Source organism: Dendropsophus ebraccatus, chromosome 11 (genome assembly GCF_027789765.1).
Source record: "Dendropsophus ebraccatus isolate aDenEbr1 chromosome 11, aDenEbr1.pat, whole genome shotgun sequence".
Lineage (NCBI taxonomy): Eukaryota > Metazoa > Chordata > Amphibia > Anura > Hylidae > Dendropsophus > Dendropsophus ebraccatus.
Window position 1 is genome coordinate 47,871,901 of NC_091464.1, and position 121,706 is coordinate 47,993,606.

Sequence of the window (121,706 nt, forward strand, 5' to 3'; positions counted from 1 at the left end):
GGTATAGTTCAGGTCTGTTATGTTGGTGTTATCCAGTCACAGTATGGCGGTATCAGGTCTGGTATGGAGTTATCCAGTCACAGTATGGTGGTATTGGTCAGGTCTGGTATGGGGGTGTTATACAGTCACAGTATGGTGTTATCAGGTCTGGTATGGTAGTGTTATACAGTCACAGTATGGCGGTATCAGGTCTGGTATGGTGATGTTATACAGTCACAGTATGGTGGTATATTTCAGGTCTGTTATGTTGGTGTTATCCAGTCACAGTATGGTTTATCCAGTCACAGTATGGTGGTATAGTTCAGGTCTTTTTAATTGGTCAGGTCGGGTATGGCTGTATGCTTTAAATGAGCATTGTCTGAAGCTGTTGCCTACCAATCCTGTGACGAAAACATGCAGATCATTTAAGCAGTTAAAAACATGTAGAAAAATTCAGACAGTGCATGTGGCCGAAACCAAGCGTCCATTTCTTCCCCAGTAGCTGGGAGGGGCGGGGGGCCCCATTGGAAAGTTTGCTTTGGGGCCTAGCCATTTCTAGTTATGCCGCTGGTGAGGGGCCTTGTGAGTCCCCCTGGCTAAGGGGCTCGGTTGCAACTATGTAAATCTGTTGCATCCTTTAAAGTTAATCCAGTACACTTATGCTGCGTTTACACAGACAGATTTATCTGACAGATCTTTGAAGCCAAAACCAGGAACAGACTATAAACAGGGATCAGGTCATAAAGAAAAGACTGGGATCTATCCTCTTTTCAAATCCATTCCTGGCTTTGGCTTCCAAAATCTGTCAGATAAATCTTTCTGTGTAAACGCACCCTAAGGCAGATTCTTTAAGAATTGGAAAAGTCACACTGTTAGATTTCTATATGTGTGTGTTTGCAGGCCCTTTGATGACAGAGCCTCAGTGGGCCCCTCATGCCTCCACTATGTACAAGGGCACCTAGTCCTTTTCCTTATTGCAGTAAATATGTACGCAAAGTCAGTCTAATTGTGAATGGTTATGGGAAAGTCAAGAGAGATGGCAATTGGCTAAAGATAGATATCCTATATATATGGCATTGATAACAGTCATGCAAGCATACAGTATTACTGCTTCATTTACAGGGGGCATTTAGGGGCCACTGTTTTCTTAACATACTATTTCTAGTTTATTAATTTTTACAGAGCAGTAAAGTGATCGTGAGTCTGTCGTCTCAGCAGAAACAATGGGACCTCTTGTAAGTGAGTAATGTTTGTTTTAAGAAATAATAAGAATTATGAGCTAAGCTGCAGGCGGCCTCAGAGCATGTGATCCTGCTAGTACAGTAAACACCCAGTAAATCAATACCATACGGGACGTCTTTACCTACACCAAGAGAACAGAGCGCCCTACTACTAGGCAGTCGCTGTTACTCTTCTTGTTTGGTCACATAGTCGGTTTCATCTCTAGATGACAGGAACACATTCAGATTCATCCACAATCATGCTATAGGAACATACTGTATGCCTGAGAAAGAAAACATAATGGTCGTTGTGCTTAATGTCATTTGTCAAGAAAGATGGCAGAAATACCGTGACACTGACCTCATTAGAAGAGTTGGCACGTATTTGGTTATGAAAGACAGCAGCATAGCACTGGCAACTACAAGGGCAAGTTCTGCCTTCAGAAAACCCATGAACTATATGAGCAACCAGACTACGTAGGACTAGTGTGCCACATGCTTTATAAATCTGATGCTGAATTACAGAACACCCTCAAACTGACAGCTGTTAGGAAAAGAGACAGGACAGAAAGAAGGAAACTGCATAATTCTTGTTTCCGGCTGCCTCCTGTTATAATGCTAAATTTACCAAACAATGCCATTCAACAGGATGCAAAAACACAGTGTAAACCTGGCCAAGTATACCATTAAAACAGGATGCAGGATGTGGCATCTTGTTTAAAAGGTATTTCTTTTTCTTGAAAATATAAAAACAAAACAGAATAAAGCAGAACATGCCAGCAGAATGCAAAATTATGGTGTAAACAGAGCCTTATAATGGTCAAATGTTAATCTGAGACTATGTTCACCGGGTCCTCATACAATTTATACTTTGCTCACTGTCAGTATAAAGCGTATGGTCTCCCCCGACAGACCACCAACAGATGATGTCAGTGGAGCTAGAAATTGCCATGATGAAAATCACTTCCCGACCTCTTTGTTCTCGAAGAGATAAGCCGCAGCCAGAGCAGTCCTTAAAGTCACTCTGTACCCACAATTTGACCGCCCCAAACCACTTGTACCTTCGGATAGCTGCTTTTATTCCAAGATCTGTCCTGTGGTCCATGTGGCAGGTGATGCAGTTATTGTCCTAAAAAACTACTTTTAAACTGGCAGCCCTGTGCCCTACAGAAGTGGCCTAGATTGTGTATGCATTAGGCTGGTACAACCTCTCTGTCCCTCCTCCCCACCCTCCTCATCATTAGGAATGCCCCAGGCAGATTGTCTCCTATTCCCCACCTGTGTCAGCCCGGCACATGGGCTGGATCGTTAGGCCACCTGTGCAATTTTCAGCATGGAGAAAATGTTCCAGTGGCATTCCTAATGATGGAGGGGGTGGTGCAAAGTTAGGGCACAGATACTCCCGTTTGGCACGGGGTTGTAAGTTTAAAAGTAGTTTTTTAGGACAATAACTGCATCACCTGCCAAACGGACCCCAGGACAGATCTTGGATTAAAATCAGCTATCCAAAGGTACAAGTGGTTTTGGGGGGGGGGGGGGTAAGATTCTGGTTACAGAGTCACTTTAACCTTCTGCTCCCCATAGAGAAGACAGGAACACTTGGTTGTCCCAAACATTCCTGTGTATGGAGAGAACAGGAGAGATAGCAGACGGCCAATTGTTGGGCCAACAGTATTGATGGTGTATGGCCACTAGTGAAGAAAGAACCTCAAATTCCTGACGCTCCTTTGTTCTCTAAATCTGAACATACTCAAAGTCCGCTCATTTCTAATTGCCACCTTAATGCGCTGAACATAATCAACTAGTGTCTACATTCATGCTATTTTCTCCACATACACATTTATTTAGCAGCTCCATGGCATGGTCTGCTGTCCTATACAGTGCTGCAAAATGTGTATTTGTGCAGGAAATGGTCTGAATCTAGTCATTACTCGACATTCAGTCCATTGAACTTAAAGGGGTTGTAGCATGAAGGACAATTGGTAAAAGCAGATGTAAAAGCATACATATGTTAACAAATAAAAATGTACTGTTTTTAGTAAAGTCACTTACATCCCTGTACGTTTTTTCTCCCCCATGTATCCAATCACTTCCTCTCTGAACTGTGACCTTGCTGTTAACCTGTGACCCAGGGTATCAAAACAATACAGGCACATAGGGGATTAGTAAGCCGACCCATTTTAGGAAATACTTGTAAATCTGAAATATGTTTATTTTACATAATGCATCAGTTTAGTTTTCTTAATGGTACAGCCCCTTTAATGGACCCTCTGATAGTATTCTGTGTGTGATCACACAGTGTTCTGTGTGTGATCCGCAGCTGTGTGCAGATCTGCAGCTTATTTGATCTAAATAACTGAACACAGCATCAAATCTGCACCATTAAATCTGCTGCAGATCTAGCCTGAAACTATAAAAGTATATAGGAACTACAGGTAACAGGAGTATCCTATCTGGAGCCTACCTAGGAAGCGGCCTGTGCCCCTTGGGAGAAAAGTTGTTCATGGGACTGTGAGTAATTTGGAGAAGCTGTTACCCAGGGTATCAAAACAATACAGGCACATAGGGGATTAGTAAGGAGAAGCTAGGAAGTGAAGGGAACCAATGTCCATAGTTGCGGATTGCATCTGCAGACAGAATATAGGGCCAAAAGATTTCAGTGGCCCCGTTCACATATCTGTACAGGGCCATGATCCATGCCTGTAAAAAAGCACAGGTCCTAGTGCTGACCCAGCTTTGTGGCACGGATCATTATCTTCAATGTAGTGCTCTGTGGAGTACGGAGCCCTGTTAATGCACATTCGTGTCGCTGCAGGCTGCAGTGCAAACATGTAAATAAGACCTAAGGTTTCATTCACATGTGAGTATATTGTTGCAGATCAGTATTTTTTTTTGTGGATCTGCATTTTTTTTTCTGGACTTAACGGAGGTAATAAAAAAATGGGTATCCTATAGACTTCTATTTGTGTGTCTTTGCTGTTTGCTGCAATTACGATCCACATTAAAACATCTAAAACATGTTCTTTTTTTTTAGCGCATCTGCAAAAATTGCATTCGAGGTACAGACTGGGATGCATTAACATATGGAATTCTACATAAAGGTTCGTGTACACTGATCATTAATTATTAAAGGCATTTTCCTATGAGAAATATTGTGTGCATTTCCACAGTATGTATAGAAATAAGATTTTTATATATAGCGATTGATTAAAAAAAAAAATCTGTTTCTTTCATGACATACACTTACAATGATGTCAGAGTCATGGTCCAATTGTTCGGCATTTGAATAACAGTGGCTGAATAAGTTAGATGCAGCCCTGGGGGGTCTGGGATAACATGGATACAGCCATAGGCCATAGGCTTTATTCTTGTTTTTACAGCTCTCTCTAGGGCTGTATCCAACTTTTGTCTGCAGAAAAATATTGGTTCAAAAAACATAAAATAGGAGGGAATTTGCATCTTTTGTGGGAGGAGAAGAAAGCAGAAATCAATTTTAAAGAGTCATAAAAAATAACTCAAAGTCATCAGGCATGTCAAAAGTTATTGATTGCAGCGGGTCTCACTGCTGAGACCCACTGTGATCAGGAGATATACTGTAGCTGGGGAGAGAGCGTAGCAGCAATGCCATTCATTACCGAGCCATATCTTAGTAATAGGCAATTCCGACAGTGTAAGTCTACATTATTGAAATTAGTGGTCAACTGGGAGTCTATCATGCTGCTGCCACGCTCTCTCTACCTGGCTATATCTCCTGATCACAGTTGGTCTCAGCAGTGAGACCCGCTGCCATCAATAACTTCTGACATACCTGGTGATGACAGATCAAAAGTTAATGACAGGTACTTTTTTTTAAAATGACAGGTACTCTTTAATCTTCATTAAACATAATTGTTATGGATGACACAACAAGTATAGTCACATTTAGAATTGCTTGGTTTACAGAGATGACTATAAACAATAAACAAAAGTTATAGTTAAGAAATTTCATTGCAGCAAATAATCCATTTCGCAGTCTGATGTCTGGAGAACAATAAATTAGATGGCTGTGATTTGCTCTGCTGAGTTCAGCAGGTTTGCGACCCGTCAGGTATCAGCTAAACTCTTATGTCTATAGCTGATTGTAGCTTATAATCATTATAATTTAAGGCTTGTGATGTAGAGAGATCAAGGTGCATCCAGGGCAAAACTGACAGCATTGCAAAAGTCTTCTGGCATGTATGCAAATGCCCTATACGGGTCATCATATGCCCCTCACTTTACACACGTTTAACACAGATAGAAACACAAGACTCTTGACAAGTGATTAGATATAAAAAAAGGGTTTATTTTTTTTATATTTTTTTATAGTAACAACAAGCACTGTATGTAGAATGTACAGGCACAATAAATACCCACTCATGAGAGCTTACAATCTTTGTTGCACCTGAGGCACTGAGAGATACAGTGATTTGCTCAAGGTAGCACAGCACCGGCCTTACTACTTCCAAATAGAGATGGAATATCAAGGTGTGTTCTCCTGAAGGCCAGCTCAGTACTAGACATGGGGAGAATGGTATATATTGCTTTTGTGCTCTATAGTCCCCATGCCGACACATAACCACTCTGCTTGCAGTTCAGGAAAAATACTGGTGCATCCTTGTGGTACCACTCATCAAGTTTAACAGAAACGTTCTCTTGTTACTTCGTGCAGTGACACCTCTTTGAGACGACCACCCAAAATTGCATTAAAAAGAGGTCTAAGGGGTGGGCTACTGAAAGTATGCATAAAATATTGAGGCTTAAAACTGGTCTGGATAAAGGTATGGTCTTCGCAAAGAGGTGGTCTATTGCAGAGGTTTAATTGGATTTGACACCACTAGAACAAAGGAACAGGAGAACATACTAAAATGCACCTGTCATCTACTTACGGAGGTGGCAGACATTATTTGGTCAAAAAGGTACTCCATATATAATTCCAGTGGAGGCTCTGGATCAGAAATTTTTGTTGTATGTAGGTGACAGGTGCATACCACTGTTCTGCTTTCTATAATCTGAAGTGTCAAAATACGATTTCTAAGGGAATCACCTTAGAAATATTTTTTTTTCATTGCATTTTTATCTTTATCACTGTGTTAAATGCCAACAACATGGTTAGTAATGAAGAATCCTATTGGGACTTTCAGGCTATCCTCCATTACGACACAGTGTCTGTAGATGTGTATTGATTCTGAAGGTTCTTCTTCATCTGGAACAGGAACATAATGAGTAAAGGAAAGACTAACATAATCAATATACTTTGAGTGCAACATGTCACTGATAGACCTGACAGTAGTTATGTCTTATACACCCTGTTCTGCACAACAACTGGTTTACACTAAAGTCTTACAGAGGGGTGCACTGGAGTGAGGTAACGGTAAATCCCCAAATATATTAAAGGACACCTATGAAACTGCACCCCTGGTATCTGATGTAGGAGATTTTGTCACCAACTGGCAGTGTACAAAATAGCATGTATTTGGTTGCCCTGGGTATAGCAATTCTCATAAACGTCCTCCAACATATCAGAAATTGCACAAATATAACTATTGAGAACAAGGAGTCGTACAAAAATGTGGAACAAAATGATCAAAGAACAATGCTAATACTTAAAGGAGAAAGAAAGAAAAAGGTAGCACATGAGATCAGCCATTATCGGTGATTACAAGAACAAAAATCGACATAGGGAAGATAGACATTGGCTTTCTGCTTCATCTCACTCATTTGGTTTCAAGATGTTCTGAAGATAAAGACTCACGACCAGCTCCATTCATCAGAAAGCACTTCACACACACAATTCTATGTCCAAATATAAAAATACTTAAGTATATCATGCAAGGAACATAAAACATCATATTCTTATTAGTAATTTATAAAGGAAAAAAAAGGAGAAACAGACATAGGTATTGCTTAGAACACAGACTAGAAATCAGTGACACCGCCCTGGAGGCTGCACCCCGACTTTATAGCTAGATCGTGGTAGAAGGGGTACAGCCATCACAATGGGGCCACAGATTGCCATTCCTGGCTTGTGATCATTCGCCAGGATTAAGGATATTATGGCACAACAATTATATATGCATCACAACAGAGTTTATTCTGGTCACCTATACTGACATACAGGATGGATGCTTTATCCCTTTTAAATTGATATGCCTGCCTCTGTTTACTATAACTATATGTGGAAAGCAGCAAGTTCCATTAGTGCAGAGAAAGAAAGAGTTCAATGAGCATGTGCATATTCTCCACTGTAATGCACCAAAAATCGCAGGCATCATGCTGCAGGACCTTGATGATGTTGGAATTCTCCATTGTGTTTCCTGCTAATAGGGTGTAGCTTTCACAATACCCATTTAAGAATGCCCCAAGGATGCAGTTTTTCTGGTATTGCCATTTGCACAATAGGTATCATCAGAGCCAGAGATCATGCTAACTGGATCATCACAGAAGTAATCTTGTGTAGAATGATAAATCCTGCTACCACTCTGCTGAGCACCCAGGGAAATGAATCCAGACAGCAGGGGATAATCTCCAGCCTTATGGCAAGTGGTTAAAGAGCATCTCATGTCACCAAGAGTTACTGAAGAAGTATGTATCCATTTCTTAAAGGAGGAAGAATCTCCAGTCTGGTCACAAATAAAGTCACGTTTGCCTCATTTCCCATAATACAGGATGTACTTTGGAATTTCTTTTGAAGTAAGAACTATTGGCTTTCTATGACGAAGAGATTCAGCCTCCTGTTCTGAGAAGAAGGTTGGTTCACAGGTGGGATGCTGGAATTTGAAATATGTTCTAAGATGGTGACTTTTTTATGCTGGAGTGATACCTTTCCAGAGAGCATCTTCCCAAAATCATTTAGACAAAGGCTTCATGATCAGGAGTGCCGTTTATTTTCAGATACATTTTAGAGTCTTCAATCTTCTGTTTTCTCTGGCGCTCCAGGCTCCGCCTGAAGAAGATGAGGTAGAGAGGGAGGCAGAACCCGAACATGCTCACTACCAGCAGTCCCACATTGACCTGTCAAGAAAGTAAGAAGTCGGGCCATCAGTTAGTGAGCTAAAAGGGACATGATAAATGACAGAAGGCAATCAGGTATGACATTGGATCAGGGCTGGTTCCAGCTTCAGGATATACAATGGATCCCTCCATCTTGCATACTATACACCAGTTGCGACACCACTGACATCTTTGTCAGGGTTTTACGGTTTTTATTGTAAAAATTATGATGTCTACAAAATAACCCCCTTTAAAAACGTACTTGTAAACACAAAGTAGGTTTGTAATGTATCTCTTCTATAACTGGAAAAATGGATTCTGTACATTTTCAGCCTTAGGGTGTGTTCACACTTAGCGGATCCACAGCGTAATTTCTGCTGCGAATCCGCAGCAGATTTCATTTAAATAACTGAACACAGCAACAAATCTGCACCATCAAATCTGCTTCGGATCTGCTGCGGATTCCTGTAGGCGTGAACGCACCCTTTGGGTGCGTTCACACCTACAGGATCCGCAGCAGATCTGCAGCAGATCCGCAGCAGATTTGATGGTGCAGATTTGATGCTGTGTTCAGTAATTTAAATGAAATCTGCTGCGGATTCGCAGCAGAAATTACGCTGTGGATCCGGTAAGTGTGAACGTATCCTTAAAGGGTTTATTAGATAGCTAACAAAAACTTCCTATAGGCTGGGACTGCTATAAAAGATTTAAAAAAACAAAAACTGAATTCCGTTCTGTCCCAGCACCACCGCCACTTAGGTGTCCTCCACCTGAAGTGCTGCAATGATGTTTTGCACTGTATGTGACACTGCAGGCAGCCACTGGCCTCAGTGATCTCAACCCGTATCTACATCTCATGAACACTGGGGCCAGTGGCTGGCTTTACATGATGTACCCAATGCCATTACAGCTCTTCTGGTGGCGGTGCTAGAACAGTGGCAGGATTAGGGGTGAGAAACTTTTTTTTTTGAATACCAGTCCCAGCCTGTAGGCAATTACTATCGGTAACCCGTAAAACAGTCATACTTGTTTAATTTTTACATCAATTAGCTTATTATTTTGTGAGACATGCTGTAGTTTCAGGCACCAAGATATGTTCACTGTAATTTTTTTCCTGCATTAATTGTTTAGTAACTCATAAAAGAAGAGGCGTCAAATTCTGGATACATGAATCCTTACCCAAAGTGGATCCCCGTTCAAGGGTCCCATCATAGCCAAGAAGAGCGGCTGCTGGAGCAGTGCAAAGAGAGCACTAATAAGAGACTGAAGTCCCGTCAGACTGCCAAAATGTGACGAGGGATATCTGCAAAAACAGACATGGGCATCATGAAAATACATACACATCCACATCTCTGTTTAAACACATTTCTAAAAGCGCTACTGTAACCTAGACACATTTTCCTTGACAATAGAATCAATCAGGGATAGAGCTCCTTCTCTGGCCTACTTGGTGATGTCACCGGTAATTTTCAGACATTGCCTTGGTGTGCTACTGATGGCTTACTACGTGCATAGGACTATGCACATAACTTGCAGCCATTTTGCCTTTGTAATAGTGTAGCAATAGGTTGACTATATAGCGTCTTTGTTGTCAATGGTTTACCTTCAACTACATTAGAGCAAGTCTGTTTAGGATTATTGAAAAATTTATGTTTATACAGTGTTTTCTCTGTGTTCTTCCATGTCATAATCCACACAGATTTGAACAGGATGGCAATGGTTTAATTAAAAAAAAATAACCTACTTTAATATGTTACAAATACTTACACAGCAGCATAGAGTCCACCCACAGCAGAATGGATGAATCCTCTCACTATTGTGTGCAAAATAAAAGACAGAATCTGTAGAAACAAGCAAAATATGGACGTCAATATAAAGCTCTATTGTACTGAGGGGGACATAAAACAATAAGCATTTATGATGAAGAGCAGGTGGAACAATGAGCATGAAATATTCATGGGAAACTCCGGAGGGATTTTGTGTTCCAACATACCTGTAATGGCAAGTTAGGGATGAGACATGTGACTCCAAATCCCACCAATAATAGGTTAGTAAAAGCAAAGGCCCGTGTTGCATTTGTGATCTTCTGAATTTGCCGATCTGGTTTTCTTTTTTTCTTTCCATCCCTGCAGGAATAAAGATTAAAGAATTTAACTTGGTGCATATGTATAGAACCTATCATCCCTCCCCCTTCCCTGTATCCATCCCCTCCTTGGTTGAACTTGATGGACATGTGTCTTTTTTCAACCGTATTAACTATGTAACTAAATGTTGTATTACAATATTAAGTCTAACAGAATGGGAAATGCCCTCACAGAACAGATCGGGGGCCCAAGGTAAGAGAATAGGAAGGGGATATGGAAAGCGCTTTCCTTCATGAAATAACCCCTTAAAGGGCAGGTTCATACACATCATAAGTTAAAAGGAAAAATCTACTACGGATTTCAAAGACAGATAATATCTCTAATCGGTAGATCAGTAGACACTGTACAGAAAATACTCTTCACATTATATCAGGAATAATGCACAGCGACTTTGGAAATAAGACTCCTTTCTCAGAATCAGGAATATTTACTAGTGGCCTCTTAACTCAAGCAGGGGTGGGGTCAACATGTGGTTATGACTATAAACTGTTCTTGTTTTTGAGGACAATAGAGATAAGCACAACTTGAACATGTTCAAGTCTGAACCTTCAGCATTTGAATACTGTTGGCTTAAGAAGTTGGATGCTATAGGATGTATCCATGTTTCCCTAGGGCTGCATCCAACTTCTTCAGCCACTGGTATTCAAACCCTAAACGATCGGACTCAAGTATACTTGACTTGTGCTCATCTCTAGTGGACAAAAAAATATATAATAAAATGTAAAGTTTGCTTAAGAAAAACAACACATACTGAGCAGCATCCTTGTCATCTCCGTCGTCATTGCCATCATCACAATCTTTAAGTTTCCAGTCCATAATGTAGCCTATCACCGGGGCTGTCATCAGACACAGTAGTTGTAACACACCAAAGATGGATGTATACAGGCTCACTGTAAAACAGAATACACTGCTATTGATTCACTGTTCCATCATAGGAGAGGCAAAAACGCATTAGAGTTTTATTGCTATGTGATAAAGTTTCAAGAAATACAAAGCCAAAGTAAGAATATTTAAATTACAGTAAATGTAGCATACAAAGTACAAAGAGCAAAATGCTGCATTGTTAAGAGGATGGTTAAAAGGGAAAATCATATCACTCCACATGCAATAAAAAGGTAGCAAATTTCCCATAATTCCCCTAAACAAGGTGGCATTATACCTGTACACGTCAATGCAACCAATGTGGAGAAAAACTCAACCACACTTTTAAAGGAGAAATACTAAAACTAAGGATCATAAATGTAGAATAGTAAAAGAACTGGCCCCAAATCTGCAGTTGCTCTGCTCCCCATGCATGAAAACAAGCATCTGGGATACCATTGTAATTTTAAGTACATGAGGGAGACCAACTATATAACTTTAGGAACTTTTTTTATGGACAACCTGATACAGATCATAGTGCCAAGAGATGAATTCACAGTTTTAGGTGGTGCAATAATGGCAAAGAGAATGAGTGATGGGGTATACTGAGCAATGCTTTATGGGTAGGGATAGGATTGTTAAACCATGCCCTTGGAGTTCATAGCTATACTTCTCACAGCTTACCCGTGTTCATCACTGAATGAGGAAAGTAAGGCAGCATGTGACAGCAAAGGAAGCAATACAAGAAGAGATGAGTTAGCACAGACTCCAGAAACACATACACAGGAAAAGACATCACAGTGGTACAAAGAATGACTAATATGCTGACATAAAACTGGACTCCCAGGGCAGCCTCAGCCACCACATGTGCCTATGCTGACCTAGTGACTAGTACGCAGAAGGGGAAGTGAAAAATGTGAAATATGGAATATGTGTTACTGCAAAAAACACTTGAAATGTTTTCACTTCCCTTGCTCTGAATTGTACTTGTATCCATCTCTTACATTTGTCTTGTAAGTGATATCCTGACTTATGTATTTCTCATTGCTTATATGGCTCCAACATACTCTGTAACCCTGTGCAGAGATTGTACCCTCAGCCCCTGTCCCTAATGTGTCCAAAAATCGCACACATGCTCAAGGGTTAAGCCACATTCACACTGATCCGCAATTGCAGACAGCACTTGGCACTCTGTAGTGGTCTGCAAGTCACTACATTCTAGACAGTGACCCATGTCACAATTGAGGGTCTATACTAGGACTTTTTTGTGGCATGAATCACTTCCTATTTACGGGTCGACAAAAAATGCAGATGCGTGAATAGGCACATTGAAACCTATGAGCCCTAAATTTGTCCATAGATACGGATCCAGATGTGTGAATGAGGCCTTAATCTTATAGAAAACTGATTAACGTCACACAGTGTATTGGCTGGGCATGGGCTGGTAGGGAGAGAAAAGGAATAATACCAGTATCTTATGGCTGTTTGCAAAGTTATATAATTATGTTTTCTTTCCAAGCTCAGTGTCATAGAAGCCAAGATGAGCTGCATCTTGCACGTCTTCTCCTTCCTACACCCCTCCCTGTGCTGGATTATGGATGTACAAGGCTCAGTGCTGGAAGCCAAACCCTATACATCAATCATGTAGGCCAGGGAGATGTGTGTGTGTGTGTGTGTGTGTGTGTGTGTGTGGGTGGGTGGGGGGGTTAAAGGGGTTATCCAGCGCTACGAAAACATGCCCACTTTTCCTGCTCTCTTGTCTCCAGTTCAGGTGTGGTTTGCAGTTAAGCTCCATTTACTTCAATGGAACTGATCCCAATCCCAACTTGTCCCAATCTAGAGACAAGAGAGGGGAAAAAGTGGCCATGTTTTTGTAGCGCTGGATAAACCCTTTAAGAAGGCAAGCATGCTGCAGCTCAGCACTACTTTTTGGACAGCTAAAAGACTCCATCCTATCAGCTACCTTCCAATGTGTGCAGCTCAGAGCAGCATATAGAGCTGACAGATTCTCTTTAAGCAGGGGAGAAAGTCAGAAAAACACAAGCCGAGCCACACAAACAGGCACAATCTCAATGGCTGATCACAGTCGAGATATGCTGGCGTCTAGTGTGACAGAGATGGTAGTCATAAGGAACCTCCATGTTACATTATGACAGCACTCAGGTCCTTGTTTGGCACGTGCCGCTACCTTAGTTGGTCACATTACTTAATGGCATCCTAATAGTGTAGTCATAACGGGCATAATAAACTAAACATGGCACATGCCATTCTTTTCCTGTTACTACTATTCCTAGAGTGCTACGGCTTCACAATTGTTCTACCAATAACCTGAATTACTAGCTTGTAAGCATCCAGCCATAGTTCTCCTCCTGTTGTTTTCCCTGCATTCATCTTATGCTCTTATTCCATGAAGTCATTTCTCTGGACACAATATGCCATGGGATGCATTCTCCTCACATGACCTTATGTAACACTGTTGGGTAATATTAGGTAACATGACCTCTCTAGCCAAAAGACACAGCGTGTCCTGAACAGAGGTGTCACAACAGCTGGAAAACTACAGGAAACCTGTGTGAGCAATGTCCTGATACAATGTATGTCTATGGGTGTTTATGTGCCCTGTATGTACAGCTCAGGGACGGATGTAAACAGCTGCCATCCTCCTGAATAAACCCAGTCACACCAGTCTTCTGCTGGCCCCCTCCATGTGTACGTTGCTTCCTCCCCTCACGTGCCCAGGTCTGAGCTGTGTATGGATTTTTGCATGCCTGCAAGCCTGTCTCATAACATGACTTTCAGATCATGGTTTCATCGTTCCTGATAGATCAGGTTCAGACTGGATTTCCCTCGCTGAACTTCTGCCACATAATATTTTGCAAGCTGGGATGAGTAACTGAGGTAAACAGCACATGAACTCAGCACTTGCTAAAAATAATTTCTACACTGGAGGGCGCTGTGGAGTCTCAGACGCTTCCCTTCTCGAGATGCTGACAGATAAAATACTGGCTGTAAAGGTCACTGAGGTATTTTAGAGAGCCCTCTCCCATTAAGGGAGGCTTTCAGATAACACTTAGCAGCAATATGGTTGTGTATTAGGGTCTATGTTATGGCTCACTGCTACCAGATGGAACTTTGATCATCACATAACCTTATGCGGCAGGGATGGGGAACATTAGGCCCTCCAGATGTTGCAAAACTACAATTCCCATCATGCCTGGACAGCCAAAGCTTTAGCATTGGCTGTTCATGCATGATGGGAATTGTAGTTGTGAAACAACTATAGGGCCCAAGGTTTACCATCCCTGCTATAGTGGTTACATCAGAAGAAATACATAGCAATTGAGCCTGGTAGCCCCAATACACAATTATATTACTTCTCTCTGACAACAGCCTAAAAATTAATGGTCTGTTCCTTATATAGGCCACAATATTAGATAGGTGGGGGTCTGGTTTCCATCACACCCACTCATCAGCTGATTGAGGAGGCCGCGGCACTCATTGAATGTTGCACTCTCTTTATTATTTATTGCTGCTTGACCTTGCTACTTCCATACTTCTACTAGCACTGGTGCAATGAACTGATGTGTTGTCTCATGCACATCTCCTGGAGATAACCCCCACCAGAGATGTCTTCCCATCCACCAGTGTCGGACTGGGGAATCTGGGGCCCACCAGAGGAAATAATGCTGGGGGCCCACCAATGAAGAACTAGTGAGAAAAGACATGTCAGTCAGTGTTAGTGCAGGTTCTGAAGCCGGGGGCCCAGCGGGAGATTCTCCGGTCCTCCGGTGGGCCAGTCCGACACTGCCATCCACCATTCAGAACACATGTATGCCAAGCCAATCCCAGCATGCATGTGTATGGGGAGATCAGCAGAGACAGATGCTGGATAAACAAGCATTTGGCCGATGGCTATCTAAATAAAAGGGACTGTATTAAAACATGCAATAAACTGTGCTGTGTGAACTCCTCAGGCACATACGGCATAAATCATGACTTGAATTTTTAATTTTTTTTGCTCTAATCTTCTCTATATCATGTATGGGATAAATACATATGAAGCAGTGCTAGGTTCCCTGTAGGTTGAAGGTAAATGACAAGCTATTATTAATCCAGACTCAAGGCAACACATATTCTTACAATGAATGTGAATTCAGAGAAGCACAATAACAAGCAGAGAACAGCGGATGCCACAGGCGTAAGAATGGACGTGACCCTGGTATCTATGGGTGTGTTTGATTCTTATCTGTTCTGTCATAGAACATTTTCATACAATGATGTGTGCTAATCTCATAGGCCTCTTTGTAAATGTAGTGCTACAATGTGGTCAATAAAGCCTCCTTTTCTAACGTATATAGAGTGCATGTTTTCTTATACATAAGGCCAAAGTGCATGGATAATTTATACAATGTGTTAATGTTTCCACAGAATCACTGCAGACAGCAGACACAATCCACTTACCACTCTTTAAATCTCCATCCACCAAGAATTCCAGGATGTTGTTCATGGCTCCCATGTAGAAGATGAGTCGGAGCTGGGTAACACACATGGTAATAAGGCTAAGCAGTAGTATGGGGCTGAAAACACTCTTCATGAAAGAAGGGGTTGCTGCAAAAAATAAGCATAAAACACTGAATATTTCCACATCTTGGGTGCAAAATGTCATCTACTAGGTATGACAAAAAAAGATATACAGAGAGACTAACCTGAGAATTCTCATTAAACTGTTTATTAAAAAAACAATTCAAGTGCTAATTGTTATTGTAGATCCAGTGTATCCAGATCCATCCAATTTTCTCCATATAAAAAGGATGACCAATACCAACCAATATTTAAATATATTAGCACAAAGGCAATCTCGGATTTCAATGGTTGCACCGTGTAATGCTTTAGGCAGCTTCCTCCATAGTCATCTTGAGTCGTTGAATTCAGTCTGCACCACAAGGGGTTGTCCAGCGAGAATCTTTTTCTTTCAAATCAACTGGTGTGAGAAAGTTATATAGATTTGTAATTTACTTAAATCTCAAGTCTTCCCATACTTATTAGCTATTATATGTCATACAGGAAATGTTTTCTTTTCAGTCTGACACAGTGCTCTCTGCTGACATCTCTGGCCAGAGAGATCTGGCAGGAGAGGTTTTCTATAGGAATTTGCTGCTCCTCTGGACAGTTCCAATACTCGCAACCGAGTGGGACTTAAGGGGTTACGTACCAGGGTGGTTTGGTGATCTCCCCACTGGGAGGCACCCCCTTGGCAATAGGCTTCCCTCCCCTGGAGGGATATTTGGCTATTTCCGTGTTTAGAAACTCGTAACTGAGACTCCACGGACCCTTCTTTTGCATATTTAAATTTATAGGGGGCAATGCATCAGTGGAGACTCTTTAGTGAGTACTCCATTTCATTTTTTTGTCGCTGGTCTCCCTGAGCTCAGCGATTGCTGTGTTTTGTTTTTTCTGGACAGTTCCTGTCTCAGCCAGAGATATCAGCAGAGAGCACTGTGTCAGACTGAAAAAAAACAACATTTCCTGCATGACATCCAGCAGCTGATAAGTATGGGAAGACTTGAGTTTTTTAAATTAGAAGTGAATTACAAATCTTTATAACTTTCTGACACCAGTTGATATAAAAAAAGAAAAAGATTTTCGATGGACTACCCCTTTTTTTTTTTTTAAATAAATTTTTATTAAATTTTTCGAATTTTTGTTTTACATACAGACATGCAAACACCCCATCTCTCAAAACAGTGGAGAGAGGGAAATAACCAACAGTGAGATATCATATTCGAGATACAGGCATAAATACATGGCGAGGAGACAGAGGTATCCGACATGTCACAGGATAACATAAAGCAATTTGATACACGCTCGTGTCTGGGTGCGATAATCTTCCAAATCTTGACAATATCATGCTTAGTTCGATAGACTCCCCCCCCCCTTGCCTCCCCTGTCTCACCACCCACCCTGCTTCTGAGGCACAAGGACATCTGAGGAGACACATTGTGACCAGGTCTTCCCCGAAGTGTCTGTTAAATTCGCAGGCACCCCAGAGTTCCTGCCAGATCATGTCGACAGTACCACTCAGTAAGTCTGAAGGGGTACATTATGTCATGTATCTCCTGAGCTGTGTGGTGGGATTCCAGAAAGGAGCGCCAGCGATCAAAAAACCCCTTGATCCCTGAATGCTTGTGTCTTTCAGCATAGACTCTATCAATGCCAAAGAGTCTTTTTAGCTGAGATATTACCATAGGGACATCTGGAGTCTTACCTGAAAGCCACTCCTGGAACAAACACCTCAATGCTACGTGTATGACTATATGTACTATGTCAGGTATCTTTACCACCGTGTCTTCCTCCGGGGGTCTTAATTGATGGAAGAGAAAGGCCTGGGGGGAGTGTGGTATCTCTATCTCCCAGTGCGAGTGAACATAGGTAGCTATGGCCCTCCAGTATGTTTGGGTGTGTGTGCAGCTCCACACCCCGTGCCACAGGTTAGTGAGGGGTTGGTCACATTTTGGGCAGGCTGTGATTCTATCAGGAAATTGCGGAGAGGGGAGTATGTTGAATCCATAGAGTGCATTGTGTGCCAATTTAAAATAAGTTTCTCTCCATCTTTCATTTATTATGCATTTTCTGACCTTTTGCCACCCTTGTAAGATTTGTTCCTGGATTTGTTGGTCAGACGTCCATCTGACCCAGGACGGAAACAGGGCTGTCTTGTCAATTTTTAGGAAAGAATCTCTAAGGGCATTATATAATACTGAAATGGAAGTCTTTCCAGGAGTGGCTCCCAGGATGCCATCCAGAGTATGGCTTTGGGCCTCTTCCCCCAAGTTCCGCAATCTGGTAGAGCAGAAGGCATACACCTGCTGGATATAAAGGAAGTGAGACCGAGGAAGATCAAATTTGACCAAGATTTCTGATGGGGTAAACCATTGCCTATCCACAGAATTAATCAAATGGCCCGCCTGGGTGACTCCCCTGGCCATCCATTGCACCGCCCATCCTGGGGAGCTTCCCCAAGGAGGTTCTGGATGTCCGAAGAGAGGCATCCTTTTGGACAAGAGAAAAGGAAGTTTAAATATCTTTCGTATCTCCCTCCACGCCATCACTGTATCTCTCAGAATGGTAAAGCTCTTAAGTTGCGTCGGCATTCGGGAGTGGGAGGTGTGGAGAAGTGCTACCGGGTTCCACGGCTGAAGGAGCGCTGACTCTAGAAGGAAGTTAGAATGATAGGAGGACCCATGTAGCCAGTCAATAACGTGACGGAGAAGACAAACTATATTATACCCCCTAACATTTGGGAAGTTGAGTCCCCCGTCTAATTTGCTCAGGGCTAGTTTCTGGAAGGCAATTCTTGGGCGCTTACCCGCCCATATGAATTTAGTGAAAGACTGGCGAAGTTTATTTATGTCAGTGTGTTTTATAAGCAGGGGTAGAGTTTGAAGTGGGTACAACAACCGTGCAAAACTGACCATCTTCACCAGGTGGCAGCGCCCCATAAAGGTGATCGGTAGCTGTGCCCACTTACGTAGTTCCGCATAGATTTTATTCAATAATGGGGGGTAATTTAAGGAGTACAAAGAATCTGGTGTTTTCCCTACCTTGATCCCTAGATAGGTGATATGTGTCCTAGCTATTTGTACAGAAGATGGCCTATTTACACGTACCCAAGGGGGGGGAGATGGGCCCAGAGGGAGGAGCTCACTCTTAGTAAAATTTATTTTATATCCTGAAAGCTTACCGTAATCAGTCAGGAAAGAAAATAATGCGGGCAGGTAGATATGGGGGTTATTAAGAAAAATTAGGAGATCATCCGCAAAGAGGGTCGTTTTAACTGCTCTGTCGCCCACCTGTATACCTTCAAACATGTCTGATGTTTCTAGATATTTGGCTAGAGGCTCTATGGTCAAGTCGAACAATAAAGGGGAGAGCGGGCATCCCTGTCGGGTGCCTCTTCCTAATGGAATTGGGGCTGATAAGAGCCCTGGAGTATGGAGCCTCGCCATCGGAGCAGTGTACAGGCCCCCCAGAAATGTCTGGAAGCGCCCTCCAATGGAGAATTTGTCCAACACCGCCCACAGCCAATCCCAGCGAACATTGTCGAACGCTTTCTCCGCGTCTAGAGATAATAAAGCAGGGTTGTCGTTTGGCTGAGGGCGGTGCCGGATCCTGTCCAAGACCACCAGAACTTTTCTAATATTAGTGACTGCCGACCTATGTCTAATAAAACCCACTTGCGCCTCCCCCACCAAGTCAGGCATGTAATTGGCTAATCTATCCGCCAGTATTTTGGTCAATAATTTAATGTCATGATTTATTAGCGAGATTGGGCGGTATGACCCCGGGTCTGTGGGGTCCTTACCCGGTTTAGGGAGAACTTTTATGTACGCCATTTTTGCTCCTGCCGGGATATTGCCTGTGGTGAACATGGAATTAAAATGTGTAGTGAGGCTAGGTGCTATCTGATCTGTTAATGTTTTGAAAAATTCCCCTGTGAACCCGTCAGGTCCGGGAGCCTTGCCATTTGAGGAGGCCTTTATAGCCCCACGTACTTCCTCCTCAGTGATTTCTGCGTTTAGCACCTCCTGTTGTTCCACAGAGAGGGAGGGAAGTGGTAAATCCGCTAGGAAGGTGGGCAAGGTACCCGTCTCTGAAGGGGGAGAGGCGTAGAGTGACGTGTAATAATCCCCCAGAATTTTATTTATTTGGGTCGGGGTAGTGTGCAGGGTCCCCTGTTGGTCTCTCAGCGCTAGTACATGAGCCGGGGGGTGCCTACCTTTTGCAAGTCTAGCCAAAAGTTTGCCCGCCTTATTACCGTGGCGGAAAAATTCCACCTCGCCTTGGGAACGATACATCCTATCCCTCCTGTCTAGCCATAACTCATAATCAGCTTTTGCTGCCTGCCAGGCCTCCCTGTTGGAGTCAGACGAGTCCCCCAGGTAGGCCGTGTAAGCGCCTCTAAGGTGGTCACTCGCCTTTTTGTATTGGGCGGCGGTTTTTTTTTTCATTGATGTGACATGAGCTATCAATTTACCTCTGAGGACGACCTTACTGGTTTCCCAGAATAGTTGAGGAGTGGTTTTGTGTTCCGCGTTATAATAGTCGAACTCTGTCCACCACCCCCTCAGAAGCTCGACAAATGTTTCATCCTCCGTCATATAGGAGGGAAACCGCCAGATAAACTCGTTACCCGTCGGGCAGGATGGGAATAGGGACAATACAACCGGTGAATGGTCCGTGATAACTAGGTCTCCATGTTTCACCGATTCTATCCTTCGGCTGAGCATTGGGTTAGTCAACATGTAGTCTATTCTAGACCATGACTGGTGGGGGTGTGAGAAGTGGGTGAAATCCCTGTCAGCTGGGTGTGTGAGGCGCCATGCGTCCTCTAGTCCTGTCTGTTCCAGGAAACCCGGCAGTACTTTATCTCTAGACCGGTATGGTGTGGGGTTAGGGTTTGTTGAGGGCCCCTTCCTATCCTCCTTTGGATCGAGGACAGTGTTAAAATCCCCCCCCACTACTTTCCTTTGTGTGGTATCTGAATTTAGTCTATCTGCCAGTCCTGCAAAAAAAGTTATGTTGTCCCCATTGGGGGCGTATATGTTAAAGATACTATATTGGTCCCCTTGGTGGTCTATAATCAGGTGCGAGACCCTTCCTTCGGCATCATGTGTGTGCGATACCAGTTTAAATTGGAAGGACCTATGAATCAGCGTAACAACTCCCGCCTTACCATTCACTGACGGGGACCCATAGACGTTGCCTACCCAGAATCGTTGCATTCTATTCATGTCCTCCGCCTCTAGGTGGGTTTCCTGCATCATTACTATGTCGGGGCGATGTTTCTTCAGAAAGCGGAGTAGTTGCACTCGTTTATTGGGTGATCTTAGCCCCTTAACATTCCATGTTACGAACCTAACCATGATGAGTCGAGACAAAGATAGAATGCAAGGATAAAGTGCAGTAAGAAAACCGCCTTAGATAGAGTGCCGTCAGTAATGAGCACCCTATGACCCCTGACCTGTTTAGGCTCATGTTTGCATTTCTCCCTCCCCCCTCCCCCCGATTGCACGGAAAGAGAGACAAGAGCATAGAACCATGTGACCCCTCTACCATCTACTATCTGCCTCCTGTATAGATTTCTGAGTACATTAAAACAACAACAACAACAAAACATAACCAAACAAAAGTGATTTTTCATCTCGTGAGAGGGTCTGATAGCATGAGACTGCCTCTCCATCCTCGAGTGTGAGACTTCTCTTTTTTCAGTCATGCAACGGGCTCCCGTGGGGGCGCCACTACATGAGTATACAAAAAGTCACGCCCCGAGGATCAAGACATCAGCAGGGCTATGTCTATGTAAGGAAAAAAAAAGTGATAAAAGAGAAAAGATAACCATAACCATCTAAGCAGGTGTGTGCGAAATACTTGCTACTGTCCCTCAAGCGGCAGGATTACCGCCTCGCCATCGACCATCTCAGTCAGGAGAGGGAGACCTGGAGTGACTTCTGGCGCGTCTGGTACGTCGCATGCGCCTGCGCTGCTCCTTGGGCGAAGACTGTTCCTGGCGGGATACTGCACTCTGGGCGGGGCGGCCCTGTGTCCGTTGGCTGGACGGCTGTGATCCACTGAAGGGCTCATTTCTCCTGAAAGCTTCTTCCGCCAACTTAGGTGACTTGTAGGTGGACATTGAGCCATCGTTATGAAAAATGCGCAAAGTGGCCGGATATTGCAGCTGAAATTTCTTTTTCGCCTTGAATAAAGCTGTACAAACGTTGCTTAAAGCTCTGCGCCGTTTTGTGACTTCTGCAGAGTAATCCTCAAAGATCATGAGGCGCATGCCCTGCATCTCCAGGGGCTGAGACCTCTTCCTGTAAGCTCGCAGGATAGCCGTTTTATCGTTGAAGTCTAACAGCCGAAATATAACTGGACGAGGCCTTGTTGTCATCAGGTCCCGCGCATTCTCGCGGATACTGGGGGGCATGCCAATTCTGTGTACCCTTTCAATCCTACACGCGTGGGGCAGGTCGAGGGCCTTTGGTATGTCCCGCTCACAGAATGGTTGCAGGTCAGCTGTACCAACTTTCTCTGGTATCCCTATGATGCGCAAATTGTTTCTTCTGGAACGATTTTCCAGGTCATCTATTTTGTCCTCCATAACCTCGGTGACGTCGTATAACTGGCGTACACGAGAGCGAAGGAAGTCGTTTTCATCCTCTAGAGCGGAAACACGCTGTTCCACCACCTCAATTCTGGTGGCGTGGTCAGTGACTTCCTTGCGTATCTGGGACAGAGAGGTTTTAAAAGCATCCTCTATTATCCTCTGCATATTCGGGAGTATGTGCTGTGTAACTGCTGCTGCCAATAGTGTATAGTCAATTGCGGGTGATATTCCTCCCTGTGAGCAGGTATAGTTAGTCAGGCTGTCAGCACTGCCTGTTTCCCCAGTATATCCCAACAGCTGGGCCTGGGCATAGCTCTGTGACATAGTTCCCTTTATTGGGGTCTGGGATGAAAATGCAGGACTGTCTGGGGGAGTTTGGTTCTGGCAGGGACCCCCTGGTATTGCCTTTGTAGGCTGAGACTCTCCCATAGTGAGCGCATGGCCACCAGCCCTGGGTCCTATGTCCCCCTCCTCTATGCCGGTTTGCTGCAAGTCCCGGCTGGCTTCCCTTCCCCACACTCCCCCTGTTTTGTTGGGGGGATGTGCCGGTCCCGCCGAGCTGTTAGGCTGTTGCCGCTGCCCCGGTTCTGGGTCTCTCCAGCCTTCACTTGCCTGCTGGGGACCTCCGGTGGCAGTGTTCTCCTCCTCCTGCGGCGCCATCTTGGATTCGTCTGCCGCCATGCGGCCCGGCGTCTGGGGCTGCTTCTGGGTGCTACGGAGCAAATATCGCTCCATCTGCTGGTCCCCCTGCTGATCGCCCGCTGTCTCGTCTCCCCGGGCTGGTCTGTCGCCGCCTGCGGCAGTTTTGTAAGGTTCCGTGCCGCCTCACCTCGGGAGCTCCTCCGGCGTGCGTCTTTACATGACCGCGCCGGAACCGGAAGTCCTGGACTACCCCTTTAAGTGGATATTTATACAAGAAGACTATGATCAGGCCCTATGGTAATAAGGCACAGGTGATTTAACACAATATAGCAGGATATTGTGAGTTGCAGAGGCAAATGAGCTTCTGGATAGACATAAATATATCCAGCAAACCAAATGTCATATTGACAGAACTGATGTGATAAGGATCCTGAGCTTGTAAAAAAGCCAGAATCAATTTCATCTTCATACTCTGAACATAAAACTCCAGGACAGGAAATTATTGATTTAAATTAACAGGAAGATGAGGTCATTGCAAGCAGTAAAGCAAACGTCTAACCAGAGACGTCTGGGGAAACAGTATGGCCCTCATGGCTTCCATCATCTGTACATATTGTCGCTCACATGTGTTAATTCCTTTGGAAAATGTAGATTGTACAAGACAGACTCTCTTCACTCAATCTTTACTGTAATGCTTGATTTCTAGTTTGGCTTGGATAATTAGACAGGCTACATATATTTAGAATGACAAGCCTAATCTGAACTGTTAAAGGGACACTAAGCCTTAAGGATTATTAAAAAAGAAGTCCCACGAAAACTAAAATGGGCAGGCAGCATGAGGGTGAGAGAAAATGATAAACAAGTAAACTCACCCGTCCCCGTGCCTACATTACGCCACTCCCGGGTCCTGTCCACAGCAGCCGGCTGTCATCTTCTGCTGGAAACTGGGTACGTCATGTATCTGGCTGTTCCAGCTGCAACATCACGGCCTGGATGAGCAATTGTCCGCTCACCCAGTCAGTGACTGAGGTGGCGTCCTGCCCCAGTCACTGATTGGCTAAGCGGGCAACCACTCAGCTGGGGACGTGACATTGCAGCTAGCAGAGCTGACGAAACCCGGCTGATGTGAATGGGACCCCAGAGCCACTGCGAGACACGAGGAGGGGTAAGTTTACTTGTTTATTATCCCCACCCCCTTAAGCCTACCTGCCATTTTTTGTTTTCGTGAAATTTCTGGTCTCAGAATACCTGCTGTGTCACACTAAGATATATACCTGCATTGTCAGCTTGGCATTTCACCTCCAGGTCTACTGTAGACAGGCACAGTTTATTCCCTTCCTGTAATGCTGTCAGCTCTTTGGGATTTTTCATGGAGCCCCCTACACTCAGCCGTCGGCCCACAGTAGTCACTTGTTTGTAGAATTGCTTCCCTGTGATCTTGTGGTCAAATCCCAACCAGCTGAACTTTATCTTCACACTGTGGACACAATAAACAACATTAGCATGGCTCAGACTAGTACTATGTTAGCAGTGGTAGTGATTGGGATGTCCTTACGTGTAGTCCATGTCCTCCGGTCCAGGGAATGGCTCTAGAGGCCAGTTAAAGAAGCAGTTGAAGAAGACAAGTCCAGCACAGGCAGCCCAGACAATAAGGATGGTGATAAAACTCACACCAAAGTCATAAATAACCTATACAATAAAAAACATATATGATTCGTTTGGAAGCAAATGTGTATAAAAGTAAGAACATTTTTGTCCAATAAACCACAAATGGTCTTTCCATGGAAGAATAATCCCAGAAAGATTGTTTATCCTTCGCCCAGTTGATCATATATGAACTTTACAATTAACCTGGACCTAAATGTAAATGGCCACATTGGCAAAACAATCATTCACCAGACAATATTTGTTTAATGGTTGTTGGACCATCAACCTACTTCTATCCAATGCTTATGGCCACCTTTAGTCCTGAACATATTTCCGATTCAAATTTTTTCTACTATGCCCTTACCAAAGTACCTGTCTTCAACTAAATACTAACTGGTCTACCCTTTTTAACTTTTTTGAAGGTTTCTTTTATTTTTCAATACTTCTGCTCCCTACAGGAAGCTATAAGCTCTCTTCTGCCTATATCAGCTCTGACTCTGCTCAGTAAAACCTCTGCTTGTGACAGGACATTGGCATATAGCAGCAGTGTATGTAGCATGGCATTGGCGTGCAGCACCGATCCCTGTGCTGCTACATACTGATGCCCTGTTACACACAGCACATTGTAATCGATGTGTTCTCGCTCAGTGTCGGTCAGAGGGGGCAGCAGCGAGCACATGTCAGAGTTCCCTGCAGAATGTAGGAAAAAAATATAAGATAAAAGAAAACTTCAAATAAATTAATTGAACAAAAAAACCTTTTTTTAATCAATCACATAACAGAGAAACCATGAAATTTATAATTAGAGATGAGTGAACCGGGTTCGGGTTCAAGTCGATCCGAACCCAAATGATCGGCATTTGATTAGCGGTGGCTGCTGAACTTGGATAAAGCTCTAAGGTTGTCTGGAAAACATGGATACAGCCAATGACTATATCCATGTTTATCCAAGTTCAGCAGCCAGTGCTAATCAAATGCCGAAAGTTCGGGTTTGGAACGGCTCGAGCATGCTCGAAGTTCGCTCATCTCTATTTATAATTCTAATAAAAGATGCTTCAGTGTTGTTATTTCATGAATAATACAGTCATGTACTAGAACAAAGCGGTCAGGGGCGCTGATGGGTGCTCTTCAGGCCATGCTCACACAAGGTATTTCTGTCAGTATTTTTTCAGCCAACACCAGGAGTGGGTTGAAAAAAACAGAAACAGAAAATTATAATGGAAAGATTTGCACAGTCATTTCCAATCCTGATTTTGGCTGCAAATACTGAACAAAATACTGATGCAAACACAACAAAGTTCACAATGCTTTTGTTTTGCAAGTTCACACTCGGCCACCCATTCCTATAGCATGGAGTATGTAATTGTAAGCTAACAAACAATGACTAGTCAGAGTCTCAAGTACTGTCACTGGGCAAGGTAACTAGACAAATACATCTCCAGGGTAAACAGTTTGGCTTCTGTTCTCTTACAAAGAATACAAAGCAGAGAAATTGCCACTCTACCCAAAAATAACACTTGCATCTGAGAAAAACAAGCTTCTGTATGGCCTGGAGACAAATAATCTTCTTTGTTCCAGTACTGTATGGCAGATTTACTGCCGCAAATGTGTCAACATTTAATATTTAAGCCAAAAAAAGGCTTTTTTTGTACCACTGTTGCTATATGTTTTAGAGACTTTTTAGGCATGTTTGTGTTCTGCTATGTTTTACTGTAATAACAGCACATCTGAATTATGAAGATGGCTGAACATATATGTTTTTAAAAAGCCCATTCCCACATTGTACAGCCATATCCTCTCACCTTCATTGTGCTCATGGCTTTACTACAGATTTCTCTTCTATTGAAGTGATGGTAAGCAATGGTCCTCTATTGATACTGAGAATGAGGGGGATGCCACACTGCTTTAGCACAGTGCCCCCTATGAAATGTTCTCTGCACAGTCATGCTCCTGATGTTCAGGAATCTGCAGTCGGTCACACTTGTACCCTCACCTGTACCATTCATTCTTACCATTTTCATTGGTGTCTAGCCTCTGCATGTATGCTGCATGTGCTGATGCTGCGCTAACTTCACAAACCAGTTTTCGGAAAGGCACATACAATATAGGCATATCAAAAGTAACTGAGGAGGTGTATCTCAATCATCTAGTCTCATATTATGACGGTGCTGGTAAGTGTCATCTAGGAACATTGCTTCTAAAGCAGAATACAGTGCCTCTGGAAAGCATGACATGGTGGCACACAGAATGCCTACCAATTTATAACTGGGACTAACCAGTTGTATTTGTCTTAGTCCATGCCCATGCCCCGAGGGGCACAAATGTTTATTCTATGGATGTTCCTAAAACGTAATGTGTTTGCTTCTTCTGAGATGTAGTTGAGATAACCTGGTCTGGTCTATTTAATATATACCTTTCCTCAAGGCTGTGTAATTCACAGTCACCACATATGTAAGGTTACATCTTCAGACACCACAGCCTGTTGTAAGCAGATGACAATTACTTACCTTGATAAAAGGGAAGGTAACTGCGGAGGAAGCATAGGAGCCTATCATCAGTGCAATAAATGTGGATCGCAGGTCACCAAACATATTGGGCAGCTGTAAAAAAATAAATAAAAAAAAGAAGTGAGATGGTTAAAAGGATCCATGTGAGGGGATGAGCACAATGGCTCCACAAAGCCATAATATAGAATTATTACATTTCATCTACCCAGAAAAGAAGACCTGAGCCAAAACGGAAATGAAAAGATATTATCTGCTTCTATTTGACAGACAGATGATTATACTGTACGGTCTTTATGACAGAAGTTTATTGTGTGGATATTGTTCTGGGGTATACAGCACAGCAGGATCCCATAATGTTATTATAATACGCACCGTTGCTATTTCCTGCCAGTGCAGCAAGGGTTTCGTCAGGTTCTAGGTCTCTTTCCTTTAAGGATTTTCATGCAAACAACTAGGTTAGGCCATAAGCGTCTTCTTAATAGACATCTTAGACCTTACCAAGATCAAAGGTGACCATTCACTTCTCATCCTCCTGGACACTGTAGACCACCAGCTCCTCCTCTCCACGCTCCGCTCTATCGGCCTCAAGGACTCTGCTCTTTCCTGGTTCTCCTCCTATCTCTCTGACCGCTCCTTTAGTGTATCACTTTCTGGCTCCACGTCATCTTCTCTCCCCCTTACAGTTGGGGTTCCTCAGGGATCAGTCCTGGGCCCTCTCCTTTTCTCACTTTACACTTTACCCATCGGACAAATCATCAGCAAGTTTGGTTTTCAGTACCATCTCTATGCTGATGATACCCAGCTATATACCTCCTCCCGTGATATCACCCCTGCTCTTCTACAGAACACCAGTAACTGTCTGTCTGCCGTCTCTAACGCTATGTCCTCCCTATTCCTAAAACTAAACCTTTCTAAGACTGAGCTTCTTGTCTTCCCTCCCTCTGCTAAACACCCTCCACCTGACATCTCCATCTCTGTCTGTGGTGCGACCATAACCCCTACACAACAAGCCCGCTGCCTTGGGGTTATGTTTGACTCGGATCTGTCCTTCACTCCTCACATTAAATCTCTTTCACGTTCCTGTAATCTGCATCTAAAAAACATCTCTAAAATCCGTCCCTTCCTTCCTGTCGAATCTGCTAAAACTCTCATTGTCGCTCTGATTCATTCCCGTCTTGACTACTGCAATTCCTTACTAATCGGCCTTCCTTCCTCTAAACTCTCCTCTCTCCAGTCCATTCTCAATACAGCGGCCAGGCTCATCCCCATGTCCAGCCGCTATACCAATGCCTCCCCCCTGTGCCAGTCACTACACTGGCTCCCTGTTAAACACAGGATACAATATAAAGTCCTCCTGCTCACCCACAAGGCTCTCCACAGTGCTGCACCTCCATACATCTCCTCCCTCATCTCTGTCTACCGTCCTACCCGTGCCCTACGCTCTTCTAATGACTTACGATTAACATCCACCTTGATCCGCACCTCTCACTCCCGTCTCCAGGACTTCACCCGAGCTGCACCAGTTCTATGGAATGCATTACCCAAGACTGTCAGACTCACCACCAATACACAAAGCTTCAAACGTGCCCTCAAAACACATCTGTTCAAACAGGCTTACCAGGTTCCCTAATTTTGACTCAACCCTCAACCCCCCCTCCACACACACACACACACACACACACACAGACACCTCCACCACGCACACACACACAGACACATACATACATACACGCGCACACACACACCAAGCATTTAAGCCCTTAGACCTGTGCATGCAGGCATTGGCTGGTGACAGGCTCACCCCCCCCCCTTACCCGCACTGCCTTATTTATATAGATGGCCGGACCATAAGAACAATGATGCACTTTGCCCCTCTGCCATTTTGTCTCGCACCCCCTCCTGATAGTATGTAAGCTCATGCATGCGAGCAGGGACCTCACTCCTCATGTATGGATAATTATATGTATCTCTGTAATGTCGATTTTTTTGTCTATGTATGTACCCCCAGAATTGTAAAGTGCTGCGGAATCTGTTGGCGCTATATAAATAAAAATTATTATTATTATTATTATCAAGAACTGGTCACATGTCTCCTGTTTCTATGTCACTATGCCTAGTGAAAGTTTCTGTGGATTATACCCGTTACATCTCTATGGAATGTCCTTAGATGAAGTGAAGTGGGGCTGCATGCATTATGGGAGCAATTGATATGGTAACTTGCTCAGGTTGTGGGCAGCACTGGATTGATCTATTATAACCTCCACACGTACTATAGTTAATAAGTAACTGTGCATTACGCTTCTTGTATATGTACCTTACCGTGCAGGAATTACTAGACTGGATAGTCAGTGTACACCAATGCTTTCATGAAGTAGGTGGTGTATGCTCCGCTGTGTATACAGACATCGGCCTCTGTGGCCCAAACACCTGAATGTTTACCGTGTCTCCCGAGGACACGCTGGGTGAGGCTGTGGATAAGCTCAGGAGAGTTTGTAATCTGCTCTTCCCATGCTTAATCCTCAGATATATTTCTGTCTCACCTGGTTTATTTAAAGCTCTGGAGGAATTCCTTCATTGTGCATAAAAGATGACAGATGTGAGTGGCTCACTAACCTAACAAACTGCACCTGGCCCTGTCATACACCGATCAAAACAAGAACAGCAGAATATCACGGAAGAACTGTATCTGCAGGCGGGTAAATGTACAGCGTCATGTTTACAACCTCAAGAACTCGGGCTTGGTTACAGTTACATAGTTACTTGTGCTTCTTCACCACCTACCAGGCACAGCTCAATAGGAAGAAATGGCACCTTGTCTCATTGATGGTGCGTTCACACCTACAGGATCTGCAGCTGATTTTCTGCAGCAGATTTCATTTAAATAACTGAACACAGCATCAAATCTGCTGCAGATCTGCTGCAGATCCTGTAGGTGTGAACGCACAAGCAGCTTATCAGCAGGAAAGCTAGAAATCAGACGCCACATTGATTACCTATTCTAATGGTGGGTTTAGATAGATAGATTTATCTGATCCTGTTTCATGGAGCGACAGCACCAGATCGCTGCTATATAAGTCGTTTGTGTTTCAACATGTTGAAAGACAAACGACTTCATCGATCAGCCAATCGTTCTGTGGAATAGTGCAGTTGTTATAGGACATGAGGAGTCCCAGATGAGGTCGGCACTATCCATCTTCCTTGTTAGCAGTGTGACACTGTGCAGAGCTCTCTCTGCAGCATGTATTCAATGTACAGTTCAGTGGGCACAAGTGGCCTGCCAGGGCATCATGTTGGGCCTGTGGCAAATCCGATAGACACACATTTATTATTGACAGGAGGTGCTTCAGCAGAGGGGCAGAACATTAGTTTAAGTAGGGCAACAGTGTCTTATCCGTATCATAGTCATACTGCTCTTTATTTGCAGATAGATACTGTATGATGTGTTTTGCTTAGAAAATATGTGACATTCATTTACTGTAAACTCCTTCATGCAGTACGATCAAAAAATCGGACCCTAAAAAAGTATGTGCATCCTGCTCTACAGGCACTTTAACATTAGATAATGTGATTAGAGACGTGATATGAGTATAAGAATGACAGGCAAACAAACAAAAAACAGTTTTAGCAAAAATGTTGCAAGGTTTGCCAGCAGGGTATATACTTTGCATGGTTCCCCAGCAGGGTATATACTTTGCATGGTTCCCCAGCAGGGTATATACTTTGCATGGTTCCCCAGCAGGGTATATACTTTGCATGGTTCCCCAGCAGGGTAAATACTGTACTTTGCATGGTTCGCCAGCAGGGTATATACTTTGCATGGTGCGTCAACAGGGTATATACTTGGCATGGTTCGTCAGCAGGTATATATTTTGCATGGTTTGCCAGCAGGGTATATACTTTGCATGGTTTGACAGCAGGGTAGTTTCTTTGCATGGTTTGACAGCAGGGTATATACTTTGCATGGTGCATCAACAGGGTATATACTTTGCATGGTTCGTCAGCAGGTATATACTTTGCATGGTTTGCCAGCAGGGTATATACTTTGCATGGTTCGCCAGCAGGGTATATACTTTGCATGCTTCGCCAGCAAGGTATATACTTTGCATGGTTCGCCAGCAAGGTATATACTTTGCATGGTCTGTCAGCAGGGTATATACTATGCATGGTTTGCCAGCAGGGTATATACTTTTCATGGTTCGCCAGCCGGGTATATACTTTGAATTGTTTGTCAGCTGGTATATGGTTTGCTAGCAGGGTATATACTTTGCATGGTTCGCCAGCAGGGTATATACTTTGCATGCTTCGCCAGCAAGGTATATACTTTGCATGGTTCGTCAGCAGGGTATATACTATGCATGGTTTGCCAGCAGGGTATATACTTTTCATGGTTCGCCAGCAGGGTATATACTTTTCATGGTTCGCCAGCAAGGTATATACTTTGCATGGTTCGTCAGCAGGGTATATACTATGCATGGTTTGCCAGCAGGGTATATACTTTTCATGGTTCGCCAGCAGGGTATATACTCTGGAACTGCACAGTCTGTTCTCTAAGCTCCTGGCATTAGAGGCATTGGATTGTATGGTAGCAGTTCAGTTGATTCCAGCGCTATGATGAAGCTGTAGGTGAATGGTGCTGACAAAGCAGGATTGTAATAGTGTGCTGCATGCAAGTTACTGATATCTAAGGAAGTTCAGTTCTAGGAAAGTGAATTCCAAGTTTTAGTCCTGCTTACAGTTAGAGGAGCGGGCTACCAGTCTCTGTCTTTCTTCTTTCTAAAAACAGCCTGAAGTAATTGGCCTTGTCCAATGTTATTCGTTCCTTTGCCTTTGACAGGGAGACACTTATCAGCTCGCCCTGACCTGTCTCTGGTAACAAATCCCCCTCTAAATGGGCACATTCCCTGAGTCCTTCCTAAATCTCTCAGCTTTGCCTTTGTAATAATAAACAAGCACATTCTGTCTGACCTCCTAAAACTGAGAACATCAAGTCCGTCCCTCCTCCTCTGCCACCAAGAGGCAGTAAACTGTACCAGCTCCCCCCACACAATGATCCATAAAAGGGGGATCACATTCAGCTCATGACAATGATCGCAGCCTTCACAATGCAGCCTGCCACAAAGGCGACGCTTATGTAGGAAAGAGGTGACGATCGCTGCCATAAGATGATACCTGCTCAGCTCTTTCTTCCTCTTCTTCAGATTAAAGATGTGAATGGGTTGTCTATGTGCTGGCTCCGGATGTCGGAGAGCTTGTTCTAAATATCTCATTCAGTTTTGTTTGACCAGTTTTGCCTCTGACAGAAGTTACTTTAAGGTGAATGTGTTGTTTTACTATAACCAAGTCGGTAAAATAGGACTATGTCATCACATATAGACTGGGGTTACAATAGGTGCATATATGCTGCAATGTTTTCTCAGGTGATAGCAGCTTATGGCAGGAGCTCCCAGCAATGGGACCCCTCAAGGTCGGCATGCTTACACAAGTTATGTCTAAGTGTCACTGATCGTGCTGCCAGACCTTACACACAGATAAAAGTTACTTAGCTGCTATCACTTAGCAGACTGTAAGTACTGCTTAGTGACTCAGGGTGTGACAATGAATATAGTGACATATACACTGTACTTTATGATTCCAAAAAGCCCCCATACACATTAAGGAAAAGTTGGTCACAGAGTTCGGCAAGCCTGGCCTTCTATCAAATTCGTATGAAGTCTCCCGACTCTTTCCTGGCATCATTGGCCATTTGTCAAGATGTTGGGGAAAAGGAGGATCAGGCATGTTGAATTTCACTGCCCAATTCTTTTTTTTTTTTTGCCCCTGGAGATGTTTTTGGCTCCAGCGTAGGGTGCCCAAACACCTTCAATAACTGTCGGCTGACTATATCAGCTAGTACATTTTGCTCCTGACCTCTCACCTTAGATATGCACACTTGGCTCAACTGAACATACATCAGTTTTCAATGTGGAGAGGGGATTTACGGCCAGTTCTCAAGAGAGAACGAAAGATCAGGTGTGGAAATTGAATATGCCCAATCATTCTTTCTACCAACATTTACTGTCAGGGAAAGACACAAGACCTCCATACACATATGATAGTCAGCAGGTCCAACTAAAATAGCTGGGTTCAGGTGACATTTCTATAATGTGTATGTGGTCCTTTATTCTCCTCCACCTACTGGCACACTTAGCTGAGTGTGACTGCTTACAGAGGAACTGGGAGGAATAGCTATTGGGCGAATGAGTATTGTGCTGACAGCTATTGGGGGGGGGGGGGGAGGCCCTGTTGGGTCACTGGATTTACTATGGCTTACTTCATTTCTTGGAGTTTCCTATTTCTTTCTAGTTACTATGCCCACAATGGAATACAACCAGCTGGTACAGCATCTAACCGGTTTCTAATTCAATTCCATGACTAACACATGACTTGCAGTGGGTTTCCTGTAAAGTGCTGTAATGTTTATAGAGGACACTAACGTTTGTTTTAGTGTGAGGAATACTTAGTAAAATGAAAAGAAGACAAGATTACTATAAGGCTTTTTAGTGCTGTCCGCCAGTATAGTAACGATCTAGAGGAGCTCCATTTATCGGCACATGTCATGGGAGGGACAGAGAATCGCTTATCACATTCTCCTTTCTAACCTGAAGTTGTCATTTTCTGCTGTGATCGTTGATCATACAAAAACAGACATTGCTTGTCGGCTTGGGGGAACATGTTTCTGTATCCAGATAATGTGTAAGTTCCCTATTGCTATCTCACAAGTATTGGACCACAAGAACTAAGTTCACAGTACATGAACTTGTCATCTGTAGGAATGCCCTGCTTACAGTAGCATTAACACAATGCTAATAGAGTCACATAAAATTACATTTGCCTGCTTTGTCCTATTGTAAGGTTGAGGGTGATGTCTCACTGAAAAATGATTGGGTGGATTTCTTTAGGATTTGCCACCAATGCCCAATGGGTGGTGGTTTGGCTCCTGTGACCCCCTCAAACAAAAGACCAAGTTCACCTTCCTCTAAAGGTGCATTATTGAAATTATATTTGTAATATATATTTCTCCAGGCTTCCTCATGGCCAAGATTTATGTGTTCTCCGACTCCCTTATTTGTTCTCTGAATCCCTCTCTGACTCCCTTATGTGTTATCTGACTCCCTTATTTGTTCTCTGAATCCCTCTCTGACTCCCTTATGTGTTATCTGACTCCCTTATGTGTTCTCTGAATCCCTCTCTGACTCCCTTATGTGTTCTCTGAATCCCTCTCTGACTCCCTTATGTGTTCTCTGACTCCCTTATGTGTTCTCTGAATCCGTCTCTGACTCCCTAATGTGTTCTCTGACTCCCTTAAGTGTTCTCTGACTCCCTTATGTGTTCTCTGAATCCGTCTCTGACTCCCTTATGTGTTCTCTAAATCCCTCTCTGACTCCCTTATGTGTTCTCTGACTCCCTTATGTGTTCTCTGAATCCGTCTCTGACTCCCTAATGTGTTCTCTGACTCCCTTAAGTGTTCTCTGACTCCCTTATGTGTTCTCTGAATCCGTCTCTGACTCCCTAATGTGTTCTCTGACTCCCTTAAGTGTTCTCTGACTCCCTTATGTGTTCTCTGAATCCGTCTCTGACTCCCTTATGTGTTCTCTAAATCCCTCTCTGACTCCCTAATGTGTTCTCTGACTCCCTTAAGTGTTCTCTGACTCCCTTATGTGTTCTCTGAATCCGTCTCTGACTCCCTAATGTGTTCTCTGACTCCCTTAAGTGTTCTCTGACTCCCTTATGTGTTCTCTAAATCCCTCTCTGACTCCCTTATGTATTCTCTGGCTCCCTTATGTGTTCTCTGAACTCTCTCTAACTCGCTTATGTGTTCTCTAGATCCCTCTCTGACTCCCTTATGTGTTCTCTGACTCCCTTATGTGTTCTCTGACTCCCTTATGTATTCTCTGAATCCGTCTCTGACTCCCTAATGTGTTCTCTGACTCCCTTATGTGTTCTCTGAATCCGTCTCTGACTCCCTTATGTGTTCTCTAAATCCCTCTCTGACTCCCTTATGTGTTCTCTGACTCCCTTATGTGTTCTCTGAATCCGTCTCTGACTCCCTTATGTGTTCTCTAAATCCCTCTCTGACTCCCTTATGTATTCTCTGGCTCCCTTATGTGTTCTCTGAACTCTCTCTCTAACTCGCTTATGTGTTCTCTAGATCCCTCTCTGACTCCCTTATGTGTTCTCTGACTCTCTCCCAGAACAATATGAACGGTGTGATGAATTTTCAATACCTTCTCTGCACCAACATGATCTGTCGGTGGAGATTTGAGAGCCCACCATATCTTTTACTGTTGGCCAAACCCACCAGTGGCGGTGGGTTCAACTGATTTTATAATAAAGTGTATGGGTCCCTTAAAGGGGTATTACAATCTCAATTTTTTTATACACTATCCATTGCACAGGTGATAACATTCTAATTGCTAGGAAAGCCGACTGTCTGGATCGGTGGGGGTCACAGCAATCGCACTCTTATCTCTTATCCTATGGATAATGGATAGCAAGCTGATATGGGAATAGCCCTTCAAGTATCTGCATGGATGGCCACTGATGGACTAAATATTAATAGCAAATGTTAATAGGTAAGATAAAAAATGTTTTCAGTTTAGCTAGTCAGTGGAATGGTATTTATTGAGGTTAATTGGTATCATTTGTAGCAATGTGCTGATACAACACAGAAATAAAATTGTAAGCCATAAAGTAACAAAACTATCTGGACGTGGTGCCCTAAAGGGATTAGTGTAAGTGTTACATAAACAAACACTTATATAAAGAAGAGACCGGGCACTGAATAGCAAACAGGGATCACACACATGAGCAAATCCATTTGCACATTAGGGCAATGAGGCAGAAGGCATTATAGCAGTGAGTGCGACCCATTGCCTCTCTAAGCAACAATACTTGCCACTGGTACACCCCAAGCTCACTCTTGCAGCTGAACAATATGAGCTGTTATGCTCATATTATCATTATTATATACTAATATCAGCTAATAGTCACCATGTAACTTCATGGACATATATGGATAACGCAACAGATGCAGACACAATGGGAATTTCTAATTTAAAGAGGGTTATCCCAAAAATGTCAAAGTGTTTGGAAACTGAAACTGAACCAGTCCAGGTCCAGGTGTATACATATGTATACGCTTTCTCTCCACTGAAATGAATGGGGAGTTGCAAACCTATAAGCGCTCTCACTTTTAGGGTTCTTATAAATTTTTATCAAGAATGACCACACATGCAAGGTCCTCCCCCACAATACAGCTGAAGATCTGCTCCTTCCTGTGTCTGTGGGTGTTACAGATTGGCATTTCAGGAGTTGTAGCTATATAATGTCACCTCCCAGGAGCATGTTATTTAGTATTGTCAGATAATAACACTGTACGCTGTAAAGTCATTCATACATTCAGAAGTAATTTTGGACTTACTGTAAGAGAAGTGAAGGTCATACACATTCCTCCAAAGCCATTCAGACATAAGGCTACGAAAATCAGCACAGACAGAGCTGCCATGGGAACAAAGAACAAAAATCTAAGATTGCAATCTGACATCCTCCCCTGCTAAGTCTTACAAAGAAGAACTATAACTCACTAGAGATGAGTGAACCTCCAGCACGCTTGTTTTCCATGACTCCCAAGGGCTGCACCCAACTTCTGCAGCCACCAGTAATCAAATGCTGCGCTCTCGGGTTCGGCCGAAACCGAACGTGCTCGAGGTTCACTCATTGAGGTTAAAAAAAAAAAAAAAGTACAGTATTTTCCGGCGTATAAGACGACTTTTCAACCCCGAAAAATATTCTTAGAAGTTGGGGGTCGACTTATACGCCAGGTATGATCGCCCCATACGGTGGGGGAGTTCAAAAATGGCCCCATCCCCACCGTATGGGGCGACCACTACAAAAAAAAAAAAACAGTTACCTAAGGGCCCGTTCCCGGCTGAGGCAGTGGGACGTACGCTGACTGCGCCGGGGACCTCCGAAGCTCTACCGGGCAGCCGACCATCTCATCGGAGAAGCTCAGAGACGCTTGGCTGCCGGGAGAGCTTCGGAAGAATAACAGAGGCTCCGGAAGTACCTGAACCCTCTGTCGTTCTTCCAAAGCTCTCCCGGCAGCCGAGCGTCTCCAAGCTTTTCCGATGAGACGCTCGGCTGCTCAGGCTGCTTCGGGGATCCCCTGCGCAGTCAGCGAACGTCCCACTGTCTGCGCCGGGAATGGGACAGGAGGCGCGCGGAGGCCGCTAACGGGCCCCAGGTGAGTTAACTGTTTTGTTTTTTTAATTTAGCTGCAGTTAACCCCAGCTTGATCGCAGGGGTATAAGATGAACCCCTGACAATCTTCTTAAAAGGTTGGTCTTATACGCCCAGTCGCCTTATACGCCGGAAAATACGGTATGTTGTAGCCATATAACACTGTATGTAAGAGGCCTTGTCTGCTCTCCTCATATGTCTGTTTTAGTAAATACATGTATTCCCCATGAAATAACAATTCTGCAACATCATTCTTTGCATTCTGCATTGTTGTTTCTCTGTTATTGCTCCTGCAAATGTATTAACAAATAAACTGGGTGTCACAATTCAACGTGCCAATGGGACATGTCCCAACACAGTCTGATCATGGCTTCCAATCATTGCTGACTTTACTATTCATACATTTCCAGAGTGAATAACACAGAGGAAAAGAACAGAGCAAAGTGCTATGAAAAGGTGTTCCAGCATTGATATTTCAAAGGAAATACAGGTCTTTATGTTAGGAAAGCTGACTGGTTATTTTTTAACCTTTTTTATGTCTTTGGCATGCAGCTGCTAGTCACATTATTTTGCTCATCCAGAGCAAATATTTATGTGCTTGCAAAATGTTCTAGATTTCCATATCAGGTTGCACAAGTGTCTAACCCTGAACAGAATATAACAGCTGACCCGCCGATGGGAGTGTTCCAGGGTGTCAAAACCTCTCAGTTTAGGTCCGTGTCAGCTAGACTTGCCAATTTTTGAAGGAACAGTCAACCATCTAATGTGTATGGCAACCTCCAATACATAAAAACTTGGCTGAGCCCAGCATTCATGTATTATGAGTTCGGCCAATGGTTATTATGTGTAGTTGCTTTGATGCTACAGTTTTTTTTGCAAACCATTCATAATGTGTAAAAGCACCATAATAGAGACTTTAACACAATCTAAATAACATAACCTGCAAACAAAAGGCACAATGAAGCACAATGTATTGGTAGATGGAGGTTACTTACAGTTGGGATTACTTGCTCCATAGGCAATTAACAGGCAAGAAACACCAAAACTGGCACTGTAAACCAGAAAACAAAGAATGCAATTTTATTATATTATATAATAGCCAAAATCATAAACTCAATTTAATAGCACATTACGCACCTGCCACTTAGTCTCAGCTTACGTGGTCCATACTTGTCCATAATGATTCCCAAAGGCAGTGAGATGGCACTGAGAAGAAAGGAGCCCACCGTGAAGGCCAAGTTCAACATCTCGTCCTGTTCTTTGCACACCAGCCAACCATTCAGCGTAATGATTTCTTCTGTTGAATTTCCTAGCTCTGTGTTGTTGTTTGTGGAGTTGTCTAAAGACATAATAAAGTTAAAGTTAGATAGAAACAGGAGACAAACATAAGTTTGTTCCTTATGTATATATTCAAGTACATGTAGGGAACAAATGGAACAGACTGAAGAATATACAAATATGTTAGATGCAATAAAACCTTAAAGGGATTGTCCTGGATTAGAAAATAATTCTTAAACTAATGAGCCGTAACAAATGGACCCAGCACATGGAAAAGAGTAGCATATTTGACAAGCCAGGTCTTACATAGTGGCTTTTAATTCTGGCACATAGAGAGCAATCCCAAACCTGGGAAGATTCTCTATCACATCTATATGCTGGAATAGAGAATATAAATAGAAGTTGCCTTTTCAAAACAATCCCTTTAAGGTAAAAACATTCTCATTAAACAATCTATTTTATGTGTTACTGATAACAAATATCCAGTTTCTCTTCCAGAGAGTTGTAGTATTTGCCTCCTATAGAGAACCTCGACTATCCATAACAGCACAGCAGACATAACATCAGGTGCATCAAAGGTTCAATAATTAACAAATGTCCCATGCTCCTTTAAGAGAACCAATGAAAGAAGAGAGCAAACAAAATATATTTTTTTTTAAAGCCACTGCTTTTAGTTTTTGAGTTTTCTTTCCTTAGGACGGGCACTAAAAGGGTGGTGTGCTGACAGCCATATTTACTTAGCGTGTTTCAAGATTTCTGACACCAGATGTTCCACCTCAAAAAAGATGTTTACAACTGAGGAAGTTACTGAAGTTCTCAAAGTGACAGTCTCTTTTTCTTCTTATAGATGAACAAATAACATATTGAGCAGTAGAAGAAATGTAAAACAGTCAAATACTGGGAAGCTATTAAACTGTTTTTTTTATTCTTTTTCTTGGGGGGGGGGGGGGGGGGGCAGTTATTAAAGAGACAATTCTAGGAAATATTCCTAGAACATCATCTATGGAAATTGTACTTGCACTTGTTTAAACCAGGGGCGGATTTTCACATTTGCTATGAAAAAATAGAAAACAAATGGTGACCAGTTTAATTTTGCTAAATTGCAACCATGTAATATCTCGAATGTTTATTTAAAAAAAACCTCAAAGTAATAAAACAAAGTAAAAAAACAATGTTTAGTTCTGTCCGAAACTCTGCCCATACCGCAGGAGGTATGTTAATAATTACTGAAGAAGCCCATATATTATTATCTTCCTTGCCTCCCATCCCACCTCATCTTTGTGTCTTTAGCAGGACAGGGATAAGATAACAGGAAACATATGTGGGTGAAAGGTCAGATAAGCAACCATGGGTGTCAGGCCATATATAAAAATAGAAGACAAAGCAACATGGTGGCAGTTGTCACTGACTATCTTTGTTTCCTGTTTCTCACTAAGGTGGGTAGACCTGAGACAGCTGTTGGCTTTACACTTTCTTGGGCTATCCCCACCTCCCACGATGGATGGGAGCAGAGAGTGCATGTGTCCTGTATAGGGAGAAGGGATTAAGCTGTTGTTAGACACCTCTAGCAGTAGCTGATCCCCAAAGGATTGGGCATGTTGACATTCGACATGTAATTTGCTATTGGGGGAGATTGGGAAACCACCATTCCCATTGGATGGTTAGCTGACGCTGGTCTAATGTGTATCCTTGGGGTTAGTACGTTCTGTAGATAGCCCAGACAAATGTAGGTATAAGTTGACAGTAAACAAATCAGTTTTAGCTTCGGAATGGAACAGACTGTCTGCAGAAAGGTCTTAGCCAGTGTCCTCGGTACTTTTAGGCTGGTTTGAAGGATTCTGGCTCAATTCCCAAAACTGAAGAGGTTATGTTTGTATTACAAGGCCTGATGACGGATATCTAAATAAATCATTCACTAAGACATGGAAATATAAATCTGCTAACCTATTTAAGCCAAGTCTATGAGGCTGAATCTACAGGATGTCAATAATATATAGTATCCATTATCTAAACCATGGGTGTCTAACCTGCAGCCCTCCTGCTGTTACAAGACTACAATTCCCATCATGCATGAACAGCAGATTAGAGACCCATAATCTAAACTATAAAATAAAATCAGCCAATGTAACGCCTACAGGGGGGGATTGCCTAGATGGTGTCTAACAAAGTATGTTATGTTGCTTACCATCACAAATGGTGTACTGTATATGATTTAGAAACAACCAAACCTAACCAAACATCAACTCTATATATACCGTTATCTACTAACAATGCAATATGGTATAATAGTGATCTAAGATTTGTGGTGGTCCTATGAATACTGTGGCAGGCCATTTTTGCATCCCTTTTAATAGTAGTGGCATACCTACAAGGCTGAACCTACAGTCTATTGTAACTTGTTGCCAGCATGAATGCAGATAGGACTCATGTTGTAAGGATCTACATGCTGCCTAGCCTTGGAATGGTTCTTAAGAAATGATTTAACTGTTTTATGGCAGTAATATTAATTACCAATAGGTTGTCCCTAAAATAACATTGATAAGAGACTCTACAATCATTAAATGTGATTAAAGTGTATCTCCGGCTGTGCTGGATATCATTGTGACCTCTTCTTATGTCAGTCACCTATGCTTCTAAATTCTTCAACCCTTTGTAGGTAAGTGGGGGAAGCAGCGGCCATCTTCAGAGCATCTAGTCACAGAGTCATCCATGGGACTGTTTATAATCATGACGGTGTTTAGTTTTTTAAAAAGGACTGTAACCCAATGTAATAGTAATGATAAGAAACTGCTCAGATACAGGAGACAGCCATCTTATGGATGTAATCAGTACTTTTCCTAGTGCATCTACACAGCATAAAGTGGTGATAGGGTACACGTACCCCCAGATTAATAGGGCCTTCACACATGCTGAAGCTCGAATAACTCACAGTGCTGCACAATAAATCAGTATGTCATAGAATTTCAAGGCCTGGCATGGACGTGCCAATGTGTGATGCAATCCGAGGTGCGGCTACAGCACACTGTGTACATCAGAGACTTCTGCAGTTCTTCATACGCCAGGAATTGTTTATTGTGGGCAATGATATATTCACCTGTTTTTAACAGTTGCTAAATGGTAAATCAAACAGGACCTGTTCTAAAACGCGATGTTCTCCAAACTGATCCGTAAACATTCTGCGGCAAGAATAACATGGATATCGATGGTTATTCTTACCTTATGTTTGATATATACAGAAACATAGCTAACATACCATTTACTTAGAGGGAAGTTTCTCTGCCTTAATGAGATACCCTGTTGCTTATTTCGCCATCATTGACAGACACTTTGGTGGACCCATAATAGACAACCGGGTGGGCACCGGTATTATAAATTGTGGTATTGCTGTGAATATACATTGCGGTTTGCCATAGTGTGTGAACAGAGCGTGAACTGAACTTTTATCTTGTTGACAAATGAAAACATCATGAATTAGATTTACATAAATCACATAGGTAGTTATGTCTATAGGATACATCTCCCTGAGGGACTGGAAATTATAGTCTTAGCCAAGAGAGCTGCCCAGGAGTGGACATACCTGTTTCATAGCCTCTACTATTGGCCTTGTTGTCACAATATAATGAATGGCTTTCTGTGGAGACTTACTTTTGGGATTACCTTCCTGGTTAATCTGTAACCGCAGTTAGCTTTATTGCTGCATAAAGGAATATTTTGGAATGTGACCTCTATAGCAACAAAGAATTGCTAGACGTAAATTTACAACTACACCAAAACGGAGGCCACGAGGAGATCAAAGTGACAAAGTAAATGCAATGGAGACCAAATACACATGCTTCTTCTATATTAAATCAGATTTATTTTTTATTTAGTAGGATCTTTGCCCCAACCAACTTGTTGAGGCATTAACGGCATTATTGATGAATAGTATACTGTATCTTGGAACATATTCAGTGTGTATATGTCACATTCTGGCCATTATATAGCTTCTTTATTACATCTTTCATTAGATTTCTGCTCTGCAGGCTTTATCTGTAACTAGTTGTCCCTTAGCTAGTGAATTGAGCCTGACATCTATGATTTCTCCCATATGCAGTACACACACAAAAGAGGATGACGTTCTTTGTCTCCATACACACCCTGAGAAACAACAGCAGCACAAAGGACATTATAGGGCAATAGTTAACAGTAATGTCTGTGTGTGCCTCTCTCTTTGCTTCTACTCTCCGAACTGTACTTCTTCCTTCTCCCTCCATACCTCTTCCCTCTCAATAGACTTATATAGGCAGCATGTAACCTAACTTCTCAGTGAGGAAAGAAGCTTGCTATGGTGAGAATTAAAAAAAAAAAAAAAATTCTCTGATAAAATATATATATAAAATAAGTTTATCACATTTTCTTGTACTATTGATTTAAAAAATTGCTAAAACAACAAAGACCATTGAAGATAAATTAATGTAATGGTTCTTGTTGCCAGATTCACCCCAAAAAACAACCATTTAAATATTTTAGAGCTAATATTTACCAATCTAATCCATGGTAAGCACAGTGATTTTCGATGAAATGCCTGGCTATACATGGCAGGTTATAATAAGCAATGTACTGTAAGTCATGCCTAAACTGGGAGTGTCGGGGACGAGCACTGGAGCTGTCTGTTACTTTTCCCACTCACCTGTAAATATAGACAGCCATCTTATAGCGTGCTAAGCTGCCAAGGCTGGAAAAGACTGTTCATGTGCCAGAAAAGTTAGAGTCCACCCATGTTCTGTAGTCTGGGTCATTTTCCAGGAAAATAGGAACCGCCATATCACTCAGGCTATGTTTGTAATACTGAAACCCCTTCCTGCTATTTCCTGTTTCCTTTCTAGTGGACGCACATATTGTACATCTTGGCTAGGGATATAAATCCATGTAAGAGTTATATTTGCTGCAGCTCTTATGCTTGTTGCTTTCGTTATTTGCTTATAAATACTGAATCGAGAACACAGTAGAACACGGTCATGTGAAAAACTACTAGATTATGACAGAGAGTTCACAATTTACATTTGTGTTTGGATCGGAGGAGATATGAAGCAGGAAATGACCTGATGTGCATGATAGTAAAATGGTCTGCCAAATGTAAAAAAAAAAATCTCTGCATAAAGAAGTTCATTGTCCAGCATGTACTGTAGGCCTTGGCAATACCATAAGCCTCACAGTCAGGAGTCACCAGCCTGCTCCTACTATGTACAGTGTCAGGGATACATCCAGGGATACATTTGTTGGCAGTTCACCGAAGAGGAAACAGACGTTGTTGTTGTCTCCGTCTAAATTTAGATTAAGCGTAAACTGACAATGATAAAATCTGACTACATTTCTGTGGAGATACTGGAGCATATAATGCATTGATATCTATCAGTAGTGGATGGAAGCCGAAGCACCTGGAAAAAACCCAGGCAAACATGGAGGGACTAAACCATCCCCATGAAGATGGATGCAAACACAGGACCACAGTGCTGCAAGATAACAGTGCTAGCTACTCTGCCACCATGTGAAAAATAAAAGGAATAAAATAGATATTAAGTAACAGTCCAAACACATCAGACGCATCGATCGAACCCAATGTTTTAGCTGGGACCAACTGACCGTAATTGTGTAATGTGTATGGGGTAATCCTGACTTTGCCCTGACAGGTGAATGTCTGGACAAAGAGGGATCAGGCATTTTCAATTTCAACTGTCCATTTTGCAGTAGTTTACTTCTCCTCTCCATTTGGAAAACAAGAACGCCCAGACAAGTTAAGCATTCATGTATATGGGGATATTAGGAGAGACAGCTCACCAAATGTTCACATGTGTAGGAGTACCGTAAGACAAGATGATGTCAATGGATGTCTTCCCCATAGGTATATAAGATGCCTACACTAGTAAACTCAGCACTTGTCATACTGTCAAGAACATTTAGGGTCCTAAAACACGAAACGCTTATCGGCCGATTACCGTCCCTTCCAACCGATAATGGTTTCATATAATAGCACATGCTGAAAGGCAATGATCAACCGACATGCACAATGTTCGCTGATCGTTGTCCTTCAGCATGTTCTAAAATCCCAATCACAATAGCAATGGTCTGCTGCCCATCGCTCTGAGTAACAGGAGTGGCGGCAGCAGTTCGCCGCTCTCTTCTATGGGTCACCCAGACGATCTAAGCTCGCTTCCTCCCCAATATCAGGCCGTGTAACAGGGCCCTCAGTACAGCAAATGAATACTGGTTACTTGGTAGGTGCTGACCCCCCTCCCTAGCACAGTGAACCACAAACCGCTGCTTTACTGTAATGTAGTAATGAGACCATCAGCCTCTAATTACAGATAATGTAGACAAATGATTATAGTAATATTAGCTGCTTTCCTGTTACTCATTATTAAGTAGTTTTGCACTGCACCAGGACTACACAACAACTCAGTTGACAGTAAACATACAGAGAAGGGAAGAGACATCAGTTGTTGGCCTGTTGGAATAGCAAAGTCTTGGATTACAATGATGCACTTATTTACTTATTGTTCAGATTCAAATGGATTCAACATTTCCACAAATTTACATTACAACAGAGATGCAGTATATGTGGAAGGCTACAGTGACTGAGGTGCACAGTACAAATACAATAGAGTCCAGTTTCATTCTTTGCTATGAATGCACAGGTAATGAATGCCCTCCTGAGAGTCCGCTTCCTGCTACTCTACATCTGAACTGTCCTCATGAAATGGCAGCTTCCAGATAACAGTGAAGGGTGTGGATGCTACAAACTTAGAATATCCTGGACATAAATACTTAATTGTAGAGCATTAAAGCAACATAAAGAGTTAGGGCAACAATTGTCATTACTATGTATTTTAAAGCGCCCTTAATTCCAGAGCTGTACATATGATACATTGATTAGGTAAATGTAACATAAATTTTACAATAGATATTAGCTGGTTCTAGAATTCATTTTAGATGGTTCTAGACTTTTGAATGTAACCCTTTCAGTAGCTGCTAAATGAAAAGTGGGTGGACAGCTTTTATTAAGGTATTGTATTGCCCCCCAAAAGTTATACAAATCACTAATATACACTTATTACAGAAAATGCTTATAAAGTGCTTACTACTGCACTTACTACTGCATCAAGGCTTCACTTCCTGGATAAAATGGTGATGTCACGACCCGACTCCCAGAGCTGTGCGGGCTGTGACTGCTGGAGAGGATGATGGCAGGGGGACACTGAGGGACACAGGGCACGGAAGGGACACTGAGCATCCCTCTGCCATCATCCTCTCCAGCAGCCACAGCCCGCACAGCTCTGGGAGTCGGGTCGTGACATCACCATTTTATCCAGGAGGTGACATCACCATGTTATCTAGGATGTGACATCACCATGTTATCCAGGAAGTGAAACCTTGAAGCAGAATTAAGTGCAGGGAAAAAAGCACTTTGTAAGCATTTCCCGTAATAAGTGTATATTGGTAATATGTATAACTTTTGGGGGGCAATACAATACTTTAAAAAAAATTTCGCCAGACTTCTCCTTTAAATGCTAATATAAACCCAGCCCTAAAAGAGTCCCAAGTTTATTGAGGAGATCACCTTTGCTATCAAGATTACATTCCTGATAACCAGGGATCAGAGTATGAGCGAGGGATGGCATGAGAAATATAATATTGCTATTGTCTACAGAATGAAAAGCTGCTGAAATGTGCTCCTATGGACAGCGATAATGAAGTGTTCCTTTAGCTTTGTGACTCAACAGTTTTCATATGCCATAAATGCTGACAAAAATGTACTTTTGGTTAAGATTAGATTGTTGATGACTTAGAGAACTGAAGGTCATAAGGGCAACTGGGGACCAAGTAACAGAAACTCAAAGCAAATAATATAAGTTACATGAGTATAAGAAGTCATAGCAGCTTGACCTATTACTTTACACGCGTAGTAAAAACGTTCCTGCGCCAAAGCTCCATGTTCTATCACAAGATCAGGAATTTCAGAACATCTGCCTTCTGATTGTAGCATCTACTAAATCACTCGGTGCATGCAGGTATTACGTGTCTGCACAGTATTGTGTTACCACTATGAAAATATCACAGATTCTATCCAACAGTACCCATGATATTACAATATTAAAACGCTAGGCTATAAGATATTTGTTCCCGCCCAGAGACATGTATGCCATATGCACCTATCTCCAGATCAATGTGCACAAGAAACTATGGATCCTGAGGCCTATCCATCATTCATGGCATATGCCCCCTTTATGGTGGGCATAGACAATAAATATGTGATGGCACTGCAAGACAGTTTTAGTGGAATCTAAAACTGCCCATACACATTCAATGACATACACATTCAATGCATTAAACATGAATGAGTGGATCAGCATAGTGGGCATTTGTTTTTCAATAGGGAAAGGGAAATAAGCAGCTGCCAGGCACAGCTGCTACCAGCTGTACCCATACAATGTGAAAAAAGATAAGCTAATTCTTACACTACGATTTCGCCAAACAGTGGGATCCGGAATTTTTTTTAATGTTTATAAGCCGCTTAATGTCTCTGGCCCACTATTGACATTGGATAGTCTCCAGATCACTCCATAACTGCCTTGATCTGCCATCGCATAACCTAAAGCGGCACTATCAGCAGGTTCGGGCCAATGAACCTGCTGCTATCAGCCAGCCGCTCTTTACCTCAGGATTGCATTGTCTGGTATTAGGTCGCTGTTCGATAATTGCCCATATGCTAATCCGTGGGTTCGGAGCATTCTAGGCTTTCCCCGTCCACCCAGAGCACTCACTCCACCCACGCTAGCCTACCCTCTCCCCGTCCGCCCACTGTGCATAATCATATATGCATGGTTAGGCTGCTTGTTACGGGCTGCTTCTTTCAAATTAACTGGTGCCAGAAAGTACCAGAGATTTGTAATTTACTTCTAATAAAAAAACATCTCAAGTCTTCCAGTACTTATCAGTTGCTGTATATCCTGCAGGAAGTGATGTATTCTTTCCAGTTTGACACAGTGCTCTCTGCTGCCACCTCTGTCCCTGGCAGGAACTGTCCAGATCAGTAGCAAGTCCCTATAGCAAACCTCTCCTGCTCTCCAAACTGGAAAGAATACACCACTTTATGCACGACATACAGCAGCTAATAAGTACAGGAAGACTTGACATTTTTTAGAAGTAAATTACAAATCTCTGCCACTTTTTTTTGCTGAACTACCCTTTTAAGCTAAAAATTGCTAATTGATGTTCATAGAAACCTTTCAAAATGCCCAACAACCCCTCTAAGGCCATCCTTCTGCATTCTTGAGCATTATATAATGTTTGCGGCATCAGGAGACCACGCAGCATTAATGAACTGATCCATGTCTCCACTGATCTTATATGAAACCGTCTGCTTCTTTCCAGCCAAAGTTCAATGGACTACTCAGCAGATCTGGGAGCTGCACGGACAGACAGCTACCATTTACTTAGCAGTCCAAAGGGCAGCTCCTAAAGTGCTGAGACGCTATTTCTGGTCTGATTAAAGATAGTAACTATATGCAGATGTGATCAGAGTCCTTCTTTCATAACCTATTTTTATGCTACATCTAGTCAATTTCTTGCCTGTGGCAGCAGCTTTTGGAGCACATTAGGGTTGAGGCGTTGCCTGAATTACTTGCTGGATTGCTAAAGTCGGAGAAATGTTCTTGCCCTCTGCCCGTGTGGTAAAGTCAAATGCTAATGAAAGAGTGTGACAGAGTGTAAAGGTTTCAGACTGAAGTCACAGAACTGCTGGCGGCTCTAAATGCAATGCAAATTATTACTAGTACTGTGTTAGTTTCAATGGCAGGAGTGTAACATTAGTCATTGAATTATACATGAGCAATGAACCCATATGTCCATCCGAGGCCAAGTAGCAAAGTATTACAAAGCTACAAACAGCAAATCCAAACCATGACGGGTGATAAAAGTGTAAAGCTAAGGTTTGGAGTAAAGAGGAATAAATGTAAGCTTGGGAAGAACATACAAACTCCACAAGAATGGTAACCTTAAGTCAGATTTGCACCCAGGGCTCCAGTGATGTAGGGGAACAAGGCTCACCAGTCACCATGCTGTCCCTGATTTTTATGTGTAGCTAGAGGGGTTGTCCCATATGGTCCAGCTTCTTTGACCCCCAGCAAACAGCTGCTAGCCAAAGCTCTATGCAGCCTCTTATAGTCCCATACTGCAGGGATAATATACTATGCCGTTTTTTTGTAAGTTTGGATAAATAGGAACCAATATGTCAAAGTATATAATGTAACAAATAAAAAAAAAGTGATGCTCTGTTTTGTAACTGACCCTTTTCTAGAATTATTAGAAGTGAAAAGATTCCGACACAAAAAAACGGCAGCTTCAGGATGACAGCTTTCACCTACTGTAAGTACCTGACTCTCGAGGCGCAGATCTCCTGACTGAATCTATTAACAAGCCAAGGTATAATTACCCCGGCCTATCGTGAACTGACAGCCAAATAGCAGTTAACTTACTGAGCTCCAGATATATTTGCTGACAATGGTATAAAAAGGTCACTGTAATAAGCATATAACAAGACTGGGGTATAGGTATTGTGGAGAAGATAGGCTGCCCTGCAGTATATGATGTGCAGCTGGTGCAAAACTGTATCTGCACAGAGACTAAAGTACCTTTTCTATGTAAACATATAAGATTTGAGAATGTAAACCCTGTCAGATGGGCCTTCTGCTTTCTTAGTGTTAGAAATAGCAGCAGGGAGAATGTTATGCACCAGTTGAAAATGTGGACAGGAAGGAGATAAACTTTGAAGGGCAGCTCACACACGCTTGAGAAAAATTAGAGGGCAAATATAGTAAAAGGCAGGCTGGGGAGAATCATATAGACTGTATACAATATAAAACAGAGCTCACATAGCGAACAGTAGAGGCTATAAAAGAGAACATTATTAATAAAGGCCTATAGTTGTTGCACCATAATAGACATAATATAAGGATAAAAAGGTGTTCATAGCTTTTAATGAGACTCATTTGTAGTAAAAAGCAAAGAAAAGGTTTTTTTTAAAAAAATATAGTGTTACAGTGACCTATACCACCATAATGTCAAAAGGACATATTGACCCTTTTTAGGCTATGCACACGTTTGCTATCTGTGTCATGAGCATTTAATGGGATAATACAAATATATATTAAAATGTGTTTATCAAAGGTATAAAAAGTATGTTTGCTGTGCAGTCTGTTGCTCAGGAAGACCAGCTGACCTATGTACGTCACACACAAATGCGATTGTCCTGTACAGGAGCTAATGGAGCATGTTTAGTGATAAGAGGCGACTGCAGACCAGAACCTGCTGTTTAATGTTCTGTTCTCATGTCCATTAATCATCCTAGGAGCCAGCGCTTGTTCATCCAAAGCCGACAGGTATTGATCTGGGAAACTGAGGACACTCAGAACTATCACTGAGCATTCACATGATATGAGTGACCATGATTCTAGTAGATGTGTGTGCATTCTCAGATATTAAGGATTTGATAAAAAAAAAAGAACAATGGTCTCTCCATGTGTTTATCTAGCAGTAGAATATAAGCTTCACTTGGTAAACGACAATGAAAGCTGAACAATTAAGCCATGTACTATCCCTTGTGGCAAACACTATCCATCTGGCTTATGCGGCAGCTAATGACTCACAAGAAAGCAAAATAGCTTCTAAAATTAGGAATGGAGTAAAAACATACACAGTGTATATATATATATATATATATATATATATATATATATATATATATATATACTCTCAAGCTGTCCAGAGACATTAGATCTGCCAGACATGTCCATGAGGCCTTGCAGACTCTAGAGCATGGGTCACCAAACTGCAGCCCTTCAGCTGTTGAAAAACCACAATTCCCATCATGCCTAGACAGCTAAAGCTTTGGATTTGGCTGTCCAGGCATGATGGGAAATGTAGTCTTGCAACAGCTGTTGGGCCGCAGTTTGGAGACCCATGCTCTAGAGTCTACACCAAGAAATGCTACTGGTAGACAAGTTAGATTTTTTTTTTCTATTGCTTCAAGTCATAAAAAGCAGCATGATTAAAGGAACACTCTAGACATATATTAGGCCTAAAGCATGGTCTGAGGTGGGTGGGGCATGATGCAACGAAGCCTTTCAGTTAACAATTGAGCTTATGGTACATACTGTTGCCCGGGGATGATCAGCCAACCATCGAATGTGCAGTTGGGGCCTTCCAACTTTCTTCTGATGTCAGGGGAGAGATGGATCGAACAGGATTCAACATGCCTGATCCTTCTCTTCACCAACAGAGGAGTCTGACAGAGGCCTACCACATGGCCTGAGCCTGTGGCCGATCTCAGCAATCAGTGTTCTTTTACAGAAAGGCTCGATCAGTCATATGGTTGGGATCATTCGTGTGGCCTAGTCCTGCAATCAGCCACAAATCCCCTATAACACAGGACGGTGAATGTCTGAGAGCCGATGATTTTTCAACGGGGCAGACTGTCCCAATCAGTCAATAAAAGAACATGTGCTCATTCACTGGCTGATAACTAGCGCTATCGGACAGGGTGATAATGGTCTGTTCGGCCCCTAGTTGCCCGTATAATAGAGGCATTAGAGAAATCTGAAAGACAAATGATCATTTAGCTGACAGATATCTAAAATTTATGACCAGCCTTTGAGCATGTCCATTGCTTACCTATGCTCAGCCCTACAAATGTAACATTGTGCTTCCCTAGATCCTGTTCTTTACCAATATGAGAACACGTATATTGCTCTGTATTATGAGTGGTATACTGCATTGTATACACTGGGCCTATTAGAGGCCACTACTAGTAAATGAATAAACAAAACTTTAGTTTTTTTCACTTGTGCACCAATGTTATATCCTGTAAGCAAAACTGTTAACACCACATTTGCTAATTCAGTCATATCTCTTTTATTGGTGTAACCATAAATTCTTCTGCAAATCAATAACGGCTTAGAAACAATCTCCAGAAAGCGTACAGTAATGAAGAGATTTGTCACACTGAGTGGGTGAGCTCTATATACACATCATCCAAGCGGCAACCCATCAAGCTCCTCATACTTATCTATGCATACCACTGGGCTTATCTAATAACTAGCTAATAAATCTGCCTAAAGGGGTTATCCCCTGTGGATACTGGATAACTAGTTAACTGGTGGGACCCTTGGAAGTCGTTTCTACCCTCTAGTGTATGGAGCAGCAGCAACCATGCTTAACCTTTCTCCCATCACTATCTATTGGACTTCTGAACATAGCTGAGTTCAGCGCTTGACAAAGTTTACAAGATGTGCACACTGAGGAATCTGGGCGGATGACCCGCCATGGATTCTGCGGCTCGCCCCCGCTCACGGTTGCGTGCATCTTCATCTGTGCCATAGACTCCATTCTATGCACAGGCAGATCCCACCGTCTGCCCGATGAATGAACCCGTTTATTCTTCGGGCGGACGGTGGAATCTTCCTGATCGTAGAATAGAGTCTATGGCACAGGCAGAGATGTGTGCAACCGCGAGCGGGGGCGAGCCGCGGAATCCATGGCGGGTCATCCGCCCAGATTCCTCAGTGTGCACATTCCCTTATAGAGAATGAATAGAGAAGGAGTTAAGGATATCGCTGACACCCCATTCACTTAGGAGACATTTAAACTCTTTTCTCGTATTCAGTGGTATTCAGTGGGGGTCTCAGCATTTAGATCTCATCAATCAGCTACATATACTCTATCCTGTTGCTAAATGTTATTGTGGATTAACCAATTTCCTGCTTATATAGTGCAGCATAGCCTATTATTAGAAAGCAATGTAGAGGTTCCTGAGGTTCTTGCTTATGTTTGTACTTAACTAATTTAACTGATGTGGTGTGGCTGCTTTTCAGCCATATTGATTCATATTCCCCATTTAAATGATTTCTTAATGCTGCCTAGATGTTCCACATAGCCTCTGGCTTTGCAGAGAGAGCGGCTGGTGTCAGTTATGATATGCATTATATGCAGTGTTGATGTGTTTTATTATTCTAATTTTTAGAGAAATTTTCCCATGAGGAGAAAGGGATTGAGGTAATTTATGAAGATCTAAAGTCTTCAGGCTGCATTAGCACATTGTATTTTTTTACAATTAGGCAATTTAATTGCAATAAAATGATGCATTTTAACAATGATTTGTGGCAACGTCAATTTGGGAAAATTACAGCAAAAACTAAAAAAATCCTGATCCTATAGAGACAACAGCCATAGCACCATTCATAACTGGGTGTGAGTCTGTGAGCTGCCAGGAGAGATCTGCTAGGTGATGATGTCACCCTGTAATTCAAAGGAAGTCAGCTGATCCACGACAGACCACTTCCTCTGACACAGATTTTCTGTGGGTCAGGTTGGTGATCACATGACCCAGTTCAAGGAAGGAAATGCAGCAGGGCTGCAGCTAGAGCAGAGTCGAGACATTGCACGTTTGATGGGTGAATAATCCTATTTATCACTTGATATTAAGAGTACTATATATATATATATATATATATATATATATATATATATATATATATACACACACACACACACACACACATACATGTATGTATATTGGCTTTGTATAGATTTTATTCCATTGTATTGGTTATATGTTAAAATTTTTAAGATCCACGTTCTTTTTTCTTGGTCTTAACAGCTGATGGTCTAAACATAAGAACAACCATCTGTGTGTGTCATAGATCCCTGAGGACCCTGTCATTTAAAGAACACAGGGACGGAGGTGCAGTACAAGGCACACATATATTCAGGGATGTGCCTGTGTAAAGGATGAGGCCCAGAAAAACAAAGTTTTACAGTATTGGTTTTATACGCATGTAAAGCTGCCTATCTACTGCAGAGTTAGGTCTTACCTGGATAGTGGCACATGTAAGAGTAGAACCCCTCGGATTTCAGCATGATAAGCAAGGATCCCCAGCCCAGGAGAACTGCAGAAAAGAAGAGATTTTCCACCACTGCAGTACATGCCATCCACCACCGTCGCCGATGCGCTGTAGCCAATGTAGGAGCCATTTTTTCTTCTATTGATTGTCAACCTGTATAACAAAGAATAGGACATTATTATCAGCATATATAAGTGATATAAAGGTTATATAAATGCTCCTTTTCCCTTCAGCGCTGATGTAAGTCTGCACCAATCAATAAAACCAATCTATGGATGGCCATGGTCACACTGAGCCTTCCAGTCCTAGCTGACTCCAGTCCGATATATGTATACCAATATTGTGGTATACTAGATTACTATGCTTACTTACCAACATTAAATCCTATGCATGTGGGTGCACATATATTGCTGCACAGGAAGAGGTCTGGAATAACAACAATGGTAATTCTACCTTCTGACTTCAAGGGCTATACAACACCACCCGCATCTCCAAGTGAGAAGCTGCCATTCCCCTTACAGGTAGCTATGCATACAGGCTCCTCTATTTATACAACAAAAGCAGGTTCTCATCAGAAGAAACACAAAGCACAAACAGGGAGGCAGTGAGCAAGCAATAAAAGAAGTCAATGGGTGCAATGTTATCACCTTCGGGATGTTAAGAGGGGCAAAGATCTAATGGCTTAATTCCTTGTCAAAGTGTCAAGATTGCAAAGAGTGGAAACTGCTAAACAGATAACTAAATCTCTTCCTTAAAGACTCTTCACTAACAAACAACATGGATACAGATAAGATAGGAACCCTTTACCCAAGACCCATTGCTTCCCATTCTCAGATCTCTTTATTGCTCTACAAACAACATATAAAAAGTGGTAAACATTGTTGGCCATTAACACCTGAACACTTATACTAACAGCTCATCGACCAGACCACCTCCTGGTTATAGGCCAGAGCTATATGGCAACTTCTGCGACAACACGCGCCACGCGGTCTGCATTGCAGCTAACAAAAGTAAATATGGTTGCAACACGAAAGTTCCTGTGACTGATACTAACCAGAAATGTGGTTAGGCCATAAATATCCAAGGTGGAAATACCCCTTAAAGTCACCCCTATCTACACTGCTAAATGATCTGCATCCTGTAAGAGGCCATTTCAGACTGCATTGTGATTACTTCCAGTAAGAGTAGGAAAATTTCCGTCCGTGATCAATACTTCATATTCCATCTCTCCAATACTTCATATTCATCCCCTTTATAAATATGCACATACGTGTACTTATTTTAGAATGTATTAGTAGTTATAGACATTGTTCTTTGGTTTAGTGCTCCTGTAGGAACCTATTGTGTGGGTGTAGATCTGCATGTACAAAGGCAGTTTAGTTACAATCTACTATTCTGCACCCAAATAGCACGCAGCAAATAACTCTTCTCACTTGCCCTGAAGTCTTGGTGTGCGTTCACACACGCTGCTTTATTAATCAGTTTTTGAAGCCAAAATTACAAGTGGATCCCGAAAAAGGAGAACGAAGTAGACACTGCCCAACGTCCCCCCCCCCCTTTTACAATCCCCTTCCCTCCCTAACCCTGGCTTCCATAACCACATCATATGACACTCGAAAGTGCTAGCAGAATATCTAGAAGAGGGGTAAACTGAAGTCATTTTCGGAGAAGGTAGAAAATGAAAACCTTATGACCTTCTACAGAGGAGGAGAGAGATAGAAAACATCTGAAAATGATCCTAGAATAGCAAGCACTAATATCTAGCTGCAGCTCCGATACTAAAATGACAGCTTCTACGCCTCCATTAGCAATTTTTAGCCTGCTTATTAAATCCTTACTCTCCGATTCTAAGGAAATGCATTTGACTCAGCCCTTAAGATGTTTATTAAAAAGCCAATACACAAAAATGTGGAAGACTGAATAATTTACGGAGATAAGAGGTTCAGCATCGCTACGGACTGATGCAAGTGCCATGACAGGGACGTCTCGAGTATCGGGCACCACTGTCAGACTGGCCCACCAGAGGACTGGAGAATCCTGCAGTGGGCCCCCAGCTTTAGGACCTGCACAAACACAAGTTTCTCACTGGTTTTTCATTGGTGGCCCCCAGGATCATTTCCACTGGTGGGCCCCATATACCCCAGTCCGACACTGCCGGGCACTACATTGCTTACCATGGTGATTACTAAAGGTTTCCTTACAAGCTGCGTATGCAGTATACAAAATAACTATAAAATAGGACATTCTTTGTTATAATCACATAAAGCTGAATAGCAGAAGAACTAAAATAGGTTTTAACACTTACATGTCTAATTGTAAAAATGAATAATTGCAGATGTGATGGAGAAGGTCATTGTTTTACTAGTGTCTCTTCTCTGCTGTAATCCTGCTTTACTATACTTCTTAATCATGTGACAATGGCTACTACCGTGTTTGGCAGAGGAGAGGTGAGCGGCACGGGAGGGAGAGGAGGGGTGAGATGCATGGGAGGAAGAGGAGGGTTGAGCGGCATGGGAGGGAGAAGGGTTAGTGGCATGGGACAATCACAGGGAGGGAGGGGGTGAGCGGTGGCGGGTGGTGGACGGCCATACTTTCGGGGTGAGGTGCCTTATTTTCAGGGGTTCCTTACTTTGGGCTACTTGATAAAGGAGTTGGGGTATCTTATTTAAGGAGGATGCCTTACTTTTGGGGAATCACGGTACATACACAGCTATATAACAGCTAGAGCCCTTCTGGAGGATCTGTCAGGCAGCATGTCCATAGTAACGTCAGCCAACCCCACTGATATTGGTGGGATGGAATGACCATCTAATGTGTATGGGATTTAATCACACAGGCAAAATCTGCCTATGATTTCTATGGGCGCTTCAGAGTGTAACCACACGGCCAAGTGACATATGAATATAGGAAGGACCAGAAAGGAATATGGGAGTACTGGCAGCATTTGATTGATAGTAAAGATAGGCAATAAGAAGTTATCCATTAACATCCGCCATAAGTGAACACTGCTAATGCAGCTTTCTGACCAGAATTACATGGGCATGGGCAGGACACTACTCCCTGCCTTGGAAACTACAAACACATCTATATATTTTTCATTCTGTAATGCACAGGACGTTTTCTAGCTCTAGTTTTAGCCGCTATATGAACCCATAATCAGAGTCAAATTCTGCCTGAAGCCTTCTCAGCCTTCTGTAGACACTAATGCAATTAAAGAATGACAGTGCCAGTGGATATAAGGACAGCAAATACTTTAATGAGGTATCACCAGCTTCAAAAGTTACCCCCTTACCCCCCATGGATGGAGTGGCCCTGTGCGTGTGCAACCAGCGCTCCATTCATTCACTATGGGGCTTCCGATCAGTGCTGAGCTCAGTCCCATAGAGAATGAAGGTGCTGATCCATTCATTCGGGTGACAACTGACCACTGTTCTTGGGATCGGTGGGGACCAGCAGTCGGGACTGCTACATATCTGCTCGCCTGTTTCGAGGTGGGAATACCCCTTTAAACAGATATTTCTATCTTATCCCTGAGGCAGAGATCACATAGATCCCACAAATGAGCAGGTGCCATGTGAGGAGGTGACTCTATAATAGGCATAGGGAACCTTCCACCATCCAGCTGTTGCAAAACTACAATTCCCATCATGCCTGGAGAGCCAAAGCTTCGCTTTGGCTGTCCAGGCATGATGGGAGTTGTAGTTTTGCAACAGCTGCAGGGCAAAGGTTCCCCATTGCTGCTGCGGTCCCAACCTGTGTCTTTCCAGCTGTTGCAAAACTACAACTCCCAGCATGACGGAGGGACGCAGGTTCTGCAGTGTGCATTAGGCTGTGCCGGTCACACCAGAGCAGTAGCCGGCGCCCCGCCCCGCTGTCACCCCCGGCTTCCCGGACAAGCGCCCGGCTCCGCTGAAAATGAGCAAATAAGCGCGCTCCTGTGGGGCAGACCCCGCCCCCCGAGCAGCGATTGGTCATCCGAATCCTACAGCTTTCCCCTGATTGGTCGGTGAGTTGAAGCCGGGCAGGGAGGGCGGGAGCAGGTGTCACAGCAGCCGGTTTGAACCGGCAGGCGCGAGACTGCGGCTCTGCGGAAGAAGTGCCCGTGATGGGAGACGGGAGAGCGCGGGCGGGCACGGCGGAGGGGAAGGGGGAAGAGCGGAGATACGTGGTGACACACGGGAGACATTACTGCTCACAGCTTGTGAGGAGACGATAATGATGAAGGGGAGATCCCGGCGGTGCACGGACGGTCCGGGACTGGGAAAATAGGGCGACAGTGGGAGACATGTCTGAGGGGGGTGAGGAGGAAGCGGCACGGGGTGCTGGTGGGGGGTGACATCCAGGACGCTACAGCGGTCTATGTATACACATCCTCCATACAGCGGATGTCTGCACAGTGTAACATGGGAACGGATCAGCAACAATGGCAAATACCGATCCCCGTGTGTTACCTCAGCTTTACCGATCCCTGTATGTTACCTCAGCTTTACCGATCCCTGTATGTTACCTCAGCTTTACCGATCCCTGTATGTTACCTCAGCTTTACCGATCCCTGTATGTTACCTCAGCTTTACCGATCGCTGTATGTTACCTCAGCTTTACCGATCCCTGTATGTTACCTCAGCTTTACCGATCGCTGTATGTTACCTCAGCTTTACCGATCCCTGTATGTTACCTCAGCTTTACCGATCCTTGTGTGTTACCTCAGCTTTACCGATCCTTGTGTGTTACCTCAGCTTTACCGATCGCTGTATGTTACCTCAGCTTTACCGATCCTTGTGTGTTACCTAAGCTTTACCGATCCTTGTGTGTTACCTCTTCTCGGAGAGATCAACAATTGTCACACATACACGGAAAGAAAAGTGATACAAATGTCGCACTGGTGAGGGCACGGTATAGCAGCAGTATATAGATGAAGGCACCGTGTAGAAGCAGTATATAGATGAAGGCACGGTATAGCAGCAGTATATAGGCAGCAGTATATAGGCACGGCGTAGAAGCAGTATATAGATGAAGGCACAGTGTAGCAGGAGTATATAGGTGAGGGCACGGTGTTACAGCAGTATATAGGTTAGGGCACAGTATAGCAGCAGTATACAGGTAAGGCCACAGTATAGCAGCAGTATATAGGTGAGGGCACAGTATAGCAGCAGTATATAGGTGAGGGCACAGTATAGCAGCAGTATATAGGTGAGGGCACAGTATAGCAGCAGTATATAGGTAAGGGCACAGTATAGCAGCAGTATATAGATGGAGGCACAGTATAGCAGCAGTATATAGCTTAGAGCACAGTATAGCAGCAGTATATAGGTGAGGGCACGGTAAAGCAGCAGTTTATAAGGGAGGGCACGGTGTAGCAGCAGTATATACATGAAGGCACAGTGTAGCAGCAGTATATACATGAAGGCACAGTATAGCAGCAGTATATAGGTGAGGGCACAGTATAGCAGCAGTATATAGGGGAGGGAACAGTATAGCAGCAGTATATAGATGAAGGCACAATATAGCAGCAGTATATAGGTTAGGGCCCGGTGTAGCAGCAGTATATAGGTTAGGGCCCGGTGTAGCAGCAGTATATAGGTGAGGGCACAGTATAGCAGCAGTATATAGATGAAGGCACAATATAGCAGCAGTATATAGGTTAGGGCACGGTGTAGCAGCAGTATATAGGTGAGGGCACCGTGTAGCAGCAGTATATAGATGGAGGCACAGTATAGCAGCAGTATATAGGTGAGGGCACAGTATAGCAGCAGTATATAGGTAAGGGCACGGTGTAGCAGCAGTATACAGGTTAGGCTGCAGTATACAGTGCAGTGACTATAGAGGAAAGTAATGACACAATGCACCGCGATCTCTATGGGGATGAGCCGTCACCCGGTAGCTGCAGGAGGCGGCGGTATAACTCCGGTAATTGTATAAGAAGCCGCAGCTGATCCCGGACAGTGTGCACGGGGCGGTGAGATCACCGGTAACCACCCCCACCCCCCGCTGTGTCCGCCATCACCTGCCCCATCCCCGGCTCCCCGGTACGGGACATCAGCTGTCATGCCCGACAGGACTCGGTACTCACCGGTGCAGTAGACTGTAGTGACTGTAGCGGATGATGCCCGCTCTGGCGTATACCGGCGGTGCGGGTCCCGGGGCTGCCTCTATCCCTTACTCGCCTTTGGACCGGATCCGCTCCGGTACCGCAGCCTCTTCTTCTCCTTCTCGGGCCCGACCGGGTTGTTTTGTCATTTCTCTTTATTCAGGTCCTTTTTATTGCGGAGCTTCTGAGAAAAACAGTGCTCGTCTGTGATTGGCTGAGAGCAGCTAGAAACAGAATCCAGCCAATCAGGAGGCGGCTAGATAGAGAGAAGTGATGGAACAAATACATAGAGTAATCAGAGAGGGGAATAAAGTGAGAGTGCAAGGAGATGGCCGTAGAGATGGGGGCAGGAGATGGCCATAGGGATGGGGGCAGGAGATGGCCATAGGGATGGGGGCAGGAGATGGCCATAGGGATGGGGGCAGGAGATGGCCATAGGGATGGGGGCAGGAGATGGCCATAGAGATGGGGGCATCACACTCTGCCCTCTCTGTACCCTGGGGCTATTGCTGGCACAGACATGACATTGTCCTGAGGACTGAGGGCTGCCCAACAAAGAAGCCAAGAAGCTGAAACCTGACACCCTATAATATAAGCCACACAATGGAGTAAACAGCTGACAGGTCAATATGGCACTACAAGAATGACTGCCTGCCTGCCTGCCCTCTGCCTCTGACATAAACGTTCTGTCCACAGGGGGACTGCATTGCTATAGACATAGGGACATATGGATATACTTCTGGACAGCCATTGTTATTTTGTTTTCTCAGGAGGAAACCTGATCCATGGAGACCAGCCAATGGGATTCAACAGCAAAGACAAAGGGACAACAGCCTGAGACCATCACCCAACAAACAGCCTGAGACCATCACCCAACAAACAGCCAAGAGACAAGAAGAACTCCCTGACCACCAAACAAAGACATCTTATGCTGCGTCTACATGTAACGATTATTGTGCGAATTTGCACGATAACGATCGAATTCGAACGATTCGTACGTGTAAACGCACCGAACGACGAGCGAGAAATTGTTCATTTTGATCTTTGAACATGTTCTTAAATCGTCGTTCGTCGTTTGCAAAAAATTTGCAGATCGTTCCATGTAAACAGTCGTTCACCGATTTTACCTATGTGTGAGATAGGCTTAAGCGTTTGCAAAACTAATTTTCCGTACGATATATCGTTCCATCTAAACGCTGATCGTTATAAAAGAAAAATCGTTACTTCGAAGTCGTTAATCGTACGATCGGGCGAATTATCGCTCCGTGTAAACGTAGCATAAAGCTAGTCCACCTCCATCCAGATCACCAGTTGGATTATTGGGGGGTTGGGATTACAGGGCAACATTTCCAATGGTTCTCATTGTGGCACATATTGTTGATGTATAGTCCCTTATAGGATCAGCGATTACACGGGATGATTGTGGAGTAGGATCAATCAACATTAAACGCAATGATCATTGTGATCGGTCATCTTTTTAAAGGCATATCATTAATTTTATTATTCAGTATATGGAATGTCCCATCAAAATAAAAGTATTATAGAACTTTTTCATTTTAGACAATATCACCTGGATTTATATGGGAACAAAGGGGTAATGCTTCTCCTTAGGGTCTGTTCACACGTACAGACTCGCTGCGTAAAACTCGCACAGAACTCGCATCAAACTCGCATGAAAGTAGAAAATCATGTGAAAATCAAAACTCGCATGTAAAAATCGCACCAAACACGCAGCGAGAATACACATACATTGGCTTGATGGCAATCAGTATTGCTGTGGATTTATGTGCGAGAAACTCACAGCGATAAATACGCAGCGAGTCTGTACGTGTGAACAGACCCTTAAGGGTGACTTTACACGTACCGTATTACTGCTTATTTCTTGCACAAAACTTGCATCAAACTCGCATGAAAGTAGCTGCTTTTTTTGTGGTGTTGAACTCGCCTGTGAAAATCATATGAAAATCAAAACTTGCATATAAAAATCGCAGCAAACACGTAGTGAGAATACACATACATTGACTTGATAGCATCAGTATCACTGTGGATTTATGTGCGAGAAACTCGCAGCGACAAATACACGTCGATACCGTATGTGTGAAGGCACCCTAAAGGGGTTATCCAGCGCCACACAAAAATGGCCACTTTCTTCCAGAGACAGCCCCTCTCCAGTTTGGGTGGGGTTATGTAACTCATTTCCATTGAAGTGAATGGAGCTTTATTGCAAAGCACACCTGAACTGGAGACAAGAGTCATGCTGTCTATGTCAGAATGCGGCCATGTTTTTGTAGCACTGGAAAACCCCTTTAAATTTTACCTGTTATTAAAATTTTTCGACATGTCCAAAGTTTTCATCGGTCCGGGTCTGAGTGTTCACACCTGTACTGATCGGGAGAACGAGCGGGGAATGGACACAGCTGCAGCGCGTCCTCTCCCCGCTCTGAGTTAGAAAAAAAAGTCAGACTCTGTGACATGTCAAAAGTCTTTTTTTTATAACAACAGGTACACTTTAAGAATTCGTGAAGACTTATAGGGCATTCATACGTCACTGGGAATTCTGGAAAGGAGGATATGCAAAGCAGTTCTCTGGTCATCCTTGGGAGGAAGATTTTTCCTCAAGTCACTGTTGTTCTTGTACAAACTAGGGGCCACAACCCCTAAACAGCTGTCTGTAGATGGGTGACATCTCCCTATGGGAAGTTTTTTGCTTGGCTTGCTAAAGGGAACCTGTCACCCAGGTTGCCAAGTTGAAGCCCGCCCGACCCCCGGTGGAGCCCCTTATACTTACCCCTTCCTTAAAGTCCCGATCCCGGACCCCGTCCCACCACCAAGAAATCCCCATCGGGAGCCGTGCACGCTTTCACCAGAGATGAGTCCGACACCCATAGAGAATGACTGCTCCACTCATTCTCTATGGGCGTCGGACTCATCTCTGGTGAGCATGGTCACGGCTTCCAACGGGGATTTCTCGGCGGCGGGACGGGGTCCGGGACTTTGAGGAAGGGGTAAGTATAACAGGCTCCACTGGGGGGTCGGACGCGCTTCACCCTGGCAGCCTGGGTGACAGACTTCTTTTAAATCCCCAGTTATATTCTAAGGCTTCTTAAAGGAGTTAGATACTGACTTTAAGGAAAAACTACCTCCTCAAAGTGGCATCAGAGAGCTTCTTTTTATATCCTTCCCTAAATTTTCATGTGACCTATTAGGTCAAATAGATGTTATAGAGGGGAAATCATTACTTGGGACCCCTAGCTTCTAACTAGAGCACAGAGCCACTGTTGAGATGACTCTTTTTTTCTTTTCCCCTTCTTTTGTAACTAAATCTGGCTTAGGAAACCTAAATGTAAGATTTCATCCCACATGGGATATGAAAGGAACCTGTAATAACGGGGTGGTGCCTGGTGGTTCTTCCTGTCCCAACAACCTTTATTGACAGGTCTCTGCCTGTTTGGATATAGGAAGAGATCTATCAATCGAGGTTGGCGGGGCAGGCTGAAGCCACCAGGGACCACCTGATGGTTAGGACAGTTTAATACTGATGGCAGGTTCCCTTTAAAACATGTTTCAGTCTGGCCCAGTAAACATCCACGGATTACAGATGAGGCTGTGCCTAATACATCTGCTATCTACAGCTAATAGCAGAACTTCCCCCACTGCCGCAGCATGCAGTAAATAGCTAGGATGTTGTAATAAGATGTTGACGTGGTCCAAAGCTGGCCAGAGGAATTGCATTTTTGTCAGTAACTTTGACAGGATCTCCCAACAGTCGAATGTTATATAATATTATCTGTATGGGCTACTGAAGGGTGAAAATGGGATTTTTAACCTGTTTAATCCTCTGCCTTATGTGTGTGATAGGGAAGGTGGAGTTATAGCTGTTTGCCATTAATGTTTTGTGATACTGAGACCATGGTCAGAGTTACCTATGCTACCCTTTCTTTATCCTCTAGATTGGATTGGAGGCAGACCGTGAGCGGGGTGGGGTGGGGTGGGAGGCAGGGTGGAGGGTCTTTCCATAATGTGTTTGTTACATGTAACATGTTCTGTTTTCATTAATTATTGTGTCGCCTCCAGCCTACGTTAGGCCGGTTGGCATATACTGTCCATAACAGTCCATAACAGTGGGATTTCCCGTCCATCGTGATTGTGTCATAAAAATGTTAAAAACGAATAAAAATATTTTAAAAAAAATGTTCTGTGATTCAGTGTTTCTTACTACAAATGAACAATTAGTCTACCTCAAAGTAAACTGTTTAACATTAATCAATTAAAATGCTTGTGGGAAATTCTTTGTAAAGTTAAATGTGACCAGGCTGGGGTTAAAACTTTAAAAAAGATGTGAACTCAACAACCCTGATCTCTCATTGCTATCATTCCTATGGTCCCCAATCTCGCAGTGGCCGCAGCAAGCTGTGTAGCAGTGGTGGGGGATCAGGGCAGATGAGTATGCATTTTTTTATTGTTTTAACCCCAGCCAGGCCACATTTAACCCTAAAAAGAATTCACGGAATAATAAATAGTGCGCACTAGTAGACTAGGTTGAGGCCACAGAAATAAATTCTGTTCTGCTGGTATGCTGATGTATTCGCCGAACATTAGCTACTCATGCACAAAATAACAAATAGAATTCTGTACATGATTTCACATAGAGATAAAAGCAACATTTTGAAAATGTGCCCCCGTTATACCTCAGAGGGACGATCAATGCTATCCGTTCTACTGTGACTGCCTTAACACCCATATACAAAAATATGGGTCTCTATATATCAGAAACCTAGCCACATAACCAGGCTGCCCTTACTCAGCATCCCTGTATACATTCTACCCCGAGGCCGGGCTGTTTGGGCCACTTAATTATGTAAATGCTGGATCCTGAGCAGCTAGCCCTGCTTCTGGAAGGAATATTATGTCAAAGGCAAATGGCTTCCTCACAGGAGAATAGGGTTCCCAATGAGCATTGTGTTGTTTTTTCCTCTGTATACAATAGACCTGCTGGCAGATGCCCTTAATTTTTATGCGTACGAATACATCATGTATTTGCATTATTGTACTTCAGGTTGCTTTTTAATGGTATGCAAGTGTGTGTTGTGAGGTTAAGATTTACATATGTGTAAAAGTGTATTGCCTACTATCATAGTATAGTCCTCAAGGGCTTTTCCCTCAGTTTAGAATGTACAGGATGAAAAGTCGCAGGACAGCCTTTTATTTGAGAAAGAAAAGGGAAATTACATATCTGCAAATAATGGGTGAGGGGGGCCTATCTTTTAGGTTATGTCCAGAACATGGCCGCCATCTTGAAAGACGCCATATTGGACCGACAGAAAGTTTTTTCCAATGGAAAGGTGGTCATGTAGCATATCAAAGGAGAACAGAATTGTCTCAAAATTGATTGACACAATTACATTTATAACATCTTTTGTGGTTCTAAAGTTATCAACACAGATAGTTGCAACAACAACTGACAATCTTCCCTGTGATGCACAGCTACTTGACATGTTCAACTTGAGCTGAAGCTGAATACAAAGCAATTTTTGTATTGATAACTTTGGACCAAAAGAGCTATGCTACTTTGACTATGACATCCTACATGACCATCTTTCCTTAATTCAATATGGCGGCTTTAAAGATGGCCGATATCAATCAATCTCTGTATCCACACATTTACAAGTAATGACAAATCTAGAGGCTATGTCTACCCTTTTGATCATTTTTATTATTGAGCCAATGTATGAAACCACTTAGCAATATGTGTAGTAAAACTTTTCCTAGTGCTTTGTTTCTGCAGCTTCTATACAGATCTATATGTCTCTATGACAACAGACAACAAACAAACCCTGTGTAGTCTGATCCTTCAACAGTACTCACACCTTTCTGACCTGTCACTTATGAAGGAAAACATCACTGTAGAATTACACTATACAGGGTTTTCTGTCTGTGGAGATGCATTATAGGCCTGTAGAAAAAAAAAACTATTGTGAAGCTTTATAAAAAATAAAAGTGGTTGCAAATGGGACATAGCCCTCAAATCTTTAAGCCTTTAAATCCCCATCAAACATGGGGAGAAAATGTTCTACACTTTGACTTACACAGGTTGACTCCAATAGACTCCACCCTCCAGTTAGTTTGTTAAGGAGGTACTTTGACATCAGGTAAAATAATAAACCTGCTACAGATGCATATAGCATTGGTTACCTGTCTGCCCCAGTTCTAGAATCACAACAAATCTATTAGTTTCGGGGTCTTAGGTCTGTATTTAGTGGCTGTACTTCCCGGTTGAGCAGTTAATCAGTATTACAAGTCCCAGGAAGCATTCCTTTCCTTCAACTCTTGATCCCAGTCCTCCCACCCTGTCTGTTTCCCTCCCCCAGCACTTCTGCATCGACTTTAGAGGGGGATTCATAGTCTACAAAGATAGAGAGGAGCTGGGGAGCTATAGACGATACTTGTTCATTGGAGTTCTACTGCTTTTTATTTCCTGTCAGTCGTGAATCACACAACAACACGATGAAGCCAGTACTAGTAGTGATAACACTATATTATAAGTTATATATCTTATGGTCATGTAGATTTCTGAGGCTGCCATCTGCACCTCTCAATAAATCTGCCATGGGTGCGAGTGGAGTAAGTTTACATTTGACTGCAGTATGGATTTGTTGGTCTTGATAAATGTCCCCCATAATCTCTATATGTACATGCTCATAATGACTTTATCGATTGATTAATTCAGCTGCCCTTAAATTGTACTTTTCCTTAAGAAAATATATAAACAAAATACATTTTCTTTATATTTTATACACCAATCCAGAAAATGGTGCAGCAATACACCAATAAGCAATGTTCTGCTGATGTCATGAAGGTCTTCTACTGTTGTGGACATTACTGAGTGAGGAAGTGGAGGTAAGCATGAGTTGGAGGTAAGGCAATGTCACTGGTATGGGATCATGTCTGGCTGCCAGTATCGGTCACTGTAGCCATCATGAAGGAAAAGTAGCACTGCTGTGGGGACATGGGGATGGGTAAGTATACATTATTTTATGATTCTATTCTATGATGGTCCTGCATTCCCCTTCCGCACTGTATTTTTTCTGTTTCTCCTTTAAGAAAATCTCTCACAAATATACCAGAGAAAAAATAGCAATAAATTCAAGCATTAAACATCAGCAATGCAATAGAACACTATATCCAAAATGTACAATTACATTACTATGACAGTGTTTCTCTACCTGTTGTAAAACCACATGTGATACCGCAGACAGTAGGGTAGACAGTGGATGCAGATTCAAGGCTCACCATGATGTCACTTGGGCTTTGTACGCATCACCCCGACTTGAGGGCTTGCAGATGTGACTGGTGCTATTACATGTCCCAAGTTTTTTTTTGTTTTTTTTTTTGTGACCTTTTTTATGCTTGGTGGAGCTCAGCTGGATCAACCGACAGGGACATTAAAAAAAATGATCTTTCCTTTTTGATTGGAGATTTCATTTATTGTGTCCCTCTAAAATCTATAGTTTTAAACCCCCACCCAATGTAAATCTTGCACAATGCAAGAGTATTTAAGGACAATGCCAGAGAAAATTGCTGAGTTATATGTAAGTACACTTCAGGTTGCAAAGTAACGTTGGTTTGTTAGTCACCAATATGACTAAAACTTGGACAAACCTCAAAAGGCTTTGTATGTATGTTGTTTTTAAACAGTGATATACTTATAAGATTACAAAGGAACACAAGGGCATGCACAGGCATAACACAATAGAAAACTGGCTAAGTAGCATAGAAAGCTTTAGGCTGTGTTCACATACAGTAAAATAACTACATCTGGTCTTAATTTTGAGTGAAAATAAAGCAATGTGTGAATAGGTGAAAAAAATGCTTTTTTTTTGCAAACGCATGTGGCAAATAATGTTAATTATTTTCATGGTCATGCCCGTTTATGTCCGTTTTCTATAGGGTGTGTGCCCTGTTGGCCAAGTTCCCATTGACTTCAATCAAGTGCATTAATACATAAAAAATACAGGTGTCTTTTTACCTAAAAATTACGGCCGTATTTTACTTTTCTTTTCTTTTTATAGTGATAGTCATGTATTGATAGTAAATAAGAAGGGAATCTTTACTTGGATTGCTGAGAAGAGCAGCTCTCACTGTGAAGGGCTTTGTACAAGCATATTGTGTATGATGGTGAGAGACCCCCAGTAAGCCACACTCCTAGGATCAGCTCCTCCCTGGGGGTGGCGCAGTACAATATCATGTTATCCCGAGAGCCTTTCCACTTGTATAGTGCACTTCTTGGATTTGTTTTTCTGCAGATGCTCTTCTTTTTCTAAAATAACAGATTATTGCTTCATCTGGGTTGAGGGAACAGAAAGTCTACGAATTACTGGACTTCAGAAGAATTTTAAATCCCCGACTGTATTTGTTAAAAAAAAAAAGAAAAAAAGCCAGCTGTAGTTTTGTTTTTGACAAATCTCCTTGAAAGATCTGAGATTAACATGACTCTTTCTAAAAGCTGAAGCCTTAGACATGATTTGCAAACCAGTTGGTCTGGAATAAAATTAGAGGCCATATAGCGCCATCTAGTGAATTTCTCTAAACAAATGCATTGTTTGGCCTCATAGATTGGGAATGCATGAAATGTTGTAGAAAGAATGTAATATTTGCATATTATTCACCAATTATATTTGACTCCTTTGTGATAGTTTCATATGCACCATCTCCCGACCTCCGAGTGTCTTCGCTGTAGAGCAGCAGAGGCTGATTTTCTCCACATGGTATAGCATTGTCCACCTAGACATACCTATTGGCAGGAGGTTACTAATTTTTTCACTCTCCTATTGGAAATATCAGCCCCATGAAAGGAGAAGTCCAGCAAATATTTTTATTAAAGTATTGTATTGCCCCCCAAAGTTATACAAATCGCCAATATACACTTGCTTATAAAGTGCTTTTTTCCCTGCACTCAAGGCTTCACTTCCTGGATAAAATGGTGATGTTACTTCCTTGATAACATGGTGATGTCACTTCCTGGATAACATGGTGATGTCACGACCCGACTCCCAGAGCTGTGCGGGTTGTGACTGCTGGAGAGGATGATGGCAGAGGGATGCTCAGTGTCCCTCCAGTGCCCTGTGTCCCTCAGTGTCCCCCCTGGAGCCCAGGCTTCAACATATTTTGGTGGCACAAAGGGACCTATAACACAATATTAGGCAGAGGTTTTATTGATATGGCTGTTTAGTGTAGTCTGGGATTGTTTCTATCACATGATAAAAAAAAAAATAATAAAATAAGGCTCCAGCACATGCACACTAGTGTAATACAGTTCCATGCAGCCTTCCAGTTGTACAAAACCATATTACAAGACTTACAAGAAGGTATTTTTTTGTTAAATTCATATAAATCTAGGAGAAACAGATCCTGTATTTTAGAGATTACATACACATACATGTTACAGTATAGAGGCAAAAATCTTAATAATAATTATTATTATTTTGATTTACAGCATATAACACCAACAGATTCTGCAGCACTTTACAATTCTAAAGAGCAAAGACACATTAAGTGCCTAATAAAAAAAATATAAAGGGCGATATCCTACTTATGAATGACCCTTGAGCTACAGTGATGGAGAAAAAAGGGATTACCATTATGTTAATTTTGCAGCTATACGAAAACAGCCTAGTTAATTTTAGATATCAATGAGACATCTCATTGTTTGTGGATAGCTAAGCTGACATATTACATTATGCAAGAAAGAAAAGGTTGGAAGAGTCTGCCACCTTGTGTTCTTCTGAGGAACTACATGTTGTTTTTCTTTCAATTATCATTGTGCACATTGTTTCTGACATGCTGACCCCAGAATGTCTTAAAGCTAATCTGCATCTCTTTTAAATATGAAATATATTTTTAGATATGCATGGCAAGGGTTCATGCTGTACTATTTTGTTGACTGATTTCTGTATTGTATTGCTGATTACTAGATGTGATTTCTCAGACATGCCTACCTATTAATATGTAGGTTTACAGCTTATAAAGCTTTCTGTGTGAATGCTAATACGTGACTGTGAGACCAAAATAGGAGCAGAGCTTATTTGTAATCTTTAGCCATGTAGCAGCAACTGCATCCAGCCGGTAAGGCTCTGCACATGTGTGTTCAGCAATCTGGAGCCTTCCCAGATGGGAACATAGGCCAATACAAACTGAATTCATTGCATCTGGCATTCCATCCAGTGTGCCAGAGGCTGACATAGAATGCTGGACATATAGACCATCCAGCCCATTTCTACATGCAACATTTCCTTATCTGATGCAAACATACCGGATGGCAGCTATGCCAGATCACAGACCAGATGTGCACCTAGCCAAAGGCATATATATACTTACAAGGGTTATCGTCCATCAAGGCTATTAGCAAAATTGCCCTCATTCCAATCATAATTTGTTTTTTTAAATCAGGTCTTTTTGTTTTTGAAAACTCACCAAATAATGCACATATACATCCAGTACAGAAGAGAATGTACATACTATCCACCGCATACAACATAAGGTACACAACCTATTGAGAGTGGTTTTGATCTTCTGTTTTTTTTTTCCATTTGCTCCAAATGATCATTAAACAGAATGCACAATTATTAAACAACTAGTACAACCACACATAGTACCTAGCATGTAGCACACTTACATGCCAAAGGAGATACTCTATCTAGTCCAAGTTTGTCTCAGTCTAAATTGTCTATAAAGCACTAACAAACAATTGCAGCGGGTGACGACAGGCTGCAACCCTGGTGTATCAACCCATCTACCCAGATTGATTCAAATTTACATGGGCCGTTTCTCTTCAAATAAACACTCCTCTCCAATCTTATTACTAGAGTCATCCTGGTCTTGCACTCTATTAGTGTAGGTGGTGCAGATTCATGTTGACGCAATGGTTTTCCTAGCCTGGTAGAGAGCACGTTGGACCCCTACTAAGGCATATTCATCCATTTGCAGACCATCTAGCAGCCCCAGAATACATTGCCTCGGGTGAAGTTCCAGGGTAACCCCAAAAACCTCTTTGATTAGGTCAACAATTTCTTTCCAGTAGGACTCAAGTTCCCTACAACTCCATAGCATGTAATAAATGTGCATCATCCTCCCCACATCTCTCTACCCTATTTTAAACAATTCTAGTGGCGTTTTACATACATGATGTAGTAAAAACAATTGTGGCATGAGGTGTATCTCACACAGGGAGCAGAGGTGTGAGTGAGAGTACCTTGTTCTATCGTCTGTCATCCAGTTCCCCTACATCACCAACCCACTTTTCTCCCACTGACAAAGGAGCCTTGCCTATTATATACTGTGGACAAAGTATCTCTCAATGTTTCTCTACTCCCAATATCAACCAATAAAGCATGAGTCCCAATGTTAAACACCACCAATACAACTTCTTTCCACACTTTATTGACGTAGTATATACCCATCTTAGTCCATGGAGAAATCCCTCTAAATTAAAAACTTCCGGGAGAACTGAGTTTTTCCAAGTAGGGGAGAATGTAATGAACCCAGTAACCTCTAGCAGTGCCTTAGCCTTGTCCCAAACCCTGGCCATGAGGAGTAGTTTGGGGAGTACCTTTCCCTGACCTCTAGTGCAAGCAACCTCTATCACTGAATGGCTCTATCACCTGTATGCCAGAATGCCAGACGGCCTGCTATTCCCAAATCATCTACCTGACTCCAGCCTTTTAAATGCTGCAACTGCCCCACTAAGAAGTACAAGTAGGGATCTGGGATTGCTAACCCCCGTCATCTTTTCCACTCTGAAGTCTATCTTTTTTCCAAATCACGTCTCTAAATATAGATTTTATATGTGTGAAGTACTTAGCGATAATTGGGGCTCTATGAAGACTTAGGGTCACTCCAAACTTGAGAATTAAGGCCACTGTGCTCTGGGGAATTTTCAGTACAGCAGAATTTTTTTGTAACCTCCAGATCTGTGTCTCCACACAGTCCTGTCTCTGAGCTCTACTGGCAGTTCTTTCCTCCTCATGGCTTGTTGTTTTCTCTGATATACATTGTCAGCTGTGAGATCTTATATAGTCAGGGCTGTGTCTCTCCAAATCATGTCTAATCAACTGAATGTACCATAGCATAGCAGTGGGCCTGAATATTTATGTCAAAATATTACTTTTTCCTTCTTAACAAACCAAAAGAAAAATTCATAATGCCTGTTTTCACATTCCCCTTATGAAGTACTGACAGGAGATTGATGGGGGGGGGGTATATATATATATATTTATATATTATTTTTTTTACACATGGCCAGACCATAACAAAATGGAGAAAAGTGAAAAGGTCTGAAGATTTTCCGAATGCATTTTGGTCTGCCAAGCTCTTCCCTTTATGGTGGCTGTTTTAACCAATGGCAGAAGGACACTTTCAGCAGGACAGTGCACCATGGATTGACAGTACATCATCAGAACTGAATCCTATACAGCATCTCTTAGATGAGTTAGAATGGGCTGTTTTTTCTTTTTTTAAATTACATCCGTCATTCCAAATGATATCAGTCATTTTACGTTTTGGGTGTTGTCAGTACAATGATGGCTATTGATACATTAAACTAGTTCAGGCCCTTTTGGATACGGTTCTTTTTTGAATGTCTATTGAATTTAATAGTAAAGAGAGTGAAAAAAAAAGTGTGTGTACAATTAAAAAGACGTCTGCAATAATTGTCATGATCATTAATCTGACGTCCGCACAAAAGACGTCCACTATTTAATACACTATGTGACTTGGGCAGTCGTCATTCCATTGACTTCAGTGCATTCCACTGCCGTCAATTAAAATGCAGTAATAAAACATTTTTTTTCATGGGAGTACCTGTAGTAGCTGGGAAGCCCTGTAGTAGCAGGATGGGGCCTCCATGGATCGGATGTTTTCCAGCACGTGCCGCAAATATTTTTTGGGATTGAATGTCTACTTCTGCACCAATGCTGTGTCTAAGTAGCATCCACATGAATGCCAGGAATCAAGGTTTCCCAGTAGAATATTTCCCAGAGCATCACAATGCCTCGGCTGCTTTGCCATTTTCCCCAGGAAAGTGACACATTACAGGATAAGAGCCCTATTACATGGGACGATTTTCGTGCAAAAAATCATTATATTGTTCAAATTTAATTTCTGAATAAATCTACAGTCTACTGTAAAATTTGCACACTTTGCTACTGAACCAAATTCATAATTATTTTGCTGCTAAATTCTCTAGAACTTGGCCCATACAATGCATCTAGATAATTTTGGTCTATGAATCCTCATGTTTGCCCGTATTGCCTTGTATTAACTAAACCAGCAACTACCCAGAAGAATACCCCGGCAAATTACAATAAACGTTTTATTATCAAATGCATATAACACAGCCTATGGGATGGCTCACATAACATAGTACTTATTAAAGACTATGGACAGTCACTGACAAGTATTCTTTATGTGCATAAAGTTTCAAGAATTAGGCTCATCACAGTTCATTTCTGCATCTTCATATAAAGAAGATGGTTCCAGTTCATTGTTCGTAAAACTCTTTGATATACTTATGTTTTCATACTTTGGTTCGGAGTCTTCTTTATCATCTGGGCTTTGGTAAACATGATCAACTACTTCGGCTTGTTCCGGATCATGCAAGTTGGAATACATATTCTCTGGTTTATCAGGATTGCCTTCTTTCTCGATACTATCCTCGGACAAGTGCTTTTTAAGGATGGAAGAACTCGGAAGAATTATTTTTCTTGTCTGGCTGCCTTGTACTTTATCATTTGAAGCGTTCTTGATCATAATTTTCACATCTTCTGGATAGGTAACCTTTGGCTGAGTAACTTTTGAGTTTGACTGCTGCAACAAACTTCTCCTAGTGGGTTTTGGGATTCCTTTTTGGAAACTGCCCAATCGTTTCAACACTGCCTGTACTGCTCCATCCACATTGCCTTCTGACTTTCTACGAGGCTTATAAGACTTTTTGGGGGGACCAACAGTTACATAAAGCGTGGAAATATTATGGACCTTCCTTTTTATTTCAGAGTTCTCTTTTAAACCAGTCTCTGTAACTTCTGCTTTGAACGATGCCTTTTGTGCATTAGACATGGTCCTCCGCCGGCCAACTGGGCCACTTCTCTGAAGCTTGGGATGATCCTCTTGGGATAATTCTGGGTTACAGTTTATGGTGTCATAGTGCTCATTACTGTCTTCACCCTTTTGTGACTCATCTCCATTTATTGTCTGTGACTGTATAGACGGCAACTTAGGGAGACTAATAGCAAGTTTTGGTTTACGAACAAGATTGGGTGTATCGGTTGTGGATGACCTTCGGCTCTCAAACTTGGTTCCTTCAGCAAATGATACAGATGGTCTTTTGGCTTTTGCAATGCTAGAAGTTCTAGGGATAGAAAATGGAAGGGATACGTCATCTGTGTTTAAAACCATGGCATCTGGGAATACATTGCATTTTGAACTTATTTCTTGTAACCCATCCAAGTCAGCAACAGACATTCCTATAAAAAAGAAAGACAGAATATTATGGCATGTCCACATTCAGTTAGAATAATTCATTGTTGCCCTCTAGGTTTCACTACACTGTTCAAGTTCTCTAAGGAGATATAAATTCCTAATGCCAAAGTGGTGGGCCCTTGATGCAGCAATAAAGTGGCATTTACAATACACGATAAATCATCATAAATCATCAAATCTGATCAAAAATTTGGCCCCGATCCCCACTCCCTGTAACTGTACTTTAGGACAAGGAGATGCCAGACTGATCGTCTTTCCCCCTTCATCCCAGATATGTGCCCAGTATTTACATGTTATATACAAAATAGAAGGATGAACTACTCTACCGATGTACCCAACTGTACTCTCTTATTACAATCCATCACTGAGCTACATAGTCCCTATGCTTACTATATATAAATATATCTGTATATATTGACAAGTGTCGTCCCCAATAGGGATAAAATATTATTATCTTTATAAAGAACATATTACGGTGAATGGATACATGTGAAGTGACATCTCTCATCCTGTGAAGCATTGCAAGGAATACACTACTGTACTACAATATGCTATTATTACAGATTATGACATATTATAGTTTGTGTTTTAAATCACAAGTTAGTTTTTTGTAATATATTACCACTTATTAATTATAAATATATATTTTAATAAGCAGTTTATAGCCGTCGCAACCCGGGGGATACTTTACTGGTCCGCACTCCGGTTTGTTCTTTGGATCCCAGCTTCCTGGTGTCCCGCTCAGCCAATCAGTGCACTGTCCCGCCACAGCCTCTAATTAGTTGAGCGGGACGTCAGGATGCCGGGAGCCGCAGAACAAGCCGGAGTGAGTACTATTCAAACTAACTTTATTTAAGGGCTATTGCTTATACTACTAAAGCCTATCTTACATGTTCAGTGTGATTTTTCTGGGCCATAAAACCTCACGCTATTTTTTCTTTGTGATCTGTAGAAAATCATAAGTAATTGCATCCGTTTCTGTTGCATCTGTAAATGTGAACAGTACTAGTTTGATTAGATTTGATCCGAGTTTTTTACAAATGTCACAGATGTGACATCTGTAAAAAATATGATTCCCATAGACTTCTATTGGTAATCGGTAATGCAATCACAATCCGCACTAGGACATGTCCTTTTTTTATATGGAACGGATTATGGATCAAAATTAAAATGAACTGTGTGAATAGCCCAATATAAATCAATGTGCTCTAAGTTGAACCATGATTATGGATCCGCAATTGCAATTGTAAAAAAGGCCAGGCGGTAAGCTCTTTGAATCACTTGAGGCTACCATGAGGGGCACCGGATATGGCTGGCATTGTAGGGGGAAGCCTATGGCTGTAATGAGAGCCCTTCAGTCTGCAAACATAGAAGGTATCTGTGGCAAGACACTTTAAAGGCACTCTGTTTGCTGTAGGTTGTCATTATATTACATGTCATTATATGCAATTGGGATAAGACAACTTCTGTCACCTTCTCTTGGAGGAACACAGTACACAGGCCCTTCTTCATCTGACTCAAATGAAGAAAAAGAGTTTTCAGATAACCAGCCTGTTGAAGGAGACTCAATGAAGCTGTGGTTGAAGGGTAGTTCTGTGTCATGGTGAGAAACTGGAAGATAAAGCGAAAACGTCAAATGCACTTTATAACAAACACATGACTTATAGATCTTAATATCTAGGTTTCTTCTGTCATCAACAATTACTGTAAATTCCAGTACATAGTTTACACCAGTGAGACAGAAAAGTTAAAGAAGATATTTCCATCTCAACTAATATAGTTATGGTTGTAGGGCTCGTCAGGGTAAATATTTTTGCAAATACATTCATCTACCAAACTTGATCTAAAAGCAGTGGTCTGGCTGGTGTATATAGATATAGTATACATATTTATATGTGTGAAAGAAGGAACGATTCCAGCACTCACCAACCTAAGCAGGTATACACTTCATTCTGAGTTTCTCATGTTGCAGGGAGAGGGGTGGAAGGTGCGGGAGTGTCTCCAAAAGCGACAGCTGTTTTGGGCGACACTGCCCGTTCTTAAAGTGTCACTGTGGTTATAACTTTCGAAATCTAAATCAACAGTAGATGTGATATAAAGCAAGTTTGCAATTTACATTGATTATTTATTGTTTTAGTTATCATGGAAAACACAGCACTTCCTGTTTTCTGACTCTTTTTTTCAAAAAAACAAAACAAAACAGGAAACAGTCGTAACTCTCTGTACTGGCCGGAATTCCTGTGTTTAGTCTGTTTTTTTCAACCAGCACAAGTTATAAAATTTGCCTTCAGGAGACCTGGATTTCTGGTAAGTTCTGAAAGTTATAATGACAGGTACACTTTAAGCCTCAAGCCATAGTCTAGGCTTAAGAATGGGCAGTGTAGACTGAAACAGCTGTTGCTCTTGGAGATGCTCCTGCAACTTCCACCCCACTCCCTCCAACATGAGAAACTTGGAATAAAGTGTATACCTGGAATGCTGGAATCGTTCCTTCTTTCACACATTAATATGTCTACTTTACTAGCACCCTGAATGGTTATATTGAGTTTAATAGACTGTCTGTTTCCACAGACCAGCTGTCTTACTATACATACATATTTATATATATGTTATACAGCAGGGGTGGATTAAGGTTACCATGGGCCCTGGGCTGTTTATTTGGGCTGTAAAAATCTGCAACATATCCTCCATGTCTGAACATCTTTCTGAGAGACCATAAAAGCCTATTTCACATTTTGATTTTGTATACTGGGTCCAAAGTAAAGGTAACAGCATCTCACAAAGGCGGCTTTAGAAAAAAACAGGAACACTTTATTCCAGCATGGCACCAATAGCAACGTTTCAACCTCAATGGTCTTTTTCGAATTTGGAATTTACTGTTCCATTAGGACACTGGGACGGGTAACTATTGCATCTAATTTTTACATTAATGGACTAGATGACCGAAGGGTCCCAGAGCGAAAGTGCTATAGTAATCCTCTATTCAGACTTTGTATAGTGGGTGACATGGATGCAGTGCAATGTGCCCCAACCTCAAAACAACTTCCATCATGCCCTGACAACCTTTCAGGGCATGCTCATGACATCGGAATACAACAAGCATTCATTCTAAGGAGATCGGTTTAGTATCAATTTTTAACATTTGCGGTATAAGGGGCACTATTAGTAGTGGGTGTCTACTGTGGGGAGGCAAAAAGGTGGGCTACTACTATGTTGGGCACAAAGGAAAACATTATTGTATGTGGGCACTATTAGGCCATGTTCACACAACGTATGTTTACCATAAATCACGGCCATTGTTGCAATTTGCAACAACGGCCGTGATTTATGCTAAACATATGTTGAATTGGAATGAATGGAATCCCGGACCAAGCATATACACACAGTATACACTCTGGACGGGATTCCATCCGGCCGCACGAAAAACTGACATGTCAGCTCCGGCCACACGCTTCATTGTGTGCAGCATTGAATTGGGATGAGGGCACACAAGGGTGCGCCCACATCCCAATTCACCAGAAATGAGGATCATCCGACCTATACTGCGGTACCAGCCGGGATGATCTTCACTGACACCGGCCGGTCACAAAACAGACGGTCTCATACCATATGTGAACATGGCCTTAGAGTGTGAGAGACAGAGGAGCGCTAATATTGTGTGGGGCCTAAAGGGGGAACTATGTGTGGGGTACAGAAGGGAATGTCCCATGGAGTACTAAGGTGGTATGATAATCATCTGAGGCACCATTACCATGTGTTGCTGTCTGCCAAAGACAAAAACCTGATTATTTCATCTGCTTCTAAAACCAGACAGAATGCACAACATGTAAACATGGCTTATTACTTTCTGTGTATGACTTATTATTTACATGTTTTTATCAGAACTCTAAAAAATATAAAATATTTTATAAAATATATTATATTTATGTTATATATAAAAAAAAAAAAATATATATATATATATAAAAAAAAATTTTTTAATGGCAAATGTCTTACCGGTCACCCAAGAAACTTTATTGCTTCCAAGAGAACAGCATGATAAGAAAGAACCTATGTTAACAATGCCTCCTTGGAAATTGTGCTTCATCCTTGATAAACATCCTCTGTCACCATTAGCCACTCTGTAATAAAAAGGGGAAAGATAAAGGCCTGTCCTCGAAGGCCACAACAAACAGGTTCTGCTCACATCTGCAGGGTTATTTCCATTGCTTTACACATAGGAGCAGAACATCAAAGTTAACAGATCCACATCCTGACAGGTACTCATGAGGCCGAATGGACCCCGCAGTCCAAAGCATAATTCTATATCTCTACATATTTCTATATTTTACATAACTTTTACCACCTTTTCAAGGTGTTTTACACATACTCGGCAACAGGGAGGGCTATCGGTAAAGTGGGTGTGGTGTTATTTAAAAGGGTCATGGCTTAAATGTGACACAAAAACTAAGCCAACAGATGGTGCAACAACTTTCCCACTATTACTACTACTTAAAACTTAGGATTTACCTTTCTTTTCCCTCAGGTTCATTATTCCTACAGCAACAGCAGCAGCAACAGCAGCAGCAGAGGAGAAGAAGCAGACATAAAGGAACAAGAGCCCCCGCAATGATGGCTCCCTTTTGGCTGGATGCTACAATAGAACACACACTCGTAAATAACAGGGCATGCACCACCACTTTCTCTCTTTATTTATTTTATAAATTGAAAATCATCTTCAAGAGAGATGGAAGAGTATGAATAGTAAAGAGCTTGCTTACTGAGTTGGCATGCTCCATGGCTTGGGTCACATTGGCCACCATTACAGTCACAGATGCTTGAACAGTTGGATCCAAAATATCCATGAGGACATGTTTCATTACAACTGAAGGCAAAGCAATTACAAAAAGAAAAAAAAAAGAATATCACTTCTGCTTCATTTCTAGGTCCAATAGGTCAAAAGATATACAGAGATACAGATACAAAACATCTCTGACCCTTTGACACATGGACTCCTCAAGACTTTTTTGGTCCTGTGGTATCTGTCAAGGGGGGGGGGGACTTATTATCTGTACAATTTGTTTAAGCAGGTGGTACAAAAAATGTTACATTTGTTGCAGTGTAAGGGACAGACCACTGAATACAGTATATCTAACGCTATGTTATGTTGCAATTAAGGGCGTAACTAGAAATGGCTGGGCCCCATAGCAAACTTTTGATTGGTGATGGCTCAGGGGCACAATGTATTGCAGGAGTGCCCCACAGGGCCCCCTGATGCGACAGGCCCCGTAGCAGTTGCTATGGCTGCTATGGTGGTAGTTACACCGCTGGTTGCAATAATTTCCCTATAAATGTTCAAATAGTACATAGAGAGTGTCAGGGCCGCTTTAACCAGAGGGCACATGGTGCACATGCATCGGGCCCACTGGTTAAAGGGGCCCACCCTGAGCAGGGCTGGCCTTTGCTCTGTGCGACCATTGCGGTCGTACAGGGCTCCGGCCACCAGCCTGCCAGGGGGGCGCCATCGGGATGGGTAAGTTACCCATCCATGGTGCCCCCTGCAGGGCCCCCCCACCTGCTGCTGCGCTCTGTACTGTAGTTATGAGCGCTCGAAACGAGCGCTCATAGGTACAGGCAGCAGCAGCAGCACTGACAGGTCGGGAGCTATTGGCTCCCTCCCAGTCAGTCATTCGTGTGGCCGCAGGCAGTGCTTTGCCTGCGGTCACAATAGGCCGCTCTTCTGTAGTGGTATCAGCGCTGAGTGACGTCACTCAGCGCCGACCCCGCGAGAGGGGAGAGCGGCCTCTTGTGACCGCAGGCAAAGCACTGCCTGCGGCCACAAGGGTGAAGTGATGAGAAGAGGAACGCGCGGACCTAGGTGAGTATAAAGTGTTTTTTTTTTATTTGCTATATGGGAGGGGGGAGCACAAAGGGGAGCAGCATACAGCGGGGGTCTATACTACTAGTGGTGCCACAGGAGGGGCCTATATACTACTGGGGGGGCACACAGGGGGTATATATAACTGGGGGGGGCACACAGGGGGTATATATAACTGGGGGGGGAGCACACAGGGGGGTATATATAACAGGGGGAGCGCACAGGGGGGTATATATAACTTGGGGAGGGCACAGGGGGGCTATATACTACTGGGGGTGCATAGGGGGTATATATAACTGGGGGAGCACACAGGGGGTATATATATAACTGGGGGAGCGCACAGGGGGTATATATATAACTGGGGGAGCGCATGGGGGGGTATATATAACGGGGAGCACACGGGGGTATATATAACTGGGGGAGTGCACAGGGGGGTATATATAACAGGGAGCACAGAGGGGGGCTATATACTACTGGGGGGTGCACAGGGGGGTATATATAACTGGGGGGGGCGCACAGGGGGTATATATATAACTGGGGGAGCGCACAGGGGGGGTATATATAACTGGGGGAGTGCAGAGGGGGGCTATACACAACTGGGGCGCACAGGGGATATATATACAACTGGGCGGTGCACGGGGGTATATATAACTGGGGGGCGCACAGGGGGTATATATAATTGGTATATATAACGGGGAGCGCACAGGGGATATATATATATATATATAACTGGGGGATGCACAGGTTATATATATATATATATATATATAAATGGGGGGTGCACAGGGTATATATATACTACTGGGGGGTGCACAGGGGGACTATATACTACTGGGGGGAGCACAGGGGATATATATATACTACTGGAGGGTGCACAGGGGGGTATATATACTACTGGGGAATGCACAGGGGACTATATACTACTGGGGGAGCACAGGGGATATACATACTACTGTGGGTGCACAGGGGGAGTATATACTACTGGGGGAGCACAGGGGATATATATACTACTGGGGGCTGCATGGGGGGTATATATACTACTGGGGGATGCACGGGAGGTATATATAACTGGGGGAGCACAGAGGGGGCTATATACTACTGGGGGCAGCACCTAGTGGTCTATAGTACTGGGGTAAGCACACAAGGGGTCTATATACTACTGGGGGCAGCACAATGGGGTCTATATACTACTGGGGGGTGCACAGAGGGTATATATACTACTGGGAGCAGCACCTATTGGTCTATAGTACTGGGGGCAGCACACAGGTGTCTATATACTACTGGGGACAGCACACAGCTGTGGGGGAGCACAGAGGGGTGTAACTACTATATAGGGGTACATAGGGGGGTAACTACTGTATAAGGGTACATAGGGGGGTAACTACTGTATAGGGGTACAGGGGACCTTACTACTGTATGTGTTGGAGCCTAAAATGTTTCTCTGGCAGATTCTGGAGAGAAGATTCACAGCCGGGAGAAGACTTCATGGTGGCCCAGGCTGGATGGAGGGAAAGAAAAGGTGAAAGACTCTGATGAGAGAAGACGCCCCCTGTGAGTAAATGGATGTAACTGTTATAGGGCTGTAGTGATAGTGGTCATGGTGTGGCGGTATTATATAATGGTATCATTGGTGATATCGTTATGAGGTAACTACCGTATGTATTGGGGGTCTTAATACAGTGTGGGGACATTTTATGGGGATCATACTGTGTGTGGAGCTCTGATTCTGATAACGCTGGGTTTGGGGGGGGCCCAATGTATTAAAACGGCCCTGGAGAGTGTCCATGAAGTGCCATATATTGTTTAAATACTCTACCCACAAGTCATAATGAGTGCCTATATAAAACTGATTAGTAACTCACTTTTCCCACAGTGCTAAACAGCACCTATATAGTACTATACTTTTCCCACACAGAGCCAAAAATTATCTACAGTGCCCACATGCAGACTAATGGTTCCAGAAGTATCCACATCCCAAACTTTGCATGGAGAGTGCCATTGATCCAAACAGTGCCCAACTATTGCAAAACAGTGTCAAGTTATTGTAAATCTGTGTAGAGACAATAAATATCACACCTCTGTTTCCAGTATCCGAAGTCACAGACACACTCCCCTGTCACTGGGTCACACCTCCCATGGATGCAGAGTGGGCACAAGTGTTTGCATCTGTTCCCATAACTTCCAGATGGACAAAAAAACTCACACCTTAGAAGATAAGTAGAACAGTTAACATCCATCCAACTTTGCTCAGTATCCAGGGTTCAGGTTAACCATATAGTATAGCATTATCAATAGACGGATTTATTATTGGGTTATTTGCTTTTTTTATGGGTTTAAAGCGACTCTGTACCCACAATCTGACTCCCCCAAACCACTTGTACCTTTGGATAGCTGCATTTAATCCAAGATCTGTGCTGGGGTCCATTCAGCAGGTGATGCAGTTATTGTACTGGAAAACAACTTTTAAACTTGCAGCCCTGTGCCCAACGGCCGGGACTTAGAATGTCTATGCATTAGGTTGGCACTACTCCTCCGTCCCTCCTACCCACCCTCTTCATCATTAGGAATGCCACTGGCACATTTTCTCCTGTCTGAACATTGCACAGGTGCCTTAACGATCCAGCCCATGTGCCGGGCTGACACAGCTGATGAATAGGAGGCAATCTGCCTGGAGCATTCCTAATGATGAGGAGGGCGGGAAGGAGAGACAGAGAGGTTGTGCCAGCCTAATGCATACACAATCTAATCCCTGGCTGTTGGGCACAGGGCTGCAAGTTTAAAAGTTGTCTTTTAGGACAATAACTGCATCACCTGCCGAACGGACCCCAGGACAGATCTTGGATTAAAAGCAGCTATCCCAAGGTACAAGTGGTTTGGGGGGGTCAGATTGTGGGTACAGAGTCACTTCTAAGTTATCTTTTTATTGCATATCTAATAAAAGTTACATTTTACAAGCTCTTTGCTGAGTAAGTTAGCTGTATGGTTGTAAAAGGACCCAGTACTATATCTTTTCCGAGTTAATCGCAGGAATTCCTATGTTCAACATGTCACTTGTTGAAGCCAGCTGGAACATCATGCTTAGGTTGTACCTGTTTCTCACCAGACTCATCTCATATGTTGAAAATAAGATACATCTGCAAATTTTGGATCTATATATACTATTTTTGTTTGGGGATGAGATTCGCTCATCTCTAATTATTATTATAAGAAAATCAATATTAATTTAATAATAATATTATTATTAATTATTTAAAATCCTTGACAGTTAAAAAGAAAAAAGCATGATCTTTCAAAGACTTCTCCATAAAGAGGAGCGAACGTTGAGCACACTTGAGTTCATCCAAACCTTAACGCTCTGCATTAGGTGGCTGAAGAGGTAGAATACTGCCCTAAGGCTGCCTGGAAAACGTGGATACAGCCATAGGTGTATACCCACCTCCCCTAAGCATGATTGACAGCCAGAGGAGGCTGGGGTGGCTTCTGTGACACTGTTAGTGTGAAATAAAGATAGTTTTATTTAGAGGATGTGGGATCACAGGATGCCTGCTTTGTAGGTAAGCTAGAGCAGACACAAGAAGCTGACATTTTCTGTTTTCCACAGCTCAGTTATCTGCTTTGCTGTGTAGACTAGGACGGAGTCTGAATATCTCATGTGGCTGACAGCTATTCCTCCTGCATGAATATATAAATATTCCACTGATGAGTAGTGGAAAGCAGTGTTGATTGATTCTAATAGGATTTCTATGACTATGTTGACTATGTTGAAATAAATAATATTTCTGATGCTAATCTAAATTCTGCAGGAAGAATTGACAAGTCCATTCCTGAGGCAGAATCCACAAGGAAAAATCCAATTAAAGGGGGCTTTGTATTTATATGTATATTCACCACATTCCAAGATTTCTAAGCAGAATTTCAGTGAAGATATATTTCCTGTCATTGGGGCTTAAGGTTGCCACAATAAACACAAAACTGTTCTCAAATTCCAAATCTGTGGTCAGTATTTAGGGCTATGCTATTGTAGATTCCTAGGAACCCGTCACCAAGACAATGATATCTAATCTATCACCATTATGTTATAGTGCAGGAAGAACTGAGCAGATTGATATATATATTTGTACGAAAAGATTCAGTATAACTTGCAACATGTTGATTGAAATCCTTGCTAATTCTGTGTTAAGGAGTCCAGTGGGCGGTGTCACTCAATGGACTGGACTCTTTAGCTTGGAAACATCAGAGATTTCAATCAACAAATTACAAGTTATATAAAGATATAAATCAATGTACTCATCTTCTTCTGCTCTAAAACATGATGCTGAGATATCTTAGATAGCATTTTCATGGCGACAGGTTCCCTTTGAATGTCATCAGCATCCATTTGCCTTTCAAATCAATTTGTGAGAAACTGAGCACCCCTTTATGGATATACACCAGAGCTATATGGCATTGAGATGTGTCTACTTTTTTCTGCAGAATACAAGTTGCTTTATTTATATTACTCCTCCCTGTAGTTTAAGGCCACAACTACATAACATCTTTTTTTGGACACTTGACGGACGTTTTTTTATGGCCGTCATTTTGAGCCAAAATAACAGACGCTATTTTGAAATAACAAATGTCATTCGGGCTCAAAATCCCCCCCCCAAAAAACAGTTATCAAACTGCCATAAGAAGATATTGTGTGGTCATGGCCTCCCATTGTATTTGATACCACTTCATTTGGATCCTTTAATTTGTTCACTCTAAGCACTAATACTCTCTGTATCTGCAATGAACAAATATACCTGGGTCCCATCTTCCCAGGATCACAGTTTAGACAGGTCCCAGTCTCTCGACTACATTCTTCTTCTCCAAGACACTTTGGACATTTCTGTGCACAGTTCTCTCCATAATACCCAGGTACACAAGGCAGATCACAATGTGTTCCCATCCAACCAGGTTCACAGGTCACACAGGAGCCATCGAAAGGGAAGCAGCTTTGGCCCAGTCTGCACTTTCCACAACTGGCAAGTTAAAAAGAAGAAGAATGATACATATTACATTGTGATCAACTTTCAGGCAAATAATATTATAGAGACATTTATGGAATTTGCAACAGTCTATAGTATCTAACTACAATGCAAAAGGTATAATATCTGGATTACAATGAAGCAGCTTTCTCTAACTTTTATTTAGCTGTAAGTAACTTGACCTTTGTGTCTCTGTCTTGGAACCTATGATATCACCTCCAATACTAAACATGGGCTAAAAATCAGTCCACTGTGTACAACCCCATAGCTTTGCCTACAAATGTATATGGTAATATTTTCACCTATTACTGTAGAACATGATTCCTGCATCTTTAATATGACAGATTCCCTTTAATGGGGTACCCCAGAGAACTGGTGTCAGAAACTTAAACAGATTTGGAAATAACTTCTATTTTTTTTTAAAACTCACATCTTCCAGTACTTATCAGTTGCTGTATGTCCTGCAGTAAGTGGTGTGCTCTTTCCAGTCTAAGGCTAACTTCACACAACGTATATTTTCAATTAATCAAGGCCATTGTTGCAAATTGCAAAATGTACATTGCATTGAAGTCTAGGGAATTCCGGCTGGAGTGTATACACTCTATATACACTCCGGCTGGGATTCCTTGCGGCTGCACAAAAAACTGACATGTCAGTTTTGTGCGGCCACTATTCATTGAATAGCGCCCGCACAAAACTGACTGTGCAGACAATGTAAAGTGCGGCTCCGGCTGCACTTTACATTGTGTGCTAAGAAAATAAAGGAATGTGGGCACACCGGAATGCGCCCGCATCCCAATTCAAAAGAAATTAAGTTCATCAGGCCGGTACTGCAGTACTGGTTGGGATGAACATCATGTCTTATGTTGTGTAAACCTGGCCTAATACAGGCCTCTCTGTTACCACCTCTCTCTGTGTTAGGAACTGTCCAGAGCAGTAACCTCTCTCTGATACAGTTCCTGACACAGACAGAGGTGGCAGCAGGGAGCACCATGTCAGACTGGGAATAATACACCACTACCTGCAGCTTATGTAACTCTGCTTTCTGTGAGCACAAGACAAGACGGTGCATTAGATTTACTTAAGAAGTACTTAAAGCGCCAGGAAGAGATGCTTTAACAATACATGTCATAAGGTTCTTAAAGTGACAGTTACACTTATTGTGATCACAGTCCATGTTGATAGTAAACATTAAAAAACGGCAAGCACATGCTTTATATGTGGATAGCGTGAGTGCTGAGCATGCTTATCTATAGCGGTCCCTCTTACCTTTTCTCACATTTGGGTCCATAATATCCAGCAGGACACAGATCTGTACATTTTTTTCCTTGGTATCCCGCGTAACATTCGCATTCACCACTTCTGGAATTGCATTTACCGTTCACACAGTCACACTGGTGTTCACATCCCTGACCATACCAGCCTTCTCGACATAGGCAATTTCCTTTTGTTTGTAGACACGGAGATTCGTTGCAGTTACATTTTATACTGCATCGATTTCCCCACCATCCGCTGTTACATATACATTGTCCATTGGTCTGGTTGCAGTGTGAATTTTCCAGGTTGCACACACATTGTTTATTGCAGTGCTGAGCCCACCAGCCTGGCTCACACTTACACAATCCAGTCAGCTGGTCGCAGGTCCCGTGTGCACCACAATGGCAGGAATTCTGACAATTAGGTCCCCATCGCTTAGGGTAGCAGGTACATTTGCCAGTCACCCCATCACACTTTCCAAATGGATAACATGAACATCTCTGCTTGCAATCTGAACCCCAGTACTGATCAGGGCATGCTGCAAAACAAAGAGAGAATGTTACTGAAATGTATCTATTCTATCTATCTAATCCATTGATTCTATCCATTGTTCTAGATATCTATCTATCTAAATGCAAGAAAAAAACAGCCCAACCTGATCAGTCCACTTGGGTGCCAGTGGATCCTGTTAAGACCATGACATGGACCCCCAATTAACTATCTATCTATCTATCTATCTATCTATCTATCTATCTATCTATCCATATTATCCTGTCCTAACTATCTATTCCACCTATCTGTTCATTGCTTTTTTCCTTGTCTCTGCTATATGTCCTTCTGGCATTCTCTATCTATCCCTAAGAAAAGTTTTTCTTCCTTGTTACCATCATTTATGCATTTCATATCTCAGTAACTAGATTCACAGAAGACAGGGAAGGTTGTTGAATATAGTCCAGGTGTAACATCAGCATTAAATCAGATATTTGCTTGCAAACCTAATTACACAGTCATTGTGTGCTTCTGTGAGGACAGAGATGGCAAGTAGTGGGAAGATTTCCATGTTTGAAGGTTAATGCAAACTGTAGTCACTTAGCTTTGGTACTAGCTGTTAACCAAATAGGTTTGACACTCTGAGGTCTTCAATTACTTTATAGTGATGTTTATTTTTGACTTTAATAATGTTTAATAATACAGGGAGAATAAGGGTTTGACACTATACAAGTCATAGACTTTTTGCTATGTGAGAGAGAGCATTGTCTGTGCTTCTTGCTCTTTCTCTCTCACTTATATCCTTATTGCATTAGCTGGACTGTTACCATTTTTTGCACTTTTGCACTTTATTTATGTTTACAGGTCCTGTTTGTCTGGCTACTCGGGGGAATACTGCATAGTGATTGTATATGGTATATTGGTTATTCAATTGGAGGTTTAGCTCCCAGTGTGTTATGCTGCGTTTACACGGAACGATTATTGTTCGAATTTTCGCAATAACGATCACATTTGAGCAATAATTGTTCCGTGTAAACACAGCAAACGATCAAACAATGAACGAGTGAGAAATCGTTCATTTTGATCTTTCAACATGTTCTCAAATCATCCTTCGTCGTTCGCTAAAAATTCGCTGATCGCTTCAGAAATTCAACCTATGTGAAAAATGGCCCTAAGCGATCTTAAAAACGATCGCAATAACGAAAATCTTTACGAATTTTCTAATGATTTATTCATCTAAACACTGATCGTTATAAAAATCAAATCGCTGCTTCAAAATCGTTAGGCAATCGATTTGGCGAATTATCACTTCGTGTAAACGCAGCATTACTTACACTAGTAAATTATAAAAGTATTCCCAGTTGTGAGCAGTGCAGGGATATGATAGGTTCTGAAACTATATATGAGAAAACCAGTGCAGCTTGCAGTGGGTGATAAGGACACTATGAATGCAATGTCACTGCGGCACACCATCAAAGGGAAAGGAGAACATTTTATTGATTTTATCTTCTAAAATGCTGCAATAACAATAACTAACAGCAACAGAGACCATGAATAATATTGAACAGAAGGATGGTAAAATAAGGAGACAAAGAGGCATCGAATAATTTATCCTGACATTGTCTTCAACAACAAAATGCAAAAAATAAAGACAAACTCTCGGGGCAAATTTTTCCATGCAAGTACAGAAGTCAATTGTTCCCTAGTGAGTGGAATGGCAGCATCTAGGAGAAGGCTCAGGGAGAAGATGGCAGCTCACTCCACCAGAAACCTGTAGCTAGCTACATTGCTTATCAAGCAAGAAGGATTAGTGAGGGTTTGTTTTTCTCAAGGGCATCAAAGGAACACTATTAGGGGCTATGTTCACATTGCGTATGAATCCATCCGTAGATCGTACGCCGCCGTACATGTGTGGCTGAAACTACGGGCGTGGGAAAAATAGACATGTGGCCGGATGCGTACGAGCCGCGAACATACGCCCGTAGTACAGTTATGCTTCCCTAGCTTGTTTCGAAGCGATCTGAGGCAGGTCATTTACTTGGAAATCTTCGCCCAGCCCCGTAAACCACACAGAACCTTTTGGATCGAAAAATCAAGTTCAATTTGGCTAAAATAAGTACTCCGTACGGGACCGCATGGAAATCCACGGCCGTGAGTTTCAACATTTCCGTCCTCAAACAATGGTCTTGTTCATTTTTCCCGGCGCCGTATACGATCCGGCCGTAAGCTCATACGTAGTGTGCACTGTGCGGGCGTATATCGTATACTTTCAAGTGAACGCATCAACCTCAAAACTACGTGCGTATATTCGCAGTTCGCACTTCGGACAGATTCATATTCAGTGTGAACATAGCCTTAGGCTGGGTTTACACTACGTATATTTCAGTCAGTATTGTGGTCCTCATATTGCAACCAAAACCAGGAGTGGATTAAAAACACAGAAAGGCTCTGTCCACACAATGTTGAAATTGAGTGGATGGCCGCCATATAACAGTAAATAACGGCCATTATTTCAATATAATAAAGTGTTGTTGTCAATAAAAAATCCCCTCCCCTAATAAAAGTCTGAATCACCCCCCTTTTCCCAGGTTATAAATAAAAGTAAATAAATAAATAAATAAACATGTTTGCTATCGCCGCGTGCGTAATCGCCCGAACTATTAATTAATCACATTCCTGATCTTGCACGGTAAACGGCGTAAGCTCAAAAATATCCCAAAGTGCAAAATTGCGCATTTTTGGTCGCATCAAATCCAAAAAAATTGTAATAAAAAGCGATCAAAAAGTCGTATATGCGCAATCAAGGTACCAATAGAAAGAACACATCATGGCGCAAAAAAATGACACCTCACACAGCCCCATAGACCAAAGGATAAAAGCGCTATAAGCCTGGGAATGGAGCGATTTTAAGGAACATATATTTGTTAACAATGGTTTGAATTTTTTACAGGCCATCAGATAAAAGAAAAGTTATACATGTTACATATCGTTGTAATCGTAACGACTTGAGGAACGTATAAAACATGTCAGTTTTTCCATAGGACACACAGCGTAAAAACACGATCCCCCCTAAAAAAAAGAATTGTGTTTTTTTTTTCAATTTCACTGCGCATATAATTTTTTTCTGGTTTCGCAGCAAAAGTTCAGCCTGTCATTGCAAAGTAAAATTAGTGACGCGAAAAATAAGGGCTCATGTGGGTCTGTAGGTGTAAAAATGCAAGTGCTATGGCCTTTTAAGCACAAGGAGGAAAAAACAAAACGCAAAAACAAAAATTAGCCTGGTCCCGAAGGGGTTAAATGGCGGCCATCCACTCAATTTCAACATTGTGTGAACAGAGCCTTTCTGTGTTTTCAATCCACTCCTGGTTTTGGTTGCAATATGAGGACCACAATTCTGACTGAAATATACGTAGTGTGAACCAAGCCTTAGACTGCATTCACACGTTTCGGGAAGTTGTCCGTGCTCATGGATCCGTGCGCAAAAACAATTTACAGTCCATTGCTTTCCATTGGGCTATTCAGACGTTCCGTGATTTCATAGATCCGTGATCCGTTCCGTTTAAAAATAGAACACGTCATAACTCGGAACGGAAGCACTGAATGGATTCCCCGTAGAAATCAATGAGATCCGTGTTATTCACGGATGTACACGGATGTGATATAATCAATGTAATTTAAAATGCTTTAAAACAGATCCGAAAAAAAAAAGACACGAATGCAAAACGGACTGTTTCGCATGGATCCTGGAGGTAGCTAGCAGATCCCAATCCTGGACTGGGAAAAACATTGAACGTGTGAATGCAACCTTTTTGTGGCAGACTCAAAAGAGAGCTCCATTAGAGTGTGCGGTGCACAGGGGATATTATTGCAGTGCGAGGCACTAATAGGCACTAATGGGCTGTATAACTGTATGGTACGTGTATGGGTTGGCTATTGCTATATAGAACACTATGTGGAGTATTATAACCACCTGGGCTACTAATACTGTGTAGGACACTACGTAGGGCACTGGGGCATTTCAGGCACAATAACTGCCTATATGTTTGTCACTATTGTTTTGGGGGCACCATCAATCTGGCACTTGTTTTAGTGTTAATATTTGCCTGGAAATAAAAGTTATATTTTCGCTGTAACAACTTTATTTTATCATGTGGTGGTCACTTTATTGCTGTCTAGGCCATATACTGAAAAAAACGGGAAAGTGAATGACTTTAACCAGAGAATTATTAGATTCTGGAAAAATGTTGCCACCTCATCTTTAAAGTTCAAAATGTAGGTTTAAGCTCTTGGGCCCTAAAGGATAACAAAGAACTTGGCCCCCCACCTACCATGTGCAGTTTATAGTACTGGTTATTTCTCATGTGCCAGAGTGGTCTTTGGGTTCTCTTTATCACCAGGGCCTAGATGCAACTGGTCCCCCTATAGCTACGCCTCTGGTGAGATTCAGGGGTGGGACACAATGCCTTGAAACTCATCTCCATGTGGATGTTAATTCACAGTTGGGTTGTATAGCACATTTACAGGTACATTTATTACTACTAATGTTCGTCCTTATTTGCTAATGCTGTCACAGAGAAGGGTTATCTGCAGGAAGGACGGCCAAGCTAAGCGAAGGTAGGTCTCGCTCTGCATGGTACCCATAGAACTCACAAGGGCTTCATGTCTGGTATGTTACAGTATTCTTATTTGACACCACTTGTACAGGTGTAAACCATTGCAGCAGGTATAACCTACAGGAGTCTGAGTAGTTGTACTCACGTGAATTGCAATCAGCACCAAAGAAACCCGGTTTACAGCGACAAACTCCTGGTCTTATGCAAATTTCATCAGTTTTGCAGGTATCAGCCCCCTCACAGATTGCTGGGGTGAAGAAAAAGCAAAGTTACAAAAGGGAAATATTTTAACAGTGTATAATAAAACCTCCCTCTATATAGCTCTTGGGGATTATATTGGGTATGTTACTGTTGGTGGAAAATGAGTCCATACCAGGTACAGAGCTGCAGACACAGGGAGATAGGTGATCGGGAGATTAAACAGATGATGCCTTTGTCTTTGCTAATGGCAATTTGCAGATACTGAAGTGCCAGAGAAGGGACGCTGAGCCACAGCATGCACACCTCTTCCACCACCTCTCCCTGACAAGACATGGAGGGTGTGGGAGGAAACAAGTGTGCATGCTGTGGCTCACCATCATTTACAAAACTACAACATAACCATATGACATACATGCAGGGCTGTATTTACCATTAGGTACTTGTGGTCTAGGACAGCAGTGTTGATAATAATATACAGTATTCTACAGCTTCTATGCTGTGGGCTGTAGAAAAGGAGTTAAAGGGGAACTCCAGGTAGAGGTAATAAAAATTAATCTGCTGCAGAAACAAATAGCATTATTTACCTGTCTATTGCAGGTTTTGAAACAACCAAAAATCCATTTGTTTTTGTTTTTTTTGTTTTGTATTGTGTGGTACTTCCTGGTTGAGTAGTTGTACACAGTACTACAGGTTCCAGAATGCAATACTTTCCCTCACCTGTTTATCACAGTCCCCCACCCTGCCCATTCCCGCACAAATCTGTTGCAGAACATCTAGGCTGTGTTCACACATTGCAGTTCCATTGTGTTATTAAATTATTTGCAGTACTTTGTCATTTCATTGTGTTCCCAACCAAACACACTGTATTCTCTACCTGTAACGCTGATATTGGAATAAATAATTTAATTTTTTATTTCTTTTTATTTCAGTGAAGTTGCAGCACCTGCTTCTGACTGGTCAGAGATGGTGAATAACTCAGGGGATTGGGAGATCCAGCCAAGCCTCCTGTGACATCACACCCTGCCCCTGTCTGCATCATCAGCCTGTGCTCAGCAAACACACAATGTGAGACAGAGGCAAGGAATATTTGTCTCCTAAGGTGGGAGAGCAGTGGGAGCAGGAGATAATGTGGATTGGCACAGAGGCCATTTTTCTTCACTTCCTGGATGTCTATCAGCTATCAGTGTGGCAGAACTGCACAGATACGGTAATACATTATAAAGACACATCTTTTAATAGAAAACAAGTTTACCTTATCTGGTGTTCCCCTTTAATTTCTCCCTCTGGTTAAATCCACATGGATCAGAACTGATGTCAAAATTTAGCAATATCTGCTGTGTAGTTGCGCAAATCTTCAAAAATTGTCAGAACTGAGCGATCAGCTGACAAACTTGCGTTTGCAAATGAGCAACAAAAAAAATTCAGTGCAAAGGTGGCCAAAGCCTTTAAAGGGGTAGTGCGGCGGTAAAAAATTATTCATAGACTAACACACATTACAAAGTTATACAACTTTGTAATGTATATTATGTCTGTGAATGGCCCCCTTCCCCGTGTCCCACCACCCCCACCCGTGTACCCGGAAGTGTGGTGCGCTATACTCACCTGTCACGTGCCAACCCCCGTCTCCGATCTTCATTCAGCGACGTCTTCTTCGGCAAACAGCTCCGACTGTTCCGAATGCCGGCCGTCCTCTGCAGCGTCATCCGATGCTCAGCCGCGATTGGCTGAGCATAACTGTGCTCAGCCAATCGCGGCTGAGCACAGTTGTGACGTGGCGGAGGGGGGACAGGCGGCAGCGACTCGGCCGTCCGTCCGAAGATGACGTTTGGCACAAGATGGCGGACGGCCCTCGACACGGATCAGGTAATGTATAATGCACCACACTTCCGGGTACACGGGTGGGGTGGTGGGACACGGGGAACGGGGCGATTCACAGACATAACATACATTACAAAGTTGTATAACTTTGTAATGTGTGTTATTCTGTAAATAATTTCTGAGCGCCGCACTACCCCTTTAAGATCTCCACTTGCAAACTCTTAGTGGTATTTTTTTTTTATTTCTATTGGATAAAAATACGTTCTTGTCATGTGATGATCACAACAGTGCATGGCTCTATACAGCATAGTATTTGTTTCTTCTAATGACCTGTATTCCTGTGTGTCCATTACATCTTCAGAATGTTCTTTTGGATTACTGCAAGCAGAAGACTTTATCTGTGTACTCAAACAAGGGTTCCGGATGATATGTCTCTAACCTATGGCTGACATCCTCATTTTTTAGGTAACATTGTCCGGTCAACTTTAAGAGATGGATATTATAACGTACCAGTGGTGCACTCTTTCCCTTCCTGTCTCCAGCCCGGGCAGCACACCGGCCCCTTGGTGACACTAAGGAAGGGGAGAAGCAGGAAGTTGATTAGTTTTACCATTTTCTTTTCATGACATACTGAAGTCAAAACCAGTCAAAGGAGTACTCCAGAGAAAAATGATTTCGTTCAAATAAAGTAGTGTCAGAAAGTTATAATGATTTGTAATTCAACTCAATTTAAAATTTTCAAGTCCTCCAGCAGGGGCGGATTAACCTTACTATAGGCCCCAGGCTGTTCACCAAGCTTGAGCCCCCCCCCCCCCCCCAACCCCACTCTTTAACTATGGCAGCACAAGTGCAGACTGAACAGAACCCGTGGTGACATCATAGTTAAGGTCCTTCAGTATGTCCTGATTTGTGCAAAACTGTGGTAAAAAAGCAGCAATTTGTTTTTTGTTTTTTTTTTTTTGCAAATCATGGCAGAACTGTACCCAGAACTGTACACCACTGAAAGTATAAGTCTGTTTGAGTGGCCCAAGGAGCTCAGGGCCCCGGGCTACTGCCCAAAACTGACCTGTTATGGTCCTCTACTGTCCTCCAGTACTTAACAGCTGTTATATGCCCTGCAGGAAGTGGTGTATTTTTTCCATTCTGACACAGTGCTCTCTGCCGCCACCTCTGTTCGTGAACTGTCCAGAGCAATAGCAAATCCCTATAGAAGACCTTCCCTGCTTTGGACAGTTCATGTCAGGGACATAAGTGGCAGCAGAGAGCACTGTGTCAGACTGGAAAGAATAAGCCACTTCCTGCAGGGCATACAGTAGCTGACAAATACTGAAAGATTTGAGATTTTTAAATAAAAGTAAATTACAAATCTATATAACTATCTGACACTGTACTTCAAAGAAAAAAAGTTTCACTGGATAAACCCTTTAAGTATCTTCTCTAAACCACTTATTTTCTCTTTACTTTAAATGCCAAGTCCTTGCTGATCATCAAGCTTTACACCATGTTACATGTTCATTGTTAAATTTGGGTGGTTTATGTGACGTTATAAACAGTGTTGGTCAAGTATAGTGCTCAAGCGAGCATCGGGGTGTCCAATCAAGCTTGATGCTCAACTGAGCACTTCGTGGTGCTCAAATGCCCGAGCAAAGGTGCACCTTCAATAATTGGCGGTCGAACGATCATTTGGCTGTCAGTTATATCTTTTCTAGATATTTCATTTTTTTTGTTCTAATTTTTGTATTGGAAGAATTAAAATGAAAAATGTAATGTTTCTGCAAGACACATTAGAAATACAGCAGTATACCGGTAATGTTTTAATGAACCAGTTACTAATATTCAAATGTAGACACTTTAACCTGCTATTATAGCGGAAAAAAATTGTCTTACTTAGGCAACAAAATTGTGTCTCTTTTACGTTCTTTAAAATTTGTCTGATATGCCTGGTATTGTTTGACTTTACATTTTTCACAAGTGGTCCAAACACTTAATAGTTGCAGAATAATTATAATATGCATGATGGTTGCAGATAAAATTTGAACGTTTATGAAGCCTCTCTGCATTAAAACAAATGCACATATAGCATAAGCTATACTTGAGTAAAAAGAAAAATCCAAAAAAAAATGGTATCATTACCAGCGCTGTCACTGCCAGAAAATAAACAAGTTTTTCTTCATTCGCCTGGTGAATTGGATTTTCTGGCAGTGACAGCGCTGGTAATGATACCATTTTTTTTTGGATTTTTCTTTTTACTCTTGTTTACACACGGCCCCCCCCTGGGAGCATCCCGTTTAGAGGTACCACCAGCTTTTGCAGTCCTGTGAATCCAGCTAGCAAGCGAGAGACCCCGGCTTGGATATATACCCTAATTAGGGTGATACGCTACTAGCCCAAGTGGCTTTAAGGTGAGCACAATACCACCCCTACACTCTCCACGTTTACCTCTGGTATCACACGAGGCGCCTGTGCCTCTTTTTGTCTTTATAAGCTATACTTCACACAGAACTGCAAAAAGCCATATAAAGACAGATTAAAGAGAACCAACCAGCCCAATTGGGCTAGTTTGGTTCCCTCCATCTCCGTATAAAGCTCCTGTGCAGCTCGGGGCACGTACCGGCCGTGGCTATAGCAGCTTTATAAGGGAAAAAATGAAGTTACAATCCCCAAACAATCCCCGCACTTGGGGATTATAACTTTATTTCCTCCCTTATAATGCTGCTGCAGCCATGGTCATGAACGTGCTGCTGGCTGCACAGCAGCTTTATACAGTGATACAGGGAACAAAATCAGTCCAATTGGGCTGATTGGTTCCCTTTAACCAATAAGGTACAGAGCAGCCAATATCAACTGATAAGAGCAATGAGACTGTGGGACACCTGCATAGTAAAGGCTCCAGTCTAATAGACAGGAAAATACACACATCACACCTATGGCTGATACTAATGCCGCTAGGCTATGTTTAAAAACAAACGCCAAGATATTTTGATCAAACCATATTGCCCCATGCACCATGTGCCGGTCTCCTGGTTCCCATGGGTCCCTACACTAACTCCACACTGTGTCGGTCAGCGACCGCCAACCCCGCAAAGCGTGCACATGCAGGGAAGGGAGGCCATAGAATGGCCCTGCAACCCCAATGTCACAAGACCAAACCCAAAGTGCCCCCCCCAAAACCCAGCCGGCACCACCGGCGGTGAAAGCTGCCACCAAACAACACAAGTATGAATATGGTATTGCACTCACCACCACTGCTGCAGACAGAATGGGAAAGATAGGAGGTACTGACCTGTGAGTATCAGGTCAGTATCCTACAGTAACAGATAGTACCAGTCAATGATGTGTGTGGGTGCCGCAATCCTCCTACGTGTTTCACTTCCACTTCCTTTAAAAATATTTTACCACTTTTTCATTGACTATCATACAGTTACTTGTACTTTATTATTGTGGCACTAAATTCTGAAATACAATTGGCCCTCCTACTCCCCTGGTGCTTTTTTCAGCCAACAAACATGCATGGGGGGGGGGGGCAGGCACTAGGAATAGGCAGGACTTAAAATAAATCTTTAACTGTGGTTGACTGGCTAAACCATGTGACCTCCTGAGTATAAGAATAGGGGATTTTAGATTCTTTTCATTAGCTGGTTGGAGCTAGAGAGGGCGAGACTCAGGGGCGTAGCTAATGTCTTCTGGGCCCTGGTGCTAGACGTCAACTTGGGCCCCTCCCCTTTCACGGCCAAGTAATGCTACTCCCCCCCTTACAGATGGCCCCCTCTTCCCCTCCTTATAGATGGCTGCCTCTCTCTTTCCCCTTATGGATGGCCCCCTCTCTCCCCCCTCTTATAGATGGCCCCCTCTCTCTCTCCCCCTCTTATAGATGGCCCCCTCTCTCTCTCCCCCCGCTTATAGATGGCACCCTTTCTCTCCCCCCTTATAGATGCCCCCCTCTCTCCCCCCTTATAGATGCCCCTCCCTCTCTCCCCCCTTATAGATGCCCCTCCCTCTCTCCCCCCTTATAGATGCCCCTCCCTCTCTCCCCCCTCATAGATGCCCCCCCTTATAGAAGGGCCCCCTCTCTCTCCCCCACATATAGATGACCCCCTCTCTCTCCCCCACATATAGATGGCCCCCTCTCTCTCCCCCACATATAGATGGCCCCCTCTCCCCCCCTTATAGATGGCACCCTTTCTCTCCCCCACATATAGATGGCCCCCTCTCACTCCCCTACCTATAGATGCCCCCCCTCTCTCCCCCCTCATAGATGCCCCCCCTTATAGAAGGGCCCCCTCTCTCTCCCCCACATATAGATGCCCCCCTCTCTCTCCCCCTTATAGAAGGGCCCCCTCTCTCTCCCCCACATATAGATGGCCCCCCTCTCTCTCCCCCACATATAGATGGCCCCCTCTCTCCCCCCCACATATAGATGGCCCCCTCTCTCTCCCCCACATATAGATGGCCCCCTCTCTCTCCCCCACATATAGAAGGGCCCCCTCTCTCTCCCCCACATATAGATGGCCCCCTCTCTCTCCCCCACATATAGATGGCCCCCTCTCTCTCCCCCACATATAGATGGCCCCCTCTCTCTCCCCCACATATAGATGGCCCCCTCTCTCTCCCTGCCCCCTTACAGATGCCCCTGCGGGACACATTGGGCGCAGGCAACATCTCTGTCACTGCTGCCTCTGCCGGAACATGGAAGAAGGAGGATGGCAGAGGCACACAGAGACACAGACAGACACACACACACACCTGACCTGACGCAGTCCGTTCCCACTGGCTGGCCGTAGTAGAGCTCCTGCTGCTATGGCCCTCTGCCCGCTCCTGTCACCGCAGCCCACCTGACGTGCTCCTCCAATCCAGCACACGCACCAGGAAGGTCAATGTGCGCCAGGGCTGTTACTTCCGGGTCGGGGAGCGCTCCCTGACCCGGAAGTAACAGCCCCAGCGCACACAGCTCCCTGGTGCGTGTGCTGCAGGGGAATCCTGGGGACAGGCAGTGCAGTGTGGGCAATAGGCTGTAGTGTATCTACTGTAGAGATAGGGTATACAGCTGTATACTGTGAGTCTGCCATAACATAAAAACAAGTTTGGTACTACTGATTTGCGCACTGTGCGTACTATAAAGAATTGAACGCCCTATTCTGTTTGGCATTTAAAAAAAATTTATATATCCGGTATACGGCTGTAGGCCATGTTCCCACATAGTAAGAGACGAAACGGCCGGGGTCAAAGAAGATCATCGCGGCCGGTACTGATGGATGCGCTTGCTACGGATGTAGCAAGCGCATCCGTGCGCACCCACATCCAAATTCCCCACTGCACACAATGGAGCATGCGGCCACGCTCCATTGTGTGCACTGACATGTCAGTTTTTTGCAGCGCCGGCCGGGATTCCATTGAAGGCAGCAGTACTCAAGCTACGTAGTAATCACAGCTGTTGTTGCAAATCGGCAACAACGGCCATGATTGTTACATAGCTTACGCAGTGTGAACATAGCCGTATACTACGAGTGTGCCATAAAAACTATTATTTTGATTTGTGCACTGTGCGTCCTATAAAGAATTTGAATTCCTTTTTCTGTTTGGCATTTAAAAAAAATGTATATATCAGGTATATGGCTATATCCATGCTTATGTAGAAGAAAGATTTTTTTCTAAGTATCTTTTCCGTTGTACATAGCGGTTATATTGTGTTTGAAGTGTATTGTAGACAGGCTGTGATAGTGGCGTAATACTGCAACTTTGGCATGTTAGATACACCCAGGCATGCTTCCCCTGCTGTCCCAGTTGCATTCCAGAGGTTTTGGCATCATTTCCTGAGGTGTCATTGTGCACTTGGTGACCTCCAAGTGGTCGAATCTTGATTTCCAAGTCCCGAGTATTTTTCTCTAATAAACTATAATAGGATTCAATATCCGATCAAATAGTCAAATATCGGGGGCTACTTTAACCGAATTTCGAATTTTCAAATATTTTACTATTTGCTCATCTCTATTTTGTAAATGTTAAATAAAGATAGACCTAAATAAAATAAATGTTTCTTTTATATTTTGATGTGTGTAGGTTAGGGATTATCTTTTGAGTACCATTGTTAATTATTGGGGATATTAACATGTGTTTTATTAAGCGGTTTACAGATCTATAAAGCTGCCTGAAACCCCCACTGTCTAGCTTTTCTCACAGCAACCAATCACATATCAGGTTTTATATCCTACGGGGCTATGATAAAATAAAAACTGAGTTGTGATTGGCTGCTGTGGAAATACACAGTGTGGGTTTTAGACATCTTGATAAATCTGGACCTCTGTGTGGTCTCACTGTGTTTCTTTTATTAATTTTTTAAACATAATAATAAATAAATGCAGAAATAAACATACTGTAACTTAGCAGAACAAAACAATAAATAAATAGGAAAATTAAGAAACCTTAGTAAAACACATATAACAGAAAACACTGGTCCATCCCCACACTCATTCTTCCACACAAACAACCCATATACTTATATAAACAATATATATATATATATATATATATATATATATACACACACACAATATATATATAATATATATATACAATTCTAGCTAACTATAGAATATTAATAAAATATATACACTACCATATACAACAACCCTATATACCCTTCTGTATACAATACATCACTATATACAATGTTTCTCTGCTAATAAGACACCCCACCTACTCTACCCTCTAACCTAAAGTAAGGCATCCCCCCGAAAGTAGGGCACCCCCTACTCTAAACTAGGGCACCCCCCAAAAGTAAGGCATCCTCCCAAAGTAAGGCCATCCGTTGCCAACCTCCGCCGCCACCCAGGACCTAATCCCCTCCTGAACCTCTGAAACTGGCACCAAAGGCAGCCTGGTCTATGGCCCCCACGTCCTCCGCATGTCCCGCCGCACGTCTGACCCGCCACAGACCCACCACACGCCGGACCCACCGCTGACCCGACACACGCCAGGGAGAGAGAAATAAGATATCCTCGAAATATCACTCGAAAATAAGACAAAATGAGAGGAGAGAAATAAGACATCCCCAAAACATCCCCCGAAAATAAGACATAGGGGGAGATTTATCAAACATGGGGTAAAGTGAAACTGGGTCAGTTGCCCCTAGCAACCAATCAGATTCCACCTTCATTTTCTAAAGTGTCTGTGAGGAATGAAAAGTGGAATCTGATTGGAGCCAGTTTCACTTTACACCATGTTTGATAAATCTCCCCCATAGTGCCTGTTTTTTTTTGGGAAAAAAGGCATCGTCTTTATCGGTGGAAACATGGTACTATACACCTATATAAATTACTAAATGTGAACTCCCTGGCCCTGTTGCATTGTGCACAACTTAATACCGGGGAAAACAATCATTCACAAATTTACAAAAATCTTTTTTTTTTTTTTTGCTGGTCCCGCATCCCATGCCCATTCGGACGTCCATTAACCAGCCCAGGATTTTGTATATACACTGTATATAAAAGTCCCAACAAAGTCCAACAGAAACGACCCCCCCCCCCCAATCTAACATTTAACTGCAGTTGAAGGGACATTTGCAGCACCAGGAGGCCCACTTGGCCACCAGGTGCTGCAAATGATGATGACTCAGGGGGCCCAGTAAATTGCAGGAATGGGTTATGGGGGCCCCCTGATGTGGAGGGCCCTGTAGCAGCCGCTATGGCTGCTATGGTGATAGTTATGCCCCTGCTCCACTTGTACCAAAAGATTTAGCCTACTCCTTCAAGTTATACAGGGCTCCACCACCATGATGCATGCATCAGTGTTTGTCTCTTCCAGGGCCCACACTAATGCTGACACCTCTTCTAAATGAATACATATAAATACTTAATAATTTTGTCAAGCATTACATCCATTGGTGAAGCTCAGGAATTACCATGTTCTAGCTGTGAAGGCCCCACTAGAAAGGACTGCTTTTATCTATAGTAACACTAACTACTGACTGTTGTCATCCATTTTACATGAAGTCTCTACAGAAAGATACTGACTTCCTTTCAGGACATCTACCTTATATTGAAGCGGATATTTCTTGTGGTCAGTGCTTTAAATAAATGACATGTCAGGAACATATGTGAATGCTACTTTTACTGCTCATCACTGTATATTGAGCAGACTGTGAAATGTAAGTCTAGAAATGGCTTTCCCTATTGTTGGGTAGGAAGTGTGGTTGTACACAAACAGGATGTGAGAACAAATGTACAGGAGAATGGTATAACTGTGGTACTGAAGTGACAATGAAGAAGAAAGATTATCTTTATCTAAAAAAATAAAATGCCACCAAAATTCCATCCAAAACATAACATTTCCCCCCCAAAAAAAGAGAACAAATTAATTAGTGAATCAAATAGGGAGCAACAGTTCCAAAAACAGGAGCACCTTTTCTGATGGTACATAATAACTAAAGCTATTACCTCTAAAGGCACATGGCACCATGCATCTAAAAAGACCACAGAAGCTATGCTGTATACCAATCCTTTTAATAAACTGGTCCCAGGGAATGCACTGATAGTATATGTATGTATTGTGTTTGGGAAAATTATTTGCACTGGACTTGACATTTGCCTTCTGAATAGAACTCCAGGCTGACTGCCCAGTGTAATATTGTAACAAACCAGGGTAGCACTATTCTATCCAGCTGGTGCATTACTACATCATTGGTTGTTACAATTATCAAAGCCTTAGCAAGTATCTTCCTGTTAATACAGCATTATAACAGAATGTACCAATGACATTACATAGACCATCATGTGCTAAGTTCAAGAATAATTTGTTTAATAGCTTACCTGTCAGATGGACAGACATTTTTTCCAGCAGGATCCAAGTCCTGAGAATCCACTCTTAGAAGCCAGGTCCAGAGTATCAGCATCAGTCTCAGCTTTGTGCTGTAACTGGACATTTTCACTGTACTGCTACATGGAATATGTGAGAAGCCAGGAGAATTAGATCCTAGAGAGGCTGAAAGATAAGCCAGGAGCTGCTCTGGGATAACTCCATCATAGTCCCAGGCTGAGGGCTCTCTCCTCTGCAATGTCCATCCCAGTATGAATGTCCTCTCAAAGGGATCAAGTTCCTTCTTGATTTTTTTTTTCCTGAGGAAGTAAAGGAGGGGGTGCAGAATTCCTGCTATTGAATCCATCTAGTGGGAGGGGGAACAATGACACAGGATCTGAAGTGCAATAATCCTAAATGTCAAAATATTGCAACACTTGAGTTGAGTGTAACTAAGCACTCTTAGGCACATCAGGGTTTATGTATGAACATGGCTCTAAAGGGTCCATAAAGGGTCCATGGCTCTAAGGGCAGCATACTATAGTGTCAGACATGCTGATTTAGAGGTCTGTTGCTTATACCGAAGTCTACAGTAGTTTACAAGCAGGTACAACCAAAAGCATGTGGCATACACTTTGGGGGATATTTATCAAGACTGGGGTATGAGTTAACCAGTCTTAAATAAAGCCCCATCCTTTCTTCCCCAGCTAGATTTGACTAAGAGGTGCAAGCCTCTTAGTACAGCCGGCCATCCCTGCTCCCGATGCAGGCATTGAGCAGAAATGAAGCAGGTGTAGATTGTTGCCTGGTTTGCACCTTTCCAGGCCTCCTCCCTGTTTTTCCGCATCCCCTGCCTGCCCATTAGGCAAGCGAGGGTTATAGCAGGCATACGCCTGGGAGGTGTTGCCTCCTCCCGTGCCTCATTTATCATGATCCAAATCTACAACTGCTTAGTGAATTTGGCCGTGAAAAAGAGGACTGGGCCTAAATTTCCATTTTTATAAATCCCCCCTTAGGGCCCTATTACACCAAAAGATGTCTGACAGATTATCTGACAGATTTTTTTTTAGCCAAAGCCAGGAATGGATTTGAAAAGAGGAGAAATCTCAGTCTTCCCTTTACGACCTGTTCTCTGTTTATAGTCTGTTCCTGGCTTTGGCTGAAAAAATCTGTCAGATATCTGTTGGTGTAATAAGGCCCTTAGACCTCGACCAATCAAAACTTTTGGTATATCTCTTATCACATGACAACATTTTTTTAAAGCAATAGGTACACCTAATGACTGAATTAACTGAATTAAATGAAGTGATTATCTGAAAGGGACAAAATCCCTCTGTATCATAGATCCTGCAGTCAGCCAACTAGCTAGAAATGTTATGTGCCACATCACTGAGATGGACTCTTAAAGTGTACCGGTCGTTATAACTTTCAAAATCTAAATCAACAGTGGATGTGATATAAAGCAAGTTTGCAATTTACATTCATTATTTCTGTTGTTGTTATCATGCTGTAAAACAAAGCAGAACTTACCAGAAATCCAGGTCCAGTCTCCTGAAGGCAGATTTTCTGACTTGTGCTGGTTGAAAAAAAAAAACAGACTAAACACAGGAATTCCGGCCAGTACAGAGAGTCACGGCTCAATGTGTCCGTCAATCCCATGACTGCCTTCTCTGTGAGCGCTCAGATGGCCTGGGAAACACTGGACTTCCTGTTTTCTGTTTCCTGTTTTTTAAAAAAAAAAAAACTGTCAAAAAACAGGAAGTGCTGTGTTTTCCATGATAACTAAAAAATAAATGATGAATGTAAATTGCAAACTTGCTTTATATCACATCTACTGCTGATTTAGATTTTGAAAGTTATAACGACAGTGACAGTTTAATAGAACCATCTCAGTCTAAAGCACAAAGAGCTCATTTAAGGTCTGCATCTTGACAACATGTCAAAAGTTTTTTGGGGTTTTTTTTTCAAGTGAACTTCAATTATTATTTTTTTTTTATTTTGGTATTGTAGTGTCCCCGCACAGGTGTGCCACTAAGTTTTATACACCTGGGTAAAGTAACTCTCTCAAGTTCACACAAAAGGGGATGAAGGAGTCTGTGTTTTGTTTTCCCCACTAGGTGTCACTGATTGATTGTATGTACTGTACTATGCACAACTGAAGATCTAAGGGTTAACCACTGTCACATATTATGTTTCCTCCTGTCCCAGGTGTAGGCTTTGTCCCTCACTTGTATGCCTATCCTTTTTCTTCTCTCCTACCCACACACAGCCCCAACAATCACAGGCTAGCTAAGGTACCCCTATAAAAATGAGCTAGTTCCTGGTGATAGAACACAGTTCCTGCTGCAGTGAAGCCAGGGTCTGGCTTAGGCCAGGACCCTTGTCAGGGACCAAGAGAATTATTCTTTTATGCTGTTATCTACTGTTAGCATGCAGTGCCAGAGAACTAAGGAGGGAGTGATGTCCCCTGAGGAATACCTTGTCCACACCAGGGATACCTTGTGCAACACACAAGGCAGTCACGAGGAGTTAGGTACTGGCGCCAGTAGAACAAAGAGCATGTATGCCAAGGTATCCTACTGCAACGCACGGCTATTCTAGGAAGTCTTGGAAAGTCAACCCAGCACAGGGACCTGGGACCTCGTATTACCCTAGCAGGACGGGTAACCTGACAATATAGGGCAAAATAATCTATATGCGAGTACAAGTATCTTCTTCTGTTATTTCTGTTCTATACTACACTATCCTGGAAGACTACATTGCTACATTGGACAGGGCCCTCAAGACATTTCTCTACCCTGCTGTCACAACCCTACCTGCACATGCAGTTACCAAAGTGTACTTGTGTTAAGAGTGTTGACTTGTATTGCACTGAAGTTTATATCAGTAAACCAAGCTCTCCTGGTTAAGTCATTGGACTCTGGTCAGTCATTTCTCGCGCCCACACCTATACACCAGGTTACACTTGGGCTATCCTAACCTTGAGTGCAGTGCCCGTTTGTCTGGGGGTGGGCTCCAACACCACCCCTGGCCACTGTGACAAGTGCCCAAGTGACCCTACACCCACGCAGCAGCCACAACACTGCACAACTACCCCGGCATACAACAATATGAATGTGAGATATGCTTCAAAAACATAAGAGATGCTCTGCAGTGAACTGGAGTGTAAGGGGCTGGGTATGACTTCTGCTACTTGTGTCTAACCCTGAATACAGGTAAAATTTATGAAATGTAATGAGTTCAAGGCATAGATAAGAATACAATGGAACAATTCAGTCTCCCAAACGACATTAGTTTTGACAAGGTCACTGTGATATTCAGGTCCTGGAATTTGAGACCACAGCAACGTCCATTAATCTTGTCGCAGACTAGATGCTGTATGGTTGTTTATTACTTATAACAGGAGTTCTGGAATGTGAAATAATAAACACTAGTTTGTTGTAAATTATTCTACAGGCGACGTTCAGCCATAATACCTGGACATTACAGCTTTATGGTGAGTTTACTAGATGTGTGGGAGGTCCAAGTATTCTGATTATATGATGGATGCAAAAATGTACTTGTGTTGAGACCGTGCAAATGTGACCTAAGTAAGAATCTTGCTTCTGATGCAAAAAAGAAGAACCCTGTTTTAGATTTAGATTTTACATGTGATCAATCATTATGCCTGACTCACCTGCAGTAATTGGAAACTTTTACCAATCTTTAAGGCCAAGTATAAAGCAAAGTCTTGTAATTTTATGTTTATATGTGTTTTATATATGCCTATATTCACACCAAATTCATAGCATGTGTTTAGCGTTCACAATGAGTTGCTTTATCTGCAGCATTGTAGCTTCTTTGTAAGGGCCAGTTCACACGGAGTAAAACTGGCGAAATTTCTGCCACAGAATCCTGCCAACCTCCATGTCGTACAGGCAGTGTATTGGAGCCCTTCCATAGACTGCCTGTATGACATGGAAGTAGGATTCCGCAACGGAAAGTTCCGCTGCAGAATTACGCCAGTTTTACTCCGTGTGAACTGGTCCTAATCCTGGGAGGGTTATTCTGAGGTCAAGTTGTTAATGTACTCACTGTGAATCATCCTCGCAACATTACAAAGAAGCTACAATGTTGCAGATAAAGCCAGCCAGGGACTTGTTTACATAATCTGTCTCAGAAGGGCGGGGGGAGGAGGGGGAGACAGAGAGAAAGCCTCACACGCAGATTTTTGTGTTTTCAGCACAAAGCAGCACCACAGAACTGAGGGAAGGAGACTGAATAGATAATACCAAGTATGGAAAGAATTGTTAGTCTCACCATGGGCAGCAACATATGAAAAGTCATGTTTGAATGGAATACCCCTTTAAGTAAAATAGAAATAATGTAACTTATTATCATTCATTAAAATGTGGAGGTTACTATGCACAATGATACATATCTGTGTGAACGTGTGATGGCTTCACCATGTCTGGGACTTTTCTACATTGGGTTGTAAGTCATCACTTTGCCATTACTTATCTAGCACGCTAAAGGGTATGCGCAGAATAATCTCTATGTATATATGTCTGGAGCATAATTTATCAGATTCTAAATTAGAAATACAACTGGTTACTGCAATTCTTATTAAAGGGGTTATCCAGCGCTACAAAAACATGGCCACTTTTCCCCCTACTGTTGTCTCCAGTTCAGGTGCAGTTTGCAATTAAGATCCATTTACTTCAATGGAACAGAGTTTCAAAACCCCACCTAAACTGGAGACAACAGTAGGGGGAAAGTGGCCATGTTTTTGTAGCGCTGGATAAACCCTTTAAGTCGTGTCAATTCCCCTAATAAAATGGCCATCGTAATTGCTTTGCATTTGCATATTGCTTGCAAGGGGTAAGTAGGAAGGTGCACTCACTCATGTGTCTATGATTAGAAGGGTCAGGGAAAATTTTCTTTTAGATCAACAGAAAGTGCCAGATATTTGTAATTTACTTCTATTACAAATTCTCCAGTCTTCTGGTACTTATCAGTTGCTGTATGTCCTGCAGGAAGTGGTGTATTCTTTCCAGTCTGACTCTCTGCTCTCTGCTGCTACCTCTGTCTGTGACAGGAACTGTGAAGAGCAGTAGCAAATCCCCATAGAAAACCTTTCTTGCTATCCAGACTGGAAAAATACACCCCTTCCTGCTAGACGTACCACAGCTGATAAGTACTGGAAGACTTGAGATTTTTTAACAAAAGCAAATTACAAATCTCTGGATCTTACTGGAGTACTCCTTTAAGGGCATGCATCTGTCTAGAACATATCAGGCTGAGCAGTTTCTAATCAGATGGGAGTTTTAACCCTGTGAACCTGTGGATATCAATAAAGTCTTGTTCCTTTGCTGGATCACCAAGTGTCCATGCATTGTGGCTACTACAGATTAAAGGGGTTATCCAGCGCTACAAAAGCATGGCCACTTTCCCCCTACTGTTGTCTCCAGTTTGGGTGGGGTTTTAAAACTCAGTTCCATTGAAGTAAATGGAGCTTAATTGAAAACTGCACCTGAACTGGAGACAACAGTAGAGGGGAAAGTGGCCATGTTTTTGTAGTGCTGGATAACCCCTTTAAGGCTGGAGGTAGCTTTTCTCAATTGATTCTCATCTCCAGCAATGCTTTTTCACAGCTTGAAGTTAGTAAGGGCCCTATTACATGGCTCAATATTGGGCTACGCAAGGACGCAAGTGAGCACAGATCAGGGAGAAGGCACAATTCATCACGTGGCCGCACAAATGACCAATGTATTATTTTTGCAGGCATTTAAATGTATTGCTATCAGCTATATGGGTCGACTATTGGAGCATTTCTAGCACCACTCCTTGTCGATTATCGGCCCGTGTAAAAGGGCCCTAAGATGCCATATAGTAATACCATCTAACGCTAGGAGTGATCACAACCCTGGTATTCTGTAAATTCAAAACCCAGATTTTCAGATTTGGGAAAAGAAAAAAGTAACTCACAGTACTACAGAAACTAAAGAATCAGTAATAGGTTAAAAGGTTTGCTGTGATACACGCGTAACTATGTATGTTTAAGGGAAGTTAGATCATGAGCCCCACTAGGGACTGATGTGGACAATGACGATTTCTGTATAGCAATGAACAACGTGTTGCTGATATATAAACAACAAGAAATTATAATTACACGAAACCTTTTATTAGATACTTCAGACCTATTTACTGCAGATCTCTGTTAACACTTCCAGATGGCGGGTAAACATTGCCTGTCCCCTGTTGCATCAATCACTCATAGTTTCAGACTCTGGAAGCCACATCAGCCACGGCCGGCTCCAGGTTTTTGCGGGCCCTTGGGCGACAGAGCCTCAGCGGGCCCCTCATTTACACACTATGCACAATAACGTGAGACACCACTAACATGTACAAACATACATTATTGATGTAGACACTGACTGACACTGACACACTCAGACACTGACACACAGCAGTTACAGCTCAGTCTTCTCCCTCTTCCTCTCTGTCCAGTGCTCTCCACACTGTAATGTTGAGGACCTTTAGGTCATCTGATCAGGTCCTTATCCCTTTTCTCTCTCTCTGTGCAGGTCCTGCTCCATCTCCTGTGTCTTCTGTGTCTTCCTCTATGGGCCCCTAGAGATGCTGTGGGCGCCGGCACTTGCCCAGGTAAGCCTTGTGCTGACGCCGGCCCTGACATCAGCCATTAAACTGTGCAACAGTAACTTCATGGAGTAGGTTTCCACCATCAAGCAGCGCCACACAAGCTTATTTTTTACCATGTATATTGGCAAGTATGAGCTGCCACCTGACTCTGCAGTACTCTGAAGAATTGGAATTATGATCCACTATGTGGCATTCTGTTGGACTGGTTTCGACATACAGAGAACGCTGTCTACCAGCAGGGAGAGTGCCAACTGTAAAATCCAACGTTGCCTACTAGGATGTATAGTGCATACTGTAAAATCCAACTCTATTGACCTGCACAGGGCCCTGACCCCATTCAGCACCTTTGGAATGAACTAGAATGGAGATTGCCAACAAGGGCCTCCCATCCATCATCAGTATCTTACCTCACAAATGTTATTCTGGATGAATAAGCAAAATATACCACAAACTTTTGCAGAAGAGTAAAAGCTGCTATGACTGCAAAGTAGGGATCACCACCATATTAATACCAATAGTTGTGCAGAGGGAAGTCAGAAAAGCTTGTAGGTGTGATAGTCCGGTATCCACGCACTTTAGCCTATATAATGTACTGTACGTCTATATGAGTTCTATAATGGTCAAATTTCTTAGGTTGACACAGGATAGTTCCATTATAGCACTGGACTTACTTTGCATGTTCCTATCATTGTTGATACCACTCCTTCTCCTTGTCATGTTTTACTACCCCAGCAGTCAGCAGTTTTGTAGGAAGCACCTTTTTCCTGCCTATATCAGCAGATCAGGCTGGGTCTTCCTGGCAGCCGCACTCTGTTCTTTGAGCTCTGCACATAAGATTATTTCTTCTAGCCCCTCCAGTCTTCAGACCAATGAATGACCCAAAAGGCACATCTTACCTTTAAAGAATACGAGTTATGAAATCACAAAGAAAACAAACTGTGGTCTAAATCTAGATCCTGATAGCTGTGCATATAAGGAAATAAAGTTCACACACTGTAAGATCTCTTCTATTAACTGATAATCCAAGCAGACTTTAAGAAAAACACAGGAAGTGTGTCACAGGAAGTGACTACCATCATCTTTTGTTAGAATGTGAGAGCGCCATATTATTGGGCAATGGGGAGTTAATCATTGCTTGTAGTACCTCAGACTGTGATGAGGACAAGTATACACAAAGCATTGTCAGTAGTCACTCTTCGAATCGTACAGATACCCAGGTCTAAGAACTCAGTACCAGCTACGAGTCAGTTCCTTACACCGATTGGAATTCCATTATTATGTTGGCCTATTATGATTAGTATCAATCCCACTAAGCGACTAGTGCTAAATGCGATTTACCTTTAACATTTATGGATAGGGAATTCTAATTGTAGATATGGTTTTAATTAGGGATGGTCCCAGTTTAATTAGGCTGTATCCCAGTTTTCCAGGCGGTCCTCCCCCTGTATCCACCCGCTCCACGGAGCGGGCAGACATCGGGAATCTGATGCCGAGCGTTCGGGTTTGTACGAACCCGAACCTCGGCATTTTCGGACCATCCCTAGTTTTAATCTCCGGAGTTCGCACATCTTTGTTAGTCACCAAATTATAGAAGTTGTCCGCAAGTTCACTTTAGTTTTTAATAATGGCTATGCTGGCATGAAAGGAAAAAAACAAACATTACAAACATCATCTGCCCCGTTTCCCTGCTGCCATTTGGCTGGTCATCGTTGTGGCCAGTGATTGGCTGAATGGACAATTTTTTAGGGATCACTTGAGACTGGTGAGCATCAGGGACTGGGCACTGGCATACCAGGTGAGTACTGATGTGGTTTTCTGTTGCAGTAGCCCATCCAATTTAACCCCTTAAGGACAGAGACAATTTTGCGTTTTTGTTTTTTCCTCCTTGTGCATCAAAGGCTATAGCACTTGCATTTTTCCACCTAGAGACCCACATGAGCCCTTATTTTTTGCGTCACTAATTTTACTTTGCAATGACAGGCTAAATTTTAAAACTAAATTAAAAGTACACTGCGAAACCAGAAAAAAATTCAAAGTGTGGTGAAATTGAAAAAAAAAACGCATTTTGTTTATTTGGGGGAAATGTGTTTTTACGCCATTCGCCCTGGGGTAAAATTGACTTGTTATGCACGTTCCTCAAGTCTTTACGATTAAAATGATATACAACATGTATAACTTATATTGTATCTGATGGCCTGTAAAAAATTCAAACCATTGTCAACAAATATACGTCACTTAAAACCGCTCCATTCCCAGGCTTATAGCGCTTTTATCCTTTGGTCTATGGGGCTGTGTCAGGTGTCATTCTTTGTGCCATGATGTGTTCTTTCTATCGGTACCTTGATTGCGCATATACGACTTTTTGATCGCTTTTTATTACAATTTTTCTGGATTTGATGCGACCAAAAATGCGCAATTTTGCACTTTGGGATTTTTTTGCGCTTACGCCGTTCACCGTACGAGATCAGGAATGTGATTAATTAATAGTTCGGGCGATTACGCACGCGGTGATAGCAAACATGTTTGTTTATTTATTTGTTTGTTTACTTTTATTTATAACCTGGGAAAAGGGGGGTGATTCAGACATTTATTAGGGGAGGGGGCTTTTTATTGACAACAACACTATATATTTTATTTTTACACATATACTAGAAGCCCCCCTGGGGGACTTCTAGTATATACACTTTGATCTCTCATTGAGATCTCTGCAGCATAGATATGCTGCAGAGATCCATGAGATCGGCACTCGTTTGCTTTCGGCTGCTGCAGCCGGAAGTAAACGAGTGCCGAGTCGGGGACGGCGCCATCTTGGAGCGGTCCCCGGCCGGCTTCAGAAACGGAGATCGCTCCTCCGGGATAACATCACGGAGGAGCGATCTCCGCCACTAGACACCAGGGAGACGCTGGATCCGGTAATCGGATGCAGCTGTCATGTTTGACAGCTGCATCTGATTACTGTATAAGCGGGCACGGCGATCGGACCGTGCCCGCTAATACCTACGGTCCCGGGCTACAAGCGGCACCCGGGACCGCCGCGGTTCAGAGCGGGGTCGCCGTGCGGCCCCGCTCTGAACGCCCTTACCGGCAATATGGCGTACCTATACGCCCTTTGTCGTTAAGGGGTTAAAGTGTCACTGTTGTTATAACTTTCAAAATCTAAATCAATAGTAGATGTGAAATAAAGCAAGTTAGCAAGATTTTATTTCTGTTATCATGCTGTAAAACAAAGCTGAACTTACCAGAAATCCAGGTCCAGTCTCCTGAAGGCAGATTTTCTGACTTGTGCTGGTTGAAAAATAAACAGCCAGTACAGAGAGTCACTGCTCAATGTGTGTGTCAATCACATGACTGCCTTCTCTTTGTGAGCGCTCAGATGGCCTGGGATACACAGGACTACCTGTTTTCTGAAAACAGTAAGTGCCCTTCAATGATAACTAAAAAAAAATAATGAATGTAAAGTGCAAACTTGCTTTATATTACATTTACTGTTGATTTAGATTTTGAAAGTTATAACAACAGGTACACTTTAGGCAGGGCCGGATTAAGGTTGGTGGAGGCCCGGGGCAACAATTTTGTTGCCCCCCCCCCATTTTCTTCCCCCACAAATAAACCATAGAGCATTCTATACAGGTGGCTGATTACTGTAGGGGACTTAGCACCTTCCCCTCCTCACTCCTGGCTGTATGGTTTAGCATCCTCCTCTGTTCTGCATGTGATGGTCACTAGAGGCTGCAGTGCAGAGGAAGATGCCAAGCCCTAGAGACAGGATGGGGGAGGGGTGAGCATCGCGGTGTGATCCCACTTAATGCAATGCGAGAACACAGCACTTTAGTACTTTCTGTGCTCTCTTGCCCTCTGTGTTAGCCCCCACAGCAGCATATGCAGTTGTGAGTCGCAGGCAGAACCTGGACTTGCAAGTCTAAGTCCCATCTTCAGTTCCCAACCATATAAACTACCTGAAGCAGTAAAGAGCAGAAAGTATTTAAAGGCTGTGTATAATCTATAGCGGATATGCTACATGTGAATATACCCTAATGATCATGGCATATATAGCTGCACACAGGCTACATCTCATATGCTGCACACAGGCTATATATACCTTATGCTGCACACAGGCTATATATACACCATATGCTGCACACAGGCTTTATATATCATACACTGCACACAGGCTATATATCATACACTGCACACAGGCTATATATCATACACTGCACACAGATTACATGTCATATACTGCACACAGGCTATATATCATACACTGCACACAGGCTATATATCATACACTGCACACATGTTACATGTCATATACTGCACACAGGCTATATATCATACACTGCACACAGGCTATATATCATACACTGCACACATGTTACATGTCATATACTGCACACAGGCTATATATCATACACTGCACACAGGCTATATATCATACACTGCACACATGTTACATGTCATATACTGCACACAGGCTATATATCATACACTGCACACAGGCTATATATCATACACTGCACACAGATTACATGTCATATACTGCACACAGGCTATATATCATACACTGCACACAGGCTATATATCATACACTGCACACATGTTACATGTCATATACTGCACACAGGCTATATATCATACACTGCACACAGATTACATGTCATATACTGCACACAGGCTATATATCATACACTGCACACAGGCTATATATCATACACTGCACACATGTTACATGTCATATACTGCACACAGGCTATATATCATACACTGCACACAGGCTATATATCATACACTGCACACAGGCTATATATCTTTCACTGCACACAGATTACATGTCATATACTGCACACAGGCTATATATCATACACTGCACACAGGCTATATATCATACACTGCACACATGTTACATGTCATATACTGCACACAGGCTATACATCATACACTGCACACAGGCTATATACCATACACTGCACACAGGCTATATACCATACACTGCACACAGGCTATATGTCATATGCTGCACACAGACTATATATCATAGGCAGCACACAGGCTATATACCATACACTGCAAACAGGCTATATATTATAGGCTGCACATAGGCTGTATACCATACACTGCACACAGGCTATGTACCATACACTGCACACAGGCTATATATCATACGCTGCACACACAGGCTACATAGGCTATATATATATATATATATATTTATATATGCCTCTGCTCTGATATATACCCCTATAGTATATACCCCTGCTCTGATATATGCACCCATAGTATATGCCCTCGGCTCTGGTATATGCCCCCTGCTCTGATATATGCCCCTATAGTATATACTCCTGCTCTGATATATGCCCCTATAGTATATATCCCTGCTCTGATATATGCCTCTATATAGTATATACCCCTGCTCTGATGTGCCAATACAAAACAAAACCTCATACTCACCTGATCTGGGCAGATGACAGGTCTTCTCTCTTCTGTCTCTTCTCTGTTCATTCAGCCTGTTAGCCACTGTGACAATTGCTCCAGCATGCTCCATGATGTCACATCCCTGCTGGAGAGATCAGGTTTCCTTGCTAAGGTCCCACGCAGCCCTCTCCTCAGTGAGGGGGAGGGGCGAGGGGGGAGTGAGGAACTCGGCAGGAGACAGGCACCCGGAAGCTTGACAGGAAGAATCCATTCAAAGACCCACCAGGGGGGAGTCTGAGCCTGCCAGGAGGGAGATGCTTACACAGGATTAACCCTACACCTCCCTCCCTCCCTGGACGGCATGCAGTGTGGCCAGTGCTGTATCCAGGTAGGGTTTCCACATGCTTTTTGTGCGTGGGACTGGCTCCCAGACACCACTTCCGGGTTGGGGCTGGTGGAGGCCCCCTAGTGGTGGAGGCCCCTGGGCACATGCCCCTTGTGCCCTCCCTTTAATCCGGCCCTGACTTTAGGTTTTATAAATGTCATGCATCTAGAAGTAAACTGCCTGTCCTCCAGCCTGATACACTGTAGCCAACTTCTAGAAAATGTTGTGCAGTTGCTGCTAATGTGTTTAGCTTAGGGTCCATTTACACAGAAAGATTATCTGACAGATTATCTGCCAAAGATTTGAAGTCAAAGCCAGGAACAGACTATAAACAGAGATCAGGTAATAAAGGAAAGCCTGAGATTTCTCCTTTTTTCAAATCCATTCCTGGTTTTGGCTTCAAATCTTTGGCAGATAATGTCAGATAATCTTTCTGAATAAATGGACCCTAATGCTGGGTTTACACGGAACAATAATTTGCCTAATCGATCATTTAACGATTTTGAAGCAACGATTTGGCTGTTATAACGATCAGCATTTAGACGAATAAATCGTTAGAAAAATCGTTAGAATATTCGTAAGAATCATTATTGCGATCGTTTTTAAGATCGCTTAAGCCCATCTTTTACATAGGGTAAACCGTTGAAAGACTGTTTACACAAAGCGATCTGCGAATTTTTAGCGAACGACAAACGATGATTTAAGAACATGTTGAAAGATTAAAATGAATGATTTTTCGCTCATCGCTTGATCGTTTGCTGTGTGTACACAGAACGATTATTGCTCAATGCGATAGTTATCGTGAAAATTCACCGGATAATCGTTCCGTGTAAACCCAGCATTACAGAGCATTATCTAGAGTGGATATAATTGTATCTATTCCTCAGCTGAGATCAGGTGAATGGGACAATGGTACAGTACCTTGGGTCACCTCTGGAAAGGATGAGCACTGCAAAGGCTACAAAAAGCTACAGCACTTTGCACAAGTGCCGCAACTGTTTCAAACTCCTGATTGGTGGGGTTGCACCAATATTGCTGACCTATACCGAGGATAGACAATCCATTTTTAAAGCCTGATTAGGACCTTTAATCCAGAATCCCATACGAATGTAAGTAAAAATAGATTTTATACACACCTTGTAAAGGGAATGTGTCCTCAGGGCATGATCTGTTGTTTACATCAAGTTTTTACGTTAAAGAGGATGTACCATCAGGTACATCCTCTTTAATATGACCCACCAATAGAACGGCGCCGTGGTCCGTTTTTTGATCCACGGTCATCCCTGTACATCCCTGCTGCGAGTTTGTCCGCACCCGCCCCGTTAACCCCCCACCGCCGGACACTATACATTACCGGGTCCCCGCTCCGCCTTGCTTAGGGGCTCCCGGTGTCTTCATGTCCCGCTAAGCCAATCAGTGCGCTGCGGCGGGGCAGCACACTGATTTCTGAGCAGGACGTGCCGAAAACCCCCCGAAGCAAGCCGGAGCGGGACCAGGTGATGTATAGTGTCTGGCGGCTGGGGGGTTAACGGGGCGGGTGCGGACAAACTCGCAGCAGGGATGTACATCCCTGCTGCGAGTTTCTCTGCTATTGAAAGTATAGGGCCGGGATCTCCAGCGAGACTCGCTGCAGATCCGGCAAGTGGGTTTGTACCCTAAAAGAATTTTTGCTGATGTTTTGTCTAATTTTCAATTTTACTGTCTATATTATTTTCTGAAATCTTGCAGTTTCCATTCTGGTCACTAGGCCTAAAAAAAAGCTGCAACTTCCTGTTATGTATAGATAATTTCTAAGTGGGCAGTGTCCTCCTTATCAACACAGATAGAAGTATTGTAGTACATACATATGTACATTCAAAAGCTGTTGCTCACAACTCACCATCCCTCTCCCTGTAAAATGACCTCTATAAAGGTTGCTAAGCATGCTCAGAAGCCTTTCTCATTCATTTGACTGGAGCAGGTCCTGTCTATTATTTCCTATGGTCTATGAGGCTTACTGTGAAGCATATTTCTAAATGCTGTTAAAATAGCTCAAAGAAGAGAAAAAAAATTACAAATCAGAAAATAAAAACAGATTAGAAAAAACAAAAAATCTTCCAATACCTGGCACTGATCAACAAAAAACATCTGTGTGATACATTCCCTTTAAAGTGTTACAACTTTCAAAATGGAAATCAACAGGGGATGTGAGGCAAAGCAAGATTTTATTTCTGTTATCATGCTGTAAAATAAAGTTATACTTACTTGAAATCCAGGTCCAGTCTCCTGAAGGCAGATTTTTAGTCTTTTGTTGGTTTAAAAAACAGACTAGACACATTAAATCCTGGTCATCTAAGCACTCACAAAGCGGCAGTGATTTGATTGGCAGATGCATTGAGCTGTGACACTCTGTACTGTCTGGGACTTCAGGTGTTTATTCTCTTTTTTTTTTTTTTTCAACCAGCACAAGACTACACAATACAAGTAAGTATAGCGGAGTTTTAAAATATAACTTTAAAATAAATAGTGAATATAAATTGGAAACTTGCTTTATTTCACTTTTGAAAGTTATAACGACAAGGACACTTTATAGATAAAAGTTTCCTGAAAATATCTCCACTGGCGCTGGTGTGATTAAAAGTGAAGTTCTTTGGATGTGCTGTCTCCATATCATCTTTATGTATTTTCATACGTAACTGGATCCAAAAACAAAGTAGCCGGCCAGTGAAAACCCTTCATGTTATCATAGTTATGTTTATCATTAGGTGGTACATTACATGAATATTGTATCATGCTTTAAATAGAAACATTATAGCGCCACTCCATTTTGTATATATGAACATTAAAGCGACTCTGTACCCACAATCTGACCCCCCCCCCCCCCCCCCCCAAACCGCTTGTACCGTCAGATAGCTGCTTTTAATCCAATATCTATTCTGGGGTTCGTTCGTCAGGTGATCCAGTTTTTGTCCAAAAAAACAACTTTTAAACTGGCATCCCCGTGCCCTACAGGTGTGGCATCCATTGTGTATGCATTAGGCTAGCACACCCTCTCTGTCCCTCCTCCCCACCCTCTTCATCATTAGGAATGCTCCAGGCAGATTGCCTCATATTCCCCACCTGTTTCAGCCAGGCACATGGACTGGATCGTTAAGACACCTGTGCAAATGTTCAGCATAGAGAAAATGTTCCACTGGCATTCCTAATGATGAAGAGGGTGGGGAGGAGGGATGGTGCAAAGTTAGGGCACAGATACTCCCGTTTGGCACGGGGCTGCCAGTTTAAAAGTATTTTTTTAGCACAATAACTGCATCACCTGCCGAACGGACCCCAGGAAAGATCTTGGAGTAAAAGCAGCTATCTGAAGGTACAAGTGGTTTTTTTTGGGGGGGGGGGGGGGGGGGTCAGATTGTGGGTACAGAGTCACTTTAACGGCCGCTTCTAGCTTCTCCCAGAGATGATCAGCGATTCTCCAGCTGCTGCAACACACTACAACTTCATACAGTCTACCATAGGGTAAACAGCTGCCTCAAAGGGATGCACCTGGTCAGCCGCAAAGCTTAGATACGCCCTACTATCTAAACATTTATTCACAAGTGTCAGAGTACCCGAGCTGTGCCAAGAAATCATTCCCCACACCATTACCAGTCTGACTTGCTGCCACCTGACATGAAAGGATGGATTCATGCTGCTCTGACCCACTCATCTAACCATCACAATGGTTTTTGTCATAAACTTCACAAGTGCTTCCTGAGGCTCTCTACTATAAACTCAGACATTTGCTCATATGCATGTTTATTTCAATGTTTAGTGAAAAATAAACCATATCCCTATGCCAGCGGCCTCCATTACTTAAAGATTTTCATCCCACCAAAATCAGAGACTTTGGATGACATATCTAATATGTAGTGCTCCCCCCCCCTTAGTCAGGTACACAATAGATCATCAATAGAGTATCACAGACTTTATTATAATTCCTGGGGTGTACCCTGACATTGGGTAACAACTAGTAAGTACCAGGTAAACTGACAGCACCAAGCTACAGATCCTTATGGATGCCATTGTCTACAGCACCACCTGGTGGCAGGAGACAAAATTAACTGTAGAAATTGCTTAACTGCAATGGTTTCCGGTCATTTTAATTAAAGGAGAAATCCGGCCAAAAGTATTTAATATGTTATTACGCATGGAAAGTTAGACAAATTTCTAATGTACATTAATTATGGGAAATTCACATATACTGCTATTTCCCTTAATTTATTAGATCATGGAGTGTTCGAATTCTCTCAGAAACCGTGACGTCACGACGAAGAGTGTAATTCCTATGGAGTGTCCAGCAGGCGGCACACTATATATAGAAGTCATTGAGTACCATTAACTTCTATATATATAGTGCTCCCCTGCTAGACACTATTGAATCAATGGATGTGTTTATGTAAATGTTATGTACAGTAAGTTTTGATTGAATACATTTATGGAATACTTTGGGGAGCAAGTGTTCTTGCTCCCCAAAGTATCCCATAAATGTATTTAATGAATACATTTTGAGGGCACCGAGCAGGGAGGGAGAGAGGTGCCTATACAGCTACCTCTCCCCTCGGTGCTGGGCACATACACAGTGCTACTCCTCCCATCCTCTGCTCATAGTATGAGCAGAGGATGGGAGGATTAGTACCTGTGCTATCCCCAGCACATCGCCGCCGCCCACGCTGCTCCTCACACAAGGGGTCGCTTCATCATGCCCCCTCCTGGCTTTAAACATGTAACTATTTCGCCGCCGATCTCTGCGTCTACATACCGGCTCCCGGTCCGCACTGCATGCCGGCCGCGTCAGCCCTCCCCCACCCCGCAGGGAGGCCAGGGACACTAGGAAGCACCAGGAGCACCGTGGTCCCTGCGGGGTGGGGGAGGGCTGACGCGGCCAGCATTCAGTGCGGACCGGGAGCCGGTATATAGGAGCAGAGAGCGGCGGCGAGTCAGCGGCAGGATAGTGTGAGGAGCGGCAGCGGGATAGTTACATAGTTTGAAGCCGGGAGGACGGGGCATGATGAAGCGACCCCTTGTGTGAGGAGCAGCGGCGATGTGCTGGGGATAGCAGAGGATGAGAGGAGTACTACTGTGTATATGTGCCCAGCACCAAGCAGGGAGGGAGGGCGGAGGCAGATGTATAGGCACCTCTTTCCCTCCCTGCTCGGTGCCCTCCTAATGTATTCATTGAATACATTTATGGAATACTTTGGGGAGCAAGTGTCCTCGCTCCCCAAAGTATTCCATAAATGTATTCAATCAAAACATACTGTACATAACATTTACATACACATCCATTGATTCAACAGAGTGCCCAGCAGGGGCGCACTATATATAGAAGTCAATGGTGTTCATTGACTTCTATATATAGTGCGCCCCCTGCTGAACACTCCATAGGAATTACACCCTTCGTCGTGATGTCACGGTTTCTGAGAGAATTCTAACACTCCATGATAATAAATTAAGGGAAATAGCAGTATATGTGCATTTCCCATAATTAATGTACATTAGAAATTTGTCTAACTTTCCATAAGTAATAACATATTAAAACATACTTTTGGAGGGACTTCTCCTTTAAGAGGAAAATGAATCCATGCAAGAGGAACAGTAACAATTTATCCATCCTCTACCGTGAGGCATCTGTTCCTATTTCTCCTAAGAAAATGGCAGGAGGAAAGTAGCAGTAGATGTTAAGAGTGTTTGAGTCTGTATGCAGGATTGTCTAGACTCCCTGCTAAAGGCTGTGTTCACACCTACCGGATCCGCAGTGGATTTCACGATGCGAGTTAGCAGCGAAATCCACTGCGGATCCAGTAGTATGAAGGTGAATGGGTCCCATACACGCAGCCAATCCGCTGAGTGTAAAGGGACCCGAACAGAAGTATCCATTTACCTAGTAAGAGACCGCTTCATCTCCATTAACAATGGTATTCTCCCCATTACTACTTAGTAATGCTGCAGTTTTTCTTCCTCCCATAACATATGTGAAAAAGGTTTTTGTTTCTCTTCCTAACAGATTTGGCAATTTCTCGTTTGAGGCTTTAGCAGCATTTATACTGTGTTTTCCCTCCTATTTTATACATTTTTCTGTCAGCTACTTTTCCAGTCTCTTCATATCTCCTGTAGGATGACCATCTTCCTTTTACTATAGCCCTTATATCTCATGTAAACCATAACAGTTCCTTCTTTCTTTTACTATTTCAAAGCTTAGAAGTGTTTCAAGCCTGTAGCTCCTCCAGCTGTTGCAAAACTGCAGCTTCCATGAGACAAAGAATAAAGATTTGAGGACCAGGGAAGCAAGGAAAACTTGATTTATTGTCCTACTGAAAAAGTCCTTCTGCCATGTAGAGGCATTTGGTCAGCCAGAATGCTGACGCACACCCCATTGCCCCAACAGTCATTCACAACTAGTGATGCACCAAAATAGCTATACCCTGTAAGTGCACACTATGGCTTCAGCCGCTCGCTTCATAGTGTGCAGTGGAGAACCCCGCTGCCAAATAGATCATCCGGCCAGTACTGCAGTACCGGCCGGGTTGACCTTCTCAGAGACCGGCCATTCTGTGACCCGGACGGTCTCTTACATAGTCTGCACATAGCCTTAAGCTGCGTAATAGTGCAGCTTATCGTTAAGTAACAGTTCCCAGGATGTATTCTGACCTGGGGTAACTAATGATCAATGTGAACTGAAGAATACAAATACTGAAATATCTGTAACTTGTTAGGGACATATTAAAGATCAATCTACACTACATTGTATACAGCACCATCTTGTGGCAGGAGGATTAATTTGCTTGACTTTGCATTGGTTTCCCTTGAGTTTAGGGAAGAGGAAAATAAATCAATGCAGGAGTAAAATGTCAATTTAATTAATTAGTTGTATAGGTTGGTCTATGCTGACATCACATTATGTACATTGGTGTACTGTAGGTCAGTATACTAT

General features: G+C 42.8%; 2 protein-coding genes across 2 annotated transcripts; both read right to left on the reverse strand.

Moving 5' to 3' along the window:
• Nucleotides 1–7,068: 7,068 nt before the first annotated feature.
• Nucleotides 7,069–59,914, reverse strand: SLC43A2 (solute carrier family 43 member 2). Its single transcript, XM_069945007.1, has 14 exons — nt 59,738–59,914; nt 53,638–53,820; nt 38,591–38,792; nt 38,449–38,504; nt 36,636–36,712; nt 27,176–27,268; nt 24,577–24,710; nt 24,296–24,498; nt 15,677–15,823; nt 11,106–11,244; nt 10,204–10,336; nt 9,978–10,051; nt 9,390–9,513; nt 7,069–8,231 (listed from the first exon to the last, which is right to left on the reverse strand). Exons 2-14 carry the CDS (start codon nt 53,795–53,797, stop codon nt 8,070–8,072), a joined length of 1,704 nt encoding a protein of 567 aa, XP_069801108.1. The 5' UTR covers nt 53,798–53,820; nt 59,738–59,914; the 3' UTR covers nt 7,069–8,069.
• Nucleotides 59,915–73,107: 13,193 nt separating this feature from the next.
• On the reverse strand, nt 73,108–102,578 carry SCARF1 (scavenger receptor class F member 1). Its single transcript, XM_069944724.1, has 11 exons — nt 102,336–102,578; nt 94,042–94,103; nt 91,658–91,759; nt 86,423–86,948; nt 84,929–85,147; nt 82,221–82,349; nt 79,048–79,151; nt 78,797–78,920; nt 78,284–78,408; nt 75,761–75,898; nt 73,108–74,271 (listed from the first exon to the last, which is right to left on the reverse strand). The coding sequence occupies exons 1-11, from the start codon at nt 102,446–102,448 to the stop codon at nt 73,229–73,231; spliced, it is 2,685 nt and encodes an 894-aa protein (XP_069800825.1). The 5' UTR covers nt 102,449–102,578; the 3' UTR covers nt 73,108–73,228.
• Nucleotides 102,579–121,706: the final 19,128 nt, after the last annotated feature.

Coding starts and splice junctions, on each gene's coding strand:
- SLC43A2 (XM_069945007.1), bottom strand. CDS start 53,797: ATGGCTCCTACATTGGCTACAGCGCATCGGCGACGGTGGTGGATGGCA. Junction 11,245..15,676: donor GGATGGAGATTTAAAGAGTG/GTAAGTGGATTG, acceptor TCTGTTTTACAG/TGAGCCTGTATACATCCATC. Junction 8,232..9,389: donor TGAACGGGGATCCACTTTGG/GTAAGGATTCAT, acceptor CTTTCTTGACAG/GTCAATGTGGGACTGCTGGT.
- SCARF1 (XM_069944724.1), bottom strand. CDS start 102,448: ATGTCCAGTTACAGCACAAAGCTGAGACTGATGCTGATACTCTGGACC. Junction 91,760..94,041: donor AGGGAAAGAGTGCACCACTG/GTACGTTATAAT, acceptor TCTTCACCCCAG/CAATCTGTGAGGGGGCTGAT. Junction 74,272..75,760: donor CTGTGTTCCTCCAAGAGAAG/GTGACAGAAGTT, acceptor TCTTTTTTATAG/GAATGTCTGTTGCTGACTTG.